The sequence below is a fragment of the Parambassis ranga genome, chromosome 14 (assembly GCF_900634625.1).
Source record: "Parambassis ranga chromosome 14, fParRan2.1, whole genome shotgun sequence".
Lineage (NCBI taxonomy): Eukaryota > Metazoa > Chordata > Actinopteri > Ambassidae > Parambassis > Parambassis ranga.
Genome location: NC_041034.1, coordinates 19,636,781 through 19,768,970, shown reverse-complemented (window position 1 = coordinate 19,768,970; position 132,190 = coordinate 19,636,781). Strand labels below are relative to the sequence as shown.

The 132,190-nt window shown below is 42.0% G+C and overlaps 2 protein-coding genes across 7 annotated transcripts in view; one reads left to right on the top strand and one right to left on the bottom strand.

Moving 5' to 3' along the window:
- The window catches only part of robo4 (roundabout, axon guidance receptor, homolog 4 (Drosophila)), a 16,396-nt gene extending 10,351 nt beyond the window's left edge, over positions 1–6,045 (top strand). For all 3 annotated transcript variants that reach the window (XM_028422081.1, XM_028422083.1, XM_028422082.1), the window contains exons 14-19: positions 701–1,027; positions 1,111–1,215; positions 1,302–1,449; positions 2,359–2,577; positions 2,652–3,001; positions 4,975–6,045. In XM_028422081.1, coding sequence (XP_028277882.1) covers positions 701–1,027; positions 1,111–1,215; positions 1,302–1,449; positions 2,359–2,577; positions 2,652–3,001; positions 4,975–5,156 — 1,331 coding nt within the window. In that variant the 3' untranslated portion in view covers positions 5,157–6,045. The remainder of the gene's footprint in view (positions 1–700; positions 1,028–1,110; positions 1,216–1,301; positions 1,450–2,358; positions 2,578–2,651; positions 3,002–4,974) is intronic.
- Positions 6,046–13,340: 7,295 nt separating this feature from the next.
- robo3 (roundabout, axon guidance receptor, homolog 3 (Drosophila)) lies at positions 13,341–85,285 on the bottom strand. 4 transcript variants are annotated; one of them, XM_028420930.1, is made up of 28 exons: positions 84,745–85,285; positions 70,478–70,804; positions 49,354–49,511; positions 48,688–48,808; positions 47,776–47,914; positions 46,366–46,493; positions 44,612–44,623; positions 38,413–38,537; positions 35,989–36,160; positions 33,781–33,986; positions 26,258–26,339; positions 25,524–25,692; positions 22,735–22,901; positions 22,530–22,651; positions 22,232–22,448; positions 21,638–21,762; positions 21,343–21,526; positions 20,362–20,598; positions 19,962–20,001; positions 19,733–19,872; positions 19,363–19,647; positions 19,105–19,252; positions 18,381–18,599; positions 17,452–17,651; positions 17,247–17,354; positions 16,956–17,123; positions 15,594–15,736; positions 13,341–14,122 (listed from the first exon to the last, which is right to left on the bottom strand). In XM_028420930.1, exons 1-28 carry the CDS (start codon positions 84,809–84,811, stop codon positions 14,111–14,113), a joined length of 4,221 nt encoding a protein of 1,406 aa, XP_028276731.1. In that variant the 5' UTR covers positions 84,812–85,285; the 3' UTR covers positions 13,341–14,110. The 4 variants fall into 4 exon arrangements, with proteins under 4 accessions (XP_028276731.1, XP_028276732.1, XP_028276733.1 ...); XM_028420931.1 differs by having other exon boundaries at positions 17,452–17,648; XM_028420932.1 differs by lacking the exon at positions 44,612–44,623.
- Positions 85,286–132,190: the final 46,905 nt, after the last annotated feature.

Genomic DNA, 132,190 nt, shown 5'->3' with positions numbered 1-132,190 from the left:
AATAAATGGTATATATTTATAGCAGATCATATGGTAACCATGGCAACTCACCTGTAAATGAGTGTGAGACATAGTTACTCATTCAGAAGTGATACAAAAAGGTGCAGTCACAGTCTACATATACTCGTCAATGCATCATGTTGCATATCCACCTCTTTTCCTTCGTTGGACCACTTTGCTGACCACAGCAGACTGGGAACAAACCAGAGCTGCAGTTTGGACCCATCTAACCATTACACTTTGCACCATGTCAAAGTCACTCAGATCCTTCTGCTGCCCATTTCTTTTGAGGACCAAATTTTCCCCTCTGCCTCATACAGTGGGTATGGAAAGTACCCATTGCATATCCTACCCAGTGAGTGGCCATGTCAGCCAGATAAACTGTGCGAGTGACTTTATCTGTCAGTGGTTATAATGTTATGGCTGATCAAGCATCTTGGTGGTAGTCTTTGATTTAACAACGAGGTCATTAAATAAATAAACCACACCAAGTCCATAATGAAATGATTACTGACATTCATTTGTCAGTTAGAACCGATCAAATTTAACAATGATATTTTGCAGCCGTTTCCTCATATACAGAGTCATGAGGCCACATTAGAAATATCATATATCTACAGTTAATACTGGAAAATATAAAGTATATGTTATTGTTTTGATCACCAAAGAGTGTGTGTTTATATCTTCTATGTGTTCTCAGGCCTCCCAGTCTCATCCAAGAAGGACAATAGCTGCATGGACTCAGCAGTCCCCATTGTGACTGACAGCTGTGGTGTCTATGGCACTTTTTATGTGGACCTGGTGGGCAATAGTCTCAAGACCTTTAACAGTCCTTCTTGCCGGCCTAAAATGCCTCATGGTTTACCTCATCAGCAAGGAGGTGAAACCATCCAGATATTCACTCAGCCCGTCTCCAAGTCCTCTCCGCTCAGCAGCCGCGAGGCTCTGCCATGGAAACACGCCATACGACCCCAGCCCAGGATGGGGGTGTTAAGGGAATCATGGGAAAAGAGCCACAGCAAGCAAGGTGAGAATTGGTGGATACATGGTACTGGTAGTTGATTTTTCCTTCATAGACACACTAAACCTGCTCATTTGTTTTCCTTCCAGAGTTGCATGCAGTGAACAGCGTCCCTTTATTATCAACCAGCAACCAGGCCTGTCCACCCAATGTCTACAAACAGAGACTCAGTCACATACCAGCAGGCTGCCACAGTATGTCGTTATTGTGCTCAGTTTTTTATCTTATTTTGAGTCAGATAACAGACTAGGATTTACTGTATTTTTGCTTCTCTGTCCAGGTGGAAATGCAGACTGTGGTAAAGCTGCTGGTTGTCATCGTCTGTTGCATTACTCCGCTTCACTGCACCTAGTAAACATGCTGCCTCCCCCACCTCCGATACCCACAGAGAACACCACGGATACACACAGCCTCAGCTCAGATGAAGGGTAAGACCAGCACACATACAGAGTGCAGAGAGGGAGAGAAATGTATCTACATTATCTTCTGAGATTAACCCTGATAACTACCACAAAAGCATGAAACCATTACTTTGCAATAACTTCAGGTCAGCATAAAGATAGATACGTGTATGTGTGTGTTACTTAATATGTTCATTTATTGTGCAGATTTTTTACATCAGGGTATTTCAAGCCCTGGGAACCATACAGTAAGACCTTGTATAGACTTGCACCTAAAATACTAGCAGCTTGAGTGCACTTTCTGATAATGGAGATTAACGTTTAACCTCACTTAGTAGATTTTTGATAGGTTCACCTTTTTAAGTATCATTTGAAGATAGGATGTTTTTGTAACATAGCCCCTTGTAGTAGTGACACACACTTATTTTCCATTGTATGCAGTGTGCAGGCTGTTTTCCTGCACACAGTTACCTATTCAAACATCTATGACTTCATCCAAGCAGGCTTTTTCTGACATACAGCCTCTGTTTTTTTAAGTCTCATATTATGAGTCAGAGATGACCATAACTTCCTTTCATTTAAGTATGTTTCTTCTGTCCGCGGGCCCAGTAAATGTGCACTTTAGTAACACCCTACAGGGAAAATGATAAGGATCCTGTCTGCAGACACATATTACAGAGGTAAAAACAGGATGCAAAGCTAATTTCTGTTTCCTTGCACAGGAAAATGTATAGAGTTTCCTATAGTGACTGGAAAGTTCAGCCTTAAAGCTGCTGTAAGGTTTCATTTTCTCACTTCAAAACAATCTTATACAAATTGGGGAATAAAGGGATCTGGACTCATGCCTTTCTATATGCTACTTTAACCTTCTGTAATGTTAAAGGAAGTTGCCTAAAAGAAGAAGTCTTAAAAGTTCATCTCTTGCATTTCCCTCAGCTCCAGTCGTTCCACCAAGCTAACCATGGACATGGGCTCCCTTCAGTCGGTCTGTCCTGCATCAGGCGACCACAGACATCCAGGGAACAGCTGCCCCTCCTATAGCCACCTGTCTGCTGCCTCATATTCTATGTCAGAGGATAATGAAACGACTGGCACACTGACAGCACAAGAGGCCACTGAGTACCTGGAGTTCAGCCCCAAACCAGAGAGATGCAGGTACTGTAGACTGCTGATACATGTGGTTGGCATGTAAGTAATTAGCTGACTATGCCATCCCTGTCTGTCCATAGTGCCCTGCCTGAGCAACGTCCCTCCCTACCCCACCACTTCGCCCCTAACCTGGGCTACATCTGCAGGCCAGTCCACTTAAGTCCCCTGGAAGATGAAGCCACCTCTAGCGAGCCTGAGCCCCTACCAATAGGCCTGCGCCGTGCCCGCCTTCAGAGCTCTCCTTCCTCCTGCTACAGTGAATGGGACAGCTCGCTGTGGAACACCTGGAGTTCGGTCATGGACGGCAACCTGGCGAGTGCCCGCACCAGCCTCATCAGCTCTGTGGACAGCTGCTACACTAATGACAGCGCCAGCTTTGTTCACCTGCTGGCTGCAGCAGCAGAGACCATGAGTGGAGCCTCTTTATCAGGTAGGCAAAATCATGGAAGCATGGAACTTCCTTTAAAAGCAGCGTAGCTTTAGCATCTGCTACAAGGACCCAGGTCCTTTTGCACTTCAAATTAAGAGTTGTCATGTCAGTCTGTATCATTTAATGATATGAGAAAAACATTCAATTCAGTATTATCTTAACCACAAATTAGTCATTTTTATGAAAACTGTGGAAAATGGTTGTGAATAAGTGAACTAAGCTCCCTGCATCCAAATCCTGCTATTACACTGTTACTTTGCCATCTTGTCCATTCACTGTGTGCTGTCAGCTGACAGCTGGTGTTTTAGTGATATTTAGTGTGGTGTGTTCTTGAGCCTCTGACTCTCCCCTTTCTTTAAACAAATGATAACTACTTGCAGCCACAAGCCCTAATCAGCCCGTCCTTACTAATGTGATATGCTGTTTTTATTACAAGCCGGCCTGTTGCCACTCAATAGCTTTAACTCTGTTAGCCAGGCTTTGGTTTGGTTTTAGAGTGCAGGTCTCTACCTGAGAGCCTATACTGTAACTGCATGGTGTCCATAGGGTAGAGGAAACAGGTTTACCTACTGAAGAAGGCTGAATTCCTGCCTGTGAAAGCTGTCGCAGGTCGAGTGATTCTCTTCACTTTCTCAGAAATGGAGGCAACGTTCATAGTTCATTGTCTTTGCCATAGCTCCCTAAGCATTTCTCTGTTAGCTTTCATTGTCCCATGTATACCATGTTTGTAGGCTGTAATGGATATGTTCTGTCTCTGCACCCTGGTTACTTTTTATTATTTATTATTTAATGGCACAGGGGAATGATATATATGAAACTCATATATTTTTTAACACATTCTTTATAGTTGTATGTAAAAAATGAGAGCTTAGTTGACTACACACACAAAACCAAGAGTTTAGCTCTTTGAGCTTTGTCCCTTCAAAACTGTTGTGTTTACTGCATTCCTCCACTAGATGGAGGTGTTTACTTGTAGATGATCTCAGCAGAAAACACCCTGCAGCCCTGTGGGCAAACCAACATGACAAGATGAAGTTAGTTTTCAGGTTTTTATGATCATAGTGTATAAGATGTTAATCACTGCAAGGATGATTGATGCTATGTGGAGGTCATTACTCTTCTTCAGTCTGTTGTGTTCACTCGGAGTGTGTGCACATGCATGTCAGAGTAGATTTTGTTTTTTGTTTTGTTTTTTGTGTGTTCATGGATGGTTGTGCATGTATCTGCTGCTTGAAGAGACAAACACATTCAGTCTAATACCTGGTGGCACCAGGCAATTACTTAGAACCTTTCAGCAAATTGAACCTCCAGATGAGTCATCCTTTTCCCCCCTTCTGTCACCTCATCAGTCACTCTGCCCTCCCTCTGCAGGCACCATACAGCTCTGTTCCATTTGCCAAACTCTCACTTTTCCCTGTTTTTCACACAAAGCAGTGCAAAAACACCCCAAGTGTTTTCTCTGCAGCTGATAATGTACTCTCACAATACTAAACTTTAATACAGTGAACCCAGAGCCTTGGATCACATGGAGCAACACTAACCCTCTAATGGACACTGGCTGACCCAGAGCTGTTACTGCTTTTCATATGTGAGACTCAGAATCAGGAATCAGGTCATGTGAATATTTAAACTGTATTTGATATAATGTTGTCTGCTTTGTTTTATTTGTATGGATAAGGTCATAAGATCTGATGCATTAATACATTCAAAGAGTATGCTAATCTGGACACCAGACTGGTAGGAACATGTAAGAACAGCAGGGACAGACAGGAAATGTGTCCTTTCAACTGTTTGTTTTGTTGCCTCCAACAAATTGGAGTGGTTTTATTTGCAGTGACGGGAAACTTCTTCAAAGACACTTCTAAATGTGTTTTTCAGCTGAAAAGCAAATGTAAAAAGCCTCAGAATGTTTACTTCTTTTTCACCCAAGGCAGAAAGTGTTTTGAAATGTTTGTGAACGTGTCATCCTCTAGACTTCTCTCCGCCGGCTTCCCCGCTCAGCGCCTTGTACCCTCCATTCCATGCAGAAGCCGACTCGTTCGTGGAGCTGGAGCCCGCTCCTGCGTGGGACTGGAGCGCCGCCTGGATGGAGGAGATGGAAGCTCAGTACAGAGCCCACTATCCCGGTAGAAACACCAAACCCTTTAATACATAGGGGCTCAGAAAGACCTCACAAGACCAGCAGAGATGCTACAACAGTGACTGTTCAGATGCCTAAATGATCAGGGTTTGATGAATAGATACATTTCTGAGCCAGCTCCTTTGTGTTTGGGACACCTCTGCATGTAGATGCACATCTGATGTTGTTTGTAAAAGAACCTCAGGGCAGTCCGCTTACTATTTTGCATCCTTGAAACGACTTCCAGAGAAAGTTTTTTTTCTTTTTTCTTCTTCCTTCCTCTGCATATCCCTTCCTCTCATTAGAGGGGAGAATAATGAGATACTTCCCTCGGGATGTTCTCACCCAGTGTGTTTTGAAAAGGCCAGAAAGACACAAAGACAGGATGCGAGCCAGTGAGAAAGCAGTCATTAGGCAGAAGAAATCCTCAGAGCACGTCTGCTTCTTATTTTCACAGATTTTTATTAGAGCTACCAAACAGCGTCACACTGTGGTTTTGTACCAATCAAATGTATATACACTATATTCAACATTTACAGATGTTATTTAAAGAACATATTCCAAATCATTTACTGTCCTATCAAACCCATTTATAGGATTATTGATGTCTTTATACTCCCTGTACACTTGTTATTGTTACACAGTAGTTTCCTATACTGTAGGTCACAGTAGCACAAGTAGAAGATTATATTCTGAGATATTTAATTGCCCTAACTGAAATGACATAATGTTAGTGAGAAGAATTGAAATCAAAATGCTGTTGCATAGCTTAGTCTTGGTACACTTGCAGATTTTTTCTCTAATGGTAGTAGAATATGACATTTTATAAGAATTTGCTTTGTTTTTTGTACAATTTTCATTACAGAGGATTTTATAGTTTGGAATGAAATGTCACATTTTTGTAAGGATTTGCTGATCTATGAAATAAAAGCCCATGTCATGGTAGAATTTTTTACTCAAAGAGAATTTGGCTAAAGTTGAATTATCCTTTGTTTCTATGGTAACGTAGGATCGCGATCTGGTGACATTTTGGGACATCTGAAGTCAGTGATGCCTTTGCTTGCTCTATGTGGGAAATATTGTTACTGCTCACATCCTTTGAGGGAAGCAGCACCTTGAGTTGGGACAGTTTCTGACAGATAGGCAGCTAAACTTTGTAAACATCCTATTAACAAAGACATCATACGTTAGCAATGTGTGCATGTGTTCTCTGTATGCGTGTGCCTGTGTAAAAACAGCTGGAAAATCTGAAAATATAGGAGATAAACTATCATTTTAAATCAGATAGGGGCTGGGATTATCCCCTTATGATGTCACAAAATTACAAACATTGACACTTTTTCATATCAATAAGAAATATACTCACTTAAAATATTATTAGAAGTACATTTTGTTTTAACTTTATTTATTTTATTACAGTTTCTAACTGAGAAACCACAGGAATGTTTGCTTGGTCATGCCAGACTGTGCAGTATCTTTACATTCCAGCCTGTCCCTCCGTAGGCTGGATTTTAATTGACCCCTGCCGTTTTTTAATAGCTGTGCAGGGCAGGAAGGTGACACTTAGAACTCATCTGTTTGGCTTGATTAAGCAAGGCAAACAATACTGCTGTACCTGATAATGGCTTCTAATTACAAAGCCACAGGAGACAATAATTAAACCTTAATCTATGTTTGTGTTTAGACCAAAACAGGAAGAGGTGTGATCAGCTCCCGCGTAACAACTCTCTGGTCAGGAACAGAGCGTCATACAGGAGGAGAGCACAGCATGGTGTTTTTTTTTTTTTTTTTAGGTGATCCAAGTCTTAGAAGAGTTATATAAGCTGCACAGAATCAGAATTTATGTGATGGGTTTTTAAAAACCATAACCATAATTACTGGAAGAAAACACACAGGAATGTAAGCAAGTAAGTATGTTAGGCTTTTAAAAACACAGGGTTACACAGAATTGCAATAAAAACATAGAACAAATGTGATAGAAGATAATAAAACATCACAATAAGACAGAAGGGGTGAAGTAATGCAAACAGACTTCATACAAAAGAATAAGTGAGTGACAGATGCAGGAGTGAATAAATATCTAATGCATGATCACCTTTGTGATCTGCTGCAGTGTATGTATGGATGTAGAAGGTTATGCAGTGCTTAGACTAGGTTTTTTGGCAGTTTAGGGAGGCTTGAGAAGAGAGAACCACAGTTGTAGCTCATATCTGGACGGCTGAAGTATGGATTCAGGATCGGCTGCATTTTTTGTGACACTAAGGATTTTGGAGGCCGGTGTAACGTGTGTGTTGTGGGCTGAGAAACTGGCTGACAGCAGAGGTGAAAGTGTCAGGGTTTAAATGCAGGAAGTTAGATGACCTGCTCATTGGGTGACCATGACATCCATTTTTTGATTGAGGTAATGCAAACAGAGAGATGAAGGAGAGTTGGGTAAGTTTGTTTGAGACAAGTAAATTTGAGTATCATCAGCATAGCGGTAGTATGAGACGTTTTAAAAGCCGCTGACAAACTACAGTAACTACAGTAGACTACAGTAAGCATGTACAGAGAGAAGAGGACTGGGCCTAGGACGGACCTCTTAGTGTTGTGTTGAGGAACTAGGTGTGTTTCTGTGCAAAATATTGTCTGACAGATGTACATGTGTAGAATAATTAGGAGAAAAATATGCTTTCTAACATTAAAATCTGGCAACTCACCGTGTCTATATGCAGCTCAGCAAGTGCTGGATTATATGTCAGTGTGTGTGTGTGTGTGTGTGTGTGTGTGTGCTGGTCTGCCAGAGGGATTATCCTTCATCTGTCTCCTTCACTAAAGGCCATATGTTTTCTACATGAATCCCCCAGCTCCACTGAGCAGCACTCACACACACACTGACAGAGCAGACCACACACCATCACACAGTAATGCATCCAGCACTACTGTACGTCTGCTTGTCTTATTAGCTTAAATGTACGCACACATGCATGCACACAGGCAAGACGCCCTGGGGATTTGTGCATCTCAGTTTTTGGTCTACATGCCAAAATACCAGCTTTATATAGCATGTCAGCAGAGCGATGACCCATATTAGCCATGGCCTGAAACCACACACATGTAGATTTACAGCAGGGCCTTACACAGTCTGTTATTACACATGGGTAATGACCATTGTAAAGTCATGCAAACACAAGCGGAGTATTATTGGCTGGGTTTATGTGTATTTATGTGTAACTTGTCTGTGTTAAATCATTTAGAACGTTTATAGGACAGTTTGAACCGTTCGTTTTCATCCAGTTATTATATTTATACAATAGAAAGAGCTTCATTGACCCATGGAGAAATGAGTATAGTTTGCAGCCACACAATCCAGGCAAACAGAATATAAGAACAAATAGAGTCTAATACAGTACAGTAACAGTATTGGCGAAGCACTTACCAAATGTACATTGTCAAGTGTTCACAGAACATATTGATTTGATAACTAGGTTGAAATGGTACATGCTAACTGGAGCTGCTCCTGAAGTAAGACTGTGGTGCTGTGTGCTCTGACTGTCAGGCAGCAGCAGCTCAGGTGGTGCTGTCACACTTATGCTGATTGACAACAGCGGTTAGCTGTGCTGTTGCATGCTAAAGTGGTAATCATTCAATTAACTGGATATCAATGGGAGCCGTATGAGTGGATGTGTTCCAGTATTGCCCTGTCACTCACACAGGTAAACACACACACACACACACACACACACACACACACGCTCTCTCCCAACTTTATTCCTAATAATGCTATGACATAAATGTGTTTGTATGTCCCTTTCTTTACTTCCTTCCTTCCTTCCTTCCTTCCTTCCTTTCTTTCTTTACTTCCTTCCTTCCTGTGCCTACTCTGAAGATGAGCATATGTGGCTGATTAACCACCTGTATAGTACACCCTTAGGCGTTTTTTAAAATTGTTCCAATTTTTCCACATGCTATATGAAGGATTTTTTTATTATTATTATTTATTTTACATATAAAAGTAAAAACATACTATACAGGTGATAAACAGATCTGGTAATTGTGTAGAATATGTATATTTACACCCTGCTTCTATCAGTTGCTACTTTCTGATGAACAATTGCACCATTCAAATCTATGGGGTGAAATATTGATCAGTTAAATGTTTCCCAGCACTTTACATTCAGCGACCTGGCAGCATACATAATGGCTTCATTCTGCCTCCTCTGTGCATACATCACAACAGCTGAAAAGTCACAAACATCCATCTTCGCTGTCACCAAACAAATTAACATGGAAATTGCCGAGTTGCATTTTGGAACGAGGGCTGTAAAGGACGCCTTTCTTTTCATCCTCCTCTTTCTGTCTGTCTCCCTCCTCTGCTCTCAGCCTGCCGGCTCCTCTTCCTGGTGGGCGTGTCTGGCCTGACACCGGCCTAATGAATGAGGGGGTGATTTATAGCGGAGGGGGAGAGGAGAGAAGGGAGGGATGGGAGGATAGACCAAAGTTTGAGGGGGCATGGTAAGGGTAAGAGGTGCTGGGTCAGGCTGCAGAAGGTCACTAACGTAAATCTTTCTATTGTCTGATCTGCTCTTGTTTGTTTGTTTTTTTATTCCCAAGCCCACTGCTGGTAAACTTGAAAGCTAACAACCTGCTAATTTAGCATAGCAGTGACTTACTAATGGAAATTAAGAAGAATTTGGCCCAAACTGCTGCTGCAGCCCTTCACTCAGTCTGATTTGAAATGTATAGATGAACAGATGTCATTGTTCAGTGGTCATGTATTATGCATTGACTGGATGGTTCCCCTGAAAATATATCTTAAGCTACAGGCTCATTTTAAAGGAGCAGGTTGTAAAACTCTTTCAGTGTGCTCAAATTCACTGTCCAAAATTCGCTCTAAAATTCAGACGCAGCATCCGGGTATACATTATGCTCACACACCTGTAAGGACCGCTGTCTCATCAGAAGTTCTCCATGTAATTCTCTGTGTGTCAGGTATCGCCTGTAACTTCATGTATGAAAGAACAAAATAGCAGAAGTCACTTACAGAAGTGCTGCTGTTTGTGTTGGCCGCCATAGCGCCAATGTTTCCGGTAATTTGCCGGTCTTGTCACGTGACCAATGAACCGTAACACGATTGGCTGGAGGTTGGTTCTGTTTCACCAGAGCCATAGAAAGCACAGGAAAGCAAAGGAGGTTTTTCGGGTACTCCTGCTCCCTCACACAGTCTTTCACAGCACTTTAGGTTATTAGGATACTCTAAGTTGTCTGTTTGAGCGCAGGTGCAAGACTGTTTGCTTGCTTGTCTCAGAGTGGAACTGCGATAAATATCCAGGGCCTCAGTCCTACTGACAGCTGGGATAGTCTCCAGCCCCCCATGACCCTGTGTAGGATAAAGCAGATTAGGAGGATGGATCAGTATCGTTTTATAAGGTAGTTTTGTTTTGGTGGTTTTCAAAAGGTTCTTTCTACTTCCTACTTTTTTTTAGCCAACTGCAGGGCTTTAAGTTTGTTATTTGTGTAGAATCAACAGGATTTCATCAACAGCACAGAGATGTGAACATTACACAGACTGTTTAACCTTCATAACAGGCTATCCTGCTACTGATCACATCTATGATATGAAATTCACACACAACACTCTTTATCACAACAATGTACAGTTGCATAGGATCACTTCTGGTAGGTAGGTTACTTAAACTGGGATAAGGTGCACATCTATACACAACCACTGTACTGTAACAGTGTGAAAACCACATCAGTCAAACACACTGCCTGTCTAGTATATGTGGACTGCAACAAAGAGATGCTGCAGCATCTTGCCCTGTAGTTGATCACAGAGCAGTGAAAGAAGACACACACACACCGCGGGCTACCTGTGTGTGTAGCTGAGCCTGTGAGTTAGACAGCCTGTGTATGCCGAGACACGGCGAGCATCTGTAGAGCACCGGAGGGTAATGCATGCCTTGTCTCAGGTGGACAGCAGGAGGGTGTGTGTTTGTGTGTGTGTTGCACTCTCAGAGCAGAGAGCTCGGCCAATTTCATGCTCCTCGGTGCATGCAGCACTCACCCAGGTGCAATGCACTGTGAAGTTGGAGGAAAAACGAGGCATTAGGAGAATAAGAAGTTTCAGGGGTTAAGCGTTTAAGGTAGAAGAAGAAGTTTGGAGGCTGAAGTTTTTAGAAGTTTAAGAGTGTTCGGCGTTCACTGACTGTGTGTCTCTGACCTGAATGCACTCCTTACACAATCCCATAAGAGTTGCAGTGAGATGTGAGATAGAAACAACAGCGAACTTCTTCTTCTTCTTCTTCTTCTTCTTCTTCTTCTTCTTCTTCTTCTTCTTCTTCTTTTCTTCTTCTTCTTTTCTTCTTCTTCTTTTCTTCTTCTTTTCTTCTTCTTCTTTTCTTCTTCTTTTCTTCTTCTTTTCTTCTTCTTCTCCTCCACGTGCTTAAAATACTACATGTAAAAGTACTCAGGTGTTGTTTGGCCCTGTCAGTAAACACATTACAGTGTGGGACTGTCTGGAGTTTGACCTCATCACTTTGTCCCATAAACAACATGGTCTCTAGTGTTTACATTAGGAATGCTCTTCATGAGAACAGCCTCTTCCTCCCCATGAAGTATGACTCTCTGCTCTATACCTAACAGTTCATCATGTGTGTATGTGGTACATGTACTCCACATTCATTCATTCACATTTTCCCTTGACATGGTTTAGCTCACCCGCTTTTTTTTCTTTTTTTTTGGGTGGGGGTGTGAATGGATTGTTCATGGTGTGGTATCAAAGTGTTCAACATCATCATTTTTTATCTTCTAACTGTTGGGGACAACAGACAAAAGAATTTTAACACATTACCAAAAATGCTGTTTTTATTTAGGAAGCTTACTTATTATTATTGTATGTTGTACACAGAGACTTAAAACTTAAAAATAGCCATGTCAAAGAGCCATCACTGATGATATGTTGGTCATACACTTTAAAAAAAAAAGAAAATCAGAATTATCATAGTAGTCTATAGCAAGAAACTTATGACTCATCAAAGTAAGCGCCTTTGGCAGATATAAGTGAAGCTGAACTCACTCGTGGCCTTCTTTCTACAATGAAAATTAAATATTCTTCACCAGCTCTGTTACAGACGTTTTTATAGATGTGTGGCACTTGTAGGTTGCTCTGATTTCAGTCCTCTGTCCAGCTCCACAGGGGTGTAGTCTGGAGACTGTGCTGGCAACACTTGATGATATCAACCCTACCATCTTCTTCTTTATTCCTGAGGTAGTCCTGTCACAGCCTGGACTTATGTTTTGGGTCATGATCGTGCTGGATGAACCCCTGACCCAATAGGTGCATACCAGAGGGTACTGCGTGGTGCTGCAGAATGTGGTGGCTGTTCTGGCTCAGAGAACCTCTCACTCTGACTTGACTGGATTTTTAATTCAATTCAAATGTATTTGTTCACCACTTACCTTTGCATCATTTCACACTATTCATTGGACTGAAAACTGCTTGATTTGCAATTAAACAAAACTAGAATAAATATGGTGCTATAAGACTTTTGATTGACCTGCCCAGGGTGGACCCCGCCTCTCACCTGTTGATAGCTGGGATAGGCTCCAGCCCCCCGTGACCCTGCACTGCAGGACAGAGCAGGTTCAGATGATGGATGGATGGAAGACTTTTGACCTGTAATGTAGATCCAATGAACTGGAAGTAAGCGTGTCAAAAATGGTTCAAAAAACACCTCCTGTGTTCCAGTTAATGTAAAACTATAATATATAGTATATATCCAATACATTGTGAAGGTATTAAAAAAACACCTAGGGGTATAACAGAACACGTTTCACTCCTGCATAAGAAAGGACACTATATGTCCGAAACAATGGGGTAAAAAGCCACAGTACAGCAGTGTTATACCTAGGTATTTTGGATGATGCTACAATATAACTTTGGTCATTGTTTTCATAAATGCATCGAAAAACCTGTTTGTATGTTCCACAAAATGGGTCAAACAATAACACGTCAAAAAAATTGAAAATTAAAAGTTCAAAAAAGGGTGTACCCTGGTGTTTTTTTTCCCCTGTTTTGACCCCTGACCCACATTTTATTTCTTGAAAATCACACGATTATACTCGAGTGTAAGGTAACACACAGGCTTAGATCAGCAAATGTATTTTTATTGTACATTTACAAAACGACAAGAGTACAAAAAGTCAGTCCACAGACACCTTTTTTTTGTTTTAGGGGAGTATATGCAAATTTGATCTCACAAACTGCAGCAAATAGTCTCTCAGACAGTCACAGGGAGGAGGAGGAGGAGGAGGAGGAGGAAGAGGAGGGATGGTTTTACAATCAAACTTTCATAAAGCCTGTCTGTCTGCTGGCACACTGGAACACATTGCTTGCAGAGGAAAACGTAGAAAAGTATGACATTCTTAGCGGACAGCATGGGTGCAGGGGGTCCCAGCGGTGGGTGGGTGCAGGTTTTTTTGTTTTTTTTTTTGGGGGGGCGAGGACCTGCTCGTTTTGGCTTTTTTCCGACCTCTCCCTCTCGACCAGCAAACACACTTTGTGCTTTCGAATTTTCTGTTGTTTTGCCATGACAACAAGAGTGCAACAGTAGTTAATGCTTTACCAAAAAAGTATACATTTTAACAAAAAAAAAGAGTTGGCACATTCAAGAAGACATGTTTGTTTTATAATAACAGACTTTTTTTTTTTTTTTTACATTTGTGACATTTTTTTATCCTCATAAATACAATATACGTCTCTTCCTGTATCCAGAGCCCACAAAAGAACAGTACAGACACAGGTATTTACAAATCATGGGTGGGAGAAAGGGGCGAACTCTCCATAGCTCATAAATAATCATAGTAATAATACCATAAAAACAGGATGTATTGTCCATCGTTCTGTATCCTTTCACAGCCATTACGCTGTAATGTCCGGGATGTCCTTCAAGCTCGCTGTGTCCAATGGGAGCGATGGAGGCAACGAAGGTGCGGAGACACCGGTGTCCTTATCTCATCTCCTAAACAAAGACAGGTAAGAGCACACATCAGTGTCCATCATTGATCGTTGTGATGGAGATAGTCAGCGGTATTGCACATGTTGTTGTTGTTGCTGCATTTAATGCGTGCTGTGTGCAACATGCTGCACTGTGTCCAAATCAATATGTAACTGTCAGGGTAGCAGGCAGTTTGTGATTCATCTCATCAAGTGTCTGATGTTATTCATCGTGGCCTCTCAACCGTGACAGTTCTTTCTGTTTGTGAATACACAAATTAGATTATCAGATGGTAACCAGAGGTGTTTTTGCTGTTGCTCACCGCAAGGGCAACAGCTGCACATGTGCCAGACAATGAATGCATATGAAAACATGCAAATGTCCACGGTGACTGTCTGTCATACAATCATGTAGATCTATCCATCTAACTGTGCTCCAGATGCTCTTTTATTTTGTATACGATGAGCAAAAGTATAAATCTAATACAGATCTGGTCTGTTCTCGGTCTCAAAACCCCCTCCCTGCCCCCGAACCTCACACTCAGTCTTAGACTGGGTCAAAGGCCAGAAGATAAGCAGGCATGTGGAAGCGGTAACCTGATCCAGGCTTCCTGTGGAAACACCTCAGACTTTACTGCGATGCTTTCATGTCCACGGGAAGGCGTGAAAAGGCTGGTGAGGGTCAGCTAGGGTGGGGTGGGGGGGTGACCTGGGGTAGCGGGAGATACAAGGCAGCCCTGTGTCTGTGTCTCGGTGTTACTTTTACTAGCTGCTTTGCTACATTCCCATGTCAGATGTGTGTTGAGATGTGACCCGTGACAGGGAACATCCTTTATGGTGGAGCCTCGGGTTACAGCTTTACGCTTAACAACTACACCACTAAAACAGAAGCATGAAAGCTGAAACACAAGCCCGTTCTCATATAAACACATGTCTGATTAGTCTGATCACAATCTGTGATGAATATTCGGATGTGGTTATGTCAATCCGTCCCTTCGTTATCGTCTCCGTCGGCCACTAGCTTCCAGTGCATCACCAGCACGAAATCCCCCACAGAGCTCTGCATCCGGCTGGCACAGCGTGCTCTGCCATAAAAGACACTGGCTGGTCGCGAGGGAGCCTGCAGGGGGTGCATTCAAAGCAGCGCTCCCACGGTGAAGTGTGCCCTCAGAAGTGCACTCCGGAGAGAGCGGTGGGCGTGCATGCTTAACATGGTTTCTTACTGTAAAGCTCTCCGAGTAGACAGTAATGGCTGTGTATGAGCCCGAGAGAATAACAGTGTGTGTAAAAGCTCTCTTCATGTGCACATGTAACATTATGTGTTTTATGGAGCGCAGTACGTAGATAAAACTAAACTACAGCAGCAGTGGGCTGGGCTGCGCTCCTGTGCTCATGAATATCTAAAACCATTCATGATTTAAATAATATGAGGTAAAAAGAAAACCTTTTTTTTTTCCTTGCACACTGGAATGACGAAACTGTTAGCAGTGCACTACCTCACTGTGTTTCCTCGTAGAGTTAAGCCCGCGGGAGCCTGTGGAGCCTCGGGACGAGGAGCTGCCCGTGGTGGAGCAGTTACTGGACATTTGACTTCTGGAGAGGTAAGCGGCTTTACTGCTGTACAGCATCAGGTCCTCGTCTGGAAGAACACACAGGGTTAACAGTGAACACGGTGAAACTTCAACATGTCTTACAGGCAACACAATCCTTTTTATGCTGCAGTCTGTCCCTCTACAAATTCAATAGCACAGTAAACAGACCTCTAGCTCAGCTAGCTTACTTTGTGTTGTAGTTCTCTAAAGTTGCTAAAGTAATTTAGCAAAAATGAGAAAGTATCCACATGCTGTAATATCTAAACATTCCAAACTGGTAGTGAACCACAGTAAACAAGCTAACAGAGGAGCAACAGAAAAAAAGGTGAAAATAAAGAGTTAATAAAGAGTTAAAAATAACAGCTAACCATTAGAAAGAGTAAAAGCTAAAAGTTACTGGCTAAATTGCCAATAATAGAAAATGTTGCTGTGCTATAGCTAAGCTAGCTGATGCTAAATTATAAGATTGAAATAGCTTAAAATATTAGCTTGACCAGGTATTATCTATTAAACTATGTGGTAATAGTAGTAAAGTGTTAAAATAAACAATAAAAAACAACCAAATGCTATTAAAAATGCTAATGAACAGCAACATAGAAATACAGCATTACCAAGCTGCAAAACCACAGAGATAGCTACAAATGAACTGTAATTGCTTCATGTAAACTAATATGAACATTTTTCTTAAAATGAATAAGAATAAAAGGCTAAAAAAAGTCCAGTGAACCACTGAGTTATTAATAATTGCGTTTTTAATATTATTATGATGCAAACATCCAGCTCAGGACAGGAAGCTGAAATAAAGGATATGGAGGAGCATGTGTGCATCATGACCCACATCCTTGTTTACCTCCTGGGTTCGGTATGTTCACTTCTCACTACACAGAATGTTCTCTTAAAAAGCAGTGCATTTCTGTGACAGGGAGGCAACGTGTTGCCATGTTTGTGTATTTTCAAAGTCACTCCTCGTGCGTTCACTTATTGCCGACCAGCTGTGATGTGTGCGCTTCCTACAGCTTCACGTTGCAAAGTCATTTATAAGGAACGACACGTTCCAGCCAGTCCCAGCTTCCACTGCTGTGTGACAGCGGAGGAGAAAATACTGCAGTGCAGGAGGAGGCATGATACTGCATTATGTGACTGTGCAATAGTACACATTTATCTACATCCCATCACAGTGCACACATCGCCTCTCTGCTCTGATATGATGTTTCATGACCTTACTCAGCATTATGACTGAAACCCTGTGCAGAAATGCCGTCTTACTGTCGCCGTGCCGTTGTCCCGAGCCTTTCCTCTGGTGGCTGTTGCTGCTGTGTTCACTCCTCTCCAGGGAGGACAGAGCACTGTTCACAGTACCATTGGCCTCCGTGCACCCCTGGGTGCCATGCAACCTGTCCTCCCCTGGGGGTGGCTCTGGCGGAGGGGGCAGATCTAAAAACATAGTTCAGAGTGTTTGCTTTAAAACAAAAAAAAAACATGTACATTTCTGAAGGAGTGTTTGGATTGTGGTGCAGGATTTGCTGATAGTAATGATTTGAACTGGACTCCTCTCACCTCCTTGTATATCTCTTCTGTACCCCGAGCTCTTGGACACTTTTTTTTTCACTCTTGATTTTTGGTTGGGAGGAGTGCATGTATCTGCTGGAGATGAGCGACTGTGCACTGCGTGAGAAGAAGGGATAAACAAACAGTCAGTGGGTGCTGTTATATGGACTGTATGTGAAGCTTCCATGACCTTGTTTGCTTCCAGTCACTTTACCGGGTGTAGTGGCGCTGACGTTGTCTTCATTCTGAGCCGGCCCCTGGCTGTGGAGGCAACGTTGGGCAGGACTTTGGCACTGCAGCGTGCCAACCTCTGATGAGCTGTGATGCTGTTGGCCGGAGAGGTTGGGGTTGGACTGGGTGAGCGGCGGGCTCGGCGCCTGGGGGACTGGCACTGGACCGCAGGGTAACCTTCTGCTATGGGAAGTAAGGGCAACATGTTACTGGAGGGAACAAATCAGACGCTAATTCTCACAGTTGAAGAGTGAGGTGCAGGAAGACATTTCATGGAGGACTTGTGAAATAGTTTGCCTGGCTTTTATTGTTATGATCTATCATTATTTAATTAACATTTTCAGACATAAAATACATTTAATAAATACCCTATTATTGATTTTGGTAAGCTTTCATATGTCTTAAAAAAAGACAGATGCTAACAGGATGCTAACAAGAGGCTAATTTGGACTACAAATGTCATCAAGGTGTTTCTACTACGGAAAGCTTTATTGCTGTCGATCATATTTAAGTTTCAAAAATCAAAATGCGCTGTTTGTACCCTGCCAAACAAAATGTGTAAGCATGATCAAATTTTCTGCAATCAAGATAAGGTGGTTAAAACTTCAAACAGCACTGAGCGCCACTACACTGCAGCCACCAATATGTTTTTATTTAACAGCTTTTACAGTGTTACAGTTTTAACCTAGCATTAGCTCGGAAAGACTGGCTACTTTGATTGCACAACTTCTATCTGAAGAAACACTGCAATGCTGAACACACACACACACACTTCACATGTACACAATGGAAGTATGAAGCATTGGTCTGTAAAGTGCACATTAGTGAACATTAGCACCATGAGCTACTGGCCTTGTGATTCCAAGTTGGGCTAAAATGATTTGTACTTATAAAGATAATAGTTTCTCATACCGTGACAGATGCTGGCCGTCTATGTGGTTGAGGCGGGGGAGATCATGGTTTGCTCTGGGCTCCTCGTGGGGTGATGGGGTGAGAGTGGCAGTGGATTGGTGACTGTAAGAAGTGGCCGGAGAGGAGGCGTTGTTCCTCTGTGGGGGGCAGGGTCCATCCTCGCAGCCCTCCATCAGGTAGGTCCTCTCTGGGAGGGGAGGACACCACTCCTCGTCTGAGCTGTGAGGACAAAGCAGGCTGTTACAGCTCGGCGGCACGGCGCACAGCTGCGGCTGCTTCTTATCTCTATTGTGTGCTGTTAAGAGATAATGTCGAGCAGCAGCCTGTTTGTTCAGCGGTGCCTTCGAACCAAGCTAGCTAGGAGGCTACTTAAAGATTAATGATGTTCTTTCAGGACCGACTCAACTTAGAGGGTCTTGCCATTGGCAAAACTGCAGGAGGCTAAGATTCCACTTGGGTGGATTTGCTGCTATGAGAGTGTTACTGAGTGATAGTTTTGCTCCGAGGTGGCAGAGAGCGAGTGGTAAGGAGGAACACATCTAATTGTGTTTCCAGGGTGGAGAAAACAGCTAAATCACTAAAGCAATTGACCAAGGCCGGGCTAATTGAGTTGTTAAGGCCAGAGGCATAAGAGCTACGTTTGGCTCGATACTTAATGTGCCTGTTAGAGGTGACGCTGAGTCTGAGTAATGATGCAGCCGTGTAAGAGGTGTGTCTGACTAACCCTATGTCCATGTCCTCGTGGTCTGGGAGCTGTTCGTCCTCCTCGCACTGTTCCAGCTCTCCAATGGGCGGAGGTGGGGGCAAGGACTCCATCCAGGTCAGAGACGGGGTCTTGACAGCCTTTCCCATGGCCTTCTGCTTGGGCTTACCTAGAAGCACAGCGATTCACTTGAAGAAGAGGAAACAACTTTGCCTTCTGCACATTTAAAAACAACTAAATTGCCAAGAGAGGCTGATAAATTATGCATGTCCTTCTTACCACTGCAGCGGTCCGGCTGTGCGTACTGAGCTCCAGAAGGTCCTGGCTGGGTGATCCAATGCCCGTCCTCCTGCTGCTCGCCGGCGTGGGCGGGCGCCTGCTGCCCCTGATTGGAGAAAGGCACGATGGAAGTAGAGGCGTACGGGGTGGTGGAGGCATGCTGGGCGTAGGTGAAGCTGTGCAGGTCTTCGCTGGTGGCGTCGATGGTGCTGTAGATGGGGCCTTCGGTTGAGCCTCCCATGCTGTACTTCTCTGTCTGGTTCAGGTAGTTGGAGATGCCGGCTTCTAGAGAGGACAGGGAGGCGGTGTTCAGGACAGTGTTCGTTTGTTTTAGGCACAACAACAACCCAAAAACAACAGGCGCTCCTACCGTTGTAGTATCTCTCAGCTGTGTCGTGATTGCCGGTGCAGCAGTTGACGGCGTCTTTGCCGTTGTGGACCAGGTTGGTGGTGGGCCAAGAGTCTGCCAGCCATGGGTAGTTGCCCATGTTGCCTCCCAGCACGCCGGGCCTACAGAGACATTCTGCCATTAATTTATGCACAACAGCAAGACTAGCAAAACATGCTGATCATAAAAAAGTAGGATATAAATCCAGTACCTTCCGTTGAGCCCAGATCCTTCTCCGTGAGGAAAACCAACTGGAGAAGACAGACAAAGATGAGAGTGATGAGCGACTCATGCATCTTACATCCTCCTGTCCCACTTCGCTTCTTTTTATGAAATCTGCTCTCAGCATTGCTCAGTTTTATTTTCCCACCAAAAAAGAGTCACAAAGTTAAGTTAAGTAGTGCAAACGTGCATTTATACTCTTCTGGGTCTGCAAACAGACTACACTACAGTGGGACCTTATGTAGAGCAGGCAGTCACAAAATACACTGAAATGTATTTAAATATGAACTGCCCTCGGCAAACAATCTGATTCCCCTTTCCACAGGTAATTTCCATGACTGCTTTCATAAGTATGAGAAAGCCTGAGGTCAGCAATAACAAACCCAGACCTGCCGGTGTGTAAGCAAAGGAGGCGGTGTAGTGGCTCAGCTCCTTCCTCTTCTTGCGGCGGCAGTAGATCCAGACACTGAAGCCCATGAGGATGACCCAGCAGGCTCCGCCGATGCCCGCGATGAAGGCCGGCTGCTTGACCACGTCTGTGATCTGCTCGGCCAGGCTCACGCTGGTTTCCTCGCCGCTATCGCTGGCTGTGCCGCCGGGCACAGAGGGCTGTTCAGCCGGCAGCTCTGAGGGAAAGAAAACAAGGCGGGGGAGGTACAATAAGAAACTGAGGGCAGATTGAATCTTTGTGGATCACTGGCTTTATTTGTCCTGTACATTTCATGTAAACATTTTATTTCTTTAAAGCCACACTATTTGCACCTTTATAATTAAACTAAATGAGTCTCAGGCTGGATGGAAAATTAGAATTTAGACCTGTGGTAGTGTTAGATGTGAACTGTAGGACACCTGTAGGATTCATCCTCTCAGAACAATGAAAAAGATAAAGTTACAAATATTGACATAGTACACTACCACCTGATATTATGTCAGTTTCATTGGTTAATTCACTGAAGTATTTACTCCTCACCTGATTTAATTCTATTCCAGCCCCCCATGACAAAGCGGGTAATGGATGGATGGGTCAGCCAGTTTTTTTTTTATACCAAATTAATTTTTGCCTATTGTTTTGGTAAAAATGTAACCCTGCATACTGGAACACATATGTAACCTAACCCCATGTGAATTAGCCTATGGCTGGGTTAGCCCAGCTGACTTGAGATGAACTACATTTTGACCCAGCAGTGTACATAGAGCAGCACTGGAGCAAAAGGAATCAATGGGATGTTCATGGTTATCCTCTGGGAACCATGAAGATCTGTGCAAAACTAAATGGCACTCCATCTAAAATTAGCTCAACAGAGCTAACAGAGTTTGAAGCTGTCTGAACATATTGACATTATTTTCAAATCAATGGTGTGTTGACTCACTGAACAGGACAGACACGGGCTGACTGCGAGTGCCGACGCCAGCGCTGGTGACTGCTGCCACCTCCACCTGGTAGAGCACGCCGGGCATCAGGCCCTTCAGCACCGTGGACAGCGTGTTACCATCCACTGTCCTGTTGATGTAGTATCTGGTCTGGTTGTCTCCACCGCTGCCCGTGCACCAAACCTGGATACACACAAATGTTTGGTTAACATTTCGGATACTCTAGATATTTGTTTCAATCAGTGTGGATCTATTTTTAACATGTGTGTGTTTTGTGGATTGTGTGCTGCTCACCCTGTACTCCTGGATGATGCCGTTCTGCATGTCGCTGGGCGGAGGCTCCCAGGAGACACTGATGCTGGAGCCGTTGCTTAGCTTCACTGTTGCCACTGTAACGGCTCTTGGTGGGGCACTGGGGACTGGAAGAGACAGGATTCATTATTATTACTAACCATTACAAAAAAAGAAACATGAAAGTGAGTCGTGCCATTACAGGAAATGAAGGTTTACTGAAGGCTATACAAGTTAATAATGTTTTGCCAGACTAAGCTACTGAGGCAGGTCCATCTGAAGTGCTGGTGGCAAAAACTGTCTGTTCCCTTGTTTTTTAATCTGGAGGTTGGATCAACCGATACAAACCCCCAGGCTGCAAAAAAAATGGCAGCGTGGAGGCTGATTTTAATAAAAATACCAATCAATATAAATGAAGCCAAACGGCAGAGGATATAAAATTAACCCCAAAACGAGATAACATTGACTGAGATTCTCGGTGTGTCACACAGGCTAATGAACAGCCATTTCCAAGGGCACACAGTATCCAAGACAACCTATCACAATTCATTCAAAGTAACTCTTTGAATCTCTCTGTGGTGTCGCCACATTCGTTACCTTCTGCCGGGGTTCGAACCAGCAGCGTTCGACTGTCCCTGCCCTGGAATTCATCGAAATAAGGACGGATCTTTATCTCGTACTCCGTTCCTTTCAGCAGGCTGGTGAGGATGCTGCTCCGCTCCGAGGGGGAGTTGATGTCCTGGAGAAGCCATGTCCCCCCACTGGGTCGGTAGAAGAGACGGTAGCCCTGGACATACTGAGACTGACGGTCGACCTGAAGAAAAAAAAAAGAGGTCAGCATTTGAGGAATGAAGTATTATTATATATTTCTCTCCGTTTTCTAAATGTCACTCACATTCCAGGAGACTCGGACGGAAGATGTTGTCAAGGTGACGGGATCTTGAAGCTGGACCGCCACCTCTCCCAGCTCCCTTTGCACCTGCCTGTGGTCCACGCCCTGACCTGTAGGACTCACATCTAAGGGGGGAAACACACACGTTCCTTAGAGTCCTTAGAGAGCTGCAGACATGAATTGTTGTTTTATTTGTGTGCGCACTGACCTTGTGTCCTGACCGGCTCGGAGATGGGGCTCGGGTCGCTCAGGCCGTAGGGGTTGACGGCGCGGACGATGAACAGGTAGATGGTGTTGGGGAGAAGGCCCGTGATAGTGTGCGTCTCCATCTTGACCATGTCGGCTACTGTCTGCCACTTGCTGCCTGCTGATTGGCTGTGAAAGGTGAGAAGCATGAGTGGTGTTAATATAATCAGGAAATAGTACTTTATGTTATGCCATTATCATGCATTACTGTGTCTGGAGCATTTTACAGCTGTAGGTGCATGACATGCTTACTGAAAAGGAAAACATACAATCCATTCACAAAAAAATACATTTCCAAAAGTCATAAAAAAAACAAGAAGGATCATTTGCAATTAAAGCTCATTGCACACTTGATTTAAAAATACATTCTGAACTAATGCCATAATTGTCTCTGAAATTCTGATTCAAGTCATAATTTTTTATAAGCAGCTCTAAAACAATGAGGGCTTCTTACGGGAATAAGGTTTTTACATACATTTTTCAAGATGTTTGTGTATAAATCACATAATATGAATACTAACATAGCTTGGGTGAGTTTGCAAACTATAAAAGAGAAGTGTTGTATTTAGTGTGGGATGCAGGGAACGTACTGAGGCATCTTTCTGTCTTTAATGATTATTTTAAACTCCCCGTACAACTTGAATTTATTCTCTAGCCTTACATCTATTCAATAAAAATACTAACACATATATCCATTCGGAAACATATTGTTAATAATTTGCTCCTGAAACATGTCGTTCTTGTAACAGTGGAGTCTGGTTCTATAGTGGCAGACAGTGAGCCTCGAGGCTTTCTGTCTGTGCCTGCATGTCTCCTGAGACTTCATCAAGTCTTTCTGATACTGTGTAAACAAACAAACAAACATGTGGAGACGACATTCAATCATTTTTATGCTTTATGCTATTGGAATGTTTAAATAATAACATTCTATTTTAAGATTATTTGGGTGAAAATATATCTTATCAAACACAAATCTATAGTTTGTATTTAATAAATGTAGCAGAGTATACAGATAACACATGAGCCTGTGAGGGCCTAAACCAGTTCTAAAATGTTCTGCAATGCTGATCTGATGTGCAGATACACCATTAACCCATGCATGCTCAGATCTCCAGGCACAGGCAGGCTTCCATTTCTGTCTTCCTGTAATATCTGATAAACAATAAGCAGATGTGAGCAAAGTTTCCTGGTTCAGACCAAGGATCTCCTCTGTCCCGATGAATAATGTACTGGTGCTTGTGAGGAGGCGCAGCTGCCAACAGGAAATGGGGGCATATTCTTGGCCTTGTGGCACTCCCTCAGATGCATTATCCCTCATCCACGTCCCCCCTCCCCATCTTCTCTGTGAATTTATTGTCACCTTGGCAGAGCGGCAGCCACAAAGGCCTCCTCAACCATTTGTTTGACACTTTTAGATTTTTCCCGAGGGTATTGTGTGTGTGTGTGTGTGTGTGGGGGGGGGGGGGGCGCTGAACTTGCAACAATTAGACCAACGACTCATGAATACTCGTGTTGTGAGTGTGTGCTAGATTCTTTGTGGAAGTGATGCTCCGAAGCAGTTCACACAGGGCTCACAGACAAAATGAATACCAGGAGGACTGAAAGTCTGTCTATGCACTTTAAATAAACACCATTACACCTTGCATATGTATCGCATCTACCACACACACACACACACACAAGCGACCCTACAAACAAACCTCAGCACCTCAGGCAAGGAAATGTTATTGCAAACATCCCAGCGGTCCCCTCCAGCTGCTTTATAAAGAATCAGTTTGCGTTATTTGGAGACATTCAGCCGCTGCCAGGGGCCACGCGGACGTCTGGATCTGATTAAGCCCTGCCGGTGTTCCCCTCTTTATCGAACTGGAAGGACACATTTCCTCATAACACTGCCTATCTTCATCTGGAGGCCTACTTCCACCCGGTGAGCCACCCATGACGGCCAGCTGAATATGTTACTAATTAATCCAAGATGGAATCTTCTCAGGTGACGGTACGTGAGGGTTTCTGCTGAGGTCCAGCCAGGATGGGAGGCAGTCACAGAGGACACTATAGTTTCACTTGGATCATGCAAAACTGGTATGGGGGACCTTGTTTTGATTGTGTTTGGAGTAAGAAGCTACTAAACCACTACCCTTGGTCTATATCACCGATGCTTATTACTTTTACATGAATTAAATTAAACAAAATGACCTGTCCAGGGTGTACCCTGCCTCTCACCCATAGATAGCTGGGATAGGCTAGGTTAGGATTTGTAATGTAGTAACTGGTGGAGAAATGTAATTAACGTATTTTCAGGAACTAATTTCCTGCCCAGGTGTCACAAAAAGAAAAATAGTAGAATTCCTTTATGATCATAGCATACTGGTGTTATTGCATGAGCTACATCTTTGTCATAATATGTTTTTTTGTGTCTAAGCAGCATGAAATAAACACCGAGCAGCAGGATGTATGGCAGCTGCTTGCATCCAGTGAGTCAGACTGGTTACAAATGCCTTCACTCTAGTAAGTCTCTCTTTTTTCTCCTGCACATTGTGTCTTTATTTCAAGGCCTGATGCTAATTAATTAATGCTGTAGCTGTAGTGTGTAGCTCGGAATAGCCACGTTATTCTTTGCTTGGGTGGAGTTTCCGTGTCGTTGCTGAAGTAAACTGATTTGTCTTTAAGCAGCTCGTGGTTCAATAGAAGTGATACACATATACAGATTAAAAACACAAAAACTCATTTTATCTGTGATGCTTCACTCACCTGAAGGCCTCGATGATGTAGGAGGTGACGGCTGCTCCTCCTTCATGAGCGTTGGGTTGCCAGGTCAGAGAGACGCTGTTCTTGGACACGTCAGTGACGATGGGTTTGTGCGGCGGGCCCGGCAGCTGGAAGGGCTCGGTGGCCTGAGCTACGGATGGGTCTGCGCTCTCTGAAAGAGGAGGAAAGAGGAGGGGGGGCGGAAAGCGATTATAACCTGCCTTTAGCTTTGTCATTAGTTGCTAATGTTGACTGAAGATTTGCATCTTCCTCATTCCTCAACAGAACTTTGCTATTAAATCCCGATCCATTAGGATGGTAATAGTCATATAATAAATGTAGGTGTCGTTAGAGCAGCTTGTTAATTCCATATAATGAAATCTTCACTGCTGGATATATTTTATGAGGTAATGGCTTATAGAAAAAAAAAACACAATTAACGGTGTGCTTGCCATCACCATATCTCACATTTACATCTTAAGCTGTGTAGCTATTGGCACAATCTGCACACTTTGCTGTAAGACCAGCAGGGCTGACATGCTTTGTTGCAGCCACACACACACAGTTTAACGTCATCACTGTTAATTAATACCCAGATTGACAGAAAATCATGGTTTTTATTAATTTCGATGCTGCACATAACTTCTCCTCTTAATTATATACAGCGTGTTGTTATGTGCTGCCTCTTCACAGGGCTGTCATTTGCATGCATTTAAAATCACGCAGAGACAATTTACCTTTGACTGTGAGCACTCCACTCCAACTCGTCTCTCCACTGGAGCTGGAAGCCAGGCAGGTGTAAACTCCAGAGTCCGTTTCCTGGCAACAGTAAAAAAAAAAACGTGTATCATTAGTTTAGCGTGCAAAGTGTGTGTGTGAGCGTGATACTATGTTAATGCATCCATTACCAGTGATTGAGACTAAATGTCATATCTCTCAAAAGCAGAATGTTTGTGCTCAGAATACTGAGCAGCGGGACGTTGGCGTGGAGGCAACACAAAGGCAGGTAGGTGACTCAACCTCCACTCCACGTCCACATCAAAGTAAAGGCTGCATATTTAGTATAGGAATATGTTCATCTGACTGAGAGTCACACGTTTAGAGTTGTCACTGTTTTTTGTAGAGCTCCGGTTATGTATCTGTGATGAAAACTGAGCTAACAATTAGGAGGCACAACCACTGGATTACAAATCCTTTCCTTACTCATCAGCAACCTTAAATCAATACTTTTTAAAAACACCCCTCCCACCCCAACAACAAAAATTGACATGATAAATGAGAGAAAAGTATTTGAATACATTATTGTTATTATTAATACCACAGAGAAATGAGACAAATGTGAGAAAATAGAGGAAAACTAAAAACAAAACACAAAATGAATCAAACTGTATATAGTAGAGTTACTAGTAGAGTATGTGATTCTCTATAAATTGTATATCATTCTTGATTGACAGCCATTGCTTGTAACTAATTCTTAGTAATGTCCTCCCTTCAAGCCATAAGAAGCATCTTAAGCAATAGAATGAATTTTATTAAAAATCTTAGCCAAAAACTCCAAGTATTGTTCCTCCTTCCCTCAGGTTTAGAGTCTGACTGTCATTCTCTTTCCTTCAATGCTCACATCAAATAATGTCACCCGGTCTGCTTACTTCCACCTTTGCAATATCAACCGCCTTCGTCTGTCAATCACACACTATAGCACCGCTGTTCGTGTTCACATCCTGATCACATCCTGATCACATCCGGTATCGATTGCTGCAGTTCTCCTCCCATTGGTCTACCTTACACGTCTCTTCTCATACTCATAATTCTAAGCATGACACACCCATTCTCAAACAGCTTCACTGGCTCCTGGTCCACTCACAAACTGCTTTCAACATTCTGCTCCTCACCCTCAAAGCTCTCCATATCCCAGCACCTCCATACCTCTCTGACCTCCTGCACCTCAGACCTCCTTCAGCCTCGCTCCTCTCCACCCCACCTGTCCTCGGAACATTCAGCTGCTCTGCCCCCAAGACTCTGGAACTCTTTACCTAAGGACCTCCATACCATTGACTTTCTCCCTTCTTAATCCATTGTTTTATATTCTGTCGTTGTTTTGTTGCTGTTTTTTATTTTGTGCTATATAAGGTGTCCTTGAAAGTTACCTATAAATAAATATTATGACTATTAAATAATCTGATTGTTAGATTTACTATAATCTTTCTGCATGTTGTAGAAATAATTACTGCTAACCGCATATTAATATTTACATTACCTAACATCTGCTTTAATTAACTTCCTCCACTTTGGAGATTTTGTTTATTTTCATTTTATTAAATGATATATTCTCAGAGGACCTATTTGAAGTGAAAGCTAAAGCTCAAGCTGGTGGCTTTTATGTTTCTCATCTGATTCCTATGCAGCCAAGGAGGAGAGTTAAAGCAAGGATCAAAGGGCTGAATTTTAATGACTGGCTGGAGCTCCAGAAATTTCTGAGGCGCCAAGTCTTTCTACTCAACAGCTACTTAGCATTCTGGACAGGCTATGAGCAGATGTAATTAAGAGGTGTGTGATAAATGTGCCTGTGTGTATATATATATATATGTGTGTGTGTGTGTGTGTGTGTGTGTGTGTGTGCATGTGAATGCTGGCTATTTTTTTAGGGAGGCAAGCCAAAAGCTAGACAGGCTGTGAAATTGCTTACAACGGTGGGAGACGTTGGGGTCTCTACACCAGGGAATCATTCAATGTGACACTGAAGTAGCAACAACTGGCAGGAGCAGCGACTCTGAACGATGTCTGTTCTTTGATCTTCAATTAATAATGTAAAATCCGTAGTATCAGCTTTGTGATGCAGCCGTTTGCCGAATGAATAGCTTGTATTTTTGCACGCATAAGCGCACAAGCATAAAAAAACAACAACGAGATGACTAAAAGGAGTGGCAATGCAAATGCCATGAAATGCAAAAAAAAAAGAAACCCCAGGATCAGCCATCTTTTTCTATTTCTGAGGAGATGCATCACTTTCACATTGTGGCGCTCAGCAGCTGGTGGCGGCAAAGCCGTGAAAGCAATGTCACGCAATGCAGTGTCAACCTGCACATGAATGCTGTCAAATAACAACAGGCTGTCAAAGTGCTCTTTTAAATATTAGAGAAAAAAACAAAAGCTTCAATGCACTATTAATGTAGCCAAACAGGAAGAGAAGGAACTTCAGAATAAAGGTGACATAAATATTCAATCAAACTTTACAAACTGAACTATCCACAGCATGTGAACAACTATGCCATCACACTGACTTGTCTTGGGGAGATATCCACTAATGTTGACATGCTAACCAGCTGGCTGCAGGCTTGTGTAATACCACTTTAAAGCTAAGTCAAGGCGTACCCTCTAGTCTGGCCTCAGGCCAGCAAGAGAGGCGCCCAGTCACGGCCGAGCCACAATAAATCTGAACCAACCAGATCAAGCAGGGAGTCACAAACACTGCCGGCTCCTAACACACGCATTTAAAGGCAAATTCACCAAATAGTCACAACTTCTCAGTTACAAAAATAATTTTATATGCAGCTTTGAAGTTGTTGCAACTGTCGGTCAACATGAACTCCATCCACATTCTAGTCACTCCTATAATACTGACCCAGAACAATATATGTATATATGAGAGAAGCTGATGCTAAGGCAATCCTCGTCTTCCTCCCTCAGTTTTTGCAAGTTCTTGATAGTATATTTCAAACTTATGTAGTGCCTGGAGTTAAGTACATACACTGTATAAAAATGATCTGTACATGAGGTCAATGGTCCGGTCCACACTCCCATTGGGACCTGAAGTTGTGCTGTAGATGGAACACACATACAACGCAACTGGAAAACAGCACAAACTTTCCTGCCAGGACCCCAGCTTGAGAAGTAGTGTTACTGGTTTCTAGCCTAGAGGCTCATCCAATACCAATCAGTGTGATGATCTGCTGGATAAGCCACATCATCTCTTTTACCCAAGCGCCCGATGTTGGAAGAATACAGTGTTTGAAAGCACAGCAAGAAGACTTTTTGCAGTGACAGCTCTGGACACCACTCAGATAGACCCACTTGACTTGTTTGGTGCTGACACAAAAAAGGAAAAGTCCAGGCAGCAATGCCCAAAATGGTGGAGCATTGTGCGGCCTCATTTTAAGTATGGGACCAAGCAAAGAGCAAAAGTGGATTAAAGAGTGGGTTTGTAATCTGTGTCCAAAGTGATTTAATGACCCTTTTTACCCTGTTCTTACAGGACTTGAACGTATTTTCTACTTGTTTGTCTGTGAGATGTTTTACTCCTGTGTACTTTAGTTCATCAATTTATCGGCAGGCCCGCAAATCCAGCCGGGCCTTCCTTACTCACTTACTCAGCGGCCTCAGCCGGTATTACTCCCACTGAAAACCTTATACATTATGCAGAGGATGTGCACAGCAGGACCTATCATGACTAATGCCTCGCTGATTGCCGTGCATGCGATCAGCCATTCTCCTCTGCTGCATCTGTGGGGCCGGCTCATCAGTAACAGTGACAGAGGAATTACTCAGGCCTAAGTGGCTTGTCAGAGCGTCCTGCAGGACACGAGACAGGTGACTCTGCCTCCCATACAACATCCCCTTGTTGCTCCTCCTCCTCTTTCTATAGGCTCTGACCTTGAGTTGACCTGTGTGCTGGCTGATGATGCGCCTGTCTGAGGGGTGGCAGTGGGAGAGAGGGAGGGAGAGGGGGGACGGGTCCCCAGATGGTGGCGTTTGATCGGCGGATGGAGACTCGGCACGGAGGGTGGGAGGAGTAAACAGCCGAGACACCTGACTATTAATCAAGGCCGGCAGCTCCGGGCGCTGCGCGAAGCAGATTGCTGAAAAATGGATGAGGCAGGAGGAAGAGAGAGCAGGGAGGGGAGGCAGCTCTGAAGGTAAAGAGTACAAACACTTATTCCTATATTAAGGGGATATTTGTGCCTTCTGCAGGATGCATGCTCAGTCTCCTCCACACCGAAGCCTGATGATGATCATCATGTTTTTGGGTGGGTGCAGGAGGGAAATGTGATTACAGGCTATAACACATGCACACTGGATCTAAAGTCAACATGTGAACTCGATTTCCTGCTTTAACCTGATTACTCGTGGTTAATCTCTTTACATCCACGCAGTTCTTCTCACACTCCTCCATCTTTGTTTCCCTTCCTTTTCTCCTTACCTCTTACCACACACACACACACTCATATCAACCATTTAACAGCACTGCGCACACACACACACACACTTCCCGTCTGTCCAGGACGTCTTGGCACCAGAGTGAAGGATGGCTGTGGATCTGGCAGCGATCCCAGGGTAATGGCATCTCTTCAATGCCAGGGTACGAGGAACAAACAGACCATCTGTCCCGCTCCAGGGACCCAGATGAAATCCACTTATTTATACTGATTATTTCGGGGTTAAATGTGTTTTATGAACGCTGATTGCGTTGTTTTTCTATCTTGGGAGTTTGTGTTTAGTATTTAATACATGCTCTCTTATGAATAACACATATGTAAAAGAATAATGTGCTGTGACATAGCACATTATGGCAAATGTAACCCCAAAAGGATGTGTTGTACACCTGGAGACGGACCACGCTGTTTGTTTTGTGGGTGCCACTCTTTTTCGTCATTGTGCTTGGCCACTGCTTGGTGGCCTCAGGATTGCACCCTGTAAATGATGTAGACCTGCTGGTTTTATCACGTGGTGACATTCAGCATGCATTGGAGCAGCCAAGTTAGAAGCAGCTGGTATGAGGATCACCCCAGTCACAAGTCGATGGGGACTGACTCAGTTTTGGCGTCACTGACAACTTGAGGAAGTGCAGTTTTGCCACTTTATCTTTCAGAGGTTTTTGCTTTTCCTTAACCTTAGCGAGTCATCTTTAACAACATTTCTTTCATCCATCCTTCTAGATCAAAATGTCTGCTGCAAACTTTTCATCTAACACAACAGCAGCTTGGCAACTGTGGCACTGAGTAAAATCTACTGAAATCTGTTGGATGGATTGTGATGGATGAGATGTAATAATGCAGCTTTTCCCCAGACACTATTATCAAATCCAATATCTGTCGGGAACTTTGGGAACAGACACCTGCAGAACAATTGACATTCCAATCAGCCTCATCAATCACACTAACTATGAGCATTGATTTGTTGCTTTAGTGATGCACTCCAGCAACATATGTCTGTGGATGCTCTCACTCATCCAGGTCATAGTTTCGCCTCTCCTCTGAGTGGTTTCTTCTGTTCTGTTTTTTATGTGCTCAGGACACATGACTAAGATGTCTCTTGTTGGTTAATGGTCAGTTAACGACTAGGACTAGTTAACAAGATGATTGTAAAATGTGCTATATAAAATAAAATTAACAGCCCATCGTTAGGGTTTGAATGGGGTGAAACCTGCTAGGAAGGGATGAAAGGACAGAGCTGTAAACAGGTCAGAGCTGATGCCTCAGCCCTCCCCCTCTGTTCAGAGAGGGTTTATCCAACTTCACATAGATGCTTCTTTGACTCCTATTTAAAACCATCTGTCCTCTCTGTCTACAATGTGGACATTCTTGTCCTGGAAGGAGTGACCACTCTCTTTGAGGTGAAGGTGAACTGCTGAGTCTTGTCCTGAGGAGCTGGCTCTCCTGTGCTGAGCCATCCTTCTGTGTAGTGGTTGTTTGGTTTCACCAATATAGAGATCAGAGCTTTCCTCACTGCACTGAACTGCATAGATTACATTGCATTAGGTGGAGCTGGGTTTAAAGTGTACTGGGATCTGATGTGTACTGAACATCCTTCTGAGTTTCTCAGACACTCCTGATATATATGGGATGACAATGTTTTTACTGTGTGACTGGTCCGGACAGAAACATCCAGCTCACCTGGGAGGAAGTCAGAGACAACAGTCTGGCATTTCTTGACTGTCTTGTGCACACCGAAGCAGACAGGAGCCTAAGCACTGAGGTTTACCATACAGATCAGTATCTACTTTTTGATTTACACCACCCACTGGAGCATAAGCTGAGTGTCATCAGGACCCTACAACACCGGGCGCAAACAACACCCAAAGGCAGGAGGAAGAACTAAGAACAAATAACCACAGCTCTCAGAACATGTGGCTACCCAAACAGGGGCCTGGTGAAAAGTGGGCGCAAAAAAGGGAAAAGCAGACAGACCAGTCTTCAAAAAAAAAATCCTTGAGTTGAGTTGCCTCGATTTAAACTCTTGGACACTCCAGTAACATTTCCACAAGTGAGTGTGTGACCTTCTCTCTAAAATCTGAAGCACACAAATGTTTTTATCTTCAGTTCAAACCTAACCAAAGCCTACACACAACTTCAACATGCTGTTTGACAGCCCTCCAACGGGTTCCAAAGCCTGAGCATTTCCAAGTTGGTGCTCTCAGCTGTCAACCCATTCCCCTTTATTCCCACATGACATGAAAGCAGCATAAAATGTACTTTAGGCTTCTGACTCCCAGCTATTTCTGCTTCTCTCGCTCACCCTCTCCTGCTCTACCTCTCTCTTTCTCTCATTCATCCACTCCTCGCTCATGCTGATGTATTGAGGATTTAATTACAAGTCTCAGCGATCGTTAATCATTAAGAACCCACAATCAATTAATGCGTGAGCCTCCTCGAGTCTCGTCGCGGCTTCAGTGACCTCAGGTGCTGCTTTGTACCCAGGAGGGAATTCTGGGCAGAGTGGATTTCATTAGCATGGAGTAAGACTGCACTAACGACTGCTAATGGCCTTGGCGCGCTCATTATCATGGTGATCACACCTCACCGTCCTCCCCGCCACCTTTCCCCACCTCTCATAAAAACTCATCATTTGAGTCAAGTGTAAAAAAGTCGTCTGTTTAAGTGCTTCATTCTTCCCTGTAATTAAAAGTGCTGTTTTATTTTGTGTTTACTGCATGGAAACTGCATCATCTGTGATGTGCAAACATGTAGACTGTTAATATATATTTTAATGAAGGGTGTGCTGTCATGAGATGAGGGAGTAACAACTACACAGAGGTCATCAGTGAAAAATTGTGAATTTAAAATGACACTATATATATCTTATTTTCATTTTCTGTTACAAATCAATGTATTTAAAGGGCCAGTTTGTCAGATTTAGTGCCATCTAGGGGTAAGGCTGCAGATTGCTAGCGGCTCACCACTACCTTTAGCTGTCTGTCAGTTGACTGCCATAGAAACATATTTTGTCTGTAGTGAGGGGCCCTTTAAGTCCCTTATGCTGGTACCTGGAGGTTGGTGATTTGAAAGGTGCCATTTTCCATCAAGCTGATCCGCCCATCGTTTCCCAGGATCCTCTGTCCATCTTTCTCCCACTGGATGCTGGGGATGGGGTTGCCCATAATGTGGCAGTGTAATTGAGCAGTTGAACCAGGAGCCATTGTGTGATTGGCTGGTCCCTGGCGGATAATGGGAGGAACCCGGTCTGACGGTGCTGTGGAAATAAAGAAGAGTCAGGATTTGATTTATATTTTTCTTCTTTAATGTTTGGCCCAGCAAGGCATGTGCTTTATTCCTCTTTTTTGAAAGGTAATTTTATATCACAGCATACTCTGAGAATGGGAAAAAAACTCAAAACAGAGGATGTATCTTATAGAGTGCACACTGATTTGATTCTAAAGCATCTGACTATTTGCAAATATTTGGAAGGAAACTACTAAAAGATATATTTAAGGAACAGTTGAAACATTCGGAGAAGGAGTTAAAAAAAGATAATATAATATTGGCAGAGTGTCCTGGCTGGTTGCCTGGCAACCTCGCATAGAGGAAAAAGCACACATGTTCACTGTATGCTTAGAACTACGCTAAGCTGCTTCATGTTTACCATACACTCATGAAAGGTCATTAAACAACACTATAAAACACTGGGTAGCAGAAATGTATACTGTGTTGGCAGACTTTATGTATTCAGGCACAGCAGAGCCGAGTGTTTGCACTGTGGGTTACAGATCCTAATGGCTGCCTGTGAAACGGCAGCATGACCTGCCATGTGAAATGTAAAATGTCACTGGAAGAGAACATGCAGTCCCACAGGCTCTCAGGTCCACCTCTCTCTGGTCCTGCTCCAGTTCAACATGCAAATCGATGACATAGATTTTCGGGCAGGGGTGTGTGGATACACTCCCGTCGGAGAGAAGGGCCACTTTGCATGATGCTGAGTGGAGGCTCAAAGAATATGTATAATTTATCATGTTTTAAAGCACCTTTTGGCAGACAAGGATGTTCAGTGTGTTCTTGGTGGATAATTACAACATCTACTGTATTTCCTTTTAGACTATATTCATATATATTTTGTTGTTAGTTGGAACATATATGCCGATTTGATTTACAGCTTGTTAGTTCACCCTCGTGTTGCAGCCACATACAGTGATCTTCAAGGGACATATAAGGCAGTGCTCCACGTCTGTATGTTCAGTCTTAAATGTAAACAGCCCGCTATGCCAAGTAGAGTTATGCTCAGTTTGGACAAGTTAAATAAATAGTGGAAAGAGCTGAACTCTCCAAATGACAGAGCGAAAATAGAACATTTCACTCGCGCCGCAATTTGACATTGTGTCCACATACGTTCCCTCATCTGTATTCCGTCCTGTCACAGGCTCTGATATCATCAGAGAAAATGCGAAAAGTCAACTCTAGAGTTAGATGGAGCTGAACTAAATCCCTGTTTATTCCCTGATTGGGGAGGATGCAGGGAGCGGAGCGCACTTATTTGCATAGAACTATCACCAGTTGTCCCTTTTGATTACATCAGATCAGGCCTCCTGCTGTTTGCTCATTTGGGAGGAATGAGATTTTAATCTGAGGTGGAATTTAAGGGGTTTTAAATTTTGGTTGGTGCACATGTTGGGCTGAATTGATTAATCATATCGGAAGTGATAAATGTAAAATTTAGAGGACTACCTGAAACAGATGGTGATGGCTGCGCACTTTTTTAATTAATAAAAGGAAGCTGTTTCTGTAGCAGGTTATAAGACAGGATGTTTAATTGTATTACTTGCTGGGAGAGTAGCTGTTAAGGTCCAGATCAAATATGTCTTATTATTAGTATAAAACATTTAGAAAGACACACAACACAAATTTCTTTGATTTTAGATTTGACAAAAACGTAAATAATCTGGAATCAGTGTGTACAGCATGTTTCTAAGTGCATAAGAGGTGTTAGCAAAAACTAAAAAAATGATGTAGTATTTGGTCTCAAACATGATGCATTCAAGGCCCATTGGACAGTTCAAAGTTAGAAAAGTTTGAACGCTTCCTAATTATAATAAACATTCAGGGAGTTAACAGCAGAGACAAGCCCATGAATTATGAAGGCTTTTTTCCTCTATAAATATTTCAACCAGCAATCACTGTGTCTTCATTGTCATCACTGTTTACCGCCCTCTGAATCACTCAGAATGTTTTGTGTAACCAGGTTAGAGTGTGTCCACACTCACCGCTTTCCACCTCTAGCAGGGCTTTGGTCAGGATGCTGCCAGCCACACTGATGGCCTGACAGATGTAATAGCCCGAGTCTTCCACTTGGACATCAGCGATGGTCAGCTCGCCGCTCAGAGACACAGAGAAGCGGCCGGACTGGGACGGCTCCTGAATGGGGAACAGCAAGATCTGGAGAAGAGGGAAAAAGTGATGGAGGGTATGAGTCATTTCACTTTCTCCATAATAACCCAGGCATGTTAGACCCGAACAGGTCAGACACTGAATGAATGACAAGGTCATTGAAGCAACAACACAAAGAACATCATGTGAATGCCGGATATAAACTGCCCCACTCACAGCTTTATTAGGAAAGTTTGCAGCCGTGCACAGTATTCATCCATGAATGAGACAGTTTCCTTTAGATCAAAGTTTAGGTCAGTTGAAAATAAAGACGCATAGGTCTTTGAATGTGGTGTAATGATGGGAGAAAAGCCAGAGCTGTGCCTGACCATGAAGGCCAAATGACAGATTTACTACTTCTACTGGTTTGGTATATATTTTTAAATTATTTTAGTTTTTTCCCTTCAGTGTCTATATCCAAAAAAAAACAAAAAATCAGGAATAATTGGTGCCAGCTTTACAAGGATTACATCGACGCCATTAGATGAGTTTGCTTCCGGACGACAGCAGAAATAAAAGCCACAAAAAGCCTAGTATAAAGAATCCCTTTCCTTTATGATACAATCACAAACTTCTATCCCTCTCTAATTTCTCACTTGTGTAAACCTGTGTATTCTCTTGATATCTCACTGAATACCCATCATGCTACCCACATACTTCCTCTTCCTCCATGCTTCCTCCCTTATCTCTCTCCTCCACACTTATTCTCCCTCTCACACACACACACACACATTCTCCATTCCTCCTCCAATCTCACCCTCCTCCCCTCACCACCCTCTAATCTGTACCTGGGAGCCATGCTACAGGCACCCACGCGCTCTCATCAGGCTTTTCAGTGCATTCCAACAGGCTGCAGTGCTTATCATACGCTCCTCTTTCTCACACACATACACACACACTTATGTAGACATACAGGCCTGTGCAGACTCACGCTTTGGTGAATAATAGCCTGTGTGGATGATGGGAAAGTGAGGTGTGTGTGCATGTGTGTCACTCTGGCACTGAACTACAGCAAAGGATGATAAAAGGAAAGGATGACATGACAGTGAGAAGAGATGCAGGGCTTCTATAAAGCACATATATCAGAGCAGCATGAAAAGGAACTAGCATAAACGAGGAAGATCTTGGTAGATCTTGTCGGTGTTTATTAAAGTGACACTGCTAGAGATGGCATTTCATGCACACGCGTCTTGAACTGCCAACCTTGTGATCAGTGCTCTAAATCCTGCTATAAAACAAGAAAAGCCAGGACATCATCATGTCCTTGCTTTCACCACGTCTCCTCATTGCCTGTTGCTCAAAAGCCAACCAACTAGTGGCAACAGCACATAAACTAGGCGCCTCAGACGCCCCGACATTGTCTTAGAGCAGCCTCCATTCTTTAATTGAAAGCTGCGAATGTGTTTGCTTCAAACTGCAGGTAACATTCTGAAAGATCATGTTCAGCTTTCAGCAATGTTTTAGAAAGAACGGAGCTGGATCACTTTGTCCCTTAAAGACTCCTGTGGTCTGACATACACAGATTTTCCTCTCCTAGAGATAAAGAATGTTAAACCTTTATTTTTTGTGTTTTTTCTTCCTTTGCAACACACATTTTTGTATTCAACTCATGGTACTTTAATCACCTTAACATTGCACGTTGTCTCTAAGTAGATGGACAAAAATTCATCTGCATAGCTGCAATGTGACACTACAGGAATGCACGGCGTAGTGTTTTGCATAGACAGTGAATATAAACGACAGATCCTGGGCACATGTACACTCACTGTTCTTTGTGAAAAGCATGGAGGTGGAACCGCCTCTGGTTCTGCTGAGCCAGCATCGCAGTGCCAGCTTTGGATTTAGACAGTAGTGTGCATTTTTTTGTTGCCACACCACAAAATTATGTTTCTATTATTTTGTCCATGCTGATTAGTAAAGGAGGGTAGCATTAGCTAGGTGTACCTACTACACTGCGCCAACATTATTCTGCAGCCAAAAAGACAGATAACAAAAGACATCTTTGTGTGGTTTAGTTCTATGGCTAACTCACTCACCATGTGACAGCTGCTATATAATCGTATGGAGCAGCCATGATGTGCCTCATTTGTAAAATCATCTCATTCCATAACCTGCGCTTAGCCCGTTAACCCACCCTGCCACTCAGAACCGGTGCTGTAATCCCCCCATTCTGTCAGGTGCAAATTGACCCTGAGACCCTGATGGATGCCTGGCAGGGAGAACGTGTTTCACTTTTACACATATTATAGGACTTTTCTTACCTGGCTGCCTTCTTTCTGCCAGAAGACGGCCGGTGGAGGGTTTCCTTTGGTGCCGCAGAGGAAAGTCACTGTGCGTCCCGGAGCTGTGATCTGGTCCCTCGGACGAACAACGATCTGAGGAGGCACTGCAATACAGAGAATACAGTTCAAAACCTTATGTGATGTGATGTTCTTGCATGTACTGAGATTAGTACAGTGATCATTTATGACACCATAGTAACACACATGTGCACACACCTGTAAGGAGCAGAACAAATCTCTGCATAGATTATTTAACTCAACCTGACGCTCTGTTGCCTCCTTGTTTAACCTTATTATAATCAAACACAATTTTAAGGTATTCCAAGTGACACATTATAAAATAAGAAGTTCTGATAAAGCCCAAGCTGCACCATCGGCGTCACTCATGCATGGAAATGCTAACACAAACGACAACCATGGGGTTGAGAAATGAAGCCAATTTCCTCCAGTTCCTCTAGTGCCCACTTGAGCCTGGCCTCTGAAGTGAGTCAACCCTCATAGACCTGCATGTAAAATGTCCCACTACACAGCAAAAATACAAACATTAAACATGTTGCTGACTTGCTTAAATGATATATATGCATACAATTCTGAATAATTAAGTGTGTATGCACTTTGATTGACAGGTGACGAGAAGAGAAATATTCAGAAATCTTGTCCTTTCTTTTAATTTTATGGTGTTTTATTTGTAATAAAATACAGTAGAAATGAGTTCAGATGGTTTTCTATTCACAGTACATAACAAATCCTTTAGCAGTAATTACAGGCCTGATATCATTGATGAAGCAAACATAGAACTGAAACAAACAGATTGGCCCCATGAATCAGCCCCATTACTTGACACCCATCCAGGTATTTTTGTGGCTGGATATTTGATATTAACATTTGAACAGTGCATCACTATTTATGTATTCTCATTGAGATACAAAGCCACTGTTTATTATGTGTAGCTGTGCACAAAAATGTAGCTATAACATCTGCTACCGCTGCTATGCTTATTGATGAACTTACAGACTGTGCAGTCAATTTAATGTTGTGGTGTAGAGCCTATCAGAAAGGCCAGCTCAGACCCCACAGAAGCCTAAATCCAGGTTTGTGGGTCACCTTTCTGATCCCAAGCATCAGGCTAATCAGATGTCTTTGAACACAGATGGAGGGCAGGAGGGGAGAAAATAAATGGTCCCACTTTCTCTCTGCAGCCACTCCTTATCCACACACACACACACACACACACACACACACACACACACACACCTCTTTGATTTCTATTGATTCTGTAGCAAAGTGACAGGCCATCCTCCACAGAGGGGAGGTGTGAATGCATAATGATGCCCTCCACCAGTCCTAATTGATTTCTCATCTTCCCACCTGATCTCCTGCTTGGCTTTTATTCTGCTTTCCATTAGCATTGAGGGAGATACAGAGAAAGAAAGGGAGGAGGAGAAGGAAGAGGAGGAGATGCTTCCTACAGAGCACAAAGGCAAGGTACAAAAAAAAAACAGTAATACAGAAAGTGACGAGAGAACAACTTCCTCTGCCTGCTGCCAAGAAACTGAGGATAATAAAAAGTAAGATACGGATGTGTAAGCTTTATTTCATGCTGCATATGCACATGTCCAAATGTCTTTACCCCACAGCAGGAGGGTGTCCACGTGTCAAACACAGGATAAACGACAGCAAGCGGGGGGTTCCTGCATGGGATGGTCAGGGTCATGTCCTGACATCAAACATACCCACCCACCCCCCCTAAACACCTCTCTTTCCCTAGAACCCTAAAGGTCAGCTGCTGTTTTGCATGTGTTCTACAGAACCTCCGCTGCTACCTCCAGGACAGACTTCCTGTCAAGTCTGATGCAAGGCCTGAAATATTAAAGAAATGCTGTGTAATACCCACTCCTTATGTAATGCATCTCCAGGATTGTGCACTCACACATATCACAAGCACACAGTGAAGACAATGTAGGGACGCCATGTTAAGCAGGCTATTTAACAAAAAAAACTTGTCAACACCTGAACAGCTTTCTCGTATGCGTCGTAACTTTGACCCAAATACGGCGACAGCTCCGAATATTCAGGCTATTAAAATACCATTTTTGGTGTGCGGTGCTGCTCTGTCTGGAGGATAACAATGTTTGATTTGAGGAGGCAAGCCGGCACACTGCCTGAGGCTGTAATAAATAATTAGCAATAATGGGTGCACACGGCGCGACACTGAGCCTTAGATTTAGGGCAGAGAGAAACATTAGCATCCTCACATGGGATGGGGATATGGAACGGAGCAGAGGCGCTGAAATATACATGACAGGAATCTGCAAACAATGCCTAGGTGTCACATGGAAGCTGTTTGCACAGCACATCACTTGTACGCTAATTTAGCTTTTTTGTATGACAGCTTGCTCTTAAAAAAAACCAAAAAAAACTAAACTGTGCTTATCAGCCAGAGTGGCACCTTAATTTTTTTAAATTTTAAGGAACCCATAACTGGATCTGCAGGAGGCAGTGTCAAGGAGGTAAACGGCTAAATAAAGAATGAAACAGTCCAGATAGGAGCCTGGAGATTTCTTTTATACGCTGGATATTGCCAGAGTAGGAGAACACAGGCGGACATGCCAAGAGGGAGGCAAAAATAGATGAGATGCTGCAAGTTACATTTCCACAGCTTTTTACGATAAGAACTGTCAGACTCAAGGAGGGGAGTCTGGTCTGAGTGCAAAGTGCTTAGTCTCTTTGAATGTGTCATATGATGAGCAGCAAAGACTGCATTTAAAGTTAAAGGAGAAGACCGGGATTTATATGGATTTAAATTTGAAAAAAAAAACATTATGTTGTATATTGTATGTGTGTTGATCAATTTGGTATGTTAAGTCCCAGCTTATAGCAGACATGACCTAGTAAGATTGCAGATGACTCATGGAAAAGTGAGCAGGGCCCTTATCCAGACTGACATGCTCATTATTTGTCGTCACATTAAAAGAAAGGGTTGCATGTCTAAAAGAGGCTCCGTCTGCATGCCGACCCAGGTACAAGTAGTTTCAGTAAGTCTCCCAGATCATGAGGCTTGTAATTGTACTCTGATCCAAGACTAGAATCTTCAGCACCTCTGGGTTTAGAATTTTGGAGAATGAGCAGGCAGGTTCATTAAAGTTACTTGTTTCAACCCATCCATCCATTCTTAATCCCATGGACTGGCTGGAGCCTATCCCATCTGTCAATGGCCAAAAGCCCTGGAGAGGTCTGTGGGCTGCATAACAAGGACACAGGGCTGGTTCTGGCTGACAGGCCATAGTTTGCTCAGGTTTGGGCTATGCAGTATATAAGAAGTTCATTTCCCACCTCATAGCAGCAAGGTGCCTGATTTGAATCAGGCTGGGGCCTCTCTGTGTAGAGTTAACACGTTCTCCCCATGCCTGTGTGGGTTTTCTTTAGGTACTCCGGCCTCCTCCCACTCCAAGGACCTTCATGTTAGGTTGAATTGGAGACTTAAAAATTGTTTGTAGGACTCCATGTGTTGTTTGTCTCTCTATGTTAACCCTGCAAAAGACTGGCAATACATCCCACCTAACACCTAAACAGATGCAGATTCAAAATAAGGCAGACTCAACGCACAGCAAGGACAAATAACACTAAAGGAAGTAGTCATGTTATCTCTATGTGACGTGGAAACGGTTTAAATTATGCATAAATGCATTTGTAAAAATTAAAACCTAAAGTGTAGAAAATATTTCTACTAGAGGGTCGTACATGCTAATGTCCCAGAGCCAACATCATTTATAAGAAGACAGGAACCATAGTTTCATTCCCTAGAACAAAATCTACTTATCTAGCCAGTAAATCCTGAACTCCAGTATTACCATACATGTCTGGTTGTTGATCCGGGCTTTACTTGGGTTTAGTAAGGCAACATCATCAATGAAAGCTCCTCATCCAAACTAAAGTATGCAACAGACCGTCTCAGCTGTTCACCACATACTGCGCTCCCACTCACGCAGATCAGAGTGTGCGATTTGTTCCACTGTTTGTATGAGCACGTTGTGCTGCTCAATCACAAAGTGCTTTACAACCAAAGCATCTTACCCCCCAACCCCCTTTTTCCACTCACACACTTGTGACATATGATTTGCACGAACATACTGAAGCTATCACACGTGGGGGGAGGGGGGGGGGGTACACAAGCACACACACTCCTAGCAGGAGCTCCTCGGGGGGTTAGATGTGACAGGCAGCTGTCACAGTCCCACGCTGATGCAGACAGCGTACGCTAGAGTAAACACACACTCATGCTGCTGCAGCCTTTCATATACTAACACCCCCCCCCTCTCTCTCTCTCTCTCTCACAGACTGTTTCCATTCTGAAATGATGATTGAGGAGGTGGTTATTTCCTGGGCGTAATGTATTAGAGCTGGACTGTGCTTTTGTTTTATTCTTGTTGCTGTATTTAATTTGGAGTGTAGCTCCCAGCAGTCTCGCCTATTTCTCCACCATCAGGGTATAAAAAGAGGCAGAATAAGTTATAAAAGCAGCACTTTTATAAAGTTAAAGCACCCTCAGGCCATTCCTACAGTGGCACAGAAATTTAATTGCATACAATTCAAAAGAAAAGGTCATCTTACCTCTTCTCTGTATATACATAATATGTAAAGCACCTCATTACTTATCAAAATGTGTGGGGAAGAAAGGGTGCAGTTGTTTTTCTTCCTTGCTCGTCTCTGTTTCTTCTCTTTCCCTAAGGCTACATGCACATTTACAGATGGGACTGACTCCAGTCAGGTTCCATACAGACTTTTTTCAAGACACACATCAAATTCCATCTGCTTAACGTCTGCCAGGGTGGTGCATTTCATGTAGCAGGCAGTCAGCTTAAAGGATTAGCTTTTTGTCTTTTGCTTGATGATGCCAAGAAAGTAGCCGGTGTCAACCTGTACATTTCAATTAATGGTGGGAAATCAACTTTTTAAAAACAGATCCTAAGAATATTGTCATACCCATCTGGTCATATATGGAGATTTGGTTAGAGTTCCTGGCTGTGCAAAGCTACCACAATCAGGACAAGAGGGATGGCAGAGTTGGACCTTCAGGCTACCAAAACACTCATGGTTTAGGTTACCATGGCAACACCTCCAGCCCCTTCTACAATATGATTTGCTTCCCTAAAAGGAAGGAATGTCACAGCCTCATAGCATCTACTTCTGCTGCCGTTCCACAATAACACGTGCACACCAAACCAGGTGAGGGGACTCGGAGAGTGTGAGGTGTCTTTTTCGGGGTGTATCAGGATGTTTTATGACCATTCGTGTCTGCCTTTATCTCCTGGGACAGTCTTGAGAGGAAGGCATTCATTCTTCCTAGGTGTCATATATAAATCATTGATAACTAGCTGTGTGAATTTCTTAGCGTTTTCTTAGTGTTTTCTTAGCAGATTACTCTTTGACGGTTCAGGCTTCAGTGATCACTGATGTAAATCCACTACAACAACAAAAACAAGTTCTCCGTACTAAAAAAAATCTTTGACACAAACCAATCCGATAACTCCTTTGTTGTCATGTAATTTCACCAAACTCCAGCTGCCTCACAAAATAGATGAATTAGCTATAATAGGAGAGGCCTATCCACATGTCTGCTTCCCTAATGGACATACATCTGATGCTGATGCCTCTGCCAGCGTGTCATTGCTCAAAATGGTTATTCCATCCCTCTCTGCCCACACACATGTGAAGTGATGGGGAGGGGAAAAAAAGCCAAAGTGATGTCAACCTTTAAAGCAGCGAGCACCTTAGGAAATTGCATCCCTTTGTAGTGGTACCTAAACTGTTCTAGAAGCACTCTGATAATAACTACTGTAATTTAACAGCTGATTCCCGTCAAACACACATAGAGCTCTTTTCCTTGATTACATGTTTGTCTTCAGTTAAAAGTGACTTTTTTTCTTCCAGAGAAAATATTCAGATGTCAGAGTGTCAAGTGTGATTGACAGCATATGGCTTCACAAAGAGTAAGAGCTTGTGCCCTAATATAGAGAAGGCTGTAATAATCTAAGCCTGTTCTTCACAGCAATGGAAGGCAAATTATAGCGGTTTTCACAGGTACACTTTTTTTAACAACTTTGAACTATCATGTTGGTATCACTCATCTGTCACAGACACACACTCATGCAAAGATGAGATGAAATGGAATACTTACAGGAGGGGCCGACTGTGATGGAGTGACATGGAAAGAGGAAAGTGGAACAGAAAAAAGGGGGAAAATGAATGAGATGATGATGAATTGAATGAAATATGTGAAACTTTAGAGCACCACAACGCCATTCACAATTGATAAGTGACACTGAATGTGAACAGGAAGCAACAATGGGGCAAACAAGACATATGAATGTTGTGATTGATCTGTGGCTTTGTACAATACACGGCCATCTTCCTGTGTGTGTTTTTAATACCCCTTATAGCACAGCTGCCTATACCAGCCCACAATCAATTTCCATTTGCCTAACAGCTGCTGCTGCTGCTGTCTTTATTAAAGTGTATTAGTTAATGTGTGTGTTTTTTCCTACACTGACAAATACTTCTTGTCTATGTAGACATTATGCGTGTGTTGTTGACACATGTCAGAAGTGTCAGTGCAGACCGGAGGGGCCCACTCACCGCACGGTTAAAGAGTAAAACTCTAAATATTCCCTTTTATCATCATAAATGACAGATTTCTCGCACGAGTGCCGCTCTTCAAGGGACTGACTTTATTCTAATGCAATTTTACTGCTTTTTGATCTCGGCTCTCTCTCCAGAGGGATGAAGAGTCGAGGCTTGAAAGGACAAAATCCACTTTCTCTCTTTTAGTTTCAGTAGCATAATACACAGAGTTTTAGCCATTCTCAATGCATGCCTGGCTTTTATTTTACATTCAGAGTTTTTTTGTCTGATTGTCCAACAAACATAAAAGACATCTGAAGATAACGTTGAACACATTCTTAAATCCTTGGAAAGCCTTAAAACAAACACAATGAAAGGAGACGGCATGCTGGTAGGTGAGAAGTGGGCATTCTGTGACACATCATAACAAATCTGTCCATCTGTGCAAATACGTGTTGTTATCCAGTTTGTGTAACAAACTAAATAGTCTGACAGTCAGCACTCCACTGAAATAAAGAAGTGTAAGCAGCATCAACCCTCTCAATACTAAGCAGCGACAGTATAACACTATATTTACTGTTTTAAATATGTAAATAAACTAAAATTAGCATGTACATATTGTTTAAAATGTATACACGTGTTAACCAATGTTGGGAAAAAAATACATGGATGCTATGTGCTATAAATATTTAACAATTTGCAATTGAACAGCCTCTTCCAACTTTTTTTTCCACATGACTGCAGATCAGCTGCAGAAAACCTGCAGGTCAGCCAATTATTTGCTAGATTTTTGTCATGTGCCTGCTGGTCAAATATGAGGTAATCAGTCTTAAAGTTGCAATAACGAATGCAGAATTTTTTGTTTTTGACAGAATATTTTTAGTTCAAATGAAATAATTTGGGTGATTTTTTACGTCCTGACATATCAAGAAAAGTGATGAAATATCAAGGTTTCTAATAACTGCATAATGCATTCAGTGGCTACTGCAAAGCTCAAAGTTTTTGACAATGTGTGCTATTTTTAAAAGCCTTCAATCCCAACCACATCAGCAGGCTCTGAGTACATTAAATTGAAAAATAAGGAAAACCTTTAGTCACAAAAATTAAATTAGGTGCTAAAAGAACAGCTATTTGTGGTTGGTTTTGCTGTATTAGATGAAGATTTTAACAAGAACTGTGCAGGCAGCTGGCATGTCGGTGAGTGCTGATGGAGTGTCAGCAAAGAGAACACAAGCTGAAAACTCAGATAAAACCTGACTGAAGTATGTCTTACACACACGTCTGAGTGAAGGTGTGTAGGCCGTGTCTTACCGTGCACTTGCAGAGTACCAGATGCCTCTGCTTTGCCCACGCTGTTTTCTGACACGCAGGTGAACGTGCCCTCATCCTCAGCTCGCACCTGGGTCAGACGTAGACTGTTGTCACTGCGGATCTCAAACCTGTAAAAGACAGTCATAGGAAATGCACTCTGAAAACTGATTGTGGTGAATTTCAATGATGTGAGTGCAGACCAGGAACAAAGCTGTTTTTCTTCCGTTTTAGCTACAGACTTTTTTATATATATATATCAACAAACACTTTAGTCAAAGTTTATGAACAAACAGCCGATGTGTTCACATAGAAACTATATGCCCAACGCTGTGCAGGCCTGCTGACACCAAGGGAATCATTTACCTTATTTCCCCTGAGGGATCGTTAGAGTTTCATCCAATCACATCATCAAAACAAGAGCAAGAGCAGAGGAACTCTCACAGTAACCTGGTGCAAACATAACACAACGCTGACAGAAATAACTCTGTTCATGTCTCTGCATTCAGTTTTGTTTTGCATGTTTACATATTATTATTACGCTCACTTCATTACACCCTCCACAGGAGCATTCGTTTGTTTGCATTTACTGTTCATCGCACAACTGAAAGATAAGATTGTCTCTTATCTCCAAAGAAAAATGTTTGTTTTGCGATGATTAACATAACAGCGGCAATTCATCTACACACAGAAAATAATCTTTTCAATCAGTCACTGCATTTGTTTTTCTCACAATATTCTTCACAATTGAGAGGAAATCAGTTGCACTCAAGCTGTTAGATTATTAACGAAATGACAGATACGCTGCCTGATACCAGATATATAGATAGCACCTGGCACTGAAGTCAGGCCGATATATTTCTGGTCATATTGTTACCTATACAGATACAACCTCATCGGCGTACAGTGTCAGCACCAATTTGTAACATCTTTTTTTAGAAAGCCATGTATCAACTCAACTGCAGCTACTAATACATCTGTCTGTCAACATCATCGGCCAATCAGCCCATCACAGGCTGGTTTAAACATGAAAATACAATTCACTTCCATGGTAACTCTCAGCATGTCTACAAAACATCCAGCAGAGTTACCACCACAACTAACAGATGTATTTATGGCATACTGTTTAGTTTGTTGCTCGTACATAAAGTAATTAGGTAATAGATTGATATCGATATTGGAATATATTATCCCCCCCAAAAATCATCCAAAATATCTAGTATCTGTTGGGCTTGGTTTGTTAGTATGTCAATGTGCATTGACAACATTCGCTAATATATAAATGTTACTAACAAAAACTCAGTATTGGTGCCAAAACTCAATTTTCAGTGGTACACAGCATTCATTGTAGGTGTAGTTATATCAGACTGTGCAGCATAAGCAGAAACTGTGTGAGTGATTCTTCCATCATACCTGCCCCGAGGCAGCTCCCCCTCCTCTCTCCGCCAGCGGACAGTCGGAGTCGGGTCTCCGTGCACCTCGCAGAAGAAGTCCACCATGTCGTCTGCCAGCACCACCTGGTTTACTGGCTGCTTTGTAAACACAGGCCTCTCTGAAATTGGACAGGGGAAAGGGATTTAAACTGCTTGTATTGCCACTTCATAATTACAGTTTGTAAGCAATTTATCATGCTGTCGTTGAGTAATGGAGAAACAGACACGCCGGCCGAAATTAAGCAACACTGAACCAATATCTATTAGCAATACTGAATCTCTCAGGAGTGAGACTTTCCATCTAACAGTTATAGCCCCGAAAAATAACACTGTGGGTGGGAGAATCAATACACCAGAGAGTATTATGCCCAGAGAGACAAGCATGCACCGTGAGCTCTTATCATGATCATAATCTGTTTTAAAAGTATTACCAGTGAGAGAATCCTCCAGGTGAAGCTATATAAAGCTGCAGAGGAGAGGGGTGTCTGGGCTGCTCGCAATAAAGGCCAGTAAATAGATGGATAGAAAAATTTGACGCAGATGTGCAGTGGCTATTATCTTGCCAACTTTGCAGATGGCAGTAATATGAAATATTAGGGTATATGTCGGGATTTTCAGGATCCATAAATTAGGCGTAACGCACTCGGGGGGGTTACTGCTACACCGTGATGTGCAGAAGGAGCAACATCTGGAGAAGAAAATATCAATTCAATCTGTTTCCCAGGATCAATACACACTTTCAGAATGCTGCTCCGCTGAGAGCAGAGCGGAGAATGAAAAAGACGAGGAGGAGAAGAGGGGTTAGGAGAGGGGAGCAAAGGGCAGCTGGGAGAAAGATTCATCTTCTGTACCAACAAAAGAGAGTGGCAGAAAACAGACCACGGTGACTCACCGAATACCACCAGTTCAGCAGGATCGCTGTCTTTCTCTCCGACCATGTTGGTTCCGACGCACACATACATGCCGGCATCGCTTTTTCTCGTGTTTGAAATCATCAGCTTTCCTCCTCGGATCTGAAAATGAGGGTGAGAGGGTGAGGAGGAGGAGGAGGAGGAGGAGGAGGAGGAGGAAACAGATGAGAAGGTAAGTGGAGGAGGAGGAAGATAAATGGAAGGAGATTGGAAACAGGATATTGAAGCATGTTAGTCAAGAGAGAAGCCATTCAATCATTTTCAGTGTGTGTCATGACAGATGGCTCCCCTGCTGGTCCTTGCATAGTTTGACAATGGCTCTAGCTGCAGGCCAATCGCCATAGAAACATCTTCCACTGCTCAGTTTGTAATAGGATGCTGCATTGATTCCTCATTTCATCACAGTGTGTACACATGCTTGCAAATACCAAGTGTGTGCTACTTATTTGTAGAAGGTGGCTTTGGTCTGATGCTTGAAGGATTCAATTAAACAACAATCAGTGCAACTCAATAGAAGATGGATTTCCAATTAAGGACCTCTCGTCAATAATCAAAGCACAGTGCTTTCATCAATAAGAATACAAGTAAGTCTGACTGGTTGGTGGAATCATTCATTTTACTTTCTTTCAAACCTAAGGCGAACTTACAGTGATCCTTTCGTCTCGATCGTTGACCCGGATGTTGTTTCTCTTCCAGGAGATGGTGGGCTCGGGGTGGCCTCTCGGGGGGATGCATTCCATGACGGCCGGCTCCCCAGCTGCCACCACAACATCACTGGGAGTCTGACGGAAATCATCTCTCAAAACTAAGGAAAAATAGGGAAGGAGGAGAGACATGGTTAGAATGAATGTAAAGCTCTATGTTGATGATGCCACATCTTTTACAGAGACATTTGTCCTTCAAAAATACAGCCGGGTCAAAAACAAAATACAGGGATCAGATGTTTACTTCCCACATATTTGGGCCGATAGCTATATACTATATATTCTACATACTTAACCTCAAAACACACTTGCACCTCTGTGACAGCACAGAGCACCATCAGCTGCGTGTGTTACAAATATTTTATTTTCCATTTTTGAAAAAACAAAAATGTAATTCGCCTCCCCATGGAGCATGCACTTTTGTATTTAATGTAATACAGATGACATATTATTGTAGATCCCTTTCTCTCACTGTTAGACTGAGCTGAATAGCACAATGCAATAACGTACTGAATCTGACATGGTGTGCATGAGCTTATCCCTGAGGTCTTCATTGACTTGATGTCATGTGTGCGCCTCCATACCACATCAATAATAAAGGCTCTTGTAGCACACACACAAAGCAGATGAATTATTCAACGTGATCCATACACACACAGACACACACCACATTCAAAAATAAAATCACCATTCAAACATGACATAATTTAACTATATCAACTGCAGGAAACCACAGAATTTAAAAAAAAGAGTTCCCCCTCTTCTGCTTTCCTGGAGTCCATTCATAAAACATTAGAGATGTGTCTTCAGGTCTTGGAGCCTCATTTCAACATCTTTCGGCTGTTACCTGAAGGCATCAGGCTTTTTCTTTTCCCCCCATTTTGGTCTCTAGAGCTATGTGACGTCTCAGATTACACATGTGGAGGATGGGTTTTGCAGTGTGGGATGATGTACTGACAACTCCTGTGTACCAGTGAGAGGCCAAAGCCACACAGGCCTGCAGGCTACCAGTCCGGCCTAAGCCTCTCCAGAGGTTTACAAAGAGGATAAAACAATGCAGCATGTCAGAAAGCCGTCCCAAATGATTTGAAAAGCAAATTCCTTTCAAGATTTATTGAGAAAAATCCAGCTGGAGCTCCTCTAAAACTCCATTTAGAGGATATTAAATATCCACCCACAAATATTCCATAAAGTTTCTCTTTGAAGCTATGGATAGATGTGAGAACTGAACTTCAAGGAGCTGTGGGATGATTAATTGATGCAAAAGGATGGTTTGCTTCATTTGCATATATTATAGATATTGCTGATGATATCAATATAGCAACATTTCACCCAAGTCTTGACACAAGCCTATTCTGACTCCGCAGAAGTGCCTTTTAGACGGGAAGAAAAAAAGTCATGTCAAAAACCGGCATCCTAATTTACACCGACAGCTCTTCACAGACTTTTGAACATTGCTACTAAAAAAGCTGTCAAGTACATCAACACAGGCCCTGTGTCTAACAACACTGACAGATGTTTGGGGGAAAACAGATATTAAAGCTTTGTCTTTTCTGTTACATAATGCCCGCATTTGTGAAGCTTGAAAGAATGAATGCAGACAAGCAAATGAAATAATAATAATACATTTAACATATAAGCGCTCATTTTGTAATATAAGACATGTTTCTCTTTTTCAGGCTGTAATCATCATGTTAACAGCATCATCTGTGTCAATATGAAGTGCCAAAAAATTGCATTTTCTTGAATGGCCACTTGAGGGTGGTTTTATAAATCTTTATGTTTACATGCATATTTTTAACACATTTTTAAACACATTGTGTCACACCAAGACTCTCCAGACATTTTTTACATGCTGATAGTGATGAATGCAACAGGTGGATCCCTTGATTGACTGATAATGGTTGGACTCTAGCCCTGTGATGGACGGGTGACCTGTCCAGGGTGTACCCCGCCTCTCACCCGTAGATAGCTGGGATAGGCTCCAGCCCCCCGTGACCCTGCACTGCAGGACAGAGCGGGTTCAGATGATGGATGGATGGGGTTCGACTCTCCACAATTGTGACTCTAATAAGAGTAAATTCCAGGTCAATGGGTAAAAATAGGAACACATTGTGATAAACAAGAAGTCTTCCATAGGCCAGACTTTCTGGTATATAACTAGTTGGTATAACCTTCCAGCTCTATGAAGAGTACACCTCTTCAGACCATGTCCCGTGAAAGGTACAGGCCTTGAAGTGGGACACAAATAAAGGAAGCACTCCAGGTAACCCAACAAGGCTGCCACATTAAAGAACATGAAAATGAGTTGTAGTCTGATTTCTTTAAGCAGAGATCTCATAGTCGTTGACACCATGTGTCTAAGTGTTAATTAAAAAGAGTCTGAATTTCACCTTAGCTACAAAGACAGATGATTTCATTTCTACAGGCCCCTCCAGGTTACGTAAATAGCACTTCTTCTTAAGGTGGATGTTCTATTTCTTATTCCAATCCAATCCAGGCCTGAAGGGGGGCAGACCAATATACCTGGAACGCCCAGTTTTTTGGCCATGTATTGGATTCAGTATGTTGTCCCTTTGAAATGTGTCTTCAGAATGCTGGTTCTCATTTGCCCCCGAGATTTAATAGAAAAAAGGATTTCAAAGAAATACACACACACTTACAAGCCTGGAGTATATATGATTTGCTTTTGCAGTTTTAGTTGGAAACAGTGGCAACATATGCATATGTTGTCATCAGGGTTGATACACTTATCAATACAGTACATGTGAGCATGTGTTTTTTTGGACACAAGCAGCAGCAATGTCGCTGTAATGTCACAGGCCAGCAAGGGAGGGGTCACTGCCTCATCTGATTAATGACGCATCTCCTCTCATGACAGGCCAAGAAAGCCCCAGGATATTACCATTATCATCACCATCCTTATATCTATGCGTCCATCCGTATTTATGCTCAGACTTCTGAGGACATTACCTTATCTGAGATACTGGTGTATGTGTGGTAAGTTCACGGTATCTCGGTGTCAGGCTTTACGCCGCGAAGGCTCATTTCTCTTCTTGTCAAGATAGCGTGGCGTCCTCTTTGAATGTGAGTGTGGGTGGTGTGTGAGGGGATAAATCAGCCTGTTTTCTTTGTAATCAAGGTCATGGGAGACGGGCACATCGGTGTTTAAGGATATTTTTCATTTCCTCATTAGCTAACAGAGCCAGTGCTTCAAGTTGTCCTGTAAAAATACACAATTTTCTGTTGGATCTAAAGCTACTATGCTATACTTGTATCTGGGTCTCTTAGAGAGATGAAATTATGGCTCCAGTTAGACCTGTATCCTGATAGTCAATTACTTCGCCACGGGGCATTTTGAGACACTCTGAATCCCATTGGCCCTTCCGATCCAGCAATGATATGCCAGACCACACCCCTGACCTTCTCAGTACCTGCTGCCAACTATTCTCCCAAATCACTATTCACAGCAAAATACAAAAACCCGACTAAATTGTTCAGGAACCTGTCCTGTCACGCAGAGAGAGGAAGGAAATAGGACAGCTGACTGCACCCCAGGTCTGAATTACCATGCTGCGGGGTTAAAGGACCGCTGCGATGACCTGTCACACACCATTCCCAAATCATGGCTCCAGGGGCCCCTGATCTTTCTCATTCTGCCCCCTTCTCACTCACCAAATCAGAGCGAAAAGAGGGTCTTCTAGAAGTTTATTAGGCACTGGCAATTACCCATGGGGCCCTTGGGGGCCCATATTAAGCGGGTGCACTTTGACCTCTTTTCCAAACCCCCTTCAACAAAGCCAGAGTAATCCCCACCACTGGGCCAGAACGGGAGAGCTTTAATCAGAGTACAGACACACAGTAACACACACACATACGGTACAGAGATCAGTGTGTATCTGAAAAAACAGACCAGAAGACTTGAACATTACCACTGATATACACATGGTTCACACACTTGGAAACACACAGCTATGACCAATCAGATTAAAAAAAAGTTATTTTGTGTTATTTCAATAAAACAACAGCAAAAAAGGCCCAACTCAGTCAACTCAATCATATTGGTGATTAAAGCCACAAGCTTGTATATTTTCAGTTCTGGGTTATAGTAAATTTTGCATCATTGCATTATGATGTTAGACATGTGTTGTTACCTACTACTACCTACTTAAGGTTTGTTATTACAGCTGAAGCTCTCAAAATAAAAATTGCCGACAACATTTCCAACCCATACACATGTGGTCATGTTTTTACCCAATATTACACCTACCCTTCCTAACCTATGACCCAGGATTTGGGATTTTTAAATAACCCACCTGTAGTCCAGCTACAAAGCATTATGCACCTTATACTTACACCTTAATATTTATACATTTAAATATAAGATGAATACTACTGTTTTTGATTTGATTACACACTAAATTTGGTACGTGGTACATTCATGTTTCCCAGAGGATGAACCCCAATGAAACACCAGCACTGGTTTAAAATTCCTTCCAGACTTATAAATGTGGGAAAACAACTACCGGATTAAAAGATAATGACATTTCTATTACATATAGATCGATACTGTGACACAGATTAACATACAGCACCCACTCCTACACACAATCAGTCACACTGCTGTCAGCCTGTATCTTTACACAAAAACAAATCGCACCCATCTGCATGTTCTGCTGCATTTATCAGCATGATGGATTTGCAAATTAGGCAAAATCATTTAAAAATGTTAACTACCAGAGTAGCTAATCTGCCCTTGTGTGTAATTGTATGGGAGAATATCTATCTGTGGCCCCTGGATGTCTCTGATTTACCACATGTGCAAAGTATCAGGGCCCTGCTGTATATCAGGGCATCATTTTAGCACTTAATTGAACATAAAAAACACCTTTGGGGCGAGCTTTGGCTCACTTTTAATTAAATGGCTTTATCGCTGTTGTTAATGTTCCAAGGACTGCATGTGTGTGACAGCAGCCTCCCCACCCCTCCCAAGAATAACTATTCAGATGGCAGAGGGAGAATGACGGATAGTCCCTTGGCTGGCAAAGCAGAGAGTGGGGTGGTAGGGAGGGGAGTGGGGTGGAGGAAAGCATCCTCAGGTTCTAGCTCTGTTGTGAGGGATTGAGCTGGTCATCTGTCAATCCATCAGCTTAGATCTTCGTCCTGACATGAAGCAATCTGCTCTAGTCTGAACACACACGCAAAGGCACACACACAATGTTTTTTGCTCTTTTGCACAACATCCTCCTTATCTCTTTATTATTCCTGCTTAGACACACGCATATTCTCTGTTCTCTTTATAGGTGTAGCTGGTTCCTCAAGGCAATATCTGTCCAGGCCCTTGGGCCCAACTGGGGCCCCTTACACCTTCTATCAGCCACTCTCATTATCCGGAGTGGACCCCCTCCGATCCCTATCAACCATTACACCATGATGAAACGGCCCACACAGGATATTAGTGTGTGTGTGTGTGTGTGTGTGTGTGTCTTCTGTGCTGATGGGAGGATGGAAGGGGGAGGCGGGGATCCAACAGTTGGAGACAGATGTCCGTGCTGCCACTAAGCGCCCACCTCCTCCCCATCCCACCCTAGACAAACACAGACACTCGCGCAGATAGACTGCACGGCAGCTGTAGCAGCAAAACCCTGTGTGCATCCAATATGAACAACTCACTGCAATATACAGGCCGACTGGAGATTGTTATGGTCCTGGAGTGCTTCAGCACACACACACAGTGAGGGAGCCTTTAGCATTTCTTTATCAACACTGTCTGACAGCTGACCTAAAATGTCCCCACTACTAAATAAATGGTTTAAAATGTAATTCCATTTTCTTCCCGGTGCTGTCATTTGCTGGGACTGTTTTATGGCCTTGAGTAAATGACAATAACACGGTTTGGCTTTCTGGAAATGCTCATAAGGCCAGGAGGCGAGCGCTAAAGTTAAATGAATGGGAAGCACAGTGAGAGGGCATTTCAATTACTCCTTCTACGAGTCCAGAAGGGTCACCTTCCCTCGCCAAGCACACAACCTGTTCATCAATGTCTGATACATTTTTCCCTTCAAATTAACTCCATTTTCTCCTGTCCCCTTAGCGTGTCGGATGCCGTGGCCATTTAAGCTGCCGTTAGCATGGCTTAGTCCCCGTCAGCAGAGTCCATTTAGCAGCCACAGCAGCTGCCCCGTCCTCACCCCTCGCTCCGAGCCCTCCCACCAAGCTGCATGCAGACCTGGGCTGACAATCAAAAAGCAGCTGGTCCCACTAGCTGACAAGAGCATGAAAAATTATTTCCATGCTTATTTGCCAAAAATGAGACCGTAAAGGTCGAAGTAAATGTTCGGATTCTTTTTTTTTCTTTCTGTGTGATTAGTGAAGAGATCAGCCATTAAAATGAAAACAATTCCAACAATCAGTTTGATGGAGTGCTGAAGCGAAATGCCAAATTGATCCTGGCCTAGAAGTTGACAGAAAATCTCTGGCAGTACAAATTAACATCACATGAGAGCCCTGGCATTTCTCAGCAAAAACCTCTGGAAAAGCAATTATTAGCCACTGGGCCCAGATAACAGCCAAATGAAATCCACAAGTCACCGTGATGCATTACAAGCAGATTATAAGCCCATTATTAGCATAGATAAACCTCTTCTTACAACATAATCGTCAGACGAGCCCCGGAAAATGAATTCAATATTCATGTCACACTCTGAATCTGTTTACGATGCTGTAAAATGTGTTATCATGTAAAATACGACACGAAATTGAATTAAGTGATAAAATGTGAGAAAGCACCCGTCGCCCACCCCACCCACCTTCTTAGGGGCTGCACAGAAAAAAAAAAACAGATGAAGCTATCTGTTAAGGTGTGATGTTTCACAGCTTTTTAAGCACTCATAAATGCCCAGGCTGGGGTCCCGCCACAGTGTGTTGTCACATCAAGACATGTTGGAAAGGAGGAAGGGGGGGATAAGGATGAATGGAGGAGTGTGGGGTGGCAGCGGAGACGTGGGGAGCTGATATGACTGTAGGGTCCACATGCATCAGTGAGGAGGCGCTCATTATCGCGCACAGACACTACAGGGACAAACAAAACCCATGTGATGGGGTTCAGTGTGTGTGTGTGTGTGTGTGTGTGTGTGTGTGTGTATGATCAGGCCAACTTGGTGGTACTTTGTTAGCCGCGGTCATGTGATGAAGAGCTTATGTGTTTAAGCCAGTTCATGCTGTACATAGAAGTGCATTTGATACAGTGTGTGTGGTAAAAAATTATGTAAGCCCTGTTGAGAGTCTCACACTGGTTGTGCAATTATGTGTGATCCTGTATGATACACAGATTCCATCATGCTGCCTCCAACAGTAAAATGCTAGATTAAAGTTTAATGCTGAAAGACCCCGCTTTAAGCTCACTGACAAAATTTCCATTTTAACAGTGACATGCACAGTGAAAGGCAGAATATAATGCAGAAAAAGATGTCTACATTCAGACATGGACCTAGTTTGAGCATGCTTTATCTTTAGCAGACAAACTGCTGTACCTAGCATCGAGCCTGCAGTTAACAAGCCTGTGTGCCATCCTGACTTCCACACTGTGAAGCTCACCTTAATGGAGCGAGGCTACAGCTATTAACATGCTACTAATTAAGTTAATTTTTTCTAACTTAAAATTAATTCAAATAATTCACATTTTAGATAAAAAAGGAATATGAAACCAATTGGGTGTTGTGCATCTCACTGTGCATTTGAGAGCTATTAAAGGTCTTAGCTAACCTCCCATCTCTCCTGCTGGATCTTCACTGTCTCCTCCTCCCTTCTTTCCCTCCCCATCACACTCAAACAGAGCAGAACAAGCCCGAGGCATGCCAGATCCGTCTGATTGAAATAGCCATATTTCGAGTCAAGAGGGGGCCCGTATTAAAAAACAACTTGGCAGAAAATCTTCTCACAGTGAAGCCCCCCTCTTTACTCCACCCAACCCCTCCCATTCACCAAAGGCTAAAGAAAAGGCTCCATGTTTGTGCACAGACACGAATAAAACCAGTCTACTGTAAACACAAACATAGTTGTACAATCATACACACACAAACCGTCCTCATTTGAGTGTAAATCCTTCCAATCTCCTAGTATGGGGAGCGTTCACCTATGTGTGGCTCAGCAGCAGGTTCCCATCCCAATTCTGTGCAAGAGCTGCTGCTCTGGCTGTGCTCATCCACCCAGCAACCTTGAGGTTAATCCACCGCAAACCTCCCCTGGCATGTTGTGTTGGTTTTCTATGTGTGTGTTCGCAGGTTTTTCTGCCAATTTTTTCATCTACGTGCTTTATCGCTGCAATTCCTGGAGGGATACACACGATTCCACCGACCCCCGACGACTCACAGACCAAACTCAGCGGAGTATGGACTCTGTAATTCCCTGAGAATTAAGCTAACACTGCAGCTCCCTGGCTCAAGGAAGTAATAGTACTAGCAGCAAGAGGGACATCCTTCAGATTGGATAGTGCTGAAATAACCTTGGGCAAGGCAGTGATTTGTTTCCTTACTCTGAGACGCTATCATGTAGCTGACCCTGACCTGTAACCTCTCACCTGCAGCAAAGAGAAAAAAAAAACTATTTCCCCTGCATGGATCAATAATATTACATTATCAAAAAGCTATAGTTAAGGCTTATTCCTCCCTGTCTTCACAGGAAGTGATGATATACAGAGAAGGACCATGACCTCTGAGAGGAAAGCCGTGTTAGATGGAGTACACTCAAGGTGAATGGCTGATTATTGTTCAGCTCATGTCAAATCTATCATTTTAATGACGCTGCATATTTATTGGTTTGAGGAATCTGTCTGAAAATGTATGTTTGATGATGAATAAAGATGGATATGTCAGATTGATTTGTCATAAATTCTATTATAGAGATCCTGCCAATATTATTGGATGATATTGGCCTATCACAGACATTGTTATTGACATACATATTGTCTGAGCTGACAACCTTGTTTCTAAGGATAAAGCAAAAAAAATGCTTCGGCAGATTAGAGTATGTCTCTGTTCAAAATCATCTCTGGAAGTGTGGAACTGTCAGTCAGGTTCTACGCTGTCATGAATGTGCCCCTTAAATAGAAACTGGCATGTATCTTTTAAGGAGGGTGTGAGATTCATCCTAAAGTCAAATGTATACTGCCTCTCTTATGGATTCTGTGATATAAATGACAGAGACAGAGACAAGCCATGTCTCCTCAAACTACCCCAGCTATTCATAAAATATTCAAAATGTTTGACAATGCTTCATTCACTCCCCACTCCTCATAAAACTGAATAAATTATCAGGTGAAGCCGCTCATGCCTGATTGACAGGCTCTCACAAAACAGCTTATGCCATTTTGAGAGAGAGATCTGTCAACAAAAACAGACAGACATGTTGGAGTGGATTATAAAGGAGGTTTTTTTTTTGGTGAAGTTGGAAATACGCCATGCCTTTAGAAACTGAGTGAAAGAGGAGATGAGACAGCGTTTTGATGGGAGTCATTTGGCAAAAACAAGCTAGAGGAAAAGGGAAAAAAACAAATCTGGACTGCATGTAATGAGCAGGAGAGGGAGGAGGAGGGGGAGGGTTTGCAAATATGCACTTAATCTGATTGTACTTCAAGCAATATGACAACTGATATGCGCACAATACAAAAGTGCACCCAAATGCATATGAAGGGTTAAAACGAGGAGAAGAAATGCAGATGTAATGTGGCAATAGCTAAAGAGAGCTGAAACAGCAACCCTCCACCCTCCCGTCTGTCCACCCTTAACACCCACTCTGGGACCTTGAGGGTCCCCCACAACAATACCATTACAGAGGTGGTCGAAGCTCCTGTGTGTGGTCAGCTAATAAAGCAATTGTCTGGGCCTGAAAAGAGGATTACTTTAATCTAGTAATGGCCGATGTCGTGCAGCCTATAGCAGCGGGGTAAGAGGGTCACTGAGAATGCCTGAGAAGCCTATTGTAAGGCAAGTGACCCCCTCCTTAACCCCCCACATCTCGCCTGTCCCAAACTGCCCTCGGCTGACCCTCCAGCCCCAATCAAGGCTACTGTAGTTCACCCATGTGGAAAACCAGGAACACTATTTAACTCGACCTCCAGGGGAACAGGGTGGACAGAGACACCTATAAACAATGGGCTCTAACACCCAGTGTCCATTAATTATTGACCACTGTGTTGGGACGGTGACAATCAGCACCTTCAAGAATACCACTTTAACAATAACACAATTCAAGTGACGTCTTATCAGGGTGATTTACACAAACAATAGAATTATTAGAGGCTGAACAATAAATGCTTCTATAGTGAACACAAACAAGTGTGATTTATTACGCTCGGTCATCTATGATCCTTTATTACAATATTCATGAATCCACGAAGAGAACACTGAACAGACACGTCACTGCTTTCCAAAAAGAACACTGCTGCCCATCTGCAGGTCATTACCAGTCACTTGGACAAGCCAGGGGGATACTGGGAAAATACTTTGTGGATGGATTAGACTAAAACAGGTTTACATTTCATTCCAGTATCCATTTGTGAAGCATGGTGGTAGTAGCATCATGGTTTGGCCCTGTTTTGCTGTCAATCATCGAACAATAAATTCTGAGTTATAGCAGCGATATCTAAGGGAAAATGTCACGATACCTGTCTGTGAGCCGTGGGTTAAGAAAAAGTGCATCATGCAGCCAGGCGACTATAAGCGCACACAAAGTGCGGTGTCATATTTTTGTCTCCTTTGCTTGATAGGGTTGTCTACGTTTAGGCATGGTTCAAACCCTGTCAACCACCACTGTAAATACATAAGAATAGCTGATGCATCTAATTTTACTTCCATATATCATGTTTAGCCTCAAATATTCAATATTGGATAAGATACAAGAAAAAAACCCACAGCCTCCTTATTAGGTTCAGTCACACCACTACACTGGAAAAAAAAAAGTATAAATCAAAGAATCCACATTAGTAGCCGAATCCTTTATAACAGCAGTGTAGCTTGCTGTCACTGAGAGTGAGAAATCACTGTTGCTATGATACATTTTTTTAAATCCTCTGTCATTCTGTTCCTACCCATCCTCCATATGTCATTGAAATCAAAGTTATTACTCTGTGATCTCCAGCCTTTTAGTGATACATCCCATATCCCGCCACGCATCTATCTTTCTATGTAAGGAAAATAAATGGCTAAAGCAGAAGGATCCTGACATGTGAGCAGATTTCTGATCTGTCTCACCATCTTGTAAGCCATGTCTCAGCACTGTTGTTTGCAGACACACACAGTCCTGTCATTTTCTGCATATGTGCGCTTTCGCTGTTAGGTCGCTGACACCGTCCACTTTTCCTGCCAGAGAGGTGAAGGAGGTGAATCGTCGCTTTGACAGTCAGCATCCTCCTGTTGGAGACGAGCCAGGCTGGCTTTGTCAGCTGACCTCCTGTCAGCTGTCTCCGTCCGCTAAAACAACGTGTGGCTGAAGCCCAACCGATGCGACACTTCACCCTGTCAAAAATACACAAATGTTTGCGCCTGGCTGGAGCAGATGGTCGAGTCCACCTCACTTTTTAGCCTGTTAGCGTGCCATGCCTGATCATACCCCTGCACTGAACGGGCAAGAGAGGGAGGTGGAGGTGAAGGCGGCAGTGGTGTGACTGGGGAGGGGGGGTAAGGAGCAACAGTTCCAATTTTCCACCCTGTCAACAAACTCCAAAAACAGATGGATCTTAGAGCAGAAATCCATTTAGCTCCACTTGAGTGACTTAAGCCCCCGTTCACTGACCTTTTCTAACTCAGGGGTGGAAGCACGTCTTAAGGAGAAATGAATCTTGTGCAAATACAACCGAGTAGAAATCAATAAGTATTCTCCACAGCTGTTCATCCTCGTATTTACCATTTGCAGACAGGTCAAATATACCTATATCCCCTCTGAAATACCTTTTACCACAGATATCTGTTGACCGATATTACTTCAGCCATGCCAAATACTCTAAGGTGGATGCTTCCGTCGATGAAAAGTTCCACAGGTTACATTTAAGTGACAAACAGACCCTCAATTGAAACGCGGCGACCGGAAAATCCATGGCAGAAGCGAACAAAGACGTTAAGTCAAAATGATACTGTGAAAACCTATACAGCATGAACATGACATGATCTCATGACAGAATATTGACAGAATGTGACAAAACACACTGTCAAGATGCTCATGATAAGACAGCAGTGAACAGCATGCAAGGGAAGATCCTAAGCCCCTGATTTATATGCAGAGAGAACACCATTCCATTACCATAATGGAAATTTAACATTTAACACCAGTGATTTGGAAGAGATTGATATTTTCTGCCACTCACACATTCATTTCTCACCAAGTTGCTTCATTAGAGTTGAAAATATTGCTTTAAATCTCTCTCGGTGCAAATAAAATTACTCATCAACTTAAACTTAATCCTCAGAACCCCAAGCAGTTTCTTGGCATTTTCCACTCCTGTCATATTTGTAGTCAGTGTGGGCTCATTTTTCACTGCAGTATAAACTGCTGCACAGTCATGGCTACAAGGAGAGAAGTCAAACGTGCCTTTGTACAATATAACACAGTTAGAAAGACATAAAACTTAAACAGGAGAAGAAAAAAATGTGTAGATATTTATACACTTTAAATAAACAACAGTTATTTTTTCAGCATATCTTCATGTGCACACAGGTGCTACAGCTTCTAGTAAAGATTGGGGCAGCAATAGATTTTTTGTCATTTGATTCTAGTCACACATAAATCAGTCACAGCATCCTATTTGCAGTGAAGACTGCAAAAATGTTACTGATGAAATATCATATATATCATATCATGTTCAGATTTGGTGTCATTTCACCCACTGGCCGGCTGGTTTTAGAGGCCAGAGGGTTATAAACTTAAATTCACCTTCAGGAGGAGACATCTCAGTCCAATTACTGACCTGAGATGTCCTCTTCTTGGAATGAGCTGTCCTGCCAGCACAACAAATTGCCAAATAACAGGGATGAGTCATCCAGTGGCAATAATAAATTGTCCACTGATTAAAATGAGCTGGCAAAAGCAGAATGGAACGGGTTATATAACAATTAAAATGCACTCATTCTGAAAAACATTCTATTTGGTGCTTTAACACTTACACGCTGACTTTCCTGCTTTATAGCCAGACACCTCTCCCTCCCTGTGACATTAATGCCCTCCCTCTTTAGAATCAAGCTCTGATTGCATGTGATTGATCTGTTTGAAGCGTGTTATTGATCGTGTTGGCCTCTCGCTGTCTGTCATGAACGATGCCTGGATCTCCCCAGATGCATCCTGCTCCGTGTTATTTTGTGATGAATTGATGGATTTCTTTCATCCTCTCTGTATTTTCTATCACTGTATCTGCTGTTTGTTGCATTCGGACGATTCCTGTGTTAAACCTCATTACAGCTGTCTGTCCTTGCTTTCTTCCACTTTTTGAGCGCTGGCTGTGTTTTATCATGATGCCCCCCTCACCCCCCCTCCCCTCCCCCTCCTTTAGATGCACTGAGACTGACATTAGCAGCACATTAAAAAACACAGACTCTTCATTAATTTCAATGAGCCCGCTGCATTGGTGTAGCAGGGGGGGGGGGGGGGGGGGGGGGCTGCCGCAGAGGGGCTGAGGCGGACAACAACAAAGGTTTGTCCTAGTTCAACTTTTGCTCCTGTGCTGCACAACATCTGGCACCAAACTGTGATAGACATTGGCCTGCATGTTAAATAATTACAGCATTATTATGTAGAATGAAACCTGATAGTCACAGGGACAGGGGAGTAAATGATCACATTATCAGTTCTAAACCTTCCTTCTGTCTGATGCAACCTGTCTGATAAAAGCTTTCCCAGTTTGTGGTCCATTCTTTTAATCTGTACCCTGAAATATCACAGCCACACCACAGCCTGAAGGCTATTGTTGGCCTCAATGATCCCAGAACAGGGGGCCATTTGCATTCTGTAACAAATGACTCTCAATTAATTAAATTCTTAATCAAGATACTTCAGCAGCAAAAACACACAGAAAAGTCACTTAGTTTCTTTTTTTCTGTTGAACAATAAATCTGTTTAATCTGTTAATTAAACTTATTACAGAAATGATTTCTTTTTTAACTTAGTCATCTCAAACCCTTAACCTGCATGTTATTTTTTTAATTACACCATTTGTCACAACATGAAATGGTAAAAACAAAAAGAATTGTGAACTTTTATATGGTCATTGAATGCATCACATGAAAATATTGAAATTTGAGCCTAAAATCCTGTTTGTATCAATAAACAAAACTGCCAAAATCAAACTGTTTGTACAAAGAAAGCTCTGTAAAAAAAAAATTCCACAGTCCATGGCACAACTAGTAAGCCATAGCTGACACATTAGAAAAAAAAAATCATTGACTATTGGGCTAATCGGCCGAAGGGTTAAAAAGGAAGAGAGGTATAAGTTTGGCTTTAGAATGACTAAATCAATGCAGATACTACAACAATAAAAAAAACCTATTCAACACTTATTTATAGAATTTCTCTCAGCTAATCAGAAACGTACATCTGTGAATACAAACAGAGGAAACCTAGGAAACGACCAACTAGCACTAGTCCACAGTGAGAAAGACAGACAGTGAGAAAGATAATGGGGTGTGATTGGACACAACAGTTGGAGCAAGGGGCCTTTATTGTTCTCTGCAGCCCCTGTGGCCCCTGTGCTACACTGTCGTTAAAGGGGGGGAGGAGGTTAATGCTCTTCCTCACACCACCTGTTGTCAACGCCTCCCCCCTCCACACCAAACCCCTTCATCCTTCTGCTTTTGTCTCACTGACCCTTTATAACACACACACACACGCTGGTTGCACTCGCCTTTAGTATCGTCTAATTAATTCATTGCTATCCTCTGGAGGAGGGTTTGGCTAGTGTGGGGCTGGCTCAATGACCGGCAGACGGCCAGATCATACAGAGGGGGTTAAGCCAGAGGCCCGCGGCCTCACTCCAGCCATCTGATCCCCCCCTTTTTCTGAGACCAGAATGACCACCGGCTCTGTCCTCTGCAAGGCCGGGACCTGCAATCCCATTAGTGAAGCATGAGCACACATCAGAGCTCGAGCACAAACAGGAGTGCTTGTTATCATCTGACTGAGTGTGTCACTGCCGTGGGGTCCAGTAGGAAATACTGTATCACTCCCTCGGTGCGGTGAATACAAATACAACCTGACTCATGACAGGCGTGTGTGTTTGGTGATGCACGGTGTTGTCACTGCGGTATCTCAGCTGGTTAAAATGTGTACAGAAAGCACCTGAGCTACAGAGGTGCCCTGACAAATGGACCTGAATGGGCCTCCGTGCTGCTGTGGATGCACAGGAAGAAGCCAACCTGTATCAAATAAAGTCAGCTTATGAAGACAGCTCATTGATTGAAGCCGTTTAGAACAGATTATAGGGCTGATACAAGATAAGATCTGCTGAGGATTTCAGTTTGACCTCAGCTTAGGTCAACAGCCTCTCTTTCTTCCACTCAAATAGGTTTCATCCTTAATTGGTCAGAAGCCAAACAGAATCAGATGTCTCCTTACAGATAATATCAGCTCATTCAGAGCAGGCTAATGGCTAAAAAGGAGCTCATTCATTATATGCTAACCAGTGTTAACAGTTAAACAGCTTGGGGCTGAGGCTTAACAGTTATTCAGTTTATGCTAATAGACACGGTAGACTAGATAACTCACTGTTATCATATTGTTAGAGTAAGTATAATGAATGTTTAGGATATCTTTATGATATTTTAAGGGATATTTTGGTATTTAACTACAGGCTTGAATCAAACCAAGGCTGCTGGAATGAGGACTATAGTTTCAGTTCTACCAGACGAGACCCTAAAACCAGCATTTTGATTCAGATCACAGAGTCATATACAGGCTTCAATGATGCACTCCACTGTGGACGACAGAATGTCCTGCAGAGCTCCTATCACAACCCATATGGCTCCAGACCACTGGGGTTAATAACAGAGACAGAGGGCAGCTCCAGGAGAGCAGAGAGTGGATGGAGAGGGGGGTGGGGGGTCAGAGTGGGAGTGGGGGGTCACTTTATCTCTTTTATCAGAGCCACTCAAGCTAAACTTCTCTCCTCGCTATGACACCCCCAAATCCTTTATACACACCCTGAAATCCATTTTATGCACACTGATCGAAACCGATATGACAGGTGTGTGTGTGTGTGTGATGATGTGTGTGTCTCCAGTGTCTCAGAGAAAAACAGAAAGAGAAAGGAGGATCCAGCTGGTGACAGTGCTGTTCAGCTGTTTCCGTCACACTGAGAAAGTTGGTCCAGACTACCGTTACAAAGCCTACACACACACACACACACACACACACACGAGGACAGGAGTTTCACCACATCCTCACCTGTTCATTCCCAAAATTCCTCACGGCAGCTGCTATCGAACCTTGGGGGCGTGACCTCAAAACAACTTTCAAAAAAGGGTGTGTAAGTCACTTTTAGGGGCACAAAAAGCCCTCGGAGGTTTCCCCCCTCCTCACAGCCGCTTTTATTTGACATGCATTTGACTCCACCCCCGCTACCTTAGAAAAAAAAGCACCTCTCCCCTACTCTTCCCCTTCTAGCGTGAATATTCATGAGCCATAAAGCCAGGCGGTGGAGACATAGCAGGCATAATAAAAACGTCAGAGGTGTAAAACACTCAAAAGGAAAAGCCAGCCAGGAGCTTGGGCAAGTCACTCTGAATGTCAAATCCCCACCCAGGGGTGTCTGGCCCGTTAGGTCTATTGTGCTTGACTGACTTTTATCCATCTGACATGAATTGGCCTCTGCTCCAGGCACGCAACTTTGTAGGCCACATTTTCAGGATCAAAGATTCTCTTTTTATGCGTGTAATCGGATAGGAGCGGGCCGCCAAACACACACTTTGGAAGGAAATACTTAGTAAATACATGTAGGATTGACTCTTAATGCAAGGTAACATCACACAGAGGGCCTAGAGGAAGGGATTTTTTGAAGCTAAGCTGCGTGAATATTTTCTGAAACTGTGCATCATTTTTCTTTTGGTATAAATACTCTCTTAATCTCAGAACCTCTTGAGCCTCGGCATCAAAATTACATCTGCTGCAGTTCCATCAAACATCCATTCATCAAACATATCATTACTAATAAGTGGAAACTGCTACTGAAGCAGAACCATCCCTAATGAGTTATTGAGTGCCTAATTGTCAGTATATAAATACTTGCAAAGGAACAATGATCTGCACATAACTGAGAAATAATGATTGATAATTACCCATCTATCCTGGGTAATTATCAGAACAAGACTCCTAAACATTTATAAATATTATGTATTTTAGCTGTGATCACATTTTCTACATCTCATTGACCCAGCAACGTATTTTTTTGTAGATATTTTGTAAAAGACTCTTACAAGGACACAACCTTTCAAACATATCAACTCAAATATACAAAAATGTCATGTGTGCTGGATGTTTCTGTTGTTTTTTTTTAGCTATGTACAGTAATAACCAATAAAACTGCAAAAAAGTAATCCACTGAAATACATGTGACATCTAATATTTTTAACATACAAAATACTAATCTACTGTCTAAGTAATATTTAGTAATATTTCCCATTTTCCCAAAGCTCATAAATAATTACTGAATTGTTTCTGCTTCCCTGAGCACCCTTACCAGACTGTAAAACCTTATATAGATGCACACCTAAAATCCCAAGCCGCCAAACTTGTATTAGTGACAGAAGTATTCGCTTCTCTGATCATCCACCCAACAAACAAACAATGACATCTGTGATGAGGAGAAAGTGGAACATCTTGGTGTTATACAATCTTTGCAGGAGAGCTGAGTTCTGGACCTTTGGGACCTCAATGGTTGCTAGAGCCTTGGGTCAGTGGTGTGATTGGAGCCATGTTCCAGAGTGGGCTCCAAAAAGGGGATCCTCAAGGAACATGTTTAATGGCTGATGTAGATTAGGATCCATCCTGATCTACATCGTATACATAAATACATAATACATATAAAAGATGGAAACTATAGTCCAAAACCTGGCTATAGACCTGGTGAGAGTTTTACTCCAAATAAGGTCATAATGTTTCCATTTGTGCACACTGCACTGTTGCGTATAGGTATAGGAATTATAAGGTCAAGAGTTGCAAGAAATATTTTGTTTTAAACATCACAAATGGAATCTGCCAGCATTTTACCAGCACCTTTAAAAGCCTGAACAGGGTGCTTTTACAGTGGAGTGTCACTGTATAGTTAAAATCCTTTCAAACAAAGTTGAAAGATGATTGCTTTAATTCACCATGAGAAAATGTCTCCACTCTAAAAACATGAGCACTCTTGTCAACTCACACAAAAGACATCAAGATATGAAACACTTCAACACAAACACCTCCAAATAAAAGCTCGAGTTTACCGTCACTGGAAAATATTGCCGGTTCAACTCAGCGGCTGCCTGGAGCAGATGGACTGTTAGGGGTTAAACCTCCTGAACCTTCCACTCTTCCCACTGCGTTTGGCTCCCACCCCTGATACCAAAATATACACAGCACCACATAATGCGGCTCCATCTCAGTTTGCCCCCAGAGCTTCCAAGTCACAGGCTGAGGAGCAAAGTGACACCATGCCACAAAGTGCCATCTTGTGCCTCCTCTGGTGCCATGTTGAGGCCCCTGGCAGCCCCAGGCAGGCTTATGTGCCTTTGGCCTCGTCTCCGGCCCCTTTGGTACCATGCAGAGGGGGGCTGGAAGGAGCTGGCTCTGCCTCAGCTTTGGCACCAGGCAGTGTTTGTTCTATATAACCTCGCTCTCTCTTTCTCTCTCTCTGGAGGCGATACTCCAAAGTGTGTGTGTGTGTTGGCAGCCCCCAAGTGCACAAAAAGACAAGTTAAAAAAAAAAAAAAACTGTTTCTCTTCTACAAGCGTGGATTAGGGATTCTTATCTGTGAGCAACTACTTTACGCCAAGTTGTGTCTGTGTGCAGACAGCTGCAGAGAATGTCAGCTCCCAGCAGAGATACATACAGAAACAGACATGGGCTGATCAGCGAGTGGCCTTGCAGATGGAGATCATTCTGGTTTTAACTCACTGAATTCCAAGCAGCTCCTGGGTGTTTTCCCCTCCTGTCCCATTTTTAATCAGTGTTGGCTCATGTTTCACTGAAATATTAAGTCCAGCACCTCTATGGAAAGAGCACAGTCATAGCTCTGAGTAGAGACACAACTCAAATATGTCTTTTGTGCAATTTAACACAGTTCTGGGCATACATCATACAAACACTAAATGTGAAAATTGATTTTATTCCATTATTAATAATTAATATCATGATTTTTAGCCCCACATGATGCAATCAAGGACCATCAGAAAGCTCACAATTTTAAAGTTCTTCCTGTATGTAGAGTTTCTGGCTCAGAGGGTCAATTACAAACCCTTTCGCTTGCAAACATGACCATGCACAGAGCCTTGTCTAAGATTTTGCTGACCGACAAAAGAACTCTTTGGTTACCTTCAAGAGCTGCCAACCATACTGTATCTCAAAGGAGCTGGCAGTAATAATATTAAATCTGTGTCCATGCATTTGGTTCACTGCTGCCCAATATGTCTGGAATTTAGAGTTTCTTTGAAACTCAAAAGAAGAGCTTAAAAGATGCACAGTGTAAAGACACTGTTGAGGCAAACATTAGGGATTATTGGTGGGGAGCAAGAAATTTCTGGCATCTGTCGCTGCGCCGTTCCCCCTGCTCGTTTTCATAAGCAGCTCTGTGAAAAGTGATTCACAACACCTCCGCCTATTCTACCTGACTGCTTTCCGCACACAGCTTATGCCTCAAACACCCTGCAGCTCTTCAGGTTGATACTGAAATGGAGTTGAAAAGTAATTCTTCTCGCTGCTCGAGGAAAGCTTTCAGGTGAGGTGGCGGACACACTGCGCAGATCCCGGCTGGTTGAAGAGTCGGGAGAGTGATTCATGGGCTGCGGAGGAAACTCAGCCTGATTATTAACTTTGGGGCCTTTCAGGAAAATATGCCGCCGGACCACAAGGTGTTGGCCAGGAGTCTTGAGTTTCACAGGTTTTCAGTCCATTTTAATGCGTTCAGCTGGTTTATATTAGTGCAATGAGAAATTCCAGAGATTGTTTTACTTTTAAAGGGTGGACCAGAGTGAGGGAGATGTTTAAATTGTGTTTCTGCAAGACTCTTTTTCGTCTAAATTCGCAGATAAGCAAAGATAACAGTACTAATGTTGTCTGTTATATAAGCAGCATTTCCACAGCAGTACTTTGCCCTCAACTTTATTTGTATTCAGAAAACCTTCCTGGATTCCATTAATGCCGCCTTCTGCTGTTGCTGTCAAAATAAAGTGCAACTTAATAGAGCTCTTCTAAAAGTAAAGCTTTAATTGGTGCCACTGTTTAAAGAGGTATCTGTTGGACTCTGACAGGAGTTTGTTGTATTTTAAGGAGCTAACATCTGCTGGTGAGAAGCTGCCAACTAACCTTTCGTCCCAGCCCTGCGAGACAGTTTTTCAGCGTTCCTGTCCGGTGGCGACAAGTGTTATCTTTGTCGCTGGAGCTAGCTGTCATCCATCTACATTAACAGGCCCCCACTTGCAGCAGTCGGGCTCTGCGGAGCGGGGAGAAGATAGGATGTGGCGTCGGAGGCTGGAGAGGGAGGGGGTGCGGGTCTGAGGGTGAAAGCTGCCGGGGAGATCTGACACCAAGGTCAGGGGTGGCGTCTGAGTTAACTCAGCTGAGTGAAGGCGATGATAAGAGACCGGAGAGTCTTTTGAAGCTGCATGTGCTTTGAGCCAGCAGCTAACGTTATTACCCCTGAACTTTATCTGTGATTTAATTCACTTCTTATTACATGATGTTTGACACCTGTTGTGGACAAGCATCGGGTTATCTCTTCCACCCTTTCTGGCCTATACGCAGAGCACACTATGGTTGAACAGCAGCATTCACTCTCTCGCGATCCACACACACACACACAGCAACTGCAGCAATAAATAAAAAGAAGGCACTTACTTGCAACTTCCAGGGACGCATTTCGACTGACAGCCTCACCAAGGTAGTTGCGCGCCACACACACGTACACGCCTTCATCTGGCTTGCTCCGCCTTCCGTGGACGATTCGAAGGAAGAAGAGGGAGCCGCTGGGTAGCAACATCCGGTGCGATCGGGGGTCCTCTCGATCCGTCTCCACCCGCTCGCCGTCTTTGTACCATTCCACCATCGGAGTCGGACGTCCCTCTGCTTTACAGTTGAGTGTGGCTGGCTCGCCCTTGGAGACTATCAAATCAGACGGGTGCTCTACTATCCGGGGAGCAGCATCCTCTAACCTGGGTCGGGATCCTGGAGGGGGAAAAAAAAAGACAGAACGGGTTAGACTCTTGATCATCATGCAGGTGATTGTGGTGGAGTTTTCCATGATGCTGTGAAAATGAGTGGGTGCAGTTTAAAGACAGAAGTAGTGAAGAGTCAAAGCTAAATGATGAAAAAACTCAATTAAACCATGGCAACACTGCAAAGGGAAGAGAGAGCTGAATAAATACAGAACCTGAAAATCCTCAGTCTTTTTATACATTCTGGCCTCTCCACAAAAAGCCAAGTGGGCGGCACAACTTATAAAAGCACAGTTACCCTATTTCTAAACCTCTCAAGCTGCAGAATAACGCACAATTTTATCACCAACAACATGGCTGTGTGAAATGAGCATGTAATGTAATTGCTCGACAGTTGCATTCAAAGAGGACGTGTGAAATTACATGCTCTAAATTCTCCAACTGCGGAGGGGAAGGAGGTAGACTAAAATACTCATCAATACATAGAACAATCTCCATCCAGAGAAATCCTTACATCTGTAAGTTTGCACCCAGCTCTGCATGGTACAAGTTGTAATCACTATGTTTCTGGTCACTTGAAGTCAAGTTTGTGGTGGTTCCCACAGAATTTGTTTTGTGAAGTGTTTTAAGTGCTTTCCTCCCTGCCTTCTCATCTTTTTTTTTCTTCCTTTTTCTGTGATTTGAATGACAGCATGTTGGCGGCACAATTATGTATGAAAAGCAATAACACAAAGTCAGGCACCGTGAGGCATAAGTGCAACATCCCCCTGGAGAGCAAATGAAAGAATGACAACAGGAGGTGCGTCTTTGCCAGTGTTCCGGCGATGATTGTCGCTGCAGTCATGGGGTGTGTTTCTGATTTGTCTTGCCTTCCTACTCATCCAAGAGGCCGTGCTGTTGTTAAACTAAAACAATTTTTCACTGTCACAGAACTGCTGCGTTTAGTGCTGCTGCAGTATATGGTCCTGTGTTTGTGTTTTCAGGGCATACATAGCGACACAAGCTGTTGTGCATACAATCTTATGAGGTGCACTGCACTGTCTGTGCTGCATGGCTGACATGAGTGGTAAAAGGTAGCAGAGCTTCATACCACAGTTCATCCCACTGTCCTGATAACATCTGATAAGAAAAGCAGCCCCGTCCTTTTAAAGTGGCAAATCCTCTACAAAGTTCTGCAGGATTAAAAACTACACATAAGTGCCTTTCACTGACAGGGGATATGGAACAGGGTCTGACGGTGCAATTACATTCTCAGAGATGGAGAAATAGGAAACTCTGAATTGGAGGAAATGGTGCTGAGGCTTCCAATTAGACTCAAATAGCAGCTGCTTTTGGCTTTCAAGCACTGAAAGCACATCACAGGATACAGATACATCTTTAAAGGCTGTACTTCCCTGCTGTCACTGTGCACTCAATGCTGCATTTTCCTCTTGTCTTAAAGTGAAAAAGTACAACGTGAAATACACCGTACGAGTTGTGTTTATATAAGATTGGGTGCAAATTAAGGTGTACAGATTCTTATAGTATAGTATAGTATACAGCACTAGGAACAGTAAGAATACTACTGGGTACCTTTGGGTATTGTTCACATTTAAAGCCCTACAGACACCATGTTTTGCTATTCACTGTCTGCTGATCTTCTGCTAATATTTACTCTTGCTGATGTTAGTAAAATGCTAAGCTAACGAGAACCAAGAAAAAAAGGACTAATTATCCTCACAATGACTGCATACTTTTGAAGACAATAGCTGCACTCTTCAATGGACAGATCTGTAGACTAGTTGGGCACAACAAGTCTGCCCCAAGTGTTTTTTATTAGTAAAGAAAAAAGCATAAGGTGCATTCTATGTTTCACTGCACACCGCTGACAGAACAGTACCTTGTGATAAACCAGAGGTCTTGCAAAATCCAGACCGCCAAAACGCTGGTGCAACCTTTGAATTTTGTACTGCACAGTTCAAGTCTTACTCTCCATCTGTTTCTCCAATGTATAGTCCTTAAGCCCAGATTTGCTCTTATGCACCAAGTGCAACTCATTTATCATTTATTTGATTATAATTATTCCAATCCTCCTCTTAGCAATGGTGGAAAACTTGCCACAGGTCTGGTATGGATTTAGTCTGTCTCTGAATGTAATCCCAGGCTGTCTGTAATCTCAGACGCCTCCCTGATGATTCCAAATCAATTTAAACTGCCTGAAGTGCCTAAAATGTTTACACATTTGCTGTAGCTTTAACATTCAGCACCCTCCCCTATAAATAGGAAACAATATACAGTACACACTGACCTTACAGTTATCAAAACTGAGAACTTTTACATGTGGTACCAGCTGAAACATAACCAAAGAAACGCAATGTTTCTTTTCTTTTCTTTTTTTTCTTTTACAACATTGCCTTCCGGCAGAATAAAACAGTTGTCATTTTGTTAAGTGCCTCTCCTTCCACAAGGTCACTTGGCTTTGCAGACTGTTCGTCTAATAGCTTTAAGGTAGAATGCATCGTGGCTAAACTGAGCCTGTCTGGATGCGGGTGGGGAGATGGGAATGGGAGGGGTACTGTCTGAGCTGAGAGCTCAGCAGGACACAGCCCTTTAAGAGCTGACTCATAAATTTTACAGTACAAGATGGTTGGAACAAGCCATGTGGAAATGTAAAGCAAAGGCTTTTAAAGAGGACGAGACCACACTGTGTGGGACTGAGCTAAATATCATCAAGAGAACGCCCATGTGGAACGTGGACGTTCAACTGGAAGTGAACACTGACACTTGAACATGATATCCTCTGACGTCCAAGGATATGAAGGCTTGATGAAATGATCTCTCAGCTGCTGTCTCTCACAAGCAGAAATGCTTTTCAACCTCAATGGTGTATACCTTTATAAACTGCATCCCAGATCATTCAAAGGATGATGGAAAAATGTAAGCCACATGATCAAACATTTGAATGCATGTCAATAATATTGATCTCTGCACCTATTGGTATCATTGATCATTGATAGTACAATTGTTCAGATCTAATCCCAGGGATACCTTGAATATCTAAAGCAAGCATCTCCCCTGTTAGCTAGCTCGAAGCGACTGTAGACGTGTGTAACAGATAAGGGTGAGGCTGGAAAAGATGAAGTCAGATCAGGTTAAACAGACAGCTGGAGTATGGAGAGCCAGGCTGGTTGTCTCGAGGATGGTTTCTAATAGGAATGTCTGCACCCTCTAAGGACCTATTAACTCATGCCCATGGTGTACTACAGCAGGATGGCAGCAGCTCTCAAAGATACATGTGAGCTAATGAAGCCACAGGGATACTGTACTGTAGGACCCTGTGAGGGGCTGACAGGGATGATGTATGGAGAAAAGACAAATTAAAACACATCTGTAGAGAGCAGTTGAATGATTTGTGCGCACTGCCAATTGTAGATCCACTTGTGGATTTTTGGACTTTATTAATTAAGGAGTTGGGTCTGGTAAAAGAAAGCAGAGGACGCTCAAGCCGTATGGTTTTCAGGTCCCAGGCTTAATCACATCAACACCCATGGGAGAAAGCTCAAGGGAGACTCTTGCCTGTCAGATGGACTTTCTTGGGGTGTTTTGGATAGATTATGGTTGCTTCTCCCTGTGATTAATAAGCAAATTATGACATTAAATAATGTCGTCTCAAGTGGCACTGTGGTACACTGGTTAGCAATTCTGCCTTATGTGTGGTGGGTTAATTGGGGACTCTAAATTGGTCTGTGTGAGAGCGAGTTTGACTGATTATCTGTCTCTCTCTATTTTAGCCTTGTGTTAGACTGGCAACATGTCTAGGATGTACCCCCGCCTCTTGCCCATTGACAGCTGGGATAGGCTCCTGCTCCCTGGTTGAAAAAATACATGCATATATGACATAGTCTTATACACAGCAGCTACACATCCCTGTCGTGCAGTGTTCGGTGTCAGGCACTTAAGTGAAACCATTTCCCTAGAGCAGGGGTCATCAACTACATTTTTCAGAGGGCCAGAATATTTCTCAGCAGACACTATGAGGGCCAGATGCTCTAGTAAAATAAAATAAAATGAATGTTATTATTTGATATATGAATGCATTCATTTTCCTTCTAAATTGATGTCATTTTTCAGCCTTTGTCAGTGTTGACAGACTCATTACCTATATAGCAGCAAGCCATAGGCTTCATATTTGTGAGGCTGTCAAAAACATGTGCTGTTCCACAGGGCAAGTTTCTAAAATGGAAATAAATAGTATATGAAGTTAATATGTACCCATGTGTTAAGCCTTTACATTGTCAGATTACTCAAGTTGACCAACATCTACCAAACAAAAGCTTTAGTTTGATATAGAGGTGGTTATCTCTTGAAGAAAGTCTGGTTATTCCAGGAAAGTATGGCAGAGAGGTGTTTATCTTAATTAATCCTACACAGCATGAACTTCCACTGAATGAACTCCTACCTGAGGAGTCCAAACTGACAGACTCTGAATCAAAAGGGCTCATGTGGAGCACTGTATTTAGATTATATTTAAACATCAGGACAAATTCAAACAGAGAATGAATTACTGTCAGACAACTTCAAAGTCCTTTTAACTAGAGAAAAGGGGAGGAGAGAATAAAGCCTGAGAGGCTGACAGAGAAATAGTGCGAGCGGCACAAAAACTGAATGAGAAAAATTGGAAAAAGGGGGAAGAAAAAAAACAGCCACGGGGAACACAAACTCCTGCTGCAATGTCCTTTCTATAATGGAGGATGGCAAAGTGCTGAGGCAGAACTTTCTCTCATCTTGCAAAAGAACAAGCGGTGTGTCCTGCTAATATAAAACAAGTATAGAGGACCACTGCCAGATATCTACAGTTGATTTCCAGCCTCCATCCTGCCAAGTGCCCAGGCTTATTTCACCACAAACACACAAGTGGGCTTTCATCCCTAAGCAGATTTACTTCCTCTGAAAAGGCAGGAAAACAAAAAAACAACAGCCACTAACCCAGACGTATCTGTACGCTCCTGACAAGCATTGAAATGATGCGAGAATAGAGTCGTCCTTTTATTTGCATGAAAACGTCAAACCGCTGAAATCTGAGGGATATCAATATCAATTTTTGTCAACTTTAAAAGCCTTAAAATAGAGAACTTTTAAAAATAAATCTACTTTTTCATGATACCAAATTAGACCTTCATTTAAAGCTACTTTTAACTGAAGAGATGTTGCTGCTGCAGCATCTTCTAAAACGAAAATAGTTCCACTCCAATTATCCAGAAAGAAGTCGCAGGTCAAATGAGTGACTGTCAACGTGTGATTACAGATGTGCTCACAGTACTCTCGTTTCAGAAGAAGTGTCTTGACAGCAACAGCACCAACAAAAACACAAAGCAACTAAGTGATGTGTTTTTATGCGCATATCTTCTGATTTGCTATAAAAAGTCCACTTCAACATAATGTTACTTGACAAGCTATTTGCTTTGGGTGACAGTGCTGTTAAACCCTGTTCTCCACCTACCGGTACTCTGGATGTAAATATGCACTTACCTCTGCATCTTTTTCTTTTTTTTTCTCCCAGACTGCATTTCACAGGTTTTCCAAACACAGATGGTATGATGATCAGATAACTGTCTGACTCATGCAGTAAAACCAGGAAGGGTGCTCATTTTGTCTGATATTTGTACAAGGCTCAATCCTGAGGTCAAAGCAAATCCTCACACCTACTTACCAACTGTCTCACTGCTGAAAGTCCACCATGCAGAACACCCTCAGGCTGACCTACCACAGGGATTACATGCAGTGGAGGAAGAATTCAGATCCTTCACTTGTACCTTGCTGCAATTAGAACTCCTGTTCCAAAGCTGCTTTCATCAAGATGTGCTAAGCTACGATTACACATTTTATGTTCACTGAAGCTTAATTCAATGACACAATTATGTATAAAACTAGCAGTTTTATATTTCAGAAATGAAGCAAAAATTCACTGCTCTGTTAATCCACTAGTGATGAGAAGTAAAGCGGCACCAAGTTGATGTTTACACAACCATGAGTCTAACCACATTTCTGTCACAGCACAAAACAAGGTCTGCAGGTCCAGCTGGGTCCAGACCACATTTCTGTGAAGTCAAAGAAGCAGCAGTCTCTCGGCAAGTAGATCAGAAAAATATTATTATGTGTGTAGCACTGAATGAACTGACCAGTTGTAGTAGGATTTGGCCTTCAACACAGATCCCTAGACTTCCTTTCACACTCGTAGCACCGTGGAGAGATCATGTAGCTTATCCAGTAGATCATCCTACAGGTTAGTTGTTGGATAATTTCCATGCTATGAACCAGAGAGCATGGAAAGAGAGCCCTACTACTAGTTTCTAGTACTGCTCTCTAATTGGACAAAGGGCTCAATGGACACTAGATCGGCTCACTAGCCTATCTAGAGGTTCTGTTTCTGCAGTTGGAAGTAAATCAACTGTTATTATGAAAGCTTCTAGCTACCTGCTCAGCTTAGCTGTGTTTTCAAATGATTGTTTTTAGGCCTTTTTGGACTTCAACATGTAACAAAAACACCTGTGGTGATCATTGATTTTTCAACTTTCAACTTATTTTTGGTTTGCAAAAGACATAGTTTAGAACATGGGGAGAAATGTTAGCACAGTTTCTCAGGACCCAAAGTGACACCACAACAATATTTTAAACCTTTAAAATTCAGTTAAAATGAAGTCTAGAGTTTAAAATATATAAGATATTTCTGCAACAAAAATATCATAAAAGAGCTACTCTGTCAATTAATTAATTTGTATATGCTCATATGTTATGTGCAAAATCATAACTACAGCTGGTGAATATTGCATTCAAGTATGGAACTGGTAAACGCTGACATTTTACCACCATGTACGTGTCACCACATATAGGATCAAAATATTTGGTTCACTACGGCCCTACAGGGAAAAGGACCTAAAACACGGTGGGCGCTGCACCCTCATCAAGTCTCCCAGCACAGACAGTGTGAGAAATGTCTTTCATTTCTATGTGAAGGACTTAAATAAATCAGAATACTGCAATACATCAAAAGCTGCACTCCTTATCACTCTGTGGTGAGTTGTGGTAAAGAAGAAAGATTAAGCCATGCTCTGGCTTAGCCACTAAAATTAAGGCTAAGCTGAGCTAACCCACACACTGCACTTGAGATAACCAGCCTCCCCGCCACGGTCTACTTTTATAAGACAGAGCTGCTAATGGCTACAAAAAGTCTTTTTAAGCTGAACTTCTAGTACAACAGTATTAAAAGTGGTTGCCATTGGTGAACAGAGAGAGCTTTGCAATCTTTAAAGAAGGAGCAGTGGAGGGGGGGGGGGGCAGAAGATGACGATCAAAGAAAATTCTGCCCCCCCCCCTCCCTCATCTGCAATTCTTTTTAGCGGGCTGGTTCCCCTCTTACAGAATTTGTTGTTTTACAGCTTTGTTGCATCCTCCTCCTTCACTTGATTTTCACCGAAGCCACAGCAATTGATTTGCAAATGTGCATTCAAAGTTAAATTGGCAGCGGTGAGGGAGGCAGGCTGGAGTGCTTTCTCCTCTGCCTCCTACTCTTTGACCCTGTGGGGACAACAAAATGAGGTACTTGCATGAGAATACAAAGTGCCGGCCATAAAGAGACAACCCTTCTTAATTGAGCTTGTGTTGATGCAAAGCATCTAAATGAGTAGGGTCAACTTTGGAAAAGGAAATAGGCTGTTTTCATCGTGTCTTTCCTGGGGCCATGAACAGCTTTGTTAGTATCTGCCTCGTACTGCTCTTGTCTTGCCAGGATCATGGAAATTTGGGAGCTAAAGGATCCCAACTCCCACGGCAGCTACCAAAAATTGCCCTTTCCACTAACAACTCTGTTTCGCTCTCCCTCTGAGTGCGGCCTCTCTCTCTTTCTCTCTGGTGAAGCAGCTGAAATGAGGATTGGCTACATGTTTAGGCAAGCTGACAAGAGTGAGGCAGCCTGCTGTCGATAGAGAGCAAACAGCAGCGTCTTTACTAGCCCAACAGGAACAGGCCGTTAAGCCTAACACACTATTCTTACACACAAAAAAAGTTCCTTGACTGAGAGGCTTGGGAGTTGATTAAGCTTTGATTTACTTCCAACACTGCAGAAACAGGTCTGAAGGGGCAGCAAGACACTGCTTTAAAATGCAGATTTTAACTGTTTGCTTTGAAGCGCTCACCACATTCTGGCATGAATAATCGACAGAACATCAAAATATACACATCGATAACTCTAAGGATGGTTCAGCTTCTCATATTCAAACAGTCCCGACTTCGATTGCAACTTCATACTGAAGACTTCATTTAAGTTCTCCTGCCAAGAATTGTCAGTTTCAGTTCCAGTAGCCCACCAGTAACAAGCACCGATTTTCCAACCACCGAGTTTAACAAAGGTTTTTATTTCTCCGTGTGTAAGCTCTGAAAAAACAAGAGAGCTGTATTCTAGGACTAGACTCTCACTCTTTATCCCATTTTGCTGCGAGTGCTCTATGATGAGAGCAAGAGGAGACAAGAAGAAATAGAGGGGAAATGATCGGAGGGAAGGAGGAAAGTAAGGAAAGGCAAATATTGGCTGTAGCCACTCTTTTATTAGAAAGCAAAGTTTAAAGTTAGGCTGCATGTATGCTGAAGACCGGATCACTTATTATCACTAATTATCGGTCCATTAGTGAGGGCAGAGTGTATTTGTGCTCATGTCAGGGAAAGAAATCCTTGAGGGGGTTCCGCCGGCTGCGGTCGGCCAACTGTGAGGAAATGCCAATGCATACTTTTGAGATTAGCTCCTGCAAGATGTGTGGCTGTGGAGCGTTATCTCCAGCTATCTGCCCGACCACATAGATCACACATGGCACAGAGGGAGGAAAGGGTACAGACGGGGACTTCCTGAAGTCCATAAGTCCAAAGCAAAACAATGCAGATAAGGTAAAAAAAATAAACCTCGATTGCCTGAATAAGCTCGTTTCACAAACTCGAAATAAAATGTAGAAAAGCTATAAGTTGAGAAAAAAGCCTGGCTTGATCTTTTTTTATTCATCCGACTGATCCACCCCAGTGTGCTCGCACTAAATATAAAGTTTCATCAGTTTCCACTCATACACTGTCGGCATTGTAAGGAGACTAGATGATGATCCCATGAAGGGAATGAGCCGTAATCATATATGAATCACTGAGAATGTATAACTGCAGCAGTCAACGATCCTGTATTTATGAGAGCGATAGCATCACTATGAAAGAGAAAAGTAGATAAATGCACCCTTCACATACTGTTGAAGAGATTTCAAGGAACATCAGTTCTGATGCATAATTAAGTCATGAAGTGGATGTAAAGGGAAGGAACAGCAAGAAGAATTCACATCCAGCTGCTGTCATTTCTCTAACAGCTACCAAAGCTTTTGATTTTTTTATTTTTTTTGAGCGAGCTGCACTTAACAAGATAACAAGAAGAGGAGTTGCTCTAATTGCCTCGTCACATTTCCTTAATACGATCGGGCATAACTGTCAGTCGTCAAACAGAGAACAAATAGCCGAGCAGACACACTTACTGCCTCCTATCCCTGAGTCACCCTTTGTGTATCAACACTCCCATCACAAAATAACAGGTACGCAGCGACTGTCACTTTTTGCACAAAAAAAAAGAAGAGCTGTCCATGTCAGTTCTGAAACCAGCCATTAAATCATCCACAGCACCTGTCAAAATTCCTCCAGCACGCAGCATCACCTTGATACACCAGTGCCAAAAATGATCCATTATCAGTTGGCTCTTTCTCACACTGAGCCTTACGAGTGCCAGACTCTCACAAACATATCCAACCCACCGACAAAGTCACGGCAGTGACAGCTGTAGCTGCACCCGTGGGCCTTTTTTTTCTCCTTTTTATTCTGCAGAAAAGTTTGGCTGCTGCTTTGATTGGCACTCTGAACCAGAGCGGACAGTAAACAGGGGTAAATGTGAGTCATGTCAGACACTGGTACATCATAGGGACTTCCTATGTTGAGTAAAATTAGGTGGAGGGTCCATACTGTTTGTGCTCAAATCCCTCCATGTGACTTCCACACATTTTCCATACACATACATACACATTGCAGACATTGCATCCTCACCCTGTGGCACCCGTGTGGTCCATTTATAATGTTTTGTGAGGCTGTAATGACTCATAGATTGTGTTTATACTGTACTCCACCTGTGTAGAAACCCATCTGGGTAAACATCTGGGACACACTGCATGGAGATGTATTATCTAACCACTGATGAATAATAGATGTTTGTTCTTCTGTTCAGGTGTTAGCAAGCTATTAACTACATCATAGCAAACTCTTCACTGTGTGTATGACCATGTTTCTTGTGCTGTACATTTTTTGGCCGATATTTCTATCGCCCCCTAAATACAATATTTAAAGACTGTGGACCCTACACATCTCCTGTAGGTCTTTAGGTCAGCTCCCTTCTATCATGACAACACCTCTTTTTACACAAATACCACATGCACCTTTGGAGCTGTTGGACATATTTAGGATGTGTCCAATTTTTTATGTGCAAAGAGGATGCAGGGTAGAGATGTGGATATGTCACACTGTCTCATGTCGCTTTGTTTTCAGTCACCAGTGACAGCAAGGAAAATTCTTCCGCTGGGAGACCAGAACGATCACTCTATTGAATCACAAAACAACACCTACACCACCTGCACTGCCCACTCCACAGGGCTGGATTATCCCACAACATTATGCAGCCTCACAGTGCATCGCTGCCGTGCGCTCTGTGATTGAGGCTTCATTACATATAGTCAGGCATGCATCTGCAGCAGCACATCTATTTCAGTATTATGAGCAGTAAACAAAGAGGTCAGCGCTCCTAAAAAAAAAAAAAACCACTGGAACTAATGTCAGGGGGCCATCCATCTGTCTGCAGCCTGAGGTGGGAAGCTCATTGTGCCGGGGCCCCTTGGGCGGCCGCACTTGAGACCTTAAAGGAGAGGGTAGAGCTGACTTGTCCTGTCAGCGCCCGCTGCTAAATGGAGTTCCTGCTCAGTTCAGTCCTTTATTGTGAAGTCTGTACAAGTCTGCAGTGCCCCCAGTATGTGGTTGTTTTGTCCCTTAAACACGAAGAGAGGGCCTGCAACCCCTGCTTTGCAGATAAGCGTTATAAAAGGATGGTGTTTATATATATATATATATATATATATATATATATATATATATATATATAAATGTACCTTTTTTATTTTAAATTCTAAATTTAGCAATGCCTTGGGTGGGGGGGGGGGGGGGGGTCTGAAATGACAGGAAAAGGATGTATAGTCCCTCGCCCTGACTCTTTCCAGTTTTCAGGATTCATTGCATATTTCTAGGAGATACTGTATGCTGTACAGGCTCACTTCAATGCATCATATCACAGCTATTGACAGCCTAATTGATCTGTAAAGAACAGATGGGCAGGCAGGTGGGGGGGGGTGAGTGCGTTTGTTCTGAAAAATGACTACAAAGGTTTCTCTGTGTCTTTTTTTCCCTCTCAGCAGAAGAAAAAGAAGACACGTTGTTGTCAATATGCCAATGGTGCCATCCACACAAAGTACAAGACCATTTCCCTTTGCATTGTGGGAAATACATTTAAATTCACTATACCATCTAAATACACAGTTACCATTAAACATGCTGGCACACACATAGTCTTTTGCAATGTTGTTCCTTAAAATGATTTTAAAATCATAAAAAGTAAAGTTAAAGTAAAAGTAAAAATCCTATTTACATCCGAAAAGATATCGGATTTTTGGGGCCGATACTGTTTTTTGGGGGACAACATATATTGATTTCAAAACATTGGCCAGTATACTTTCAGTATATTTTAATATTAGCGACCTGCTTCTTTACTTTGTGGATAAAAATCCTCAGTAGAACCTGCCTGATATTGAATTGCTGGGTCAATACCATTTTTGGGGATTCAAGCACCAGCTCTCTGGCATACTTTATGTGTATTTTCTGCAATACTGGTGCACATTCAGAAGCTTGAGGCAAGGCATCTGTACTTGTAGAGTAAAATGACATTACTGTCATTGTTTATTGTTTACAGCACTGTATTTCACAAGCTAGTTAGCAACGTATGCTCCATACATCTGTTCAGCTTCACTTTAAACTATGTGATGATATCATGAATAAATTGTCCCAAGCGTCATGTATTTGTATTATGTTCTATAAATTTGCACTTTTCAGTCAATATCAGTCAGGTGCTAATATCAGAGTCCCATACAGTTCCTGGGATCTCATAATGCAAACCCTGCAGGAGCAATAACTCCTGTCAAACTGTCCTTGACCAATCCATTAAAGCCCCACCAACCACATCCAGCGCACGTCACTGCGGATGACAGCGTGGTTGAAATGCCTCATGCTCCCGACCGCCAGTAACAGAAGAAAAAGACCTTTTAAACAGTCACAGTAATTGTGCTATTCCAGCCACATTACACCCCGCAGCACTTCCCTCCCTAAAGGAAATGGAGTTGTGTGCTCAGACTGTAATTACAGTGTGGGTATCAGGGTTGTTTTGGCGCAGGCTATTTGATCTGGTCAGTGGTTCTGTTTGTGGGGACACTCACTCAAACAACAAGGCAGCTGTTTGCAACCCCTGCCTTCAATAAAAGAGCAAACACATGGCCTGATGACAGTTGTTGAGAGGGTGGAACTTTGTTGACTGATGGTGACAGAGATGACTGACGTGACTCCGGTGTCACCTTACTGGTCAAACAGTCTGTTGACCAGACCTCTGAAATGTGACATGAAGTGAGGATGATCACAGTGGAATATTCTATCTGTGGAAGCTTCTTTGATCTACTCCAGGATGTCAGAATGTGACAGAAACGTGCATTTAAATGTAAATTTCAATGAATTAAAGAAGAAGTCTCGTGGCTAAAAACAGTACAGGCTCTTTTTTATGTCACTGTGTGTTTTGCTAAAGTGAAAATAAGCAGCTTTAATCCAGCCTTTGTAGTCCCAGAGGAGCATCTGGAGTCACTGAAGGAGCACTTTCACAGATGCTGAGTTCATATGCTGCCGGTTCATAGCCAATGTTTACAGGCTTGTTAAAAGAACGGAGGCTCAGTCAGCGGTGGGGCCGGGGCCCAGAGACACTAACACTGTCACAAACTATATCACACGTCAAAGGAAATTTGCCTTTTGTAGATCACAGTCAGGAGTTGAAGATGTAGGTGTGTGTAGACAAAAAGAGCCTGCAGCTAACTGGTTGGCAATTTACAAGGTACACATGCATGATTGATGGATCTAAGAATGCAGCATCTAGTGGCATTTAGTTACCATTTTAGAAGATATGCATGAAAGCTTTGTTTGTACAGTCATTTTTAAAGCAATTAAACAACAAACACTTTGCAAAATAAAAAAGCAGCAAGGGATCCAGTGAAGGCTAAAACAGCTTCATCACTCCAACGCCACAAAGTAAACAACACCAGAGTGCAGCATCTGGAGTTAAGGCTTTTATCATTACAGTAAGAGAGAATTCATACATTTTTTAAGCACACATGGGGAATCAAACCTCCTGCCATGCTCACTTAGACTGAATGTTTTTTGGTCTCACTGTTTGTATTGTGTGGAGGAGACATCTAATGGGTCTGATAATAGAGATGAATGGAGAGGCCTGGAGTCTGATTTCTGTGGGGAGCAGATGCTGGTGTGAATCCAGCGTCCCTTGGGCAAGACACAGAGTAAAAGCTGCATATGGGCTACTCTGGATGTCTGCTGGTTTAAGTGGCCTTTTTTAAAAAATGACATCATTCAGGAGGATTAATAGGCACAAATGCTGGGATAAATAGTGTGGGGGAGAAGGGGGGTGTGATGGAGAGGACAGGAAGGAGTAAGTTTTCAGAGGGGGTGTGTATATATATATATATATATATATATATATATATATATATATATATATATATATATATATATAACCTAAAATCAATGCAAACTCACCATATGCCAAAGTTCTGAGTGCAAATAAAAGCAGCAGAGGGACCAGAGCCAGGCGGTACTCCATCATACACTCCGATGTTTCATAGGTAGGCTAGATAAGGTTAGTCACAGTCTTCAGAACACGCAGCAGCACTGATGGATCCAAACAAATGTTCTCCAGCTTATTAAGGAAAATTTCTGCAACCAGCTCCAAACTCCACAGGCACCATGTCAGCGGCTAAGCACAACTTCAAACATCCCACACTAGCAACTTTTATCCCCCAAATAGAAGCTCCAGAGGTCGGCGTCTACTCCCGCGGTGAGTCCCTGAAAAGCAAGCCGCAGGTGATGAGAGGAGAGGCGGCTAACAGAGCGGCACGCAGCGCCCGGTTAGTTTGGTCCTGTTCTCCGCCGCTCTCCACGTTTCTCACAGAGGAGAAAAACTAAATAAAAGCTTCCTCTGAGATTCAAATAGTCCTAAAGTACGTAGAGTCCTCACGCGTAGAGGAGCAGTCGACTTTGTTAAAGCTCCATCTGCACCGTGCTCTCCGCCGCCAGTCCCTCTCCTCTGCTCCGCTACTAGGAATGAATTACTACAGCGTCCCCACAAAAACACACGGTCCCGGAGCCAGAGCACAGCACGGTGCAAGCGCACGGAGCTGGGTGGATCACTTCCGGTCGCGCTTTCAAAACAAAAGTCGTAACGCGTTGCAATGATCAGGACAGAAACAACACAGGGTGTTTGTAAAAGTGACTGCTTGGATTTAAACACGAGTTTATATGTTTATCACGTGACACACAAATTAACATCCTTCATTTTGTATGCTACCTTTTGTTTACATTTCTCCCATCCATAAACAATAATAATTAATTGTTATGTTAACAATCATTTTACATTCATGTAAATGCTGTTTTTAATTTTTTTATAATAATTGCATCTTTGTTGTTCTGCATTTATGCTCATTATTGGCGGTATTAATCATGACTGTTATCGCTACTGTAACTATATTTTGAAAGCACACACACCAAGCTTCCGGTTTGCCCCTACTTAAATCTCTCACACTTTATTATCCCAGCGACATTCTCTTAAAGGGCCAGTGCGCAAAATAGTATAAAACAATGTGGGAGCCAGTGACAGAGCTTTGTACTGACACCTGATCAGGTTTTTTAAAGATCATTATTAAGGCCTATGCTTTGGAACAGAAACATACAAATAGTATTTTATTTTCATGCCATTTAACTAATGTGCCATACATTTCTGTAAGTTTAACATACACCAATGTTCAAAAGTTTGGCGTCACTTGAAAATGTCTTTATTTAAAAAAAATGAAGATAACAATAAAGTAATCAGACATACAGTCCAGACATTGTTAATGTGGTAAATGACTATTCTAGTTAGTAAAGGCTGATTTTTAATATATACAAAGCTATACAGAGGCACTTTTCCAGCAACCATCATTCCTGTGTTCTAATGCTACATTGTGTTAGCTAATCGTGTTAAAAAGACTTATTGATGGTTAGAAAACTCCTGTGAAATTATGTCAGCACAGCTGAACTGTTATGCCGATCAGAGAAGCTGTAGGACTGGCCTGGTGACCCCAAACTTTCGAATGGTAGTGTATAATTCCTCCATATTAAAGGCTGTTTCATTATAATGATCAACCTCAGATATTTTAAACATCTACCATTGATGGACTCAATCGTAATTTTATAGACTATAGCATATGTACCTATGTTAGTGGATTTATTTATTTCAATTTAACCTGTATATTCGCCTGAATTCTATTGAATAATAAACTTGTTGAACTAGATTTTTTAAAAAGTTTTCCAACTTCAGCAGGTAACATCTTACATGCAGTGTGGAGGAGGAGAAACCATCATTAAAGGTGATTAAAGCAATTTTATCTTTGAATCATTTATGAGGGTGTGAATGTTAATATATTTCTGTAAAGACTCCACTTAGAACCCATTTAGACATAACTTTTTTTTTCACTGAAGTCACAATATTCAGTATGGTGCAAATGTCAACATTTATCTGAAAGCTGTTATCTTACCACAGAAGCATAAATTACGTTGGCAGTTTGTATGAATCCGAATGCAAATTTGTGTTACATGTGAAAGACCTTTGATCGTGCCGACTGTGGTGCTATGTATACAAATCAGGCAATGGAAATGACTCAGACTCTGAGAGATACAAACAAACCCAGCACACCACTGCAAAAATGTCACTGTTTATCTGAGCGCCTGGCTTTTTCCTGCACTTGATGGAAAGCGAAAAGCAATATCACATGTGCCAGGAGATATGGCAAACTGCAGCCAATGAGACTTGACATAAGCGAGAGCCACAATTCTGCAATGAAGCAATAAGGAATGATTGGGTAGAGTGCTGTTAAGCTTGAATAAATATTAGGGGTCAGACAGACCTGGTAAACACACAGCTCTTGACATTTATAGAAATGCATTGGATGGTGGCATGCATCGAGGTGCGCATACTAAGACGACTTCTGTCTCAAACTGAAATAATTCCACGTGGATGACCGAGAATAAATTCTCTCTTTTTTCAGGGTTAACACCCCTGATATTTCTTTTCATGTTTTATGCATGTACATGTTTAATTTAATTGCAGAAACTGATTAATTGAGCATCGCTCTGTGATTGAATAAAACATGATGAGGCCCTACGCTAAATGCATTTCCGTTCGTCTGTGACTGATGCTGCTACTTTGGTGCTTTTGTCAAACATTTGGCGTAGCTGTCAGTGGAATCAAGCACTCCATGAATTTCGACTAATTATCCACATTAGGTGCTGAATTACAATGACAGCCCATCAGCGTGGATTGGTGCTGTGCAGCACACTTGCAGCTGTGCCATAGATCACAGATCCATGCTTTCTCTCTCTTCCTACACACACACAGACACACAGACACAAAGGCTTTGGATTTATGAGGTAAATTTTTACTATGCAGTTGAATGTATTGTAAAGGCCTTCAGCTTTTGGGAAGCATTAAAACATTCCCTGGCAGCAAAGTGAAAGACAACCTCGGTGATGTATAGAGGCTAATTAATGGAAAAGGTTTGGGCGGTCAGTTTTTATTTCTCTATCTCTGGATTCATTTGTGTTTGAATAAAAGCTTGGGAATGTAAAAATAATAAATCAAGCCTCTGCAATAAAGTCAGAAGATTATGTGTTTTTTTTTGCTAAAATAATGCAGGAACATTCTGATGAATATACTGAATGCTAATGAGCCGCTGTTAACACAGGAAAAGTCATTACACAACAGGACAAAAGTATATGGACACCCAGCCACTTTGTGTTGTTGCTGGCTGTTTCCTTTCCAGTGCATTAAAGGTAGGGTGGGAGATTTCATTCTGAGGCACTTTTTGTTAAATTAGTGTAACTTCTCTTTGAAATCCGATAGCAACCGATTAGTTCGGCAGTTTTGCTTTAAAACGAAGAATATGAATCATCTGTGGAAGCTATAAAGCACTAACAACATCAGCCAATCCAGCCATCAGCCAATATAATAACATACATAATATAACAATATGATAACTTTGTGTGCTTCCTGTTTCAAAATAAAAGCTCAAAGACATAATCTTCCTGGTTTTGTGTGGAAGAACCTGTCAGTCATGATGTCATCATCCTTCCTCAGACCTTATAAATGATTAAAGGTAGGGTAGGAGATTTTGAAAACTCAGTGAGAGTCAGCTAGATTTCCAAAGTAAACACACGCCCCTTTGTCTCAGAGCTCACCCCGAAGCCACGCCTCCAATCATCACCTGAAGACGAGCTGCGGTCTGTGTCTTCGGCCATCATGCACGTACCTCTCTGGTGCTCTCTTCAGAGCAGGAAGAGAGTGACAACCAGCCAATCCTCTGGGTGGACCCTGCACGGAGTATTGGCTGGTTGTCACTCTCTTCCTGCTCTTCCTATATACTTTATACCTCCAACAATGAATGAAATTTTATAACTGTTTGTCTGGAAGCACGGCATAATTGATAAAATGTCAGAATCTATTGATTGGTTAATCATAAACAATCAATCAATAATGCAAACAATCAGCAGCAGCAGATCTAGTACACTGCAGCATTAGGATTCCCCACATTTACAATTAAATCCTGCTACAAGGATTAATAATGTTAATCTTAAAAAGAGATCAATTGGATGCATATGGTGTCCATTTACTTTTGGTCACATAGTGTGTGCATCATTATTTTTGGCAAGAACTCCGCACTGGACATCTCAGCCTGTGTTCCTAACTAAACCAATGACTTAAAGTGAATTGAAATCATGATGGATGCCTGACCTCTGCCATGCTTATTTCTCTCTGCAGAGCTTGTGCTGCCACTAGCAGCAATTTCATTATTCCACACTGTTGATTAAATGGCTTCATAAAAAGAAAGAGTCCACTTTTTCAAACTTCGAAACAAATAATCAAACCAACAATGAACGCCAACTGGACTTATTACTGTGCATGCAAAGGCTGAATAATCAAAGGAGTCTTCTTAGCTGTGTGGTTATTTTCGTGTTCACTGCCTGTCTGCTTGTACTGAGATTGTTCAACCATTTTTAAGAAGAGGAACCTCTAGCAACCATCTGCATGGAGGGTTTTCTGACAATGTGCTCTAAGGGTAACTGCAGCTCTCTCTGACTCTTTTCACCACCCTCCTCCTCTCTGCAGCAGGTCAAACCTGTAGCCTCGTGATTCATGGACTATTCAAGAGTGCTAGAGATGTGAGTCACCTCCTCACCCTCTAAGGATGGAACAGTATACGCGACCTTGGGACAAACACAAAAAAAAAAACATTTGTTGCTCCTGTGTACTCACTGTTAACTGTGTTACCGTTGATTTATAGACATTATTAAAAAAGTTCATCAGAATATGAAGAAGTATCAGCAATCCTCCATAGATTGTGTTGCAGTTAAATTGGCATACTAAAAGATAGCTAATGTAGAAAGAGTCCATGTAGCATCTAGCATCTCCCCTCAGTTTATGTTAGGAGGAAGAAGTACTAAAAAAACTGGTGCTTATTCCTGGTAAGTTTAAGATAAGATAAGATAAGATAAGATAAGATAAGATAAGATAAGATAAGATAAGATAAGATAAGATAAGATAAGATAAGATAAGATAAGATAAGATAAGATAAGATATTCTTGTGCCAGAGGTATCAAGTTACATTTAATGCAGTTAAGTACAGTGTATAAGAGTATAAGTGTCACTATAATCCAAATCAGAGTACAGTACGCAGTATGAGCACAATATATGATACATGGATACAAATATGGAGATATAAGGTGCCAAGTAAATACAAATATAGACCAGTGGAGGGAATGACAGTGATGCCTGACATGATTATCTAGCTCTTCTCCCTACAGAAAGGGGAGGAGTTATACAGTCTGATGGCCACTGGCATCAGACTGAATTTATCCTACAACCAACCAGTGTGGTTATTAATTAAATAACTACATGCTTATCCAAGTTTACTACAAGTCTACAGCAAGCGTGTGGCTGCAGGGAGCAGGTTTCAAGTCCTCCACCATGCCTGAGGTCAAGAGGGGAATTAAACATCAGGAAGTGAGCTGGTCTCTTCTATCTGCACTCCAGAGGGTCCCTCATGTGATAAACTGGATTATCAGGATTCAGCGCATGCTGGAAGTTTGATGGTAGCAAGTATGTTTACATCAACCTGATTCTAGTTCCTAGTTATTTCTAGTTCAAATCAAATGTATATATGTATATATATATATATGTATATAAATATATATAATACTATGGTATTGATCAAGTGACATGATATATGAGGTATATAAGAAATGCTAGCTAGGCTAATCTGTTAGCCATGCTGTGTTTGTTTAAATAGCACTCAGGTAAAGCCTAATATAATCAAGATGTAAACCTCTTTTTTTATAGCTACTATTATTTCATGCAACATCATTAATAATGCAACTACAGTTAATTCATTATGCATACATATATGCCGTGCTGAAATATCATCTGTACTGTTGCCAAACACTGTGACTGCATCTACGCCATGCTAGATAAAGTGGTCCCAGTAACATACATCAAATGCTCCCTATTTGTAACATTTAGATACAACTGGTTGTTGCACTGACTTAATTATTTTTTAAGCCAGTAAACAAAACAAACACATTAGTGTAATTACAGTACGTCAAGTAACTTTGCTGTGTCAGAGCTGTTTGATTTAAACATCGGAAACTCCTTCCTGGAAACGGGATGACACTTTAATCTCATTGTACTTGTGTATAGTGACAATAAAAGGCGTTCTATTCTATTCTACAATGTATTTACAAATGTCTCATATAACTAGAATGAATATAACAGGGAGAAAATATTTAAATATATATTTAAATATTTAAAATGTAGAATTGGCTAAAATGAACAGCATTGTGAAGAGTTAAAGGTCCCACACTCATGACTGATCATTTGTGGTGTAAAGAGTGAATAAGCCAAACCATGATAATTTAACAAAAAAACCCACAATGGTCGCCTTGTTACACAAGAGGAATGCAAACAAGACTCTTGAAAACTCCATATGAAATGATGTACTGTTCACAAAGAAATGGCCAACATCCTTTACCAGAAACACTTCCTGGCTATAAATCACCATTAACATGTATGAGCAACAGTGATGGCAGCTCTGATATAGGTGGGAGTATTTCAAAGTTCATTTTACATGCTTACAATTAGAACTGATAAAAGTTGAGAAAAGAGAAAGCAGTGATGGTTTTGGCCAAAAAAATGTCCAAAGCTTTTGAAATTTTGTTGTTTTTTTTTTAGCTGTACAAACCTTAAGCACATTTCATGCCTGATCGCCATGGAACATTTATTATGTGGTTACAGCAGCCAAAGCTTAAAGCAGAGAATGTGTTAAGATGCTGTGCAGTAAGCACCGTGTCCTGCATCTGTATCTGATGATGTCTCATTAAGACTATTCCCGGTGAAATATATATAAGGAATGTTTCCATCAAATGCCATTAAATGCATATCACCTATATCTACAGCGGCCATATCCCAGTTTTCACATCCATTACTAGTAATGAGACCCCCACCTTTTCTGACCCGTAGCTGCTAACGGGAGCACTGGCCCTTTAAGAAGCTCCAGTGAATGGATTCTATTATAGATTAATTGATTAAGAGGGTGGCGCTCTGAGATGACAATATATCTCTTTATTGATCTGCCTTTCAATGAGATTGGCTGTTACCCAACCTCCCTGAGGGATGAAATAGTGGTGGTGTGGGGGGGTAAGGGAAAGGGAAAATAACCAGGGGAGACGGTAAAGCAGTGCTGCTATTAAAGGGGGGCAACTAATTTCCTGTTTCTCTTGCTGGCTCTTTTCAGCTTGGATTCAGTCCACACAGAATGAGGAAATATGAACATGTGATCCAATTCAAACTCGTCTCATTTCACCCAGTTTCCTTCACCCTCCGTCCTCTGGTCTCATTATATAAAAGCCCACCTCTCTGCAGCTCCATCCCGCCTTCTTGGAGACCTTTGTCTTTCCTATTTCTCTATAATAAGAGGCCCTCCTATTAATTTTGGGGCTGTGAAGCGAGACACACCCTCGGTGCCCCTGCACCCCCTCACGCTTTCTTTGCAAATGTACAAATTGATATGAAGACAGAGTGGGCTGGGGCATCCATGTCTGTGTGTGTGTGTTTGCCACCATACATCATGATGAGAAGGGCAGATTGGAGTGTCAAAGGCAGCATGAAGCTCTTGTCTATCTCACCATTCAACTGGTTATATATGCTGACTGTAGTTTTTAATGAGTTGAGATTAAGTCTGGCACACACACCTTAAACTGTGTGGACATCAGTTGAGTGGGTTAGAACAGATAAAAAAAAATAGGTGATAAAAGTTGTTATTTTAACCACCAATTTTGCATTTCATGACTTGGCTGTCTTTTAAAAGCTGATGAGGACATGAAGGATTTTTTTTTTTTTTCATTGGCGCAAAGCCTTTGGAGCTTCAGTGCATGTTGGAATACATTCAGTCCAGCTCTCCCTCAATTAACCTTTCAGATCAGCTTTGGAAGCTGCAGTGACACAGATGGCACGTGCTTTAAACGGTTTCCTTTTTAAATGTCTCAGGACAACAGCTGTGCTTTGTGGAGTCTCATGACATCTCAGGGCCGTCTCACTGTGATTGAGGCACACACGGATGCTTCGGCCAGGGACGCACATGAAGCCAGCGTAGCACCTTATTGTAAGTTTTTAATGTGAAAGGGAAGTGTTTCAATGGAAGTGGTTTGGCAGCAGGGATAGAGGGTACGCACGTGATATAACAGGGTGTGGAAGTCTTTACAGTTACACGTCTGAACTTTTTAAAAAGGTCTTTGAAAGCCACGGCCCATGACAAATCTAAAACACAGAAGAGCTGCTGTGCGATTGTACAAATAGATTTAACAAGAAATAAGATTCGATGTCATTGTAAAGACTGCCGTAACCCAAAGAGATAAAACGGTAAATACAGTGGAACAACTGGAATCCAGGAGCTGAAACATCAGTTCAACATGGCAGACAGCAGTTTGGTTAAGTGCTGTATTGTCATCTGACCATGTGACTGTTGTTTTGTTAACATAAACCATGCAATTTTAACAGTACATCCTGTTTTTGGTTTGTTTACTTTGTTAGGTCTGTCCAAACAAGGCAGGTTTGAACCCAGACCAGGCAAGTAAAGTAACCATAAAGTCTAACTGTACCCGAGTCTCTTCTCAGTGGACCAAGAGCTCTTGAATACATGAGAGTGCTTTTATAGCTTAACTCATGTGTTCTGGTCTGAAGCACATACAATTTAGCAAACAATTTTACAACGGAGGATAACCTACCCTGCTTATTGTTTATTCCACTGCTTGCATTTAATAAAATAGGCAAAACAGTTGGGAAATAAAGCATAACTTATCGCTGTAACCAAAATAAACAAAATATTAATGTGCCAAAAGAGCATATCAAGACAATACAGACGGTGCTGTACACTAATCCTGTTTAACTGTGAGATACTCATCTGCTGGTCATAGCTTTTAGTCAGGAGAACTTTGCCAGATCATTCAGATCAGCCACCAAGAGGGAAAACATAACAAAGTTTGTTTCAAACAGACCTTAGTCTGTAGCTGTGAAATCAACTTAAATTCAACCAAACTTTTTTATCTGGATCAGATAAGATGGTAGCTGCCTATGAGTTTCCCATTCTAGAGAAAAGTATTATAGTTTATTATGTAAGGCTGCATAAATATGAACTCTGTGTCCTATCAGAGTGCCTAAAGATCATCCAGGAAATGAGCTTCAACACATTAAATCCATCAGGGAATGTGTCATAAAGAAGATATGTTGTTGTTGTATGGTTATTATTGAATGCAGGTATTTGAATCACACCCAAAAAAGTTATTTCTCTGAGCCAGAGTGTACTTAATTTTGTACCTTTCAGTAATTGTTGTGGCCACTACCAAAATTGTGGATGTTTTTCTACATGCTGCACAACATAAGTACTTAGTCACACTTATTATACTAAATGTAGAGTTTATGTAAAGAATAAAAACGAACTTGCACTGATGTGTTTTTGGGCTTGATAGCAGGAAGATTGAGCCTTCAAAAGCTGTCTAGTCACATTGTGGTGTCCTTTCAGTGCTTGAAAGTAGACAGCATTCAGACAGCTGCTATTTGACTCTAAGTAGAGGCAACTTCAAAGCCTCAGTGCCATTTCCTCCTATTCAGAGCTCCCCATTTCTCCATCTTTGTGAATGTAATTGCATTGAGAGCAGGGACATCAGAGGATGCCCCATACCACCAGATTGTATTTGATTTTTGTTTCTGCACAAAAAAAATCATTGTCAAAAACATGTCTTTGCCAAGTAGTTTTGAAAAAGGACATTATAATCCATGGGTTTTGTGCAGGATGTGATGTCATGCTTCCTCCCACTGTAGGACTTTTAGGCATAAGATGTGCAAATTGTTAAAAAATAGCCATCTCTTCAGGCTCCAAGTGGTGTCAGGACAGAGGGTCAAAGAACACAGCCCGTTGCCATACCACATCGCTCTGTAATTTAGCCTCCGATGCTTCCCCACCCCACTGAGCTCCCATCCGTTCGTTTTCTTCCGAGATGAAATGACTCTTCCAATTCTCCCGGTCTGCACCAGGGCTCTTGGGAGAGGAGGTGGGGTGGCGGTGGTGGTGGTGGTGGTGGTGGTAGCAGTAGCGGCAGCAATTACAGTCCTCCCCCTCTACACACACACACACCTGCTGACAAGTGTGTGTGTGTGTAGCAAAATTGCCTCTGCTCCAGAGACAAGCTCCATTCCTGCTCTCACCTGGCGTTAACAGGCAGCCCTGGCCTTTCATACACGCTATTATGGTGTGTGACAGGAGCCATTCAATTCCTGCAGTTAGTAGGCCTGACTAAGATGCTTTATTTTCAGGATGAATGTCACTGGGAGAAGGAAAGAATGAATGTTTATCCAGGATTTAAAAAATAATGTCAAAATTCACTCACATCAAATATTTGAAATGAAAAAACACCTAAATCCTCAAATGTAGATCACTATTTCAGTCCCACGTCCATGGAGCCATTATCACAAACAGACAATGTCTACACATTGATTGCAGAGTAGAAAATGTCAGAAGCTTTGTCTCCTGCATCGAATTTGACCCCTCCCCATCTCCTGCTGAGAGGTAAGCTAATATTCTGTTATTACTTTAGCTGTGTGTGATGCAAATAGCCTATTATATTTCCAGGACAGTGCTGTTGTGTCTGGCAAATTGGAAAGGGAAAGTAATTACACCATGAATATACAAAGCCAGCTCATTTGTAAGTATTGAAAATTGATCTAATAAAGCAAAATAACATTCACGGCAGAGATGTTTTAATGGGAAATGGCAAAAATATAGTGAGTGCATGCAGTGTTGTCTGCTGAAGGCATGCCAGGGTCCTGGGTAAATTAGGCTTTTAGATATACCTTTAATGTGAAGGGGGTTGTGGCAGAGCAAAGGAGGGTGAAATGAGTGCAATCACAAGTAAAGGTCAGTGCAATTTATAGCACTTTGGTTATAGATTACTGTGGGTCATGGCTCAAAATTTCTGTTTAAAATCCTTTGGTCGATCTGTAGGCACAATTATAACGCCAGTGATAGTTTTCCAAAAGCCAACAGGCTAAGAAGCACTAGCTACCTGTACTGGTTGGCACATCTGGAGCTTCTCGGTGCATGGGGTGTACACTAGTGCAGGTATTAGTATTACCTTTTAGTTTTTTTCACACTACTACAATGTATGTAATTTACGACATAAAATTTTGCATAATTATTGGCATGAGTTTAAATGGACTTCTTCATGGAGGCTCTTCAAAAACCTATGGGTTATGTCAAAACATGTATAGCCTCTGGTTTGTATTTGTACAACGTATGGACCATTTAAAGAACTATACACTCTGGATCTCTCTTTAAACTGACAAGTTTTGACCCTAAAAAATCCAGAATATATTTATTCTGGATTTCTATCCATTATCTGAACCTGCTTTGTCCTGCAGTGCAGGGTCACGGGGGGCTGGAGCCTATTCCAGCTATCTACGGGTGAGAGGTGGGGTACACCCTGGACAGGTCACCAGTCCATCACAGGGCAACATGCACAGACAGACAACCATTCACACTCACACCTACAGGCAATGTAGAGTGACCAATTAACCTAACAAGCACATCTTTAGGATGTGGGAGGAAGCCAGAGCATGCGGAGAAAAACCACGCAGGCACAGGGAGAATGTGCAAACTCTGTCTGATCCATACACTTGTAAAACCACTGGATCTTTGTGTGCATGTCCTTTTTTCATCCAGTGCACTTGCAGCTAATAAAGGCAAAGAATGAACCCTATCTGAAATTGTGGTTGCACAAGCACATAGGAATTCAGCCTGCACACCACGTCCTCTAATGTCTTAGGAATTTGTGCCACAATAAGTAGCTTAATTTTGAGCACTACTGTCTAAAATATAGGAGGTAAACATCAAGTATAGATGTAAATGAATATAATATACAACAAATAATAATAACAATGCTTAGGCTGAGCTTCTTTTCACTTGTCTCCGGATAAGTCAATGAGAATAAGCACCATGCAGTCCAGCAGTGAGTATGCTATGATAGCTACTTTTTAAACATCTTTCAGTCTCCAGTGTCCAGTAGTTGAATGGATGATGTGTGAGTGCTGCAGAATTCACGTACAGAGCTGCTCTGTAAAATCACAGATAGACTCAGGTGCCTTCTACCCCTGCTGATCAGAGCTGGAGCTGATTAGCACTGTGGAGTCACTTAACCTGGGGATGAATGCTGATTGTACCATTTCCCACTGCAGAAAAAGGTAGGGAGTCTTTTTTTACCCAGTGTTAAAAGTAGCTTTGAATCTATATGTCTGGCTGTTAGGTTTAAAAGTAAAAGGAAGTCATGTCGAACTCTCCTTGAAGTAGAGTGCACCATTGCAGATCTGTATCCAGAACCCTTGCAACACGGCATGTGTGTACATTATGTATAATTTCATTTATTTACATTTTTAATTGTCAGGCTGATTATTATGGTCCTTTACAACAGAGGTGATGGGGAGCCCTGTGAGGAAACCTGTGAGGACGTCGCAGCCAGCAGTCAAACTGAGAGCACCTCTACTTCTTCCTATCACCTCCACTTCTTCAGCACCTGATTTGCACATTATTTATTAAACAAAATAAAATGGTTGCTTATATAATCATCACGGTACATGTCTTTTTTTTTCCAAAGAATTTAGTAGCCAGTAGGACCCCAGTGGTTCCTCCTTACCTAGGGCCCTTATAGTGTCTAGCAACGGCTCTGTCTGTATCAAACCACCAAAATCACCAGTGGGACAGCTTTCCTTGTGTGTTCCTGGCTGGCACTAATTGAAATATTATAGTTCAGGCTGATAGGACCAAGATTCCTTTTTGGACAGTTGAATAGAGTCTTCACAGAGGCAGGAGAAAGAGCTGTTTGCAGCTTATTATCTTGCTACAGATGACATTTTTTAGACTGCTTTGCAATGTGTCCTGCATTGAAAAGAAGGTATTGAAAGTGAAAAGGAAGCAGGAAAAAAAATGCGACCGTAGCCTTTTCATACAACACCGTTACTACACTGTGAATGCCATGAATATATCTCAGCAACCAAAGAGAGAAAAGCGTTCATGTGTAGTTTCCTGGATGGATTTGTCACATGATCGTTTCGCCTCAAGACTTCAAAGATATGGGAGATAACAATGGCTTTCTCTGAAGCAGAGGTGGGGCTATCAAGGTTTGACGGCCACTCTAAGCATTGTTTTGACTGCAGCATTCACTGCGTGATGTCAGGATTTATTTAAAGTCATCTGGTTCCAAAACTGATGATATCATTTAGCTGATTGCTTTATGTTTGTATTATTTGACTCACAGTGGATGATTTATGTTCCTTCAGGATACAGAAAAAATATTTCTCATGGTTTGACATGTAACGCCCATGAACCACAAGAAATCGATCACAGACGCGCTGGGTAGTTTGTTCTGCTTCAATTTGTTTATGTCTTTGCTAATTGCATAAGCCTCCACTATACAAAGCTTACTGTGAGAAACTACACTCTGATAATAATTAGCTGAAACCTTGAACAGTTCCATGGAACAAACATCAACTCTTCTCCAACTCCAGTTTGAATAAGCCCTAAAGGCAGTAGATCCCCCCCTCCCCCCTTTGTGTGCTCTGCACGTATAAAGAGTTCACTGAAAAGTGGCACTGGCTTTCTTCCTCAACCCTCTTCATAGGCTGTCAGGGTTAAGCCTCGCTACCCTCAAGGGGATAATGTGAGATGATGGGTGAGAGCCAAGTTCCAAACACTCGTAGAGGTCAGGGAGAGTGGCGCAAAACATTCCACAAGGCTTAGTTACTTCTAAGAGAGAGAGTCAGAGAAAGAGAGAGATACCTGGGCCCAGAGGGCCGGTGATCAATGTCAGCAAAGGCGAAGCGGCACTGAGCAAACCTACCTTGACAGCCAGCGTAAACAGTAGAGAACAGAGGTGACAGATATCAGCCAGGAACAATTTGATGCTGTATCAGGGGAGTTTAATGTGAAACCTTCAGTCTGTATTGCTTTCAGTCTTACCTATTCATCCCTTTATTTATTAGGTGTACTGTGCAGATTCAACCTGCTCTCACTGGAGATTCTTTCAGTCCATATTTCATTTCATTTCATATCATTCATTTACACTCACGTCCTTGCTATTTTCTTCCTAATATGAAGTGCACAGAGATACTGTACAAGGACACTACGTACTATACTAGCAAAAAACTGTAACTGTGCAGCACTTAGAGGTCAGGTTTAGAACAGAGCAGCATTTTTCTGTTAACTAATCCAAATAAATAAATGGCATGGGTGGTCAAATTGGACCTACCTAAGAAGACATTACAGGGTTCAGTTCAGTTTTAATGCAGAACAGCATTTATCTGTCAACACATTCTTCCAAAAACATGGCACAGTCTATAATGAGCTACCTAAGAAATGACACATAAGTCACATAACTATACAGACCCTACCGGTGAGTGTCATATTTAATATGAAGGAGCATCCTTACAAATGAATGGCACATTTTTCTCTATAATGACCTCACCAAGAACCAACACATGGTTAAGTTTACCACAACAGCAATATAATTATGCAGCACCTGGGTGTTATATTTAGTGTGGAACAGCCATTTTCTGTCAACACATCCTCACAAATAAATGGCACATTTGGTCAACAATGGACCTACCGAGAAACAACATATGGTTAAGCTGCTGTACGTAACTGTGCAGGACCTAGGTGTTTGGTCAAGTGGCATATTTTACATTTTATCTACACGTAAATGACACATCGTTATAAGAATTGTAACTTTGGAGACTAAAATCAAGCTCATGTAAATGTTATATAAATACATAACAGCACCTGATGAGAATCAAACCCCCAGTCTAATGAGATGACCTCTTGCAACAAACTAGTGTTGATGACCCTGGGCATCAATGTGCTGACCTATATCCAACCACAAAACAACTGAAAACATACATGAGCAAAAGTAAATGCCAGTTGTTCAAATATGTCCCAGGACACAAGAACTGACAAAGAGATACCATAAAGATGCAGTGAGTCTGATTTAGAAGGCAAGCTGAGAAATATAGAATTATGTGAGTTATGTGGGAGTTAAAAAAAAACAAGGATTCATGAGTTACATACATTTGATTAATAAACATAGTGGAGCTCATTAAAGTTGTGGAATGCTTTTACACTATTTTTTTTCCATTGGTAACCACGGTCTGTATAACACACAGCACACAGAGGCACAAAGACACAAAGGTGCAACTATTCAGCCATCTCACACACACACACACACACACACACACATTCACTGTCTTATCCCTTTCATCACTGCCTCACTTCAGCCTCTTCTCTCTCCATCAGCAATTCTTTTTTTTCCCTCCATCATTGTCAGAGATGGCTTTATCCCCCTGAATGCAAGGACATTGCTTGGCTGTGGGCTAGGCAGCACTGCACCAGAAGAAAGCCCTTCGCAGATGATTTCAGCTTTCTCCCTCCCTGACGGGGTAGAAATCACAATCCCTTGTTCGATGAAAATTATTGCTGGATTACCTTGGTCCCTGTGCAACAGTGCTGTCAGACTTAAACCTATACACCAACCTGGATTTATGAGTCGCACAAGCACAGAAGGAACTACACATGTGTTCTTGTTTGCTGTTTGCTTTCATTATATGTCTGACTGAGAGTATACTCTCCACTCCATACCTCATCATCATCATCATCATCTTTTTCTGCCTTTGTCTCCCACGCTCCCTAATGATGACAGGAATGGCCGAGCTCCCAGAGAGCCAGGTTCCCACTTTTATGTCTCCTTGCCTTACTCCCTTGCTCTGGGCTCAGGTTTCTCCCCACCCTCGCTCTCTGATTTATGTCCCCGTTGGCTGATGGGAAGGACAGACAGACAGAGCTGGAAGCAGGGTATGGGGTGGGGGTCGGGGGGAATTCATTGTTCTCTCTCTCTCCACTGTCTCTCTCTTTATTTATGACACCTCCAGCATGACCGGGGACACACTGTGACCCCAGGGAGAATGTTGAGAATGCGCTACTGACGGTGTCTACCACAGGCTGACTGCACTTGAGTGTTGTGGCTTTCTGGCTGATCACAAGACAATAGTCCCCCCTTGCCCATCACTCTGAGGGAGTCAGCAGGGTTGAAGTTTGGGTGAATGAGGGCTATCATGGGATCGCACGCAAGGTTGGGTCGTGAGGGGTGAATAATGGTTATGTTTGGAAGAAAAGAAGTGGGGGGGGGGGGGGGGGGGGGGGGAGTGGGAGGTTTAACGCATTGAGCGTAGCAATGACTGTTGACAGAATCATCTGACATTGTCCCTTGGGGACGCACGTCTCATGTTGTTGCAAAACAGAAACTGTGATGCGTCCAAAGCCAAGTCAAAGCTAGTAACATGCTGGTTGCTATATAGACTTCAGAACTAGCAGCTAATGTACCTGATAGGCAGTTGCACTGAATTCAGGTGAATGGAGCAAAAATAATAATTTAAAACTGATTTGAGACATTTTGATGCCATTATACCATGTTAGCATCCTGCAAGTCGATGCCGATTGGTTAGTTGAGAGTTTAGAGTACCCCTTAAGGACTCTCATATGAAGTTTTTAATTATAGCAGAAACTGAGTGAGCTCCCTCATATTGCTCAAACTTTTATTGCAAATGTAAATTAAAATATAATCTAATATTAAATTAGATGTTTCTGATGTAAAAGCTTCTCACCACAGATTTACTACACAGCTTACATTTGGAGCCAGCCCTGAGAGGGAACTGCAGTTTTTGACACTTCCATGTAGGGAATTTGTTCTGGACTCAGTCTTTGAGTAAAGATAGTCCACACAAACATGTGGTTACAAAACAAGGTGTCCAAACTCCAGATTTTTTAATAGTAGCTTTATCAACTCTGATTAAGAGCACTGAATCTGTGGCTGCAAAAGATAGATTTGTAGCCATGGCAACATCTATATGTAGGCCTATCCATACATGATATGTTAAGATACATCAAAAAAAGAGGTGTTATCTGGATTAAAAGTTCAACAAAGGCAGCAATACTTTGATATGATATTTTTAGCTGCAGGTAGTTTAATAAAGTGAAAACAACCTTACAAAGTTCAGTTCAGGTTTCACTTTATGTTCATGTGAGCATTTGCTGTAAAACTCATGTTCGAATACAGATGATAAACACTATATATTTCCTGTACATGTATTGAGTATGATAATGATGAAGACCTAATTTAGATTTGGTAGATGTCATACTTAAATTTTAGCAGTGGTTATTTAAGGAAATTAGAGTTTTCCTAACATAGGAAGACCCACCATACACAGCAGTGCTCAGTCGCGCCTTGTGTAAAGACATGTGCCTACAAAGAGCTAATGCAGGTAATGACCTATGTGCGGTTGTTAAACAGACTGTGTGTAATGGGCGGTAAGTGGTGCGCACACCTGTTTGACGGAGCCTCAGAGCAGGTGGACAGACCAAAGAGCACAGGCCTGCGGAGGGCAGAGGTGCGCGAAGCATCGGAAGTGGCTGAGAGCAGCCGAACCCAGCAGCAACTGATATGTATCAACCTTACAGCTGTTCGTGCAACTGTTGTTGCACATTATCTACCCTCCATTACCTCTTCCTCAGGCCTGTGGCAGTGCAGTGTGCATTCCAGAGGGCAGCCAGGGTTCACTTCAGGTTTCCACAGTAATACATGTCAGTGTTTAAGCTTTGGAGGATTACATGGCTGTTTATTTATTATTCTTTTTAGAGGCATCTCCTGACACAGAGGTCAGACCTTCCTTCCTTGTGAAAATTTGCATAGTAGAAAAAAGCAGTTTGCATCCTCACTGACTGAGGTCAGTGTCAACAGCAGAATGTACAACTGCACACAGATGGATGATAAATGCGGATGAGAATGAAGTGTAAGAAGAGGGTTCTGAAATGCCAGCGAGCATCGACTGAAATTCCCGTCCTTATCATCTCCACTTCACACTGCAGCAGGATGGAGTGAAAATGGCGAGGCGAACTGTGAACAAGTCATGAGAGCATTAGTTGCAAGGAGGCCAAGCTGTGTGGGCGCAGAGAAGTGCAAATGAACCTTCAGCGTGCGCTCGCCGAATCCGATGGTCTCTGCTGAGATGAGATGCATCTTGAGACTTGTTTTTTTCCAACACTGGCATTGTAGAGGAACAGTGGGAGTTTAAAGAGCTGACCCAGAGTGGGTGAAACGGGGAAATGATTCCATGAATGTTTTTTATTGGAAATATTCAGAGTTCTAAAAATACATTCTAACAGCTGTTTTTAGTCATGTTAAATGTCATTTTTTTCCATTGTTTAGTTGTGGTCTGCAAAATATTTGAATGTAAATCATATATAAAGCCTGAGTGAGGAAAAACTGATTAAAACAAGCCTGAAAAAAAGTGTAAACACAGATATCACAAACAGTGTGAGCGTGAAAGCTGGTGTCATGTTGAAGCACGAAATCCTTCCGCACCTCATCGATTTATGTCAGAGCCAACACTCGCTCACTGTCACTCACAGAAACAACTGTTACCAGCACATCACCAGGCTTTTATTTTGAAAATGAAGCTGTTTCTGTCCATCACGTGATGCCTAATGTATGCATGCACTGTCTAAGGTAACTCTACTCGACGCAGTGCAGGGAACCTGTCGGGCACACTCAGTGTGTGACAATGCGAGCCTAATGGCAGGCATCATTAGCTTTGTAGAGCATCATCACTTTCTGTCTCTACGTCTTTCATCTGAACTGACCCACGATATTGTGACGGTCAGCTCGTTAATTCAAACCATCTAAAGCCAGAGGAAAAAAAAAAAACAAAAACCATCCCAGCTATGAAATTGGCCAATTATCTGCCAGTGTTTGCTTTCTGGACAGGAAAAGCAGCGGCAGGCCTGCCAACGGCTCATTAGGAAATGACTGGCTGCTTCCTCCAAGCTGTCCTCAGTGTTGATGTCCAAAAGCATGAGCACTGTGTCGAATGCGACTTCTCAGATAGTAAACAATGATTTAATTCTTCAGTTAAGTGACAGCTGATAATGGCGGGGGGATTTAGTGCTTGTTGGGACAGAGGATCATAAATACCAAAGCTCAGGAAATGTAAATAAATAAATATATACAGAGAGAGAGAGAGAGAGAGAGAGAGAGAGAGAGGTTTGAACCAAACCACATGAGAAAAGAAACACATCAGGTAACATGTTCCTAATGTCAAACAGTGAAACTAGCTTTCTCTGCGAGGGCTCTATCTTTTTAAATCCTCACCTGCACATGTGAATTAAAGCTAAACAGCTGCAGCAAGAATAAAGACCTTCAATCTAAAGTTATGTAAAGTAAAACCAAAGGTGTTGGAGCTGAAGAATAAATAGAAGCTGCTTCACACACATTTATTAAGTTCTATGTGCTATACAGACGAAGGTTTTGAAGGTCAACATATGCATAAATGTCAGCTGAAAATAGCAAGTGCAATCAATGAACATTAGGGTTGATTCACTACTACACCACTGATGAGAAGGAACTGGCGCTGAGGCTGTGTTTGGTTTAGATTCAGATTTAGCTCCCCTCTGCACCGGTCAGCTGAATCAGTCAGTGTTTAGCACTGAAAGGTAGCTTGCGTAGCTCATGCAGCAGAGCATGGTTGTTGGATTCACTCCTGCCCATCTGATGGTACAATTAGCTTTTAGAATGATAGCTAATAAGCAAGCACTTCTCCAGCACATAACTCAATGCCATCTCTTGTAAAACGGTATTAGAAAGTGCTTCCATATATTTTATAAGTAAAAAATGTCATGCCACACTATAACATAGTGGCCTCTATGAGACTTTACTATCAGTTTATTAGGACTCGATACCTGCTGTAATCTCCTACAATCCTACAATCTCCTTACACACACATGTATATATATATATATATATCTATGTGTGTGTGTGTACTAATTCTAGTGTAAAATTGCTTCTTTTTAACTTTTTGCAGAACTAATTTTATCAATATAAACAAAGGATGTATATATTCTGACTTACTGTGATTGTGGTGTTTCTAGGAATGCATACACACATATACTGACATAAATATATTGTATCCTGGCTTTGTTTTGGTATAAAAGTATTCTATCATGCTGAGAAAACTGCATCCAGCTTCTTAGTTAATAATTGAATATCCCTTTTGTTAGTGAATCAATTGACTAACGTTGCACCTTTAATGTTTAAAGTCTGCCGAGTTAACCTTTAGATGGGGAGAAATGAATTCAGCTTTGAAAACAATTCATAAGTGTGGAGTCATTCTAGCTACTTAGACTTATTGCTTTCATGCCACTGACTTTCCAGGCTTTATAATATTAATTTCCCCAGTGTTTCGATACATGGAAAGACTGCAGAAAGAAGCCAGCGCCTGGATAAATGTCTAAATGAACTGAGGTGTTACTATTTATTCATTTATCGGTATTGATTCAGGGCACGTCCACAAGCCAAGGTAAGGCCTTGTGCGTGACATTTTCCTTAATGAAGACATCCACACATGCAATTATCAAGCCAATGAAATGCGCCAATGATTTACTGCACTTAGTATCCACATAAAAAGGGAGCTGCAGCAGTCACCTGGTCCTGCACATCATACACCTATAATCGCTCTGCAACATGCTGAAATAAATTCTGTTAATTACAGCCTGGCCCTGCAGTACTCACACTGTGCTTAAACCAACAAGGGCGCGCTGCTGACTGAGCCTCGCTGCTCTCAGCCCAATTAAATGAAGCTCATAAATAACATAAACAATGGTGTACTCCCTCCAGGCATTGTTGTAATCGGCCTAAAGACGCCGTGGAGTGGAGGTAACAGCACACACAGGTAGGGTGCACAGGTGGTTCATGTGAGGGTGATAAAAGCAGAAACAATATCTGCAATTATCTTTGTGGGAGTATTTATTGGACTTTGTATTATAACACATTTGGAAGTGTTCGATCAGCTGATAAATACATTGTTTGGTTATCAGTTTGGACTCCTTCTGATCATCCTTAATGTGGGACGTTTATTATCACAAGGAATCAAAGCTCTGCTGAGGTCTACTAGGTCAACATTTGTTATAAATGTCAGGCTAACGCTAACTGAAACATCCTTAAAGGTGTAATAAATGAAAAGTAGAGTCAATCCACTACTCCACTACTGATGAGAAGAAACTTTGTTTTTAGCTTAGATGTTATTTAAGCCTGCCCGTACACCCCCGAGCAGCGGCATCAGGCCATGTTTAAGCCTGGAGGCCTTACACAGCTCCTGCAGCATCATATTAGTTAATTGTTGGATGACTCACAGTCCATCCAGTGATACAATTAGCTTATGCAAAGTAAACTACAAGGCTAGCAAATTAGCATGCAAATGTTATTTTTTATGTAACAGAATACACAAATTTCATCAGCTGCTATGGTTTCTGACAGTCTGCCCGAGGACATCAGAGCTGCTGGAAATGGGAAAATATTCAAATAAAATTCAAATATCTTTTGCATAAGAAAGCTTCATGATTTCTATTCCATTTTATACTAAATTTCATTGAAACTTTTTGGCATTTACTTGTTCTATTTTCTTAATATATCATATCTTTTATTTATTAAAGCTCTTTTTATGTCTCTACTTGTATGCATCATTTTATCTTGACTGTTGCCTATTTTTATTTAATGTTATTCTCTTTATTTATTTATATTTGTATGTATGTATGAATATTTGTAAAGGTTTTTTTGTCTGAATATCTTAATTTTTCCTTCTTGCTGTCCACACTGCATCTGTCTTTCTGTTGCTTTCTCAGTCACCTGTGAAGCTCTGAACTGCATTAACCTGCACAAAAAGTTTAGTTGAATGACTGACAGCAACGTGCAATATATACCAGTCTGACTGTAAGATTTCATGTTCAATAAGCAAACATGTACCCTCCCTTACTTGCTAATTGTGCTGGGGCTAAATTTATTCTTCTCTCAGAATAGGTAATGAGCCGTTTGGGACTGAGGATCTCTGGAGTCTGTGTACAGTGGCTAGTTTTTTTTGTAGCTTTGTTTCACTATCTTCCCACTGGAGTGCAATGCTTCACAGCCACACACACACACACACACACACAGCCTATTGTATTCTTCAGAAGGCTCCTAGGATAAATTGGCCGATGTTGATATGCATACAGATTGCAGTTTACTTTAATTGGCTGTTGTTTTCAGGCAAGATTATGAGGGATTTCTGTGGATATAGATGACAAGAGTCCCCCCCCCCAACATAATGCATGCACACACACAGACACATTCTTTGACAGTGCCTGTGGTCGCAGCACGGGGGTGTAATTGTCAAATTCGCAGTCCCAGATGGCCCTCCGCGGCCCTCGGCCACATCAGTGGCACGTAAACATCGCTCGCTCATTAGATACAGCCTCCGCTTTTTTATGATTTTCCTCCCCACGCTGCTCACTTCAAAATCTGTGTATTAAATTTTAATATACTGGTGTGACCTTGAGGCGCAAAGTGTCCCGCGTCAGCTCTGAGAAGGGAAATTAGCAAAAATGTATTGTTAATTATGGATAGAGCGGCTTTGTTTTAGGCTCCTTCCTATAAAAAGAAAATATGAGCCAGCATAATATTCACTTCTACTAAATGTGAGTCATCACATTTTACCTTTATGGCTGCATCATTATCATGTAGTGCTCTCCATAGAGTTTAATAACTCTTAATCATGATTTGCTGTAGTCACACAGCCACTACAGAGGCTGCAGCAGCTCACTGATTTTATATGTTCTGTTGTGATCATGGAAATAGAACTGTGTCCAAAGCAGGACAAAAAGTGTGCGCGCATACAATATCAGAAACCTCTGACAGCCCCACTCTGCATGTATGTACACACACATGTTGTTCCCTTGAGGAGGTTCTATTGATCAGAGAGGAATCTCCCTAATTAGGCCCGAATTAAGGAGAAGGAGTGTAGCGAGGTGAGAGGGGATGGGGGAGGAAGGAGGAAATGCAGGGGGGAAGGAAGGAAAACAAAGCCAGAAGAGAATGAGATGAGACGCTTTGACTTGTTGCTCCACCATGGATCGGGGACATGACAGAAACAAGACGAGTAAACAACAAAGGGATGCACACACGTGGAGGCACGGGAGGAGGGAGATGAGGAGAGAGTGACAGGGAAGGAAAACTACATGGGGGGGTTATATATCTGAATGAACAACACAGGGCTGTTTTTCTGTGATCACATACCACAGCTCCAGTTTTAGGAACGGGGAGGGAACAAAGGCTGATTTTACTTCCAATCGCCCTCCAAGCACTGGAGTACTCCGGGGATTCAATTAAAAGATGCAATTATCTTTTGCACAACCCCCTGGTTTTGTTTGGTACTTCCATTAGTAAGTAGCTGCAGGTTTGATCTGTGGTTAGCATGACGGTACTGTCTGCTAAAACCTCTCTATGAGTATGTTTCTTTATGTTTTGGTGACAAAACTCATTTTAATGACTCATCCTGTTGCATCACTCATTAAATCTGCCGAGTCTGCTGTATTTCACCATTCAAATGTGCCTATAGTGTAAGTATGTTTTTGTATATGCAATGAGCCAGATTTCTAGACTGGTTCTCCTCACTGCTCCAAAATGTTGTAGAAATCCTCATTTTAACGTGCTTACATGAAGAATGAGGAACATTAGCATAATCAATGCCCCCCCACGCACACACACACACATTTCTCTCAGGCACTGTTTTGCTTGAAGGCAAATTTAATTTGCCAAAGAGGGGAAAGAAGATACACACACCTGAGCTTCAAACCAAAAACAAGGCTAATTTAGCACTAAGTACATGCATTAGGGATAACAGATGCATAACACATCATAAAACCACTTGTTTTGAAGCACCCCCTGTACAGTAAACTATCTGCCCCCCACTCCCCTCTCTGATTCCTGTCTTATCATCAAAAATAAAAAGCCTCCCGGTTCATGATGTAGATGTAAAAACAGCTAATGGTTTGTGTAGATATGGGAAATATTTTAGTGCTTTTTCTCCCCCAATACAGACCATCTACTATAGGCAACAATCTTCTCTACAGTTTTCTTGGTTACCATGGTGATAAATCCCAATTCTAAACAGCATGGATTCTCATTTGACCATAAGAAGACTGTGTGGATCACATCCCATGGTTAATGTTTATTATATGTGATTATTGATGCTTTATTTTCCTTTGTATATATCTAGTTATACTCTTCCCTCTCTCTCTAAAGTGTATCCTGGTCATGTTGCCTATGAGTGCTGATGAGCCCCTGATGAAGGCCTGGTGTGAACAATCATCGGGATCAACCAAGTGGACCGAAGAAAGAGGAGTGGGGTGTCTAAGTGCTGCAACGATATAACAACAAAGCCCCACCTCTCTGTCTTGTTTTTAGCTGCAAATGCTATCACACATGTTTTCCACCTTTTTTCTTGCCTTGACAAAGAAAGCATACCATAACTAATGTGCTGCTACATGCAATTCCATATAGGAGAAGGTATGATGACCAGATGGCCCCTCTGTGTTCAATCCTTAATGAAGGTGTCACGTCTACACATAAAGAATGTCACACAGTAGTAGCTTCATTATCAAAGCTTCAGTAATGTTTTACTGATATGAAGCCAGGAGCCGCCACACTGACCATAAATCTATGGTTAGGGCTGTTTTGATCACATAGGAACTAAAAATGTATTATTTTATTTGTTCTTTGTGCCTGTTCAGCAGATTCGTGCTACAATTTCCTTCAAGCTGTTGCAGCTTCTCTCCCCTCAAAGTCCTTGCAGCCTAAAACTCACAAATCCCCAGACCGGATTCTTACTAATCAAGTTTCTTCTTCTGTGTCCTTTGTCTATACACATAAATCCCAGCCTCACAAGGGAATTCAAATGTCTTTTGATCCCACCAGGCGACACCTCGGTCAGCTCACAGCAGACTTGGCTCCTGCTGTTGTTTGCAGCGGTGAGGGATTGTGCTTCTAATTTTATCCTCTGTCACAACATAAATTCCGCTAATTGTTTACAATGTACCAAGGAGAAATAATCACATAATTAGCATGATCTAACAAAAAATGTCCAAGTAATAAAATAAGAAAGAAAAGATGTCATGGACAGTAGGAGGGCTGAGACAGGATAACGTGGATGTCTCATCAAACCCATTTTCATGAAGCTCTGCAGTAACATCAGAGAGCTGCCTCACACAAAGGTCTTCCTGACACCCTTACATCGGGCTACAATTGCATGGGCACGCTGCCTGAAATGGTTTTGGAATGCTGAAGGCTAGTGCGGTAAAAATGTGTTAATTACGTAGGAGTCAAAGCGGGCTTTCATTTGTTTTGAATGGGTGGAGGAGCTCGGCGGCACAGAGGGCCACAGACCAAAAAAGCTTGGTCAGAGCTTTGAACTTCGGTTCGTGCGTGCAAAACACGTTGCAGCCTCATTCTGAGAAACATCATTGATTATTATATCAAAATGTTTCTTCATGTGCCAAATGAAACGCAGACTCTCTTTTGGTCTAACGCAGTGGTCCAACTTGCTCCTTTTATTCCCAACCTTTGCAGGATGTTTTCTCATCTATAGTCTCCTCACACTAACCCCTGCTGCTAAGACCCAATTTCCATGTTGGGTGGATTTGTTATTGTTTGCAGCTCCAGTGTACATGCACACTTTTGAAAGCCATCTAAATCTATAGTAAAGATCGAATAACATCATTCCCCATAGACGAGCCACTCCCCACATCCATGTTAAAATATCCAACCTTACAGCAGTAATAAACATGTTTACAGCCCGTACAAAATAATATTTTGGTAAATTAGTGCTTTGATGGACAGAAGGACCTGTCCTAGACCATGGCCAGCACCTCAGCCTAAACTCTTTGCCCATATTGTGGAAGTTAAATGGGCTCTCAGTGAGCTTTAAAACTGCTCATAGAAGGTTCCTCCTTGGTGGTCACTTTACCTTCATGTTGAGTTAGAGTTCTGCTCAAGGCTGATTTACTGTATGGTACCAATAGAGTGAAGGATTATGGGAAACCTAACAAAACCCCAACAACATGTAGGTGGAATGATAAAAACAGCTTTAAGAGGTAGAAGTCCTAGTACCAACACCAACCTATTCTATTTAACGCCACCATCTGCACCTATGGTTCCCTTTCAGGGTTGGGCATTAACTCATTACATGCACCGGCATTAAGTAATTAGTATACAAAATATGAGTAACTGTATACATTACAGTTACAGTCTAAAGAGATTGTAATTAGAATACAGTTACATTGTTCAGTGGATTCCACGATGGTACTTTCACATGTTTATTCACTCTGCTGGATGAAACAAGTCACATAAAAATTATTGTCTTTGTTGCAACAGAGATCCTGTTTACAGCAGATGTCTGACTTTCTCCTGATCGCTTGTCTCATTCTGTGGTTATATACATGTGTATGACGGTGAAAAGTCATCGGAGTGAGAGCTCTTACCGTCAATACAAAATCTTTGATCAACGTTAAAGTTTTTGGGGCATGTCAACAAACTGGACAGAAAGCTGAATTGTGCAGGCGATAGAGAGGACAGTACTGCCGGACTACTGACTCAGAGTCTGAGGATGAGAATGAAGAAGGTGTGGCGTGATTCCTGTTCAGCTTCAACTAGTTAGCTATTAGCTGCTAAAGTAATATCAGGTAGTTTTGCAGTTGAATACAGGGTTAAATGAGGAAGCCTCAATTTACAAGTACATACAAGTAAAAGTAAAGTGTTGAAGTAATCCAAAAGTAATCCGAAAGTAATCGAAAGTAAAAAAGTTACATTACATATATTACTATATATTGCCACAAACACAGATGCAATATATAAGAAGGGACAGAGTCGCCTGTATCTCCTAAGGAGACTCAGGTCCTTTAACTTCTGCCAGACCATGCTGCAGATGTTTTACCACATCTTATCTTATCTTATCTTATCTTATCTTATCTTATCTTATCTTATCTTATCTTATCTTATCTTATCTTATCTTATCTTATCTTATCTTATCTTATCTTATCTTATGCATTTTCTAACAGGTAACTAGTAACTGTACCAGAATACATTTTAACAGTAACCCTTCCCAACACTGCTCCCTTTCTGGTCGGTCTTTGCACTGCCCTTATGTTACCTTATCCTAATGTTGCCATGGCATTCACTGGTAACCGACTTGTTGTTTATATGTGCAGGAACGCCATCACTCTGTCTTGATTGCCAGGCCCAAAATCCTCCATTCCTTATTCAGCCACCCCTGCCAGGATGATTGTGTTTTCTTTCCATTTGTCCATTTTCAGATCAGCATGATATCTTAAAATTTGCCAACAGATTTCAGGTAAATTAGGTGGAAAATTAGGCCACAAGCAATTAGAAAGAATGTGATTAGTATTTGGATCCGGATCCAGGTGTGCAGCCATTTTTTTAACAAACTCACTATGAAAAGTTGTAGGTAGATTTTTGCCAAAATACTAATGAGACTGTCCCCCCCAAGCAAACACTGAGGCTGTGTATAATATCCCTCTCTATGTGAGCTGGCCAACTAAAATGCTAATCTGGATGAGGATGGAGTAATGCTTCTGCAGGGATCCAGCTCTATAGTTTGCATAGTTCAATCCTACAAACAGCAGCTCTGACAATCCAATTAGCCAACATGAAACTTACAGGGTAGAAACAATGTGTACCGCCTCCTCCAACACCTTTCAAACCCGCTGCTCTGCCTCCTCAAAGACTCTTACATAACTTCTCACTTGTCACCCATAATTAGTTAGGCCTTGAGTTTCTCACTGAATTGTAGCAAGACACTCGTTAGTTGATCCCATCCACCGGGATGTTACTGTTACTATTATGCTCTTTGTAAATGCACAAGTTGTAAAATTGTAGCCTTTTTCACTCTATACGTGTGATTTAAGAGCTTCTCCAGGACTTTTCTATTATTTGCACAATTAGTCATCATTGGAAATGCCCTTGTATTCGTGGGAGTCACATGATTACGTATATAAAATAAAGTGCAATAAAAACAAATGAATTACATTTCTGTATAGCTATGCTAATATATGCTAATAAATATTAGTCAGTTACTTCCTGTGTCTGTATCCTGTATCACACAGGCTTGTTGCTGCCCCGCCCCTTTTGGAGGAGTGTAGTGTTGGATCTGTTGATTCCAATGGGAGAAGTAAATACAATCACAGATTCCTTTGCCCCAAACCAAACACTGCACTCATCTTCTGACCATTCTGACCGGGTCAGCCTTTTTATATTCTTTGCAGCCTGTTGCACCTCAGCCAACCTTCCACCACCACTGCCACCTGCTCTGGAACTCATCTTCATCATAATAAATCCGATCTGAACTGTACTTATTGTGTCTTTAAGTCCACCACTCGTTGCATTTGGATATTTCCTGTCGTCAATCATATAGCAATCATCCAACCCACCTGGTAGATGAATCAAATCAAACAAAAGCAGAATAATGCAGCACTAGCCTATGCTGTGTTTACTTTAGCCTGTCCTTACCAGGGAAATGTAACACGAGCCAGGTTTATAATGACTGATCTTAACTAGCAGTTTTGCTTTTCTTTTATTTTTCATTTCGTTTTCTGTTTTACACCATAGGTTGGCATCACTTTGTGAGACTAACAACTATTATTGCCATACCAGCTCAGTGTATACCGTCTTAGTGGACACTATCATCAGCCTCTGCTCCACACAGCAGGCAGCACAAAGCTGTGAGCGCAGCAGCCGGCAGAACAGTTGGCCATGTTCCCTCTGTTGTAATCAGCTGTTGGTTTTGGGTTATCTGTCAGCGCGCACACAGGTAGGGCGGATGAAAGGCATTGTGAGAGAGAAATGAAAGGAAAAGGTTGTTGTTGGATACAAATGCAAATAGTCTGAAAATCTGTGGATGTGCATGAAGGATGTTGTGCAGAGTGCTGCTTTGAACCTCAGTGGATGTACTGTACATGTATGTGTGTGTCTGTGCATGCGTAGTAAACAAAAATAGGGGCACCTCAGAACTGTCTTCCCTCCAGCCTTCATGCAACATTGATTGCTTCTATTGATTGTGTCTGTCCTTCAGCGTTACGGGAGACAACTCACATAAAGCAACCCAAACGCCTTCCTATCACAAACGCACAAAAAAAGACTTGCACATCTCATAACACAACACACAGTGTATGACAGCCATAGAAGCAAATAAATGAACGCTCTCCTCTTTGCTCGCAAGGATGTCTCTCCCTCCTTCTCTCTCTCTCTCTCTGTCCGCCCCTTCCCCTCCGAGGTCATGCAACAAAGAGTCATGGCTTCTTTGCTTTAATTTGTGTGAAGACAAGGTGGAAATCTCTTCAGTTTCAATTGCCTCGGCCGTCAGGCTGTTTTCCAACAATGAAAAGCGAGGAGATGACCTTGTGAGGCCAGCCACCAGAGAAGGCATTAATATTTCATTCTTACAGGGCCTCTTCTGTCTGTACTGAAGGGGGATGGACTGAGGCCTGCAGCAGGCAGAACAAGCTGCCTCCATACATATGTGTTTTTTTGGAAGCTTGAATTTTATTTTTTTATTTTTTGTATAGTGAGTGTCCATAACTATACCACAAAGCTGATGATGATGGTGATTATGATGATGATTATTATTATTAGTATCATCAACTGTATTTAATTAGTTTATTATTTTGATTTATTTATGGTTTTTTAAATTTATAATTATTTTGTAATTATTATTGTTTAATGTTGTTGTAATCATGATGGTAATAATCATACCATTTAAAAAAAAAGATTAGAAATTCACAAAATAATAATAATAATAATAATAATAATAATGGACCAAAATAGACATGTGGAAAATGAAAAGCAAAACGATCATGTGGAAATTTATATCTATAATAAAGTAGGCCTCCTGCATGTAAGCAGATGCAGCGCACAAAGCTGCCATATGTGAGGCCACACTTTGATGTACGCTGAGCTGCCGCTTGTGTCATTCAATTACCAAAAACAGGTTGTAATTGTATTTAACGGAAATTCAGCCAATGAAAACCCACACCTCTGCCAAATGACTTCCAACAAAGATGTCCTCGGGGGGACGACTGGAGAAATGCACAGAAACATGTTACAGGCATGTCAAAAAAATGACCTTTGGGAAAGAATTAGATTTAGCAGCAAACCAGTTAAAAATTAAGCATATCCAGATGCAGCTAGCTTAATTTGATTCCATTGCTTTAATTGGATTTCTTCTGCAGTGCAGCAGTGGCCATAAAAGCAGAGGCCTGGACGTCACAGCGGCTGATATCAAACCAATACGAGCGGGGAATGTTAATCAAGAGAACAGTTGTTGCATGAGGCGCCTTTGGTATGCCAATTATAAAGGATCATGACAAGTGTTGTGAAGCTACTTTAGAATCATAATTCTGTTATTTAGTGGCAGAAGGACTGCTGTTGTTTTTTCCTCCTCGCTCTTGTGCTGTCATCTGATTAACACGTTGCACCTTACATGCTCTTTGAGGTTGTAGCACTCACACAGCAATCACAATCAAAATGTCAGACACATGTCGAGGTCGTATTGGTAATTAAGTGCCAACAAATGCTGTGCACTGTAATTGAAATGCAGGTTAAATGGCTGGATCATCTAGAAATCAACCAGAATGGTTTCTCTGCCAAGTGATAGGTTTCATTCTATTAAATCATAAAGATTCTAATTGTTTTACTGGAGTGAGGAATTTGTTTATTTGTTTATTATGTCTTAACCTTGATTCTATAAATTTTTTGCCATTTGCTGCTCTGCTTTGGATCCCTGTCTTGTTGCATGACTCCATTTGAACCAAGATTTAACTGTGGGACAGATGGACTCAAATTTGCCTCTAGAATACTCTGGTATACAGAGGAGGGCCTGATGTCCAGGTTCTGTGGCTGCAAAAGAAGCCCATCATCAGTCCTCCACCACCGTGCTGACAGTGTGTATGAGGTGTTTCTGCTATAATGCTGTGTTTGGTTTTCAGCCGACATGGTTGTGAGCATTAAGACAAACAGCTCCACTTTGGTCTCATGTGTCCATAGGACGTTGTTCCTCAAGTGTTGTTCTTTGTTCAGATGCAGTTTAGTGAACCTCAGTCCTGCTTCCATGTGCTTTTTAGACAGAAGAGTCTTTCTCCTGGTAACCCTTCAAACTAACTGTACTTGTTCTGTCTTCTTCTAACTGTGCTGTCACATTAACACTGAGCATGCTCAGTGAGGTCTGCAGGCTCTGACATGTATGTCCACGCCTGTGAAGATTGACAGCTGTCTGAATGTTTCCACTTGTGAATAATCTTTCTCTCTGTAGAACGTTGAACTCCAAACAGTTTAAATGGTTTTATTAGTCTTCCAGATTGATGTACAGCAACAGTTTGTTTATGCCTTTCTCTCTGGTCATTGTGTTAACACACACCTGAACGTTCCAGAGCAGCAAACTGTCAAAACGTCTGTTTTTATAGAGCTCTGCACACCTGCTGATGATCAATTCATCAGGGACTGATCATCAGCAGCACCTGCTGCAGCTCACGCAATTGACGTTTTTTTCTTTATGGCTTCACTTTTGCTAAATAACTAATGTTACAGTGTTGTTGTCTGAGGTCACATTCGCCTGATTTTTATTGTGTTGTTGCACCAAAAACACAGAATTAAAAGAGGAGTACTAACATGACTGTGCTTCACCTCTTGACCTCTACTGCACAGAGACATTTTTCTTCCAATATGGCAGCACTCATTAGCAAGATGTTTTGGCCTCACTTTAGTAGAAAGGGTGGAGGCCACATAATCCATCTTTATTTGCAGTTTTTGAGCCAGCTTTTTTGTGGCTTGTGTCAAGTCAGTCCTTCAGGCAGGAGCTGTAACCTCAGAAACCGAGGCCCACACCATGATGTTTTTTTTTTTTTACCTTGATTTAATCGCCAAACCTCAAGCAAACAGAGACTCCTCTCCAATGAGAACCCAACCCAAGTCTCCTGGTTGAAAGTGAGGCATGACTGTTACTGAGTTAAACTAAACAAAACGTGAAGTACATAACACAAAATAATGACTATAGATTAGAACATCTTCATACATAAATAAAACTAAAAGAGTATGAACCAAAAGGAAGATGAGTTCTGGTGTGTTTGTATGTGATGAAGAGACTCAACATGTCAGACCGGGAGAGCCACTGATCCAACATGCACTGAAGTTCTAAACTGTCCTTAACAAATATTGTATTTTCAGAGGGAATTTCATAATCTCTCTCTCTCTCTGACCTCGCAGCGGAGCCTAACATACATCGTTCTTCACTTCAGGCCCAGCAGGCTGCTTTTCATTTGCTTTCCCTTGACTGTGACTAAAAAACCAGTGGTCAGCTGCCTGTGGAGCTGCTCTCCAGTCATTACCATGTTAATAACTACAAAATACTCTTTGTAAGCCCGGACAGGGGAGCTCCAGACAGCGGAACATGTGAGTAGAGTTAGCTCTTTTTAAAAAAAAAAAACCCTCTGCGGGGAGAGCCGTGAGGCCGCTGCTGTTTTTAATTCCAGATGATTTCCTCCAACTTTTACCCTGAGTCAGGTCAGAGATGCACTGATGGAGATACCAACCCCTGCTAGCCTCATTAGCCCTCTCCAGCTGCTTCTGTGACATTTTGCACTTCATCCACCCCCCCTCCCCCCTCCCAGACATCACTCCGCTACCAGAACACTTCAAACGCACCAACAGTAATTTAGTCCAATCTTAGAACCCTTCTGAAGCTATAATGGAGGCCTCCTTCCAACACAGGCATCAATAAAATTGCTATGTGTGTGTCTTTGTGTGCAGTTTGTTTTCTTTACTTTTTTTTCCCGTTTTTTTTTTTTTTTTACCTCCCACATATTCCCAACATCACCTCCGCCACAACCAATACGGCCACGTTGAACAAAGAGATGGACTTCCATTAGTGTAATTGGCCAATTTAGGCACCGCTGCGGTGGCTGAGGGCGGCTTTATATAAGTGGCTTTTCATGAATAACAAATTAGTCGTTACATGACGGCTGCAGGTCCAACAAGTGGGTCCGTACTGCACTTCTCAACTGTTTCATTTGAATGGAAATTTTCTGTTTATCATTTTCAATATGTGCATAGATGAGGAGTTAACTTTGGAAATATGTTGGGAGTAAGAACAGTATTTTAATGCTTTCTGTGTCCATGAAATAATGACACACACAGACACAGTATAAGTAAAGAATGATGCACTTCTTTCTCTCTTTTTTTTTAAATCGAAAAAATCTGGTGTTTCAAAGCTTCAAATAATATAAAAATCTGATAAACACAGTTGTCAATACCTGACAGTGTTAAACACTAGGGGGGGGGGGGGGGTCCGGCAGATGAGCTGCTGCCATCAAAAGAGAATGACCTTTCCCCACCTCTTCTTTGGCCACGGTGTGCAAAAGACATTAACCCCTTAGGCTCCTTCAAACAAGGCACAATCAAAGCCCCCCCCCGTGTCTGTATTTACGGCTGCAGCACATTTCAATTCAATGTGCCTCTGATAAGCAGCCAGGAGACAGCCATTCCCCAGCACTCTCCTCCAAGCTGGACTATCAGGCGGTCAAGATAACACCTCTGACTGTCTTGATTCGCACAAAAGTGTTACAAAAAAAAATGTGATGAATGTGTGGAACGGTGGCGCTCTTAAAATGAAGACAATGACTTTTGTTCAGAGTGATGTTTAAAATCATCGTCTTTCACTGACCCTCCGTGCTCCGTTTCACTGTGCAGCACAAAGCCGATCCTCCCTTTTAATTATTTCTATTATGAGCCTGATTGGTTAGAAAAGAATTCATATTCAGATAAATACATTGCAGGTAGAATTATTAGTACTGACAGATTCAAAAAGGATATATAATGTTGTCTTCTTCTCCTGTGATGACATGGTGCTTTATAAATAAAGAGTCACTACATTTAATCTTTCCATCTGGATTTTTCAAGCCACTTAATATGCTCACAATTCTGTCGTTTTATGTGTCAATCACATAATAACAAGTCTTCATCTTTTCCATTCTCACCTCACTCTTCTTTATCAAGTTTCCATCCAGTACAGTTTCATCCCATTACATGCAATAGTCACACAGTGTGATATTGTTTCGTGCACACCGGCACAAATCGTCCTCTTATTTCATGAAAGCAGCACGTCGGGAAGCAGAAGGAGCTCCAGCTTGCAGCAGATTTTACAATTTGTGTTATAGTGCACGAGACTATCAATTCAAAGCTAAGTGACCATTTCACGTAATGGGATAAGACTGAGTTCTGTCTCTTAGGACTATTTGCTAAAGGTCATCCCCAGGGTCTAATCACTAAAAGCATTTCTTGCATTTAAGCTTTTTATTTGACATTTTCAGTGATAAATGACACTTGATTGTAGGAGCTAAAGATAAAGGTGGTTTGTAAAGGATACTACTCGGCTAACCCTAGAATCTCTTGGCTTGCTAGTGCTATGCCACTAGATGATACCTTTAATTCTGTGGGGTTTTACAAATTCATCATGAAAAATCCATCAAGGGAATAAAATCAAACGGACTAATAATGACCTTTTCATCACCGAATCCTGTTGTGTTATGAAATGGTCCCTTTCTGGTGTTTCTGGTCTTCTCTGTTGCATGTTGGTAGTAATTTCCCATAGTTTCCCAGTTTGTCTCTTGTTTCCTTCTCATAGCTTCCACCTGTGTCTCATTCCCCAAGAATCGCAGATTATGAGCACACCACTTCCCCTGCTAACAGATTCACATTGCTTTTTCTCTAAGTATTCAAGGATACTTCTTTGGTTGGAGGCATCCTTGACATACCAGACAAACTACTACTTAGAGGTGGTGAACACACGATAGAACAGTCTACAAAACACCACTGAATAGGACACATCTTGGTCTTTTGGTCCATCTTTGGGTGCTTTCACAACACACAGGTGTCCTTGGATGTTCTCTGGTAGGATCCCTGGTTTGATGACAAAGAGTCCTAGGAATACAGCCTTGAAATAAGCTGTCTGTATGTATGTACAGAACATCCAAGACAATGTCCTTCATTTATGTACAATCAGGTTCATAAATGCATTTGAACGAGGTTAAGAAAAGGGACATTTAGAATGTTCCTTAAACTGACAGCTCAGCAGCAGCAAAAGACCTGGAAGACCATGGTGAAGAAGAACCCTGTTAAGGACACTCTGGAGGAGGTCTGAGTGTCCTCTGATGGCAGAGGAATGTCTGAAGGAGGAGGAACAGCTGATAATGAAGAAGTAGAGCACATCTTTAGTCCAACATGGTGACTGTGTGTTAGTCTGCTGCATTATATATGACCCATCAAAAATGTGTTCAGATGGCAAATGCAAAACATGTATTATTGTCCAATATTTACGAGCCTGACTATAAACACAGCCTGAGGAAGCATCAGCATATTTGCTTTGTGAGTGACCCTAAAGCAGGGCCTTCTTCTGCCAATCAGCTATGATGTATGAACACCAGAATCGATCCTGGCTCAGCTGGCTGGATCCACCATGGCACCACGTCCCTCATGAAACACTAGACTTTTTATTAGAAGCAGTGGAACATAAAACCCCACAGAGCAATGATCCAATTTCCATTTGACTGCCATGCAGTACACTGGGATTGTTTGTCCTCACGTATAGCATCCAACATTCATTTGTTTCACTTCCACACTGACAGAAAACACGCTCGGTGATGGGAGGGAGACAGACTTTGATTGATTGCTCTAAAGTGTGGTGATCAGCTCCCGGATGATCCATCAGTCCTTCTACAGGAAGGTGAGGACAGGAACAAAGGAGGAACAAGACGCTAACATCTTGTGCTTATGCTTATGTGTGAGCCAGTGGGACAGTATATCTGGTGTAGTGCAGTCGATTTAAACAGGTGGAAGGAAGTGGGAGGAGGAAGCCTCAAGTCCTGCTTGATGTACATCATCACACCCAGGAGATGCAATAAAGCAGGAAAATCTGTGGACAAAATTATAAATATGAATGTGACATGAGAGCTAACACTCTCACAGATTTGTTATAATGCTGCTAAGAACATCTCCACCATGTGTCCCACACACGTGAAGTCAGAGGCGTGACATGACAACACCTTCAACACGGCCGTGGATTGACTTTAAGAGGTTTAATCAGATACATTCTGTTTTTTATTCCAACTTAAAGGTGAAACTGACCGCTGACATGTATGATGATACAGGTTATGGTAAACTAAAGATAAAAACAGAAACTGAAAACTACTCTCTACTCTATTTTATCATGAATTATAAAGTTATGAACTAAATAAAAATGCTAAAAACGCCACAGACTGCCATAGGTTACATGTTACATCTGGCTGTCCACTTACTTTTGCCGACAATGTAAAAACTACCTTCCTTTTTTTTGTGTAGCCTCTAACAGTGAATGGACATTTAGTACTGTTTGACTGGACGTTTTCCAATGGTTTGTCCATAAAATGTCACAATACATTGATTGATCAATCATGGCCAATCAATCAATCTGGACTGCAGCATTGCATATATTCACATGATGTCCATTTACTTTTGATCGCATAGTGTAACACAAATAGAGTTTTGTATCCAGACTGTATTAATACAGTCTTCAGTCAAATACACAAACATTTGACCTCAGCCAGAAACATGGTGGCTGTGTCACATGTGTAGCCCATGCAATTATCTGATAGCTTTGTAGCTAATAGAGTCACAATCAGAGTACAGTGCATATCTCATTTGACCCACACAGTGCTGTTTAAACTACAGTGAAACACAGTCTATTAGCTCCTTATCTAATCTCAGCATATCTGCAGATCACAAAGACAACCCCTCCCATCACACAAACATGCTGTTAACACGGCCCTACAGCACTGAGACCTACAGGAAAATGTTCTTTGTTGGTTCTGTTGAGGAAAATTACATGAAATTTAAAAAAAGCAAAAAACAAAAAGCCGTTTGCTTTGCTGTGCACACAACTGTTGTCATCTTATTGAGCAATTTTTCACCTGGTTTGTGAAAAACACAGACTTGAATTGACTTGTTAAGATGGATCGACATTGTAGTGCGACCCAATGGAATTACAATTCATTCCCTGACATGAATGGAAATGAAAGTGAGGTGACCCCTGCCCAGCCATAACTGAGACCCAGACAGCAATGAAGAAAAGAGATGTCTGCAGTTCAGAGGGAGGAGGGGAGGGGTGGCTGGGCCGCGGAGGGTGACCCTTGTTTGCACTGGGTCCATGTTGCTTTATTGTCAGATGAGCCCTATGATTGTATTTAAAGAAGTCAAAGCGCGGCGCTGTATGGCTGCCGAGTACGGACAGATGGACCAACACATGGCCCGAGCATTGTCATTCAGATGCAGCGTGTGCCGCGTCGCTCCTAATAAAACACAAGTGCATTAATTCAAAAGGCTTTAAGCGGGCGGTATGCAAATTTGGATCATCTGTTACTGTGTGATTTGGGATTTGAACATGTGTTTGCTCAACTTTTACCTTCCAAAATAGTGTGTCGAATACGAGACTCTTAAAAGCCATTAAAAGCTACAACCTTTCATTTTAAAGTTGCACAAAAGGACACAAAGAATATAATTAACTATACACTACATCTAAGTCCCTGATCATAGTTTGTCATCCCTCTCCGGCCTCATGATGTCATTGAGATGGAGACACCAATAATCACCTTCTACACTGATAGCATGCAAACTGGCATAAACGGGCAATAAAAGATACTAGAGAAAAAATAATGATATCTATAAAAATGCTGATAAAAGGAGCTGTGGATGTCCTTTGTGATAAAGAGACAGCATAACTGAAGGCCCATGGGACCCCATGGTCCAGACGGTAATCTAAATAAATAAATAATATTGTTTGTGGTGTAATCGAACTATCACAGTGGGATTTTTTTGATTGGACAGCACATGGATTGTATTAAACAGTGCTTATGCACTTGTTTGGTTTGTACATATGGTGTTTATAGCCTTTTTCTGCCTCATCGCTCCATGTTTTTGCACATTTAGCGTATATTGAGACGTCTTTATTGAGAACTACCAGATAGTCCAGAGTCAATAGCTTCCTTTAGTGCTGTAGCCCAGAGTGAAACTTGTTTTACATGCTGCACTATGTCACACACCAAGAGCCACAACAGCAGCAGAGCCCCTACAGACATTTGTATGTGAGGACTCCAACCTGCCATTGAGAGAGTCATTCACAGTCAATGGTAATCTGAGCTGCACCGATCAGCATCCATTAGCATAATGCTAGCATGTTATGGCTAAAATCACCTTTGAGATCTATTCTGTTGTAGAATTTAGACAGATTTAGCCACGATTGAAACAAAATATGGAAGGTGTACACCATCATCAGAGCTATTCAACCATATCATGTGAATTTTTGTGACATCACATTCTTCTTGGCTGTGTTCAAACTGACTTTATTTAGAAGTGGACTAAGACTCAACGTGTCCAAATGCCGAGTATCAGTGCATTAAAGTAAGCCTAGAGAGAGTACCACCTGTGTGCTGTTTGCTGCTGAGGTTGTGCACAGTAATTACCTGCTGCTGCTGAAAATGAATACAGTAAAGGCAAATAATGAGGTAAAACTTATTAAATATCCATAAAGCTGAGGTGAGCTTCAGATTCAGCTGATAACTTTATGAGTTATTTTGCATTCTCAGGTTGCTTTGCACCAGAATTCATTTTTAAAAATACAGTGCAATGCAGTGATGGTTCTGTATTCTGACCACACAATCCTTCTATGGCAGAGAAGCCATGGTGAAAGACACACACACACACACACACACTGCAGACTGTAGGTGAACGGTGGAGGAGAGCTGTGCTATTGTTGGCACACACTTTTAATACCTCCCTCTTGTTAAATATGGAGCCACGGCTTTGCGAAAACACGAGTGAATACAACTATTTTCCTGACTATCACTCCCACTGAATCCGCTTGGACACCGCTGGGACCAAGCGCTGGGACCTTTATCCTTGTAATCTCCTGCTGAACTTGGTTCACTACAGCAAATATAAAAGCTGGCTGAGCAGTCAGCAGCTGATCCAAACCGAGAACCACAATGGCTGTTTGAAAGAAATTGGATTCTGAGCTACAGCCACACATTTGATGTGTGTCCACGACACAGAAGCAGCAGTTCATGCTGCCTGTATAAATGCTTGAATGGCTATTGAGTTTTTATGTAACTGTAAATGAAGTGCATCTGTCTGCTTTATATTCAATAACATGAGTAGCTAATATCAGCACAGGTACAGTCTTTCATCTTGGAGTGTGCTACATATAAGTAACCTTATATTAAATACTGCACAACATTCATGTTTTTTTTTTAATTAAAATGTGAAGAATATTAATCAACAGAAATTTTTGTCTCTTTTTGTCTGAAGATTCTTTTCAGAGACATATCTATGGTGGCTGAGAAGGGCCACACAAATGCAAAACCCGCAACAAGAATGCAAAGGGACCACAGCATGAATGTTAATCGCAACTATGGATGTACCAATTCCATATTCAGCATCGGTATTGGATCGATACTGTGCAAAATCTTAGGATCCGATTTATTGGCTTAAACTATCATGTAAATGGTCTGTGGATGTCTCTTTCATCCAGGTCATGCTCATTTCCAGGAGTTTAAATCTAGGCAACTGGTCCCCCGAAATGTTCAAAAAACAATAACACTTGTATAAAACACTAAAAAAAAAAAAAAAAAAAAAAAAAAAAATATCGGCAGGTATTAAATTTTGTGGCGACGGTATCGAATATGAAAAACTTGTATCGTCCCATCCCTATAGTCACAACAAAGGAAGCTAGTCCCACACTGGAGGGCGACACAAGAAGTATGCTTCTTTTACTGTACTCTCTCTCCCTTCTTGCTAATGCTAACACTGCTATGAGGTTAGCCTTATAATAGCCATTAGTACATAAATATAAAAATAGGGCCATTGTTAACAACAAACATAGCAACAGCATTAATTGTAATCTAGTGGACAGGGTTAAATAAATATACAATTAAATACAATTTTATTAAAAAAATATGTTTTAAATCTAATTACAACCCCCTGCCAGTAGGATTTTTATACAAATCAGCCACTTTATGATATAGTCTGCACAAAACAATAATAGAGTTAATCAATATTTCACAATATTTGACACGTGTCAAAAGTGTCATTAAAATTCTTTTTAATTTAACTATTTGGAAAAGTCACAATCACGTAAATATATGAAAAGTGATGCTTGCAGTTCCTCAGTGGGCCACTGGGGTCTGGCTCCAAAAAGGAGTCAATCCTCATAGACCTCCATTTTAAAATGTACACATTTACAGCAGAAATAAAGGTTTGCATGGTTAAATTAGTGTTTAGCTTTGTGGCAGACATAAGAAAGAGTGATAGGTGTTAACAGCACATACAGCACTGACATTCTAACAGTAGTATGTAGCCAGATATGGATCTATTAAATCATACCATGGTCTGTGTGCACAACTCGCAGACACAGAAAGAGAAAATGGATTTCAGGAGTGCCGTCACAAATCCTACTCTACACTTTAGTGCAGGCAACACATGGGTGTAAATCTAGGGGATGAGTGTTCTCCCTGACCTCAGCAACAACACCACCCTACAATCAGCTCCTGTGAACGAGGTCACCGCCGTCCCATCTCATTTCATGTCCTTTTTTTCCTTCACCCTCCAATCTGACTTCACTGGACCTAGACCTGCACTCAGGTGCCTCTCAGAAGAGCTGCGTTAGCAGTATACCTGTGGCTGGGGTGGGGGGGTTGTAAAGGCAGAGCTGAAGTGGAGTAGATGGGGCATGGAGGTAGTATATCTGGGTATGTGTGGGAGTGGTGCAGCAGATACACATTATGTAGTGTGCAAGAAGAAGATTATATGAGATTATGTGTGGTTTTGCATACATTATGTGGAAAACTGTGTTTTATTTTACTAATGATAATTAGATAGAAAATTGTGTTGTACACTGACAGATTCATTTTTAACAAGGTCCATGTAGCCCTGTCACTCAGAGTCAGCTCTAATTAGCTCCTGGAATCTATCCACTGGATTTAATTTGCTGAAGAGAAAAAGGTGAGGGAAAAAAATTATGGGTGCCAGATATGTGCGGAAATCCACCCAACGCCTGAGGGAAACACAGAAAAATAACTTTCGCGAACACAGCCCTTTTTTCCTGAAGTTCTGCTCGCTGATCGATTCCAATGGCTTCTCAATTTTGCCGTGCAATGAGTTCTCAATAAAAGCGGTGAAAGTGCGATACGCCTCCTCCTCCCTCCTGTTACTGAATCCAATTCCACAGACAACTCCCGGCTTGTCCATAATGGATTCTCTATTTCATAGGCTTTGGCTTGTGTTCCTACAGTGCTTGGTTAATATTTCAGCCTGCTGTCTCTCTTCCCCGCACAGCCCACTTTGTTGTATTGATTTATTTGTGCATCCCCTACATACCACCTTTGCAGTGGGAAGACGATCTATTACAGAATTTAATACCTTTCATAGAGCTCGTTTTATTCTCTTTTTTTCCTGCTATTTTTTTGATAAAATGATGAAGAGGGGAAGGCACAGTGAGTTCCCAATAGGGAACAGTAGTGGTCGGAATAGGTCATTTATTCAGAGCTGAATCCAGACTTAACAAACAGGAAGTGTCTCGTCAGGCTGCAGGTTAATAGATAAAATTGTCCTTTGACTGCTTTTGTAGGAGTTAAATTAGCAGTGTGGACACACAATGCCTGAAACAGACGGCTTCCATTTCCTGCTGGGCGTTGGAGGGGAGGAAGCAGCATCTGAGGATGCAGAAGGACACACAAGAGCACAGATGGCGAGAAGGAAGCTTAAACTCAGGACATACAGCTGCTATCCTTCCTGTATCCTGCGTCCTACGCTTCACACCTGGTCAGTTCATTAGGATTAGCATTTTTCTCCAAACACGCGCACACACGTGCACACACAGTGAGTCTCCTGGCTGTGTAAACTTTTCAGATTGAGGATGTAGGGTTGGAGGTTTAAGTCATGTGGAAAGTAGGAGGAAAATAAACAGCACAACAGACTGAAAACAACTGAAGAAAAATGTAAAAAAACAAATAAAAACCAAGTGCCACAGACAGCACATCATCAACAGGAAAACATCAGGTCATTATTTCAGTCCCTAATCTTTACCTAAGCCCTTAACCTTACCTAATCTTAACCAGTAGTTTTTGATACTATAGCCATGAGTAAAAACTAAACAGTTTTAACTTTTTGTTCATTTCGGGTCATGTTGTGCCATGATGTGACTTAGCAGCAGGTGAAATTGCAGACTTCTGCACGGCTGTATAGGTCCCATGACTGGATCATGTAGTGCAATATGAGTATATGACCATTAGCATTAAGGTAACCATGCATGTGTCATATCTGGCAGATTATTGATCAAATGTGGTGTTTTGTGGCAACAAAAACACAATCACAACAACATCAATCAATCAATCAATCAATCAATCAATCAATCAATCAATCAATCAATCAATCAATCAATCAATCAATCAATCAATCACAATTAAAATATAATAACTATCAATCAACTATAAATAAATGGATGCATCTAACAGCAGATCAGGAAGTCCTGCACTAACTGAAAAACAGTGACATACTATGTGCTAATAACCAGCAGAGGGGCCGCTCCTGCAGTCACAACACACTGGCCATGATAGTGATGTAAAGTCAAACATGGTTCGTACACAACACTGTGGTCCACATTACACAGTCTGAAACACAATAGCTAAAGACACTCACACAGCTGCCTCTGTGTAGGAATGAGGTTAGCATTATTGCATGCTGTTAATATTTATATCAGCTCCTGAATGAATTACAAAACACTTAAGCTGCAGCTAAAACCTGACAGGCAGCCGGACTTGGATAAACAGGTGTGAATCAGCCTCTGAATATTCAGGCTGCGGTAGCTGTGATAATGTCAGGAGAGCAAGAGCAGCAGAGAGTGGGCGGCTGTATTGTAAATGTGGAACAACAAAGGGCATGGACACAGCGTGCGTGACATATTTACACACTTCAACTGCACCTTTTATGGCCTCCTCATTTGTGTTCTGAACGAGAACATGTGTAACCAGATGCAGGCAGCGGTACAGAATTTGAGAATGCACAGCAAATATATGTTTGTGCTGATCAATGTTTGCACCAAGGAGACCAGGAGTAATGAAAAGCCATAAAAGTGTGACTTAACTTCAACAACACTCTTCAGAAATCAGCATCCTCACCAAGAGAGTGTCCATATTTCAAGGCTTTTGAAGCAACCAGTGTGTACAAATCTGCCACCTGCTTGTGGTTGTAACAACAATTGTAACAACAGTTGTTGTTGTTACATTTACATTACAATTACACTCTGCACTCAATTCCACACTGCATCCTCTGGGCCCTCCCTCTGCATCCACAGAGGGAGGGCCCTCTCTTAACATGGACTTTTGGCAGCGTTTATCAGGTGTCACCTTGGTCACCGGGCCAACTTGACCTTTTCTGGAGCATAAAGCCAAATGTGTCATTCTTCTTTGAGGAAGTGTTGCCAAATACGTATATGTGGAAGGTTATATTCAGGTTATTATGACCAACTAAACTCCCACATCCCTCCCACACTGTACTGAGACTCTCACGTACACCAAACCATGTGTTGTCACTAGTGGAACGTGTTTGGCAGGGATCACCTCCTGTTTTTTTTAAGGGTAACATCCGGGTCTAATTCATTGTGTATTGTACAGAGGTCATACATGCCGGAGGTTCATACTTTCCTTTAATGTAAAGGAAGAGCCAAGGATTGTTAGGTCAAGCTCAAAGAAGGAAGACCTTACAAGTCTTATGCTAGAAACATTTATTGATACAGATTGGTCGAGGACCCTAAGTCCTGAAGTTCTCTCAACCATGGCTGTACCAAGGTCCCTGGTATTGTTTCCATGGGAAAATATAAAACACCTGTAATAACTGCTGTACTTAGCAGCTTGTTCGAAAAGTGAATGCTTCTGTCACTAAGGCCCCGTTCACACTGGAGAAAGTCATTCCAGCTAGAGTAGGATTGAGCCCAGACAGCCTTTAAGCTGGGTGCGTTCAGACCTATTTTCAAATCTGGCTAGATTACACTTGTGTATGCACTCAATCCGGCTTCATCCAGCGTGTTTGCTGTCCTCCAAACCTCTAGGTGGCGCCTCATAATATACAGAGTCCGTTCAAGCCGCGGTAGAACCGGAAGTAGCATATCTCTAACCAGAAGTAGCATGTCGCTAGCCGGATTTGCGAGCCATATTTGCGTTCAGACCTGAGCCACATTTGAGCCAATCAGGCTAGATCCACCTCTCGTGGGTGGATCTAAAAAGAGCAAAGGTCCAGATTTCAGTAATTACTTAGCAGCTTTATTTGCACACTGTAACACATTGTAACTGAAAAAAAGCCTCAGATGACAGATCATACTTAGCTGTTCAGTGTAAAATAGACCTACCATGACAATTATCAGCTCTATATAACCATGACAACATATAGTATATTTATGACAATGGGTATAGTCAATTGCCATTTTTGCTTATTTACCATTTCACAGCAGTTCACTATTTGGACCTCTGTATTTGTAAGATCCAGACCATGGTCTCAACACACATTATTTTGTTTGTCTACCCAATGATGGTGATGATGTCCCCATATCCTCATTATACATATTGATACTAACACAGCACAGGTTTCATCCTGATGCTGATGCCACTGTTGACAGCACATTAAAAAACTGCCTGATGAATTAGAGGTTACAAATGATATTCCCCACAGTCACTAAACAAACACTGCAAGGAATATTGAAACTTCCTCCACACATACACCTCTTATAACTCAGATCCCTAATCTGATGATTAAGATGTATTTTTTTTCCTCACAAAAGTAAATATGCTGTGCCAATCACAGATTACATTGCTCCACCCTAATCAGGTAAAAACAACTGTCAGTCCGGAATAATCTGATTAGCCCAGAGGAAACTACAATATGCTAGAATGATTTTAAAACCACTAATGGAATTAGAGCAACAACAGGCTATTATAGAAACCTGTCTCTGAAGAGACACTAATAATCAGATTTGCAATTAGGACAATTCAATAGTAAAATTATAGAGCCTGCGATGACTCTGCTCAGCTCAATGTGATGGTTGATGATGGCTGCACATGATAATTGCATTCTGCTAAATTACAGTCTATGTAAATTATCTTACAATAGATTGTTTAATGGCATTAGGTATAGATTTTTGGAGACTGTGAATTAGGAGGATTCCATTGAACATGGAACAATAAGTGGCCATGCTTTAATCACAATGTTCAGGTGTTTCATTTCATTCTGTACTTCTCTGCCCCTGCTGTGTGCATTGAATGGTTCTGACTCCTGACAGAGCTGCTTTCTTTAACTGGCAGCCATCGTGCAGTCATAACAGGCTGACTTACAACAAACACTTATCAATCAAAAGACTGTAATTACACACAATGGATTTTTTTTTAAATTCCAAGAAAGAAAAAGAAAGAATTGTACTCATAAACGTCAAAGGAGAATACTTATATTTTTAACTTTCAGGTCATTTCAGGTCATGTTGTGCCATGATGTGATTTATGCATGCTTTATTGATTACCTCACATTTTAAATACAATCCTTATAGCATCAGAGGCAGGCTAAATAAACAGCTGTCACAGCTAACAAAGACACCATCCATAAAAAAGATATCCAACAATACAGGATTTACTGGAGTTACTTCCTGCTCTGATGGAACTGTAACCCAATCAAATAGCTGCATGAAATGATGTGCTGATCGGTGTAAATAAGTGTAAATAATCTCTATATTCACTTGAGCAAATCTGCTATAAGTGCACACATGCATGTCCAGCTAACATGAATCACTCTCCAGTGGAGGCAGCATATATCAGAGCTGTATTGCCTGGGCATCGATTGCCTTTCAGACAAGGCTGGGATGAGGGCTGTGGAAAAAAAGTAGGAAAAATGAATTTCAGCCTTTGGCATCTCGTCTCGATAACCTCAACTAGTGAAGCGGTGAGGGGGGGAAATTCTTCCCATTCCCCTGCCCATGTCTTCTTTAATCCATCAGTGCTGGCAAACACACAAAGACACAGGCAACAACCACAGGACAATGAAGCTGGCTGGAGAGGTCGCAGTGAAACCCTTTCATTGAGCTGACACGCACAGTGGAGTTGTTTTTGGTATAAATTCTGCTTGTGCTTCAAATGACAAATATTGCAGTGGTGCTTGAATATTTGTTGATAAAGATTCTCAGAGAGGATTGAAGCAAGGCGTCTGGACTTGTAGAGCTGCTCCTCCAAGCAGCTTCATCAGTTCTAACTGTTTTGGTGGGGAAACATAGTTTATATGTGGTGGGAGACCTCAGTCAGTCCCCAATCCAACAAATGAAACAGAAACATACTTTCTAAACATACATACAGCAACTAAAAGGTCGGTATCTTCTGATCAGTAGTCAACAGCCTGTAGTGTTAGTCCATTCCTCTGCAGAGCAGCTTCATGTCAGTCTGGTATTACCCAAAGGTGTGTGAATAACATGCTAATTTCTACGCCATTTTTGTGTTGTTAAGACACATTTTTAGTGTTTCACGTGTCATTTCACACCATTTTAGTTTCCACTGATATGCAATGACACGCCATTGTTTCAGCAGGAGACCATGATATTTTTTGTTTTTTAATGTCTGCCCTTAACAGTAGTTTTTAATGTAGAATCCCAACCAAGAGTTAAAAGGTAATCTCTAGCAAATGTGAAACATTGAATGGTGTCAGTGCCCTGAAGCCTTATACCACCCCGCTTGTGCACATCCATCATGCACGTGAAATGTCGTTAAATGCTGCATGTTATTTACATGACATGACATGATGTTACGTTGGAGATGTTGGTGGGTTTCCTCTCATGATCCTCAAGTTCTTCCACAATATTCCAGAGAATGATGTGTGTGTCTGAAGATTTTGTCTTGCTGCATGACCCACATTGGTGGCACAGCGGTGCACTGCTTAGCACTGCCGCCTGCACTCCCCCTGCCTTCACGGGTTTTCCCGGCTTTACTCTGACTTCTTCCTACGTTCTAAAGGCTCACATGTTAACAGTTAATTGGGGGCTCTAATTGTCTGTAGGTGAGAGTGTGACTGGCGACCTGTCCAGGGTGTATCAGGCCTTCCACCCATTGGCATCTGGGATAAGCCCCCATGAGCTTTTAGTACAAGCGTAAAAAAAGGGATGCTCCATCAATGGGATTAGGTTTTTATGTGGAAATGTAAAGAGTTTTCCTGTCTCCAAGTTCTGATTTAAACGAAGTCATTTTATTTTAGTCTCATCTGTCGACGACATTTTCCT

Bases quoted from the DNA above. Each gene is read 5' to 3' on its own strand.
- robo3 (XM_028420930.1), bottom strand. From the start codon at position 84,811: ATGATGGAGTACCGCCTGGCTCTGGTCCCTCTGCTGCTTTTATTTGCA. The intron at 33,987-35,988 runs GTGAGTGTGGAC...TTATTTCCACAG, and splicing joins CCTGCTAGAGGTGGAAAGCG to CACCGTCAGACCGGGTTCCT. The intron at 25,693-26,257 runs GTAAATTGTCTC...CTCCTCTTTCAG, and splicing joins TGGAGTGCTCACAGTCAAAG to AGAGCGCAGACCCATCCGTA.